At 41.4% G+C, this 127,142-nt stretch overlaps 3 protein-coding genes, 1 long non-coding RNA gene and 1 other non-coding gene across 7 annotated transcripts; 3 read left to right on the top strand and 2 right to left on the bottom strand.

Annotated features, from left to right (window-relative positions):
- Nucleotides 1-470: 470 nt before the first annotated feature.
- LOC118238250 lies at nt 471-4,305 on the top strand. The gene is made up of 2 exons (XR_004768042.1): nt 471-1,157; nt 3,760-4,305. It is a non-coding gene; the product is annotated as an uncharacterized LOC118238250 (long non-coding RNA).
- A 20,010-nt stretch (nt 4,306-24,315) lies between these two features.
- Nucleotides 24,316-26,655, bottom strand: Rpl37 (ribosomal protein L37). Its single transcript, XM_027401373.2, has 4 exons — nt 26,500-26,655; nt 25,777-25,912; nt 25,491-25,575; nt 24,316-24,432 (listed from the first exon to the last, which is right to left on the bottom strand). The coding sequence occupies exons 1-4, from the start codon at nt 26,500-26,502 to the stop codon at nt 24,363-24,365; spliced, it is 294 nt and encodes a 97-aa protein (XP_027257174.1). The 5' UTR covers nt 26,503-26,655; the 3' UTR covers nt 24,316-24,362.
- On the bottom strand, nt 24,513-24,592 carry LOC113834219. Its single transcript, XR_003482595.1, has one exon. It is a non-coding gene; the product is annotated as a small nucleolar RNA SNORD72 (small nucleolar RNA).
- A 55-nt stretch (nt 26,656-26,710) lies between the features above and the next one.
- Card6 (caspase recruitment domain family member 6) lies at nt 26,711-49,281 on the top strand. The gene is made up of 4 exons (XM_027401370.2): nt 26,711-26,944; nt 34,925-35,213; nt 40,828-41,346; nt 46,845-49,281. The coding sequence occupies exons 2-4, from the start codon at nt 34,931-34,933 to the stop codon at nt 49,196-49,198; spliced, it is 3,156 nt and encodes a 1,051-aa protein (XP_027257171.1). The 5' UTR covers nt 26,711-26,944; nt 34,925-34,930; the 3' UTR covers nt 49,199-49,281.
- A 9,845-nt stretch (nt 49,282-59,126) lies between these two features.
- Nucleotides 59,127-125,791, top strand: C7 (complement C7). Of its 3 annotated transcripts, XR_003482458.2 has the most exons (19): nt 64,810-65,341; nt 69,598-69,653; nt 72,148-72,223; nt 76,201-76,342; nt 79,625-79,772; nt 80,710-80,848; nt 85,609-85,779; nt 87,177-87,420; nt 91,652-91,765; nt 100,817-100,983; nt 104,267-104,495; nt 105,434-105,605; nt 108,666-108,753; nt 110,951-111,083; nt 113,485-113,676; nt 119,412-119,505; nt 122,603-122,787; nt 123,199-123,314; nt 125,114-125,250. XR_003482458.2 is itself a non-coding variant. In XM_027401372.2 (18 exons), the coding sequence occupies exons 2-18, from the start codon at nt 69,628-69,630 to the stop codon at nt 125,293-125,295; spliced, it is 2,502 nt and encodes an 833-aa protein (XP_027257173.1). In that variant the 5' UTR covers nt 59,127-59,255; nt 69,598-69,627; the 3' UTR covers nt 125,296-125,791. The 3 variants fall into 3 exon arrangements, 2 of the variants coding, with proteins under 2 accessions (XP_027257173.1, XP_027257172.1); XM_027401372.2 differs by lacking the exons at nt 64,810-65,341; nt 123,199-123,314 and adding an exon at nt 59,127-59,255 and having other exon boundaries at nt 125,114-125,791; XM_027401371.2 differs by lacking the exon at nt 123,199-123,314 and having other exon boundaries at nt 64,812-65,341; nt 125,114-125,791.
- The last annotated feature ends 1,351 nt before the right edge of the window (nt 125,792-127,142 follow it).

Raw genomic sequence — 127,142 nt, 5'->3', positions numbered from 1 at the left:
CTCACAGTTGCCCTCCAGGGTCTGCTGGTGAGGGTACAGCCCCCCTGTTATCCCCAGGAGGGCAATGCAGAAACGTTGCCCGGGGATAGTGCAGTGTGCTTGGAAACATGGCAGGGGACACCGCCCTACCACTGACTTCTAACCTTGATTTTCATCTCTGTGGCATCTGGAAGCCCGGGGTGTGTTCACTTGCACTTTTAATACTTCCCACAGCTTAAAATAACAAAAAACAAAAACTCTGAGCCAGTAGCTGCTATTGGGCACCATAGAATTCAAGCAACCTGGAGGGTCTTCCTTCCTAGTAAGTTTGCTACCCTCAAATTAACCCTGTGGCGAGCAGCAGGCTGGAAATGTGTGCGTGCGAGTGTATGTGCATTCTGGAAAGAGGGATGTTATCCCGAATTTATGGTGTATAGAAATTAATACTTTTACATTTTCAATGAAATACACACTTTCACTGAACTAAAAAAAAAAAAGGGTATTGTTGGTAAAACGGAGCCATAACGTATCACCAAGAAAGTATGCTTGTTTGTAATCGAATTTTCAAGTAAGCCGGTACTCAGTTCTACCCTAACAAAAAGGCAAACTCAACTTCATTATCATAAAAAAGTATGTACCTTTCTTCAATTTTGCATTTCAGTTTCTATCGATGTCAATTAACAAAATGGTCAATCTTCATGGAGTTTTTGTTGTTTTGGTTTTTTTAAGAGACTAGAAATGCCATTTTTCTTTGGAATGAAAATTGCCAACTTTCCTCATTTTCCCATCTTCTAGCTTCTGACATCAAGGTGATTTAATATTTGCTTTGCTACAAGAGAAGCACTTCAGGGGAAAGAAATCCACTTTGAGTTTAGAGCACTGGTTCTTACCTTCCTAATGCTGTGACCCTTTAAAAGAATTCCTCATGTTGTGGTGACCCCCAAACGTAAAATTATTTTTGTTGCTTCTTCATAACCGTAATTTTTCTAATGTTACCAATCCTAATGTAAATCTCTGTGTTTTCCCCACAGGCAGCCCCTGTAAAAGGGTCGTTTGACCCACAAAGGGGTCTCTACCTAGAGGTTGAGAAGCTCTGACTTAGAGCATTCATAAGCAAAGAACAGTAACTGAGACCAGTGGTGGATAACTAACTCCCTACTTTACATTTATGTTAAAAGGTAAAATAAAACTTGTTTATTTGTTTTGCTTTTTGGGGACAGGATATCTCTGTAGCTCTGGCTGTCCTGGTATTCACTCTGTAGACCAGACTGGCCTCCAACTCACAGGAAAATAAGACATTTTTGATGGCTGGTGTATCTGAGTGACTGGCTTCAACTTTTCATGATTCCCTTGGGGGCTTTTTGGATTAGTATAAGGCAGAAATAGCTCTAAGTTCTATTAAAGAGGGGGAAACCCTTTAACTCTCCCACCCAGGAAATAGCATCTTAATTTACTTCATGGTTAGTTTTTGCCCCAGGGAGGTTCTGCTCTTTATTTATAAAAGAAATAATTTGGCTAAGGTTGTATCTCAGTTGGTAGAGCATTTGCCTGGCATGGTGAAGCTGTGGGTTTGATCCACAGCAGCATATAAAAGTGAGCTTGACTGCTCATGCCTGAAATCTCAGCACAGGGGTCAGAGGTTCAAGGCCATCCTCTGCTACCTATGAACTTTGAGGACACCATGAACTACATGAGACTCTCCCAAAGCTAACACAAACTAAGGTAGAAGAGGTGGCTCAACAGTTAAAGACACATGCTGCCAAGCCTGAAGACCTGAATTCGAACCCCAGAACCTACATGGCAGAAGGAGAGAATGGACTCCCAAAAGTCATCCTCTGACCTACCTACCTCATGCCTACACATATACACATTAAGTAGATGCTTTAAAATGGAAAAGAAAATAATAACAAAATAGTCTAACTGTATGCCAGTTACATCACTAGGATGTTGCAAAAGAGCAAACGGAACTGAGTTTTGTAAAAACCATTTGCCAATTTCTCCTGAAACTACTAAAGACTTGAGAATCTAATACAGCACCAAGATGAAGGTGCACTTCCTTGATCCCAGCACTCATAGGCAGAAGCAGGTGTACCTGTGAGTTCCAGGGCTACATAGAGAGCTCCAGGCTAGCAGGACCGAGACTGTCTCAAAAGAAAAACAATCTTCAAAAGCTAAAGATCATGCAAAGGCAACTGGAGAGCTTTATTTTTATTTTTGTTTTGTTTTTTTGTAAAATGCTATTGGCAGATACAATTATAGTTAACACAGAGTCCAAGTCTCAAAAATCCTAGAATCAAAATAAAATACTCTGAGAAAGTGGAAAAACAAATGTTTACCACACATCTTTGAATTTTCCTTGAAAACGTATTTTAAGTCAATTTAATCTTTTGATTTACTTTTCCATAGTCTCAGTTAGAAAATGAATCCAATAAATCATACATTTTAAGATTTTAATTCAGTCAAGTTTCATTGTTAAGCCTGTTTAAATAAAAGACGATTTATTTAAAATTTTAAAAATGAAGAAATGCACTCTGGTATTATTTTCACTTTTATTGTCAAAATAGGGTTATGTTCCTCAACCTTGACTAATTTATTTTCATCCTAGTTTTGGTGGATTTTTGTTTGTTTGTTTTGGTGGTTTTTGGTTTTGGTTTTGTTTTTTTGGTTTTTGGTTTTTTTTGGTGTGTGTGTATGTGTGGTTTTTTGGTTTTGGTTTTTTTGTTTGTTTGGTTTGGTTTGGTTTTTGGATTTTTGAGACAGGGTTTCTCTGGGTAACAGCTCTGGCTGTCCTGGAACTCACTTTGTAGACCAGGCTGCTGGCCTTGAACTTACAAAGATCCACCTGCCTCTGCCTCCTGAGTGCTGGGATTACATGTGTGCCACTCCTGCCTGGCTTTGGGTTTGTTTTGTTTTGTTTTGTTTGTTTTGTTTGGTTTAAGGTTTATTTATCTTTATTTTATGTGCACTGGTATTTTGTCTGTCTGTATGACTATGAGGGTGTCAGGTCTTCTGGAACTGGAGTTACAGAGAGTTGTGAGCTGCCATGTGGATGCTGGGAAATGAACCAGGTCCTCTGGAAGAGCAGTCAGTGCTATTAACCCCTGAGCCATGTCTCCAGACCCTCTTTTTCTTTTTCTTTTTTTCTTTTAATGTCTTTAATAAAGCCTACATTTTCTGGTTGTGTAGAAAGCCTGAAATAGTAAGTCAAACTGTTGAACAGGAACTTAGAGATTGTCTTATCTCTTGACCACAGCTCAGGCTTAAGCAGCTTTTCATGCTCAGGGTTTTGAAGGTTTGTTTTGGAGGGATTGTGTTGTTAGTTTGGGGGGGGGCGGGCGTTGCTTTGTTTTGTTTTGTTTTGTTTTCTTATTTTGAGTTAAAAACCCAAATCAAATTGAGTGAGTGCTGAAATGGTAAAGAAGAAGCCTTCTATAGCTCCTTGCTTCTCCTCTTCCCTTCCTAGTTTAAAAAAATGTTAATAATGCTTTCTCATACCTTCTTTTCATTTATTCTCACACGGATTCATCTCCAAACCTTCACTTTCAGGGCTGGAGAGATGGCTCAGAGGTTAAGAGCACTGACTGCTCTTCCAGAAGTCCTGAGTTCAGTTCCCAGCAACCACATGATGGCTCACAACCATCCGTTATGAGATCTGGTGCCCTCTTCTGGTGTGCACATATACATGGAAGCAGAATGTTGTATACATAATAAATAAAATCTTAAAAAAAAAAAAAGGTAAAAACCAAACCTTCACTTTCTTCAAATGCTTTTTAATTCCAGGCACTATGAAAACTGATGTTTTTCAATGATATGAAGAGTCATGGTCCCTACTGTTGAGGAAGATGAACTGTGTGATATTCTTCCCAGAGAATTCTTTGTATTTCCCTGACCTTCATCGACCCATGATGGATTATGCTACAAAGCTGAACAGTCTTCTAGCGTGGAGGCAAAGATAAACTATCCTGTGGCTGATACCAGGTACTGACTTATCATTTTAAACCCAGCCCATCTCAGCAAACCATATGGAGTATAAGCAAGCAGGAAATGCATAGAAGTAGCTTGAATCCACTCTAGTTTAAGAGAAGATACTATAAACTGTAAGCCTGCTTTAGTACTGTGGCATTTATTAATTCAAATGAGTTTGGTTCTGATGAAAACACACCAGGATGACCCAGCACTGGTGGAACATAATGGAGGAGCTCAGAGACAGTCATCTACTTACACTCTAGCCCACTGTTGTCTCTAGGAAATTGTGTCTCTTCTTGTTCTTTTCTTAAGTACTACAATCTACAGTATGGTGCTTTTTTTTTTTTTTTTTTTTTTTTTTTTTTTACAATACCTCAGTGTCTATCTGTATTTGTGGTAGCTGAGGCAGAGGATAGTAAGATAGGAAGAGGACCACGGAAATGGCACAGTGGATAAAGATACTTGCTACCCAAGCCTGATGACCCAAGTTTGGCAAAAAGCAGGATGTGTCTGGAGAGATGGTTCAGTGTTAAAAAGCACGTATGATCTATCTAGATAGAAAAAGAGCATCAGCATCCACCCATCTCTACTTTCTTATTGTGGACACAATGTAACCAGCTACCTGGTGCTCCTATGACCATACCTTAAAGACATGATGGACTGTACATTCAACCTGGGATACAAAATAAACCCTTCCTGAAGCCACTGTTTTTTTGGGTTTTTTTTTGTTTTGTTTTGTTTTTTTGTTTTTGGTATTTTGTCTCAACAATGAGAAAAGTCACTAGCACTGCATTTACTTCTTTGTTGTCAGACAGATAAACCCCAGGACATTACACTATATTAGATATTACGGACTAAATTTGTGTATCTCCAAAATGTGTCTGTTAAAATTCTACCCTTAAAATTTGAGGATCGGCCGGGCATTGGTGGCGCACGCCTTTAATCCCACCACCTCTCTTCTCAGTTGTCAACTGCACACCTCAGGGTATGACTTTGTACTTCACTACATCACAGCCTATAACCCTTCCTCTAGTTCTGTTAGTTTTCTACAGCAGCTCATACAACCTAAGAAAACAGTGCACTTAGACAGTTTACTTAAATAGCTAATTACAGATGATGTCACAAAAAATCCACTCAGATGCCAGAGGCAGATCAGACAAAGAATTTAGCAAGAGGTACCTAAGCCCACTCCCAACATACACCACCAAGGAACTTGTAAATGTTCAGCAATCCCAACCATGTGCTTTTGTGTTGTGGAATATTAGTTTAAGATGTGTACATTTGTAAGCCAGGCAGTGGTGGCGCACACCTTTAATCCCAGCACTCGGGAGGCAAAGGCAAGAGGATCTCTGTGAGTTTGAGGACAGCCTGGTTTACAGAGTGAGTGCCAGGACAACCTCCAAAGCAATACAGAGAAACCCTGTCTCGGGGGGAAAAAAAAAATACCACAGATTTCTCTGTGGTGTGCCCCTGGCTGTCCTGGAATTCTCTGTAGATAAGGCTAGCCTCGAGCTCTGCACTCCATCCTCCTCTGAGTGCTGGGATTATAGGTATGCACTACCATGCCCAACTGAGATAAAGCCTGTTCTGAAAGAGAAAATATTTTAAAATCACCAGGGTTTAGACATTGCTTAAAAACCTCAGAGAAGTTTGTACTTTTATTTTTAATGTGTGTGTGTGTGTGTGTGTGTGTGTGTGTGTGTGTGTGTGTCTGTGTGTTCATGTGCTTCTGTCTGTGTATGTGTGTTAAGGCTCTTTTAATTAATTAATTTTTTTCACGGTCTCTTACCTTAAGTCGAAACTCACTCGTTTGATTAGTGTAACTAAGCAGGCTGCTCTGAGGAAATCAAAGGGGGGTGATAAAGTGTAGAAGGACCTGCTCCACACATGACTAACTGATGTGCAGTTAAGATCTAGCAAATGGGGGATGGAGAGATGGCTCAGAGGTTAAGAGCACTGGCTGCTCTTCCAGAGGTCCTGAGTTCAATTCCCAGCAACCACATGGTGGCTCACAACCATCCATTATGAGATCTGGTGCCCTCTTCTGGAAGTGGAATGTTGTATACGTAATAAATAAGTCAAATCTTAAAAAAAAAAAAAAAAAAAAAAAAAAAGATCTAGCAAATGGCAGCCAGGTGGTGGTGGTGGTGGTGGTGGTGGTGGTGGTGGTGTTGGTGGTGGTGGTGGTGGGTGGTGGTGGTGGTGGTGCACACCTTTAATCCCAAGCACTCAGGAGGCACAGGCAGGGGGATCTCTGTGAGTTCGAGACCAGCCTGGTCTACAAGAGCTAGTTCCAGGACAGCCTCCAAAGCTGTCTGGGGGGGGGGGGAAGAAACAAAGAAAAAAATGTATACATTTGTTTATGCTATGGAATATTTGTTTTGTGTTGCATTCTTTTATGTTGCATTTGTTTAACTGTAAAGCTGTGTTAATTTCCTGTCTAAAACACCTGATTGGTCTAATAAAGAGTTGAATGACCTCATACAACAAGGACATCTGTTCAACCACGTTCATAGCAGAATTATTTGTAATAGCCAGAAACTGGAAGCAGCCTAGATGCCCCTCAACCGAAGAATGGATAGAGAAAATGTGGTACATTTACACAATGGAGTACTACTCAGCAGAAAAAAACAATGGAATCTTGAAATTTGCAGGAAAATGGATGGAACTCGAAGAAACCATTCTGAGCAAGGTAACCCAGTCACAAAAAGACAACATGATATGTACTCACTCATATATGAATTTTAGACATAGAGTAAGGGATCACCATCCTACAATCCACACTGCCAGAGATACTAGTAAACAAGGAAGACCCTAAAAGAGACAAACTTTGTCCCCTGGAGAAGGGGAAAGGGTCACCATCCCCTGAGCAAATTGAGAACATGGGAAGAGGGGGGAGGGAGCTACAAGAATGAGAAGGGAAGAAGAGGAAGGATGCAGAGGTCATGAGGAAGCAGAAATTTTGAGTCAGGTGTAGATTAGAAGAAAGGACATATGACAGGTAGCAATTTAGTTGGGGGGGTGACAGAGGAGGAGGGGAGGGAGAAGGTAACTGGGATCGTCATGTAATTCAATCTTGTTTGTAATTCAAATATATAAAAAATAAAAAAATAAAAATAAAAAATAAAAAATAAGTTGAATGACCAATAGCTAAGCAGGAGAGAGAAATAGGCAGGGCTGCCAGGCAGAGAGAATAAATAGGAGAAGAGCGAAGAGCTAGGAATAAGAAAAGGAGGAGAGGAGGATGCCAGGGACCAGCAACCCTGCCACACAGCCAGACTAAGAAGGAAAAAAGGAGAAAGGCAAAATCCCAGAGGCAAAAGGTAGAGGAATAATTTAACAATTTAAATTAAGAAAATCTTGCTAGAGACACCAAGCCAAGGCCAAACATTCATAAGTAAGAGTAAGTTTCTTTCTTTTTTTTTTTTTTTTTTTTTGGTTTTTTTTCGAGACAGGGTTTCCCTGTGGCTTTGGAGGCTTTCCTGGATCTAGCTCTATAGATCAGGCTGGTCTCGAACTCACAGAGATCTGCCTGCCTCTGCCTCCCGAGTGCTGGGATTAAAGGCGTATGCCACCAACACCCGGCAAGAGTAAGTTTCTGTGTATTTATTTGGGGGCCCACCACAGCTGGGTGGTGGGCCCCCAACTGAGAAAAAAAACCAACTACACTTTTGTGTTTTTGTAGAGTCTATAATACATACATAGGAGTAATAAATTCAGCTTTCATTCCTTTGCCCTCCACAGAGGCTGGGAGACAGAGCTGACAGTGTCAATTTTCTAATCACAGGGTTGGATCCTTTGGTAAGCATGACATATCTTAAGGCATCCCAGAATCCTTTTGTTAAAACAAAAGATGTTTCTGTTACATACATGGAGGATTGCAAAGGTGACAGGTGCTCTGTCTGGAACAGATTCTTTGTAGAAAGATTTTTCTAGTGCCTCTTTCTTCAAAGGTGTTTAGAAGCTGTGAGCCAGGAACCAAATGCAAATATCAAGTATCTCTTTGTCCTTTTTATCACCATCACAGAAGGCCAAACTACTGTGCCTCCTAAGTCTTTTCTCAGTTGTGATGTTTTCTCAGACATTTCCAAGTTCTTCGTCCTTGGCAGTGTTGCAGCACACTAATGGTCTACTTTCATCACACAAATCAAAGCCAGATCCTGTCAACAGGACTCATCCTGTTGATCTTGACCTTGGTTACCTGGCTCTGTCACGTTTTTTCTCTTTCCAGAGTTTGAATAGACATCATTAATTAAAGTTCATTCTTAAGGACCAGAAATTGTTGGGCTGTGGTGGTTCATGCCTTTAATCCCAGCACTCGAGAGGCAGAGGCAGGCAGATATCTGTGAATTTGAGGCCAGCCTGGTCTACAAATTGAGTTCCAGGACAGCCAAGGCTACATAGAGCAACCCTAAAACAAAACAAAATAAAACAAAACCCTGCAAATTTAGGGCTGGATAAATGGTTGAGTGGATAAGTGGGTAAGAGAACATACTGGACTTCCAGAGGACCCAAGTTTAGTTCCCTGCACCCACAGCAGGTCACACACACACACACACACACACACACACACACACAGAGAGAGAGAGAGAGAGAGAGAGAGAGAGAGAGAAATAAATTAATAAATTATTGGACACATTGGAAATGTGTACTCCCCCTACTTTAATTTGTAGTATCCATTGAGAATTTGGGAGGCTGAACTGGAAAGATCACAAACAAGGTCCAGGCCAATTTGGCTTACACAGTGAGACTGTTTCTTTAAGGAAAAAAAAGTGGAGTATCATTACATAAATTATTTTGGAATTCTTCATGTCCTCTCTCCCATCTATTTATTTACTCAAGCAAGCACTCACCTACCCCACTATTGAAGCAGAGTCTCACTATGAAGCCTTGACTGGCCTAGAATCAGAACCCAATTCGTAGACCAATGTGTTTTCAAAGGGAATTCCCCACCCCCATACTCTCATATATTTGAATACTTGGTGCCCAGATTGTGAAACCGTTTGGGAAGATTAGGAGGTGTGGCCTCGTTGAAGGACGTTTGTCACTGGGAGTGGGCTTCAGGGTTTCAAAAGCCCATATAATTCCCAGTCAGTGCTCCTAAGTACACACCTGTGCTTGTGGATTCCATGTAAGCTCTCAGCTTTCCTTGTCTTTGGATCAGCCATTTCTTGAAGAGTCTTAGTTGCTTCTTTTGTGGATTGGTATTTGATGCTAAGCATGCTCATTGCCCCCAGACCCTCTAGAACCCTTCCTGCCTGCTGCTACGCTCCCAAACATGATGGTCATGAACTCTAACCTTCTGGAGCCATGAGACCCCAGATTAAATGGTTGGTTTTATAAGTTGCTGTTGCCATGGCAATAGAGAAGTAACTAAGATAACCAGGCTGGGCTTGATCTTGCAGTGGTCCTCCTGCCTCTGCTCCTAGTCCCAATATGACAGTTGTGCAGCACCCAATAGAGAAATAAGATAACCAGGCTGGCCTTGATCTTGCAGTGGTCCTCCTGCCTCTGCTCCTAGTCCCAATATGACAGTTGTGCATCACCATGCTCGTCTAGTTATTTATTGACAGCAGTGTGAATTCATGGATATTTTAAATCAAATACTATTTTTTATTGCTAAAATTGTTTCAGCTTTCATTAGAGACCCCTGTTTCATTGGCTTCTGTATCTCTTTGACATCTTTCTATTGTGAAATATTTAACTATGTAAAGATCTGCTACTTTGTTTATGCTGCAGATTGTTACTTTAACTGTGTAAAAGTGTGTTACATTTGTTTCTCCTGCCTTCTTTAATGATGTCAAGATGTGTTACATTTGTTTTTGCTGCATTTGTTTAAGTATGTGAAGATGTGTTGCTATTTCACCTTGCCTGCCTAAAGTACCAGATTGACTAATCTGGTAATAAAAAGCTGAACAGCCAGTAACTAAGCAGGAGACAATTAGGCAGGGCTGGCAGGCAGAGAGAATAAGTAGAAGAGAAAAGAAGAGAATGAGAGAAAATAAGAGGGACTTGCCTGGGGACAGAAGCCAGGCAACTGCCAGCCAGACTTGGAGACATCAGGAAAGCAAGATATACAGAAAGAAAGGTAAAAAGCCCTGAGGCAAAAGGTAGATAAAGAAAAACAGATTAAAATAAGAGCTAAGCATTCAAAACTAATAATAAGTCACTGTGTCATGATTTTAGAGCTGGTTGGTGGCCCAATAGAAAGCCTGGTACATCCTTCACCAATACAGTTTTATTAGTTTCATGCCTTTCCACTTTCTTCCATTCCAGGATATTTCTGACTCATCTTGTGTAGTCCTTTTCCTTGTCTTTGGATCAGCCATTTCTTGAAGAGTCTTAGTTACTTCTTTTGTGGATTGGTATTTGATGCTAAGCATGCTCATTGCCCCCATACCCTCTTTGCTGAAAGAACAGAGAATAAGCATGTATGGGTATACTAACTCATGCATCTATCCATATCTCAGAATATTCTTTTCAGGAAATCATGTTGTCTTTAGACATGAAGGCTGCTGCTGTTACCAAAATACTATAAACTAAGTGACTTATAAGCAACAAAAGTTCATTGCTCATGGTTCTGGTCCTTTTTTGGATGGAAGTGTGTGGATTGAGAAATGGCAGGTAGAAAATTAAAGATGATAAAGAAAAGTCAGAGATACAGGATAGATCTGGGAGGGCATTCCAGTGAATACTGAATCAGTCTTAAGTTTATTTATCTAAGCCCTTTTATACCCCAAGTCAAAGAGGGAGGGCAAAAGACTTCTTTTCATGATACAAAGAACACTCAAAACATCTCTTAGCCAGGCAATGGCAGTGCACACCTTTTTAAAAAATTTTTTAATTTTATTTTTGTTTTTCAAGACAGGGTTTCTCTGTGGCTTTGGAGGCTGTCCTGGAACTACTAGCTCTTGTAGACCAGGCTGGCCTCAAACTCACAAAGATCTGCCTGCCTGTGCCTCCTGAGTGCTGGAATTAAAGGTGTGTGCCACCACCTCCCGGCTGGCAGTGTACACTTTTAATCCCAGCAGAGGAAAGTGGATCTCTGAGTTCCAGTCCACCCTGGTCTACGGAGCTAGTTCCAGGACAGCCTCCAAAGCCACAGAGAAACCCTATCTCAAATAAATAAAAATAAAAAATCTCTCAAGGAGAAAAACATCCAGCAGTCACACTGTTGGGCTAAATAACCTGTTGTTAAAGAAAAGACATAATTAGTTACTTATTTAAAAAAAAAAAAGATTTGTTATTATGTATATAGAGTTCTGTCTGCATGTACCCCTGAAAGCCAGAAGAGGGCACCAGATCTCATTACAGATGGTTATGAGCCACCATGTGGGTGCTGGGAATCTGAACTCCGGACCTCTGGAAGAGCAGCCAGTGCTCTTAACCTCTGAGACATCTCTCCAGCCCCATTAGTTACTTCTGAAGCAAAGTAACTATTATTTGACCTTTAAGGAGTGAAAACAAGCTTGAACTCTGTAACCTTATGTCAAGATGAAGTGGAGCTGTTTTTGTGGGCCCCAACAAATATGCTATCTCATTCACTGTCTGATGAGAACCCATTTCCTGGTTCTTAGTTGATGACTTATTGCTGTCGTTTCACATGGTGGAAGTGGAAAGGCTATTCTCAGGAACTTGTTCCACAGGGACAGTGATATTATTCATGAGGGCCTCACTCTCAGGACCTGATCACTCTCCCTCCAAATCACCACATTCGATTTCAACATGGACATTTCAGAGAGACACAAATGTTCAGCTGATACTACATGCTAGCACTAGTTACTTTCTTTTGCTGTGATAAAACACCCTAAGTTACAAAAAGTAACTTAGAAAAGCAAAGCCTTATTTTGGATCACTGTTTCAGGGAGATAGACAGACAGTCTACTATGGCAGGGAAGATATGGCAATAGGCAATGAAGCCATGGCAGTGGGAGCAGGAAGTTCCCGTGTTTCATTATCTGCACAAAGGAAGCAAAACCAAACAAAAACAAACAAACTTAAAAGCCTTCCCCCAAGCCATACACTTCCTCTAGCTAGGCTCCAGCTTCTAAAGTTTTCACAGCCTTCACAAACAGTGGCAGTGATTAACTGGGAATCAAGTGTTCAAATTCATGAGCCTATGAGGGGCATTTCTCATTCAGACCCCACAATCCCTATCCATAGCAATCTAATGCTGTAACTTTGCAATGTTGTAACTTTGATAAAAGTTACACTAAATACCTCTTTCAGGAAAAAATATTCTGAAAAAATTACACAGTTTGCTCCCTGCTGCTCTGATAAAATACTCTGGCCAACAGGGGAAGGAAGGGGAATGTTTTGTTTATGCTTCCAGGTCACAACCCATCATTGAGAGAAGTTGGAACAAGAAGTCAGGCAGGAGCTTAAGCAGAAGCCATGAAGGAATTATACCCTTCGGCTTACTCTGCAGTTTATACTTAGTAACCGGGGCCTCTTGTTTCAATTACTAATCCAGAGAGTCCCCCACCCCCGTACATACCCACAGGCCAACTTGCTATGGGTGAATAATTCCTCAGTTAAGGTTCCTTCTTCCTATGTGACCAGGACAGCATGCCTTGTGAGGCTGTGGACCATGGGAGCAGATGGGAACAATCTGACTGCTATGGAGGCAGAAAACCGAGTAGAGTAACTTCTCACAGTGAGGAAAAAACAGTCCCTGGTGGTCTGACTTATCAGAGTCATTAGGAACACTTGGTTATCTCTGTCTGAAGTCCCCATGAATGAAAACAATAGAGAAGGGATAGACAGTGTTGAGGGAACTAAGAATAAGAGAAGCTGTGTTGCTGTGTTTGAAAACCAGTTCACTGGGCCACATAGAACTGTGTTCACATAGGAGTTACAGAAGAGGTTGAGTCAGCATGGACCTCAAGGCTGGTATGGAGCTTTAGTGGCTTTGCTGAGCCCTTTGGTGAGAGAAGACCTATGTAAAGTAGGAAAGGCTTTGGCAGATCTCAGTGACTTAGACCAACATGTAAAGTGTGTCCGAAAAGTGAGAGAGCAACCTAGAAGAGATTTTTTAAAATGGTGAAGCAGAGGAAGAGGTTTGTCTGGGTTGTTGGAAGACTGATGTGGCAAGATTTGTGTTGAGCCAGAGTTCCTAAGGGAAAAAAAAATGATAGAAAGACAAATTATGCGGCAATGAGCTTGTGGAAGGCTTTGAAGCCCAGGGAGCAGTTCACAGAAGACATCCATGCTAACGCAAACCAGTAAAGACCATCACAGCTGCCTCAGGGGTAGGCAATTATCCCCTGGAGTAAGGCAGGTACATTTCCCTTCAGCACAAGGTTATGCTAGTGGTGGAGATGGTTTGTCCAGCCAGAGACTTCCCCAACAGCCAGGAATGGTGGATGGAAAGGCAATAGTCACAGCTTCATTTACAGTGCCAATCCCGGGGCCACTCAGACCCATCAAGTCATGTTCCCCCTTGGCTCTATCTGAGCAGATTAAGTCAGCCCACTGAAATCATCAGTTATGGAGAAATGTAGGGAGGCTATGTGGAAGAGCTCTAGGTATGAAAAATGTAATAATGGCTTAGAGAGAATGACTGAGGATTACAGAGAACCAATGAAGTTAAAAGCCCCATCCATGCTTTGTACCACCCTTGACCTGTGGAGGAAGAATTGATACAATGGATGAAACCTTTCCATGCTGTGGATAGACCTTGCCTATGTTCAACTTTAGTGTCTTCTTAAGGAGTTGTGAACTGCGATCACCTGAAACCTGCTCAGATGACAACAGATTTTCAGAAGGTTTAACCAAGGTTATTTTTTTAATATTTTATTTATTATATATACAATGTTCTGCCTGCATGTATTCCTGCAGGCCGGAAGAGGGCACCAGATCTTATTATAGATGGTTGTGAGCCACCATGTGGTTGCTGGGAATTCAACTCAGGACTTCTGGAAGAGCAGTCAGTGCTCTTAAACTCTGAGCCATCTCTCCAGCGCTCCCCCCAAGGTTATTTTTTTGTAACCCCACTATTTGTTGGTGGAAAGGTGGTTCAATATGTTGCCTTGCCCTGCCTATCCTCAGAAAAAGGTTGTTATGTAAATGACAGAATGCTAAACTGAGTATTTTAGAGATTTGGAAAGCCATAGGAGAAACAAGTAGGCACAATGATACTTTCACCTACCTTATAAGCTTACTGGGGCTGTGTTAATTAAAAAAAAAAATCCAAAAAAAAAGATACCACCAGAGGCCATAAATCGATTGAATAAAAACCTAAGTGCCAGGGGTGAGCTGCATCTTTGTGAGTTGTTGGTCAAGGAAGCCCCCGAGCACCCCCCCCAAATCATAAAAGCTATTAGTACTGCTGTTGATTATATGCCACAACTAGATGGTAAGACCCTATTGCCGAAGACACCACATGTGCATGCTGTGACTACAGGACATGGAGATACTAAGCTGAGCGTGAACTGGGAACTCCGACCCTGCTGGCTGGCTTTTGTAGTGCTGAAGGAGACCACACCGGCTGGTGGAGACCTGTCTGTCACCAGCATTCTTTTTTTTTTTTTTTTTTTTTTTGCAAGACCAAATAACTTCTGGTCATTTATTTTTCTCACAGAAAAAATAACCTAGGCAAGTCACCAGCATTCTTACTTGGCTGTAGACCCTGCATGCTAAAGTACTGACATGTAAGGCAAGATGTGCTGATTGGGCAATAACGTCTCAGCTGTCTTGGATAAGATCAACAAATAGCCTTCTGATTGGATTTAAGGTCTACTCCACTAGAGGGGGTTTATGTCTGGTATTGGGTTTTTTTGTTTTTTGTTTTTTGGGTTTTTTTTTTTTTTTTTTTTTTTTTTTGGTTTTTCAGACAGGGTTTCTCTGTGTAGCTTTGGAGCCTATCCTGGCACTCGCTCTGGAGACCAGGCTGGCTTCGAACTCACAGAGATCCGCCTGCCTCTGCCTCCTGAGTGCTGGGATTAAAGGCGTGTGCCACCAACACCCGGCCGTATGTCTGTTATTGTAAACCAGGATAAAAACCTGTGGCTGGGGAGATTATAGGACCCAATGGGGAAGAAACTTCTATTGTTTTACTAGATGCATGTGATGTGTCTGTCAACTCCCTTTTAAACGTGTGCTTGCACCCACAAATCACTGTGGTTATCAACCTCAACTTAAAGCCACTGGTGCTGTTGAAACAAGTGACTATGGCACAGTGGCCTAATTCTTAGTCATAGGTGGATATCTATAGTCACCCTGTCCAAGACTCAGAGATCATTGCTGAAGAGGGATCGAAAGAATGTAAGGACTAGAGGAAGGGGTTGTTGACAGTTTCGTCCTAGATTAAAATATTCCATCCTGCAAGGAAAACTCTTTAAAGCACAGAGGTAAACAACTCAAAAGAGCTTCAGGAAGTCCCTGAAACTGACAAGCTTCACTAGGCCCTCTCCCTGCCAGAGTAAGCAATAAAAGCTGAGTCCATTTCAGAAGAGCCAAGCAAAGTCGGAAAGAAGTCTGAGACCAGACCAGCTGCTGCGTGGGAGAGGTTTAGACTAGTCACTTAGAAAGGACATTCTCCAACTTGTTTACTTTCCTGCGGTGGGTAGTGTGCTCCAGGTTCCCAGTTTTTGTGAACTGTCACCTGTGCTAGGGTTGGCCCTGGTGATGCAACTGTCTTTGAGTCAATTTCTGCTACTGTGAGTAACCCCTCACCCATATTCCTATGGGCTACTCACAGGGACAGAAATAAAATTCATTGGTTCACCAAGTTGGACTTTGCTGGCCTATACTTTGGTCTGTATGGGTTTCCTATCTAGGGTGAGTAGACATATATGTGTTGTACCTCCCCAGGAAAAGTTTTGTCACACAACAGAGCAGAAGCAAAAACAGCCTGCAGTAAACTTTTACATACACCTTATTATTACCATTTATTTTGATTTTAACTATAAGTAGGTTAGGAACTACTGGGTTCTGAACATTTAACAGTATTAGAAGCAGCCAGCCCTTTACATTGTGGCTACTGGTTTCTGCATTTCCACCAACAACCAACAATGATTTACTACTATCATCTTTTTCTCTTCTTCTTCTTCTTCTTCTTCTTCTTCTTCTTCTTCTTCTTCTTCTTCTTCTTCTTCTTCTTCTTCTTCCTCCTCCTCCTCCTCCTCCTCCTCCTCCTCCTCTTCTTCTTCTTCTTCTTCTTCTTCTTCTTTTGGTTTTCCAAGACAGGGTTTCCCTGTGGCTTTAGAGACCATTTTTTCCTTTAGCCATTCTTGTATCAGGTAGTACCATTTCATTGTGGTTTAATTTACATGTCCTGGTGCCATGTGGTAGAGAATGGCCCCCATAGGCTCATATATTTGAATACTTCGACTCTAATTGGTAGAACTGTTTGGGAAGGATTAAGAGGTGTGGTCTTCTTAGTGGAGGTTTCAAAGGCCCAGGGCATTTCCAGTTAGCTCTGCTTGCCTCCTTCTTGTGGCTCAGGATGTAAGCTCTCAGCGGCTGCTCCAGCTCCATTCCTGCCTGCCTGCCTGCTGCCATGCTCCTAGTCACAATGATCATGGCTTACCCTCTGAATGTCAAACCCAATAACCTCTTTCTTCTGTAAGTTGCCTTGGTCATAGTGTTATTTTACAGCAATAGGAGAACAGAAAAGTAACTAAGGCAGGCATGATAGCACACACCTTCAATATCAGCACTGAGGAGGCAGGGAGAATCTCTGTGAGTTGGGCCAGCCTAGTTACATAGTGAGTTTCAGGACAACCAGGGCTATATAGACCCTGTCTCAAAAAATTAATGTATAAATATCATAAAATATATATTTTATATATTATTTCATAATCCAATATATAATTGTAACATTTATCATATAAATAAACATTGAAGTATATAAAATATATTAATAAAAATATAGCATTGTTTTTTTGTGACTATATATGCTATTTTTTTTCCTGTTTAATCAGAATTTCATGTAGCATAGGCTGTCTTCAAACTTGCTAGGTAGCTAAGGTTGGCCTTAATCTTCCTGGTCTTCCTACTTCCTCTCCCAATTGTGGGGATTAATGAAATTTGCTACAATAAGCTGCTGTTTCTATTAATTAATTTTAGTTTTAAGTAGTTTTATGTTGACTTTAATTTTTACACATGACTTGGGCTTACCCATAACCACTTCTCTTACTTCCTTTATCTCTTGGTTCACTAAAAGATCCCCATTTCACATCAGTGTCCAGCTTGTAGATCACACTCAATACATATCTATGGTAGAATCTTATTCATTGAATATACATTTAAGGAATTTGGTTAACACAAATTTCTCTGGAGAGCTAAGCCACTCTTATTGTGAGCCCACAGTGCTATGGTCTGTTATGCAGATAAGTTGTGCCTCTGGCTGGTGAGCCATATGTATTACAGGAGAGTTATGAAAGCAGTGCCACACATTTATTTATGATGGCATGGGACAATGTCAAAAGCTTGGACATTCATAAATAGCCTAGACTGACTAGTGAATTCATCAAGTTAAATGGTATGTTTCAGCATTCTCTCTTCTTGCCAATATCAAAGTGATACTCATTTTCTAGATATGATACTGTATGATGATTGCTAGTATTTGCAAACTCTTATTGTACGATGGACAGCATACCAAACACCATATTACATCATATTATTTTATTCTCACAGCAGCACTTTATAACAGAGGTGCTTATGAGGTATGTGAAAATTCTCTGCCATTCTACAAAATAAAAGTAAAAACACCTCTGGGCTTCGATGGATTGGTCAGAAGTTAGTAACTTTCATCTCAACTTAACTTAACTTATGTGCTTTCTATTTGATTCTTTGTTGTGTTTCTTTTTCTTCTTCTTCTTTTTTTTTTTTTTTTTGTGGGGGTGGTGGTTTCGAGACAGGGTTCCTTTGTATAGCTTTTGAGCCTGTCCTGGCACTCGCTCTGTAGACCAGGCTGGCCTCGAACTCACAGAGATCCACATGCCTCTGCCTCCCCAGTGCTGGGATTAAAGGCGTGTGCCACCAACACCCGGCCTCTTTGTTGTTTTTCTAAACAGATCTTTCCAGCCTTAACTATGTACTGGGATACCTGTCTATGTGCTGCCATGTCTACGCCAATATTATTCTTGTTGAAGTGTTATCAAATGACCATGTAAACTCCAAACACCAAACTTAATGTTGAGGTTCACATTACCACCTAGGTAGCCACCAGTCACGCAATCACTGAAATCTAGCTAGCCAAAAGTGAGATATGCTGATGGTGTAAAGTATACTGTACTTTTCTCACTAAGTAGGATGAAAAAGATGTCTCAATTTCTAATGCCAATTATTGTTAGACCTCCGGAAAACTCAGGCCTCCGAGGTCCCAGCCCAGGACCTTGGTCACCCCAATCACCAGGCGGATTCGAAAACTTGCTGCAAACAGCATGAGGCTTTATTGTTGTTTAACGAACTAACCCCATGTTACCTCGGGTGTTTCACCCACCCGCCATGGTGGATGGCTAGCAAAGACAGATCGAACGGGCTGCAGAGAGATCTTGTAGGGCAGAGTAAGGGGAGTGTCTAGGGGTACACACAGGCTCAGGATTGGTGTGCCTCCAGGCTTGGAGAGCTTGCCCTCTTGATTGGCCAATTGGTTGTTATGGCCCATAGGCCCTCCCAGGGTGGTTGCTATGCTCTGCGTGTCATTGCTGTGCACTTGTCGGTAAAGCACACCAAGACCCATAAAGCATAGCGCCACCAGCTAACTTCTGATTGGTTCCTTGCCACCAGGCAGGCATCTGACCTCTTAGTGACCAAGGCAGGGTCATGGCGAGCACGTGTTACTGTCATGGCTGCCAAAAGGGGCAGCTGGTTCCTTCATTATGTGGTGACAAATGTTGGTTAGATCAGTAAACAGGATTAATTTTACATTTTAAATGTGTCTATGAGAAAATTTAAAACTACATACTTGATTTGCATTTGTAACTCATGCTCCATTTATTTTTAATATTTACTATTTCTGTATTGTGCAGATATCATGCCACATGTTTGTGATCAGTTTCTGGGGGGGTCTGTTGTCTTCTCCCTTGTTGAAGCACAGGTTCTCCATTTCTCCCACACTGCATACTTCAGCTTAGCTAGTAGCCCTAGAGCTTCCTGGAAATTCTGTCACAGCTTTCAGTCTCCCTGTAGGAGTGCCAAGGTTACAGATGTGTGCCACTGCATTTTTTTTTAAAGATTTATTTATTGTGTATAGTGTTCTGTCTGCATGTATGCTGACAGGCCAGAAGAAGGCACCAGATCTCTGCCAGTCCCCCCCCCCCTTCTTTTTTTTGAGACAGGATTTCTGAGTAGCCCTAGAACTTGCTCTGTAGACTGGGCTGGCCCTGAACCCAAAGATCCATCTGCCTCTGCCTCCTGGATGCTGGGATTAAAGGTGTGTGCCACCACCATCTGACTGCACCTGGCTTTTTATTGACTTGGGTTGCTAGGATTGAACTCCAGGTATCAGACTCTGTTGGTCAGGGTGACTTAGCTATCACTTTTACTTGTTTGGCCATTTTCCTGGCCCTCACTTTTAACTTGCAAATAGTGTTTATCTCCACTTTCAAGACACTTAGTCAAGCCAGATAAAGAGCCTCGTTGTAGTCTAATGGGAATCCTTCTCACATTTAAAGTCCAAGTTCAAAGTCCTGGCTGGTAGGCGAGGGCCCAGTCTTCTTCATGAAAATTTGAAGGCTGTTTTGTATTTTTACCCATGATCAAGAAAGGGCAAGTTTGCTGTGATCATAATTATTTTGAAATGGCTTGTAGTCTTTTTGAGATAGAGTAGCCCAGACTAGACTGGCTTTGAACTCATAATTTCCTGCCTCCCATTCCCAAGTACTAAGATTAACAGGAACGTAATATAGCACCATGCCCAGCTTCAATGTTACATTTGGAAGTGTTAGCTCAATGCATATGTTATGTGGATGTATGGGTGGTGCCTTTCACCTGTTTTGTGGTGTATCATTAGTTAGCATTTTGGTTGCACATCCTGCCTAGATGAGCATGATTTCATCCTGTAAGGCAAATTTGGTACCAATTTCAATTAATTAAAAGAATGTACTCCGATACTCACTGCTAACAGCATCTTTATTATCAAGGGGAAAAGCATATATATTAAACAAACACTTTTTGTTTAGGATACAAATATTTTTTTCATGTTGTGGTTTGTGTTTACAAAGTCAGTTACAGTATATCATCACAAGACTCTCGGGATTCAGTGGGACTGTGGTGGCGCACGCCTTTGATCCCAACACTCGGGAGGCAGAGACAGGTGGATCTCTGTGAGTTCAAGGCCAGCCTGGTCAACAAACAGAGTTCCAGGACAGGATCAAAGTTACACAGAGAAAAACTAAGACTCTTGGGATTCTAAATCATTATGCCATGCTGTTGTCTCACAGGGTTCTCTCTCAAGAGCCATCTTTAATAGGACAGCATTTTGAAGGCTTCCTGTTTCCTCCCCTCTCTTAGGGATCTGCTTCTCCCCGGAGGGCTGCTGCTCTGATTATGCCCTCCCATTCCCAGATGACTGATTATGTTTTCTACTTTTCACTCCATGGTTCTGCACCTGAAATAACATGTGCTACCAGGCTTATTCCTCAGCTTCCTCTGGTTACTGTTCTAACCTAGGAAAACCAGACCTATTCCTAGACCCTGTATCTCCTCTTGTTTTTAGCAATAATAAACTTTTAGAAAAGTAGTCTTAGTTTCTTATTCAAAGAACTGGGCTCACAGGTTGTAAAAATAGCAAGATAACTTTACTCAAGAAAAATAATACTGTATATCATAAATGGGCTACCAAGAGTGGAAACTGGGGCCTGTAGAGACAACTCATTAAGAGCATTTGCTGTGCAGATATGAGGGTGTGAATTCCAGTGACTAGTTCCTACATTAAAGAAAATTTATTTTAAAAAAATAGAGAAAAGGTAGGGAATGGCGATTCATACCTTTAATCCCAGCACTAGGAAGAGAGACAAGAGGATCTCTGAGTTTGCCAGCCTGGGATACAAAGCAAACTATATGGTAGCCAGGACTACACATGGAGACCCGTCTCATAAAACCAAGAGCCAGGCAGGCAAGGCTATGAGTGCTGCCTGTATCCTGGTGTTGCAGAGCAGATAAGATCAAAGCTCTCTAGTCAGCTAGCTTAGCCAAAATGGACAGTTTCTGGGTTAGGGTAAGATCCTGTTTTAGAGTAAAACAGTACAGGGAAGAGTATGGGTGGTTCTCTTCTTTGACAGATTTGTTATATGGACAGAATGTGTGCAGTGAAGGGTTAAGATGTGTCCATGCGCTGAGCATTGGTGGCGCAAGCCTTTAATCCCAGCACTCGGGAGGCAGAGGCAGGAGGATCTCTGTGAGTTCGAGGCCAGCCTGGTCTCCAGAGCAAGTGCCAGGATAGGAGGATAGGCTTCAAAGCTACACAGAGAAACCCTGTCTTGAAAAACCAAAAAAAAGGGGACGTGTCCATGCATAGCCCACACCAAGGAGTCCCAGGTTGCTAATTAGTTTATCTGCCTCACTGGGAATTTAGCCCTGGTTGTCTTGAACTCCCAGAAATCTGCCTATCTTCACCTCTCAAGTACTGGGATTTCTAAGAACTGTATCCAGCAAGTCTGTTAGAAAATTCTTATATATTTAATCCAATCTTAAAAGCTAACCTTCTAATTTAACATCTCACCAGTTACTTCAAAGTAACTTCTGAGAGCTCTGTAATGTCTTCCACAAAACTGCTTTGGGTGGCTCCGTGGTCGTGGATCACACTTTTAATCCCAGCACTTCAGAGGCAGATCTATGTGAGTTCAAGGCCAGCCTGGTCTATATAACAAGTGTCAAGACAGGTTCTAAATCGACACAGAAAAATGAACAGATTGCTTTAGTGGGGAGCCTTAGAATTCTCTTTAAACCTATTTACAAGGTCACACTAATATGCATTAAGGAAGCATTGGTGTACTCAGGCTCAGAGGGCTTCTTCCACACTATAGCTGGCCCAGACCAACTTGATCAAGACAGAGATGGCAGAAGGGAGAATTCGGGGCTGGCAAGTAGTAAAGGTACTTTCCACCAAACCTTTTTATTTCTTCCTGGGCCTGACCTTCACATGCCCACACATATGACAAATAAAAAACAGGGTCTGTGAGAATTGGGGGAGATATTTCAGAGGTCAATTCAGAAAAGCTGAAAACCCTGCCTTAGTCACTTAGCATGCACCAATCCAAATCTTATTTACCACTACAGATTTTTTTTTAAAGGATTTTATTTTGTATATTCTTCTGCCTGCATGCCAACAAAGGGCACCAGATCTCATTTAAGGTGGTTATGAGCTACCATGTGGTTGCTGGCAATTGAACTTAGAACCCCTGAAAGAACAGTCAGTGCTCTTAACCTCTGAGCCATCTCTCTAGCCCCCCCTCCAGATTTTTAAAAAATCCATTTTTGCAATTTTATGTGCATTGGTGTTTTGCCATGGCTGTTGGGTTCCCTGGTACTGGAATTACAAGACGGTTAGTTGTGAGCTGCCAAGTGGGTGCTGGGAATTGAGCCTGGCTCCTCTGGAAGAGCAGTTAGTACTCTTAAGCCACTAAGACATAACATTTCTCTAACCCCTCCCACTCCACATTTAAGCACCAGGAAAATATTTCTACAAACATGGTTTCATGCAGTTCAGAATGGCCTCATTCCCTAGTTCCTCCTGCTTCTATCATCCTCAATGCTAAGATCACAGGCCCCTCACCACCCTTGTTTACAAACTAAAAAATTTAACATTTTTGTAAATACTGAAAATAGTAATAAAGTGTGATTTCTGTTCAAGTAGTTGAACATAGCCAGGTGTGGTAGTTCATGCCTTTAATAACAGCACTAGATAGGTAATCAACTCTGCTGAGTTACAGGCTAGTGAGGCCACCTACAACCCTAACACTCAATAGTAGGGCCATACAAGTTCAACACAAATCTAGTTCTATGCCAGTTATTATGGACAACTGGAGGGAGACCTTGTATTTAAGAACTCCACAGGGTGCATGTAACCCATAAGCTATTAAAGAATCCCAACATTTGTTGCTGTGTCATAGTTTAAGACTTGTTCTAAGTTAGACAACCAGATACACAAAAACCCCGACTATTAAAAACTAGACCTGGTGGTAATACATAGGATGAGACTCTCCTGGTGAATTCCAGGATCGCCAGAGCCATTACAGAGAAACCCTGCCTTAAACAGAACACCCCACGGAACCTACACCCCAAGAACCTAGACCTTATAGGTGAAACTGCATCTAGGTGCACTCTAAATCTTGTCATTGCCTATCCTTGTGCCTACAGGTTCCCCAAATCTATTATATACAAGAACCACCATCAAGGCAACAAATGCCCCCACAGGCATTAGCCAACAGAGTTCACCATTCCTATGCTTGGTAACACAGGGATTTTCTTCATCAATACCTACTTTGTGACTGTGCTGACCTTATTTTCCCATCTCTAGATTTACTCAAGTCCAATTACCTACCTAGCTCAACTGCCATTTGTCTCAATGTCTGATTATCTTGTTAGAATTTACCCATTTTAACCATTAGCAATCACACAACAGACTATAGGCTATGAATTTCATCAAGATCAAATGCAAACTGCCAAAAGCATCTTCATGGCCTTGAACGTAGCACATTTGAATGAGAGTAGTCTCATATACTAGGAGGAAGTCCAACCAACACTTAGATTAGCAATCTACATATAAGTAAATAGCATCAGAAAAGCATTTGTAGCTCAGGCTGGTCTCCAACTCAGATCTGCCTGCCTGGCTTTATCCAGAATGAAGAGCTCAATAGCAGGGTAAGAGCAGGGATTACAAATGGCTCCCCACCCTTGAGGGTTTTGATCAGTTTTATGGATTTTCAAGTCCCTTATAGATTGAAAGCACCTCAAGATACCCTAGGCATGGCAGAGATTAATAGTTTACTTGTGTTTTTCCAGACAGGGTTTCTCTGTAGCTTTGGAACATGTCCCAGAACTTGCTCTGTAGACTAGGCTAGCCTCGAATTCAACAGAGTTCTGCTTCTGTCTCCTAAATGCTGGAATAAATAATTTAGGGTGCACACTTATTTCACATAACCATACTAGTAACTGTTCTCTATGTTTGTCTTCCCTAGCAAACCTCCTCACTCATCATCACTCCATGCCAAGGGTCAAGCAAACAGGCTGGGTACTAGGGAAGGTTCAGATTCTTTCCCAAGTGAGAATTCATCCAGGCCCTACACTTCAGCCTCACAGGAACTAATTTTATGTATGAAAACCCAGTTCTTAATATGCTATTAAAAGAATTTAGATTCCAAGGTAATCACATAACCAAACACTGAACTGACATTAAAATACCTTAGCACACACCACGCATCGTTTTTGAAACCAGAACATTTTATTTTTATGACTGACTGAAATCCTCAAGATGAACTGGATGCTGCAACAGCTGCCCTCTTGGGTTTAGGTGTTGTCCCTTCACGGAATCCATGTCTGTCCCATGTTGAAGATAAAAAAAATTAATGTAGTAACATCAGCACATTACTTTCAATTTAGTCAAAATAACCTTAATAAGCTTATCTCAGCTAAATGCTGAAATCAGTATAGCATTCATATGTTCAGACATTTATTTTTAGAACATCACTGATAAGCCATTATCTTTACCCCGTTCAAGACACCCACATTAGATTACAATTAACTAATTCAAATATAAAGACTCAACCCTTTTGGTCCAAGTTATTTTACGACAACTATTCTTTAGTGGTAGTGACCAATGACAGCACATTTGAAGCTGCTCAGCCAGGGGAAAACAGCCAGACCTACTTTAGGAACCTCATTTTATGAAGGCAAGTGATCTGAAGCACAAAGTTTGAACAGGCTTAAAATGGCCTGTTTATCAAACACACCAAACCTGCAATTCCATTAAGTGTAAACACAAATGTTTACAGACTCTCACACTGTCATGTGACCTTCAAAGTTGGGTCCTTGTTCAGCAGCCAGCAGTTCACACCACTCAAACCCCACTTTCCCCAAGGACAATCTCCAGGACGGACCACCTCAGACTCAGCTGTCTTAGATTGCTTGAATAGCAGTGGTGGAAGCAGGCAGCTTTATGTCTGCCATCATTCTCAACCTTAGTGGAAACCCAGTAGGGTTCATTTTAGAAGCAACCGCCAAAAATACAGACCCTGAAGCCAAGTCCAAGATGGGGCTGAAAATTCTGTACTTTTAAGAAATGCCAAGGCTGGGCCCAGGCTCCAGGGGGAAAAACCAAACCAAACCAGGCTGATGACTACCACCCAGAACAGCCTTGGATAGTGGACTTAATAAAACCAAAAGCCAAGACTACACCAAGTAAGCTGCCTCCCAGTCCTCATTCACAGAACAAGTCTTGACAAAGTTGAGTGTTTCATATACTTTTAAGGGAAAAAAATAAATCAACAAAAAAACAGGCCACGGTGTCATTGCCACTATTCACCAGTGTCAAAAGCTACAGACAGGGCCGACTTATCCCACCCCCAGAGTCAACGACATTCAAACAAAAACTGTACCTGAATCTTCGATAGACAATTTTTAGGTGCCGCATCCGCCCAGTCCCGGTAGTGTTTCGCCTCTTAGCCTTGGCACTCCAGTTATCTAATAAAAACATGATTCCAAAGGTTTTTCCAAGTACCCACTGTCAGCCAATTTCCTCAGAAACTATGGTGTTTTCATCATCTAGCCAACATAGCAACCGCCAAAGTTCTTTATGTACTAATTAACACGTGCAAGTAGAGTTTTCTAATAAAACCCTACCTCTGCTCTATGCAAAGCCAGCCCTAAGATTATGGTACTTACACTTTCTCTTGCGCTTAGCAGGGTAGCCACATTTGCCACAGGTGGACTTCTGAAGATGGTAGGCCTTAGAGCCACAGCGGCGGCACAACGTGTGCGTCTTATTGCGACGCTTTCCAAAGGATGACGTTCCTTTCGTCTGCACAGTAAAAGTATTAATAAGCAGTTTTGAAATCCGGGACCTTCTCAATGTACTCTGGCATTTTCACGGAAAACGACTACTGACGCGACATAACGACATTTACATTGAGACTAAACCGGGCAAAGCTTTACATCCTTCACACAAAAGCTAAAAGCAATCGCTGCCGATAATTCACACGCTCTAATGTCCCACTCTGCACGGACATCAGCACTTTGAAATCGCCTTAATTTTAAGCGTTAAGGGTGAAGACCAAAGAAGGTGTCCACCTCCTAATCCCAGCTCAGCCAAGAAACACCTCTCGCTTTCTCGGCGGCGGGAGCCTCATGTTCCCAGACCAGTCCTAAGCAGCTGCCCGGGGGCAACAACAATGCGTACGTTCTCCCCAACCCCGGAGATTCATAGAGGCGCTAGGACCGAGGGTTCGGCCCGGCATAAAGCGGCGTTCCTCCGGCTCCTGCGGGCCACCGCACCGGCCCAGCAGCTCCCTTTACTTGCAATCTTGTCACCCATGCACCGACAGCGGGCAGGGAAGCTCAGGGAAGAAGGATGGAAAGAGATTTACAGAGCCCAGGTACCACACTCACCATCTTGCTTCTGCCGCCGAGGCCAAAGAGACCGGAAGAGAAAGGACTTCCCTTACTTCCTGTGGATAAGCTTCCTCCCGGTGAACTACTTCCGGCGGGCGAGGTGCAGCACAGTCAAGTCTCCGGCGCCGTGGTGTGGTTGGGACCGGGAGAGTCTGGCAGCCAATAGGGCTCCAGCGCCTGGAGGGGGTGTGGCCAGTGCGCCCGACTCCACCCTCCTGAGCGTCAGGGGTTCATCTGGAGAGGCGAGGTCCTTAGCTGTTCCTGGCCCCTGCGGCGTTTGCAGTTTTTCAGCAGCTGTACCTTGACACTTGAGCGTTTGCAGTCGGGTCTGGTTCCACGGCGTGGATTCCCGTCGTGGGCATTCTGCGTGACAGCGCCCCTGGCCGTGTGTGCAGCGAGCGGCTGGGACTGGGATCCCGATGCGGGAAAGCCAGCTTCCCAGGTTCGTCTTCTTTGGGACGCTCGCTAGTCCCCATCCCCACCCCCAACCCCCGCAAGGGTAGGAGCTTCGCTCTAACTCAAGCTAATGTCCGGCAGTAGCAAATTGTTTGATCCGGTACAAGAAATCGCACGTAGAGCTTGTTAAACAGCAGTTCCCAGCGCGCTGCCACCAGGAAATCTGCCAGAGCCTTCAGACTTGAGTACAGCTTGGAAGTCTGTACTGTAAAAATGTTCTCTAGATCGTTTTGAAATTAGTGACTCCAGACTTGCTTGATAAACGCTAATCCATCTGTGGCCCGCAACCTCTTCCAGTACAAAACGTGAGGAATATATACAGAAATATATACAGACATTTATGAATAGGGGAAATAATCTCGGCCATATCACCTATGTACTTTTGCTTTCTAAAATATGAGGACTACTAGTCTATCACAGGCAAAATCATAGTAATTGACAGCAGAACAAAATGAACACTAAGGAATCGGAAGATTTTTTTTGTTTTTGTGTTTTTCTTGTTAGCAAATAGTACTTAAGTACTAGTTTCTTCTAGGGAGAGGGAGTAGAAATGAAAATGCATATTCCTTTCCACTCCGAAGTAGTAGACTGGAAGTGGAGCAGTGAGGATATAGGGAGAACTCGAGAGAAAGAAAACAAGCGTTTAAGTGGTTGAACGGAACTATAAATAAGTCTCAGGAGACTGTATGACAAGTTGCTATAAATTAAACATAGATTTAGTTTCAGTTATGGGAAATCAATTCTAGAGGTCCACTTGTAGCATTGAACATACAGATAACAAAGTTGTGATGCACACTTAGAAATCTTTTTTTTTCCCCTTGATCTTTCGGGACAGGGTTTCTCAGTGTAACAGCCCTAGTTGTCCTGGGACGCTCTCTGTAGACCAGGCCGGCCTTGAACTCACTGAAATTCACCCGCCCCTGCCTCCTGAGTGCTGGGATTAAAGGCGTGTGCCACCACCACCCAGCTTAAAAATCTTTTAAGGAGATGAATCTCATGAGTGTTCTTAGCATAATTTTAAAAACATTAACAATTCTGGTGAAAAGCACAAGAAAAGCTTGACTTGACTAAAATTAAAATGGAGTGCTGAGGTGTAGTACTTGACTCACACAGAAGTTCTGGCTTCCATCTCCAGCACGGTACAAAGAAAATTAAAATGTTGGCAAGACTGCCTTCCACCCTTCCAACAGAATATATATCTTTTTCATAGTCTAGGGCAGTGGTTCTCAGCCTTCCTAGTGCTGCAACCCTTTACTATAGTTCCTCATGTTGTAGTGACCCCAAAGCATAAAATTATTTTTGTTGCTACTTCATAATTGTAATTTTGCTACTGTTGTGAATCATAATGTAAATATCTGATATGCAAGGTATCTATCTGATATGTGACCCCTATGAAGGGGTTGCTATCCACTATAGGGAAAAGGGGCCAGCCAAAGGAACACACCTGAGCAGAGCCAAAGAAACACACTTTGGCCCTGCAAACAGAACCAAAGAAATGCACCCTGACCCTGAAACCAGTGCCAAAGAAACACACTTTGACCCTGGAATCAGAGCCAGTGAAAGAAATATACCCTGACCCTAAAACAGAGCCTAAAGGCTAAAAAGGACCAGTGAAAGAAACACACTCAGAAAACTAACCAACCCCCACCCCCCCACCCCCACCCCCCACCCTCCCTCCCCAGCAGGAGATCTAGCCATCCTAAACTCAGGGATTGAAATCTGACCACTCCCACCCTAAAAACTCCACCCCCCCCAAGAATCCCTATATGAACCCTGTGCCTGTTCAGCTTCTGGCTGTCCAGCTGTCTGCTTCCACCCTGGCAGAGGGCAGCCACTCTCCTGGATTCTTCCCTTCCAATAAATCTCTTGAATGAGGTTTGGGTGAGACCTTCCACCGGAGCAGAGATGACCCTGGGCGGAGTAGAGCAAAGCAGGGCTGTTAACACTTTTCACTGGGGAACTCTTTCCCTGAAGAAGGGCTGTAAGCTGCTATGCTTACTGTGACCTGTGGTATTGTCTGGCTCCAAGTGCCAGAATACTTTTCCATCCGAACTGTAACACTCAGTATTCTTTGGCTCCCAAGTGCCACAGTTCATCCCATCTGAGCTGTCAAAATGCTTACACCCACAGCTTAAGAATCACTGCTCTAGAGGCTGCCCCAGACTTTTAATTGCTGTCTTCCATCTTGCAGGCCGATAATAACCCATCTCACATTGTATTACTCCTTCCTTCCTTCCTTTTAAGGCCTCTTGTGATTCTGTCCACCCCCACCTAGACAATTTCTCCATCTCAAGATCAGCTAATCTGAATCCTTAATGCTATCTGCAAGCTCATCTTTTGTCATGTGACCTAAAACTGCTATTTTATGTGGGGTCATCTACTTCACAAGCTATGAAAAATAAGATTCGTGAAGAAAGAGTAGGATAGGCATTAACCACCAGGAGTGTACTCCTGAGAGAGATGTCACTGTCTTTACCCAAGACATACCTAGAACTGAAGACATCAGATAGTGAAATTTTTTTTCTTCTCCATAATGTGAGGGTATGTGTGTGTGTGTGTGTGTGTGTGTGTGTGTGTGTGTGTGTGTGTGTGCTCACACGTGCTGGAAACCTGAAATTTATGCTCTAGAGGCCTAGGAAGTCCCTTTCAGGTTCTACCCAAAAGCTAGGTTTGGGTAGGTCAGCAGTAGCTGAACATTATTTTTTCTTGTTTTCATTTTTTTTTTTTTCTCTGTGTAGCTCTGGCTGCCCTGATGCCCTGTAGACCAGGCTGGCGTTGAACTCACTGAGATCTGCCTGCCTCTGCCTCCTAAGTACTGGGATTAAGGACTTGCACCACCGCCGCCTAGATCCTTTTCATTTTTAAGATAGGGTCTATGAGCCGGGCGGTGGTGGCACTCACCTTTAATCCCAGCACTTTGGAGGCAGAGGCAGGCAGATCTCTGTGAGTTCCAGACCAGCCTGGTCTACAACAGCTAGTTCCAGGACAGCTTCTAAAGCCACAGAGAAATCCTGTCTCGGAAACGAAACGAAACAAGACAAAACAAGACAAAACAAGACAAAACAAGACAAAACAAGACAAAACAAGACAAAAAAAGATAGGGTCTATGTTGCCCAGGCTGGTCTCAAACTCCTGAGGTCCAGTGATCCTCCTGCCTCAGCCTTCCTGGTGCTGGCAAGTAGTGTAGACACATGCTGCCACATTCAGTTAGGCCAGTTCCTGAAACAATGAGCTGTTGTTTTGTTGAGACAAGGTCTCTGTAGCATTGGCTGGCCTGGAACTTGCTGTGTAGACCATGCTGGCTAAGAGCTCATAGAGATCTGTAAGCTTTGCTTTTGGAGCCGTGGGATTAAAGGAGTGTGCCACCATACCCAACTTCAGATTAAGATTTAGCCTAGGTCTAACCCTCTACCATTTTGCCTTCGGCAGCTATAGAGACCATGTTAGTCCTAAATACTGAATTTAAGATCCTATAAAAATCAAATTTTGACCACCAACAATTGGCAGTTTTTTCTTTTTCTTCCCCCTCCACTTCCTCCTCCTTTTTGATGAAATATGTTTTTACTGAAAAATATTGTATGTGAATTTGATCATGTTTTTTTTCCTCGCCCAATTCCCCTCATAATCTCCTCAATTCCCTACCTATCCAACTTTAAATTATTTTTTTCTCTATATTTAAAAAATCAAGGGTGGGGCCGGGTGGCGGTGGTGCACGCCTTTAATCCCAGCACTCGGGAGGCAGAAGCAGGCGGATCTCTGTGAGTTTGAGGACAGCCTGGTATACAAGAGCTAGTTCCAGGACAAAAAAAGAGTATATTTTAGGGGCTGGAGAGATGGCTCAGATGTTAAGAGCACCGACTGCTCTTCCCGGGGTTCTGAGTTCGATTCCCAGCAACCACATGGTGGCTCACAACCATCCTTTATGAGATCTAGTGCCCTCTTCTGGTGTGCAGATATACATGGAAGCAGAATGTTGTATACATAATAAATAAAATCTTAAAAAAAATAAATGAAAAATCAAGGGCTGGAGAGATGGCTCAGAGGTTAAGAGCACTGGCTGCTCTTCTAGAGGACCCAAGTTCAATTTTCAGCAACCACATGGTGGCTCACAAACATCTATAATGAGATCTTGTGCCCTCTTCTGGCATACAGGTGTACATGCAGGCAAAACACTGTATATATAATAAATGAATCTTTTTTTTTTTTTTTTTGGTTTTTCGAGACATGGTTTCTCTGTGTAGCTTTGGAGCCTATCCTGGAGACCAGGCTGGCCACGAACTCACAGAGATCCGCCTGCCTCTGCCTCCTGAGTGCTGGGATTAAAGGCGTGCGCCACCAATGCCTGGCGTAATAAATGAATCTTTAAGAAAACCAAAAACCAATGAACATAAAATAAAAATAAATTATTTTAAAAAGCAAACAGAAAACAAATGAGAAACATGACTCCACTTCAAACCCCACCTCAACCCCCACCCCCATCAAAAAAATACAAAAATGAAAATCATGCAGGCAAAAGAACAGTAAGTCAAAAAATGCCACCTCTTGGGCATGGGACCTACCCTGGAGTGTCATGTACCCAGTGTCACTCCATTGGTAAGAACTGATTTCCTTTCGCTAGCAGGTATCCAGTACAGGTTGCTTTTTGGTCAGGATTGGAGGAGTGGGATCCCATGTCCACTTGCCCTCTCAGTGCTAGGACCCCCATCTGGCGTGAATGTGTGCAAGTCTTTTGCATGCTGCCACAGTCTCTTTGAGCTCATATGTGCATCAGTCCTGTAGTATCTGGAAGACAGTTTCCTTCTTCTAGTACATGCAATCTTTCTACCTCCTCTTCCACATAGATCCCGGAGCCTTGATACAAGGGGTTTGATGAAGACATTCCATTTAGGATGTTGTACTCCAAAGTCTCTCATTTATTGCACATCACCTAGCTCTCATATACTGCAAGAGGAAGCTTCTCTGATGTGGCTTGAGCAAGGCACTGGTCTGTGGCTATAGCAAAATGTCATTAGGAGTCATTTTATTGCTATGCTCCTTTAGCAGAATGATATTAGTAGATTTTCCTCTCGGTCTATGACCTATCTAGTTTCAGATTCTTGGCCACCCAGATATTGTCAGATATTGGTCCCATCTAATGGAATGGGCCTTAAATTCAATCAGAAAGTTTGTTATTCCTATAACATTTAGGCCACTGTTGCTAGTCACTGTTGTAGGTCACAGGCTATGTACCTGGGTGATGACTACCTTTCTCCTCTGGTAGTGTACACAGTATTTCCAGTACCATAAATACTAATTAATAGGTGTGAAATCTCTGGTTGGGCACCAGGTTGACTTCTCTATATTTGATGACATAAGTAATTTGGGAGGCAGTGGCAGGTGGATCTCTGTGAGTTCAAAGCCATCCTAGACCACATAATGAGTTTCTGGACAGCCAGAGCTACATTAGAGAGACCCTGTCTCAAAAAATTAATTTAAATTAAAACTTCTTTTATGTGTCTCCATGTATGGATATGTACCACATTCATGCCTAGTACCAGCAGAGTTCAGAAGAAGGCATTGGATTTCTTGGAACTGGAGTTATGGTTGGTTGTGAGCCACTATATGGGTACTGGGAATCAGACCCAGGTCCTCTGTAGGAGCAATAAGTGCTCTTAACTTTTGAGCCACATCTCTAGCCCTAAAATATATTAGTGTTTAAAGTACAAAATATAAACCCATTTATAATCTCATCCTCAGAAGTAGCCAGTGTTAAAATTTGGATATCTCTTGATTATTTTATAAAAAATTGCTATATATGTGTTTATGTGCACACACACACACACACACACACACACACACTTTTTTTTTTCCTGAGACAAGATCTCACTATACCATCCAGGCCAGCCTAGAACTTGGTATGTAGACCAGACCAGTCTTTGACTCAGAGATCCCTCTGCCTCTGCCTCTCTAGGGTTGAGGTTAGAGGCATGTGTCACCATACCTAGCTTATATACTGTTTTTTTTTTTTTTTGGTCTGCTTATTTTTGAGGCAGGGTCACACTATATAGCCTCAAATAGCCTGGAGCTCTCTTTGTAGACCAAGTTGGCCTCAAATGCACAGAAATCTGCCTGTCTGTGCCTCCCAGTGCTGGGATTGAAGGCATACACTACCATGCCCAGCTTGTTTTTTATTTATTTACTTAATGGGTTCTATAACTTGCTGTTTTCCAAAATATTATAAAGTGGTTATCATCATTTATCAAGTCCTACTTTATCCTTTTTTTACAGTCTAGTAGGATGCTGGAGAGACTGCATAGCAGTTAAGAACACTGACTACCCTTTCAGGGAACCAGTATTGAACCAGGATTCAATTCCCAGCACACACATCATGATATCTCACAAATAAATCAAATCTTAACAGTTCAATAGTTCTTTGGTGGGCTGGGTGTGGTGGCATACTTTTTTGATCCCAGCACTCCAGAGGCAGAAACAGGCAGATCTCTGTGAGTTCAAGGCCAGCCTGGTCTACAGAGTGAGTTCTAGGACAGCCAAGGCTGTAAAATAGAGAAACCTTGTCTCAAAACAAAACAAAACAAACCCATATTATATATATGCATATATATACTATATATAATAATATATTTGATATTTACTACTATCATTTATTTCACAGAGCCCTGATTTATGGAAATTTAGGTTATTTTTGATTTTCTGCTGTTATTATACTTTTAGAATTTTTATATGTATATTTTTGGCATGTATCTAATATTTTCTTTAAACTTATTTTGTTATGTATATGAGTTTCTTGCATGTATGTATATATGTGTACCATGTGTATGCCTGGTGCCCAGAAGAGGGAGTCAGTTCTCTTAGCACTGGATTTATGGATGGCTCTGAACCACCACCTTGTGAATGTGGGAACCGAACCCCGGCCAGATCTTCTGTAAGAGTAGCTAGTGTTGGGGCTGGAGCGATGGCTCAGGGGTTAAGAGCACTGACTGCTCTTCCAGAGGTTCTGAGTTTAATTCCCAGCAACCACATGGTGGCTCACAACCATCTGTAATGTGATCTGGTGCCCTCTTCTGGCACACACTGTATAAATGATAAATAAATAAATAAATCTTAAAAAAAAAAAAAGAGAGTAGCTAGTGTTCTTCCTGCTAAGCTGTCTCTCCAGCCCCTGAATTTCCAAGGTAGGATTGCTGGATTGAAAGTTACACATTTTAAATCGTTACCTAACTCTCACTATTTACCTGCATATTGAAGATTACTCTCCACAAATCAATCAATGAATTTACATTTCTGTCATCATATTATGGTGCCCAGGGCAGGAACACCTAGCTCAACTTGAAGTTCAAGGGGAACTTCCTTGGGGAAGGCCTTAGCCTCACTTCATGTCTTGTCTTTTTTTTACTGAGAGAGGGTCTCTCCGTGTGGTCCTGGATGGCTTACAATACAGTGTAGAATAGGCTAACCCTGATTCTCCTGCCTCTGCTTTCTGAATGATAGGATTATAATGTGTGTGCTACCATTTGTGGCATGTTTCCCACTGCCCAGTATTAATGAAACTCAGTCTTGTGATCAAAGAGCAGAGAGGATTAGGGGTGTCCTCGAGTGGCAGAACATCATGAGACCTTGGGTTCTGTGCTCAGCAAACACAGACCCCCACACACACAGACCCCCCCCCCATAGACACACACAACACACACACATACACACACACACACACACACACACACACACACACACACACACACACACACACAGAGCAGATAAAGCGAAATCAAGTACAACAGGAAATCAGCTCCAGGGTGCTCAGGACTGATTCACTTCCTGTGTGTGTTCCTGTCTGGCCTCTCCAACAATAGGTATTCTTGACATATTTTTATCTTTGCTAAGTGGAATTCCCATCTTTCCTTCTTTCTTTCCTTTTTAAATTACATTTCTTTACTTGCCAGAATGACTTAATCCATTTCCTGGTTCTTAGAAAGCAATGGCTACCGAGAGTGCTTCCTCCGAAATCATAGAAAGACAAAGAACCAAGTTGCTTACTGTCCTCCAGCAAGACCCCGATTCGCTCTTGGACACATTAACCTCTCGGAGACTGATTTCTGAGGACGAATATGAGATGCTAGAGGAAATTACAGATCCCCTGAAGAAAAGCCGGAAGCTGTTAATTGTGGTACAGAAGAAGGGAGAGGAGAGCTGCCGTTGTTTCCTCAAATGTTTGTCTAATGCATTTCCAGAAGCAGCTACCACGTTGGACTTGAAGCACGGTAAGCTGATTTTTCTTCTCTCTCTCTCTCTCTCTCTCTCTCTCTCTCTCTCTCTCTCTCTCTCTCTCCCTCTCTCTCTTTACTTTTAAAGGAAGGGAGAAAGCAGATTTTCCAGAAAAGAAAGAAAGAATTGTTGCCTGTTGTTTGGATTGGACTTCCTAAGGTGGTTCTTACTGAAATGTGAAACAGAAGGTGTAGTTTTTAAAGCAGGGAACAATGGATTTCATTGATTTAGGAGACTGGTAATTGCTGATCAGACTGTTCCAGTTGTTCTTCTGCCACCATCAGGTGCTCACCGTTCCTGCTGGGACTTGGAAAGAGCACACCATTAGTAATGGCACTAGCTAGGACTTTTTGAGCAGTGCCTTTGGATAGCTACTTGGGGGGGCATTTTATTAAACCAGCAGGGGGGGTCAGTAACTTTCTGTTCTCTGTGATAAAATGCCAGCAGAATAGTAGTTTCTAAAAGTGTAATTTCTCCATTTGATTAATACAAGTTTTAAGTCTTGAAAGTAATACTCTATAAAATGTGATTGTTTTCTTTCTTAAAAAAAAAAATCACTTTTGCCAGGCATTGGTGGTGCACACCTTTAATCCCAGCACTCGGGAGGCAGAGGCAGGTGGATCTCTGTGAGTTCGAGGCCAGCCTGGTCTACAGAGCGAGTACCAGGATAGGCTCCAAAGCTACACAGAGAAACCCTGTCTCGAAAAACCAAAAGAAAAAAAAATCACTTTATTCTCATTAACTCACAAATAAAGCACAGCTAGTTTAAGGAAGCCATTCAAAAAAATGTCCAATCCCAAACTTCTGTGTCACAATGACACAGAATGGCTGCTCTGAAGCCATGGGACTTCACTTAGGGTTTTATTCTTCTTCCCTCCCTCCCCCCTCTCTCCCTCCCTTCTTTCCTCCCCCCCTCCCTTCTTTCCTTCTCTTCCTGTCCGGTGTCCATTCTGTCCCCTTCCCAGTGTCCATACCCTTGTCCACCTAGTCCCTGTGTCAGTCCCAGTCACCATGTCCATCCCTGTGTCCATCTCAGTCCCCATCCCAGTGTGTCCCCATCCCGTCATTGTCCCAGTATCCATCTCCAGCCCCATTCCCCTGTCCATCCCGTGCCCTTCCCAGTCCCAGTGTGGGAGTTGCAGTCCCCGTGTCTGCCCTGTCCCCATGTCCGCGCCCTGTGTCTGCCCCCCTTCCCGTTCCGGTGTCCTTCCCAGTCCGTGAGTCTGTCCCCGATCCTGAGACCCCCCCCCCAGTGTCAGTCTCTATGCTGTCCATCCCTGTGTTTGCCACATCCCTGTGTCCCCCTCTTCGTCCCCAAGTCTGTTCCCTGTGCCCGCCCCATCCCCTTGTCCGACCCCATCTCCATCTTGTGTCCTTCCTGTCAGAGAGTACGTCCCAGTCCCAGTCCCTGAGTCCCCCTCCCCCTGTCCATCCCCACCCAAGTCCCTGCTCCTTGTCTGCCCTGTCCCTGTATCCACCCCTTCCCAGTGTCTGTCCCAATGTCTGCCCCGTCCCTGTTTCTGTTCCGGCCCCACTTCCCCGTGTCCACCCCATCCGCCCCCACCCTGTGTCCTTACCCCATCCCGGTTTCTGACCCTATTCCCGTGTCCCCCTCTTCTAGTCACCGTGTCCACTGCCCGGTCCCCATGTCTGTGCCTCTCCTTGAGTCTGCGCCCCCCTCCCCGTGGCCGTCAACGTCCCAGTGTCCATCCCCGTGTCCCTCATTGTGTCCTTCCCGACCCCATTCCCATGGCAGTCCCTGTCAACCCCATCCCCGTGACCGCCCCCCTCCCGGTGACCCCCCCTCTGTCCAGTCCTTGTATCTGTCCCGGTGCCCTTCCCTGTCCATGAATCAGTCCCCGAGTCCCCTTCCCAGTGTCTGTCTCCATGTTGTCCCTGTCCCCAAGTCCTTCCTCGCATCTCAGTTCGGTCTCCAAGTCAGTCCCCTGTTTTAGCCCCCATCCCCGTGTCCGTCCCTGTCCGACTCTCTGCCCAGTGTCTGCCCCGTCCTTCCCTGCCCCTGTGTTGGTCCCCGTGTCTACCCTTCCTGTGTCCTTCCCTGAGTCCCTCTCCCTGTGTCCGTCCCCATAGAGTCCCATCCCCAAGTCCGGTCCCACGTCCGCCCTGTCCCTGTGTCTGTCCCTGTCCATCCCGTGTCTCCCCCTGCCCTGTCCCCATCCCCATGTCCCTTCCAGTCCCGTGTCTGCCCCCCCCCCGTCCATCCTTGACTCGGTCCCGTGTCCCCCTGTGTCCCCTTCCCTGTGTCCACTCCCCCCACCCTTGTCGGCCGCATCCCCGTGTCCGACCCAGTGTCTGTCCTTGTCCCCATGTCTGCCCCGTCCCCGTGTTCCCCCTCCCCGTGTTCCCCCTTCCCATCCCCGTGTCCTTCTCTGTCTGAGAGTCGTCCCTGAGTCCTCCCCATCCCAGTGTCTGCAACCAAGTCTGTCCCTGTGTCTGCTCTGTGTCCATCCCGTTTGCGTCCCTGTCCCCTCCCCGTGTTCATCCTTGTCCCCGTGTCTTTCCCTGCACCCCTTCCTAGTGTCCCCTTCCCCAGTCCATCCCTGTGTCCTTTCCCATCCCTGTCCCTGTCCCTGCCCCGGCTCCCCCTTCCCCGTCCCCCCACCCCCATCCTGTCCCGTGTCCTTCCCCGGTCCCAGTGCCTGCCCTTTCCAGTCTGCGAGTCAGTCCCTGTCCCCATCCTGAGTCCCCCCTCCCTGTGTCGGCCCTGTCTGTGTATCTGCGCCTTCCCAGTGTTGTCCCCTTCCCGAGTCATCCCTGTGTCCTTTCCCTTCCCCATGTCTGCCCTGTCTCCCCCTCCCCCCGTTCCCCCATCCCCCATCCTGTTCCAGTGTCCGGGTCTGACCCCAAGTCTGTGTCTGTCCTCGACTTTGTGTCCTCCCCAACCCGGCGTCCCCCATCTCGGTCCCTGCCCCTGCCCCCACGCCCCTGACACACACTCTCTCCTCTCTCCTCTCTCTCTCTCTCTCTCTCTCTCTCTCTCTCTCTCTCTCTCTCTCTCTCTCTCTCTCTCTCTCTCTCTCTCTCTCTCTCTCCTCTCTCAGAACAAGGTTTCTCTGTGTAGCCATGATTTTCCTGGAACTCACTTTCTGGATCAGGTTGGCTTTGAACTCAAAGAGATCCACCGCCCTCTGCCTCCTGAGTGCTTTGGAATACATTTTATTCATTCATCCAAATAAAAAGAGAAAAAAGGAGCCGGGCATTGGTGGCGCACGCGTTTAATCCCAGCAGAGGCAGGTGGATCTCTGTGAGTTCGAGGCCAGCCTGGTCCCCAGAGCTAGTGCCAGGAGGCTTCATAGCTACACAGAGAAACCCTGTCTCGAAAAACAAAAATAAAAAACAAAACAAAACAACAACAACAACAAAAAAAGAGAATCAAGGAATTATAGTGGAGTTCATATACTATATTTTAACTATTTTCCCCTACCCTAGTCCTTCCCAGAAAAAATATTGTATGAAAAAATATTTTTCAATAAAAAGTAACTCTAAACCTTCTTTCATGACTCATGCCCCTTTGCCAGCATTCTGTCCTTAGTCATGTAATGCTAACTTCTCCTGGTCTCCTTAAATTTTATACTAAACCCATACTCATACTTGCTCATATATATACATGGATACATTATAAACTATGATCTCTATATAAGGAAGAACATGAAAATTAACAGCAGAATTGCCATATGACCCTTCGTTCTCTTCCTGGGGTGTATACCAGAGAACTACATATTATATCACATAGATATTTGTACATACATGTTCACTGCTGCGCTATCTGTGAGAGCAAGGGCATGGAACCAGCCTAATGTCCACCCACAGGTGAATGGATAATAAAAAAAAAATGAGGTTCTCTGTGGAATATTTTTCAGCTGTAAAGAAAAATAAAATGACATTTTTAGGAATATGTATGGATCTGGAAAGTATCATATTAAATGAGTTAATCCAGAGTTAGAAAGAAAAACCTGCATGTTAATATGTATTTTTTAAAATAGCACAACTATTTTATGGGAGTAAGTGTGGTATTTTATTGTATATAAACAGTGTATCAGATAGCAAGGTTGTTCGTATATGTTTTCCTCAAACACTGTTGGGACTGAAACACCAGGCTGACCCCGCCCCCTGACAGTGGGGACGGGCATGAACAGTGATGTGCCTTGTCACTCCTTAAGCAGTATGGACCTTCGTGAGGACTGCACATGTGCGAGCTCCGAGCCTCCTCCTTTTAAGCCTACGCCCTCATCCCTCTAATCTCTCTCTCTCTGTTTCCGGTGGTCAACTACTAATTCTTCTCTCTTACCCATGTCTCTCTTCCCTTCCTCTCTTTGCTTCCTTACTCTTACTCTTCTCTTCATCCTCGCTCTTACCTTTCGCTCTCCTACCGTCTCTCTGTCTCTTTTACTCTCAAGCTCTCTTACCTTCCTGTCTCCTCTCTCCCAGTCTGTCTCTCCCCCTCACGCACTCCCTCTCCCGCTCTGTAATAAACTGGTTAATATAATCTCTGTAGTTCATGTTCCATCTCCATAGCGCACATCTTTCTAATTTAAGCAACATGACAACACTTACCATGTCAAAACCCTTTCTACCAGAGCTGGGGAGACTGGTAAAATGCTTGCTGTGCAAGCATGAGGATCTGAATTCAGATTCCCAGTATCCACCTGTGGTAGTGTGTGTGCATGTGCATGTGCAAGGTAGTGTGGGATGGTAGAGACAAATAGATATGGTTCTGGAGCTTGCTGGTCAGCTCTTCTCGACGGTGAAGAAGACAATCCAACTCCAACCTCTGGGCCGCACAGGCATGTGTACAGACAGGTGCACACAGAAACACATGGTCTTCTATACTAATTATTTGTAAGTATGCACAAGTACTAATTATTAGATGGTTCTTCCCACTTCACTTAATTTAAAATAGTCCTCCATAGCCATGCCCAAAGGCCAACCCAATGTAGAAAATTCTCCAGAGATTCTCTTCCCTGGTGATTCTAAGTTGTATTGACAATTAAAACTAACCTTCACAAGCCTCATATGCCTGGAAAAATAGCTTTTACTATTTGTAGAATACACTATTCCAGTACAGTAGTCAACTCATTCATTAGGAGTTACTGGGGTTTCCTTATCCCAAAGAGCTCTGAGTATGGGTCGCATTAAGTGTATAATTAACACAATTATTAATTTAATTATAGTAATTCATATTAACATAATTAAGTCATAACAAATACATTTTCTCCACTAATTTATGAGGCTGCTCTGAGAGACAGCAGTTGATTTGATTTTTCTCTCACAAAAAAGGAAGTTCTCATGATTGATTGGTTTCTATGCACATTAGATTAGGCATAATGGGCATTGGAGCTTCTAGTGAAATGAAGAAGAGAGACTGATTGCATTCCTGTAGCTTCAGCTAGTGGGGAAGGTCGAGGAACAAACATATTTGAGCTCAAGCGTTTGGGCCAGCCTTGGCAACACAGACAACTCTGTCTGAAAGAAAGGAAAGAAAAAGAAAAAGAAAGTGAGCGGGTAATGCTTTGAGGACTTGAGACTCAAGGTGATTTAAAATCCTTTCTTTGGAAAAACTGAGGCAATAATGAAATTTTTTCTTTTCAGAAGTCCCACAGCAGGCGACTGAAGCAGCCTGGTCTCTGGTGGGGAGAGAGGATGCAGCAGATCCCTATTCCTTCAGGAGAAAAACCTCAGAGAATGAAGAGATTGCAGAGCTCTCTGAAGAGAAAGAATGTGTGGATTGGGAAACATCTGAGTCTTTCATGTATGAGGAAAGTAGCCATGATAGGGAAACTGCAGGCTCCTCCAGGGAGAGCAAGCATTCACTTGGAAGAGTTGAGTATGAAGTTCCAACGAGTATCACATACTTAAATGATGGACAAAGATACGAGGAGCCGGACGATTCTCTGTACTTAGGAGAAGGGGAATATGAAGAGTCTGTTGGGTACCCTGAAGATGTTGAGACCATTGTAGAGGAAGGGGATTTCGATGACCTAGAGTGCTTTGTATATGATGGTGAAGAGGAACGGGAGTATGAAGAAACCATGGGGCTTTCTCATGAAGAAAGTTGTGAGGCTTCAGAAAGCGGCATTTCATTGGAAGAGGAAGAGAGACGCACTGAAGGTATGGAGACTATGTAGTTAGACATCTTATGGAGAGACATACTGGAGAGGGGGCATGATAGGGCTAATCAACTAATCAGAAATCTGGTGTTTCTCTAAGAGGGATTTTCTGGAGGCGGGTATTGAACAAAGGAGTTCCCAAGTCTGGAGAAGTGGGAGACTGTAAAGTAGAAAGAGTCAGTGTCCAATGGAACTAGATTTGAGGGCTTCATCTGGCTAGCCAAATCTGTGACTGCTCGAGCCCCTTGTTTCAAATGGCATCGTGAACCAGGGTTGGTGGCTCATGCCTGAAGTCCTAGCACTCAGGAACCTGGGGCAGAAGGATTACTGAAAATTTGAGCCCAGCCTAAGGCACATAGTGAGTGTCAGGCTAGCCAGGACTACACACTGAAAAGCCTGTTTCAAAAAACCATAAAACAAACAAACAAACAAACGAAAAAAGAGGCTCGATACCTGTATACAACCTCTACACATTCTCTTACATGTTTTATTATTTTTAAAATTACACTTTTAGTTTAACTAATACATAGTAACATGCATATTTATGAAGTACATTATATTGTTTCAATAAATATAAGCAATGTGTAATAATCAGCTGAGGGTAATTGGCATAGTTATTTTCTAAACATGTATGATTTCTTTGGGGGCACATTCAGAATCGTCTCTCTGGGTGTGGGGGTCCATGCAGGTAATGGCAGCACTCTGGAAACTGGGAAAGGAAGACTAAGAGTCTGATATCAGCCTGGGCTAATGAAGTCCTGTCTCAAAGTAGACACAAAGCAAAGTAGCTCTCACACTAGCTGGTCTAGAGAAATTAATTTTTCTCAACCAAAGATGTACTGTGATACAAAATATTTGAAGTTACTCTTCCATTTCATGGGATTACCCAGCTTTTTAATCATGTTTATGTATGTATGTATTTGTGTGTGTGTGTGTGTGTGTGTGTTGGGAGGGGTGTGGAGGTTAGAGGTCAACTTTCAGGATTTGTTTTCCTCCTTCCACCATGTGAGTCATAAGGGTCCAACTCAGGTCATCAGGCTGGCAGAAAGTACCTTTGCTTGCAGAGCCATCTTGCTGGCCCTACAAGTTATTCTTTTTTTAAAAAATTTAATTAGTTCATGTATGTATGTATGTATGTATGTATGTATGTATGTATGTATGTATGTATAAGTGCTCTGTCTGCATGCATGTCTGCATTCCAGAAAAGGGCATCGGGTCCTATTATAGATGGTTGTGAGCCACCAAGTGGTTGCTGGGAAGTGAACTAAGGACCTCTGGAAGCATAGCTAGTGATTCTGGTTGAGTCATTTCTCCAGCCCTAGAAGTTATTCTTAACTATTTGCACTCTACTGCACATTAACCATCCCTCTATCTTTCTCTTCCCACTGCAAGCTCCTGTGTGCTTTAAATCACTCCCAGAGTACTCATACCAACAAAATGTAAGTTCTATGTAAATAGTTATTTTTCAGGGACTAATAATAAGAAAAAAGTTAGTCATCGTCTTCAGAATAAACATAATATTGCCCCAAATATTCATGATCTGAAGGTTATTGAATTGCAGATTCAGAGTCTTGAATATGGTATGCTGTCCATATGAGCAGAAGTTAACACTGATTATCAGTACATAGATTTCTCAAGTCACTTCCCATCATGCAGCAGGGGATGCCTTTTTTATTTTTTATGTGTTTTTTTTTAAAAGCAATGAGTCTTTATTGTTTAACAAGTTAATTTTTTTAAGATTTTATTTATTTATTATGTATACATCATTCTGCTTCCATGTATATCTGCACACCAGAAGAGGGCATCAGATCTCATAATGGATGGTTGTGAGCCATCATGTGGTTGCTGGGAATTGAACTCAGGACCTTTGGAAGCGCAGTCGGTGCTCTTAACATCTGAGCCATCTCTCCAGCCCCTTTATGTATGTTTTAATTAACTTATTTGCCAACATAGCCAGGTGGTGGTGGCGTGCACCTTTAATCTCAGCACTTGGTAGGCGGAGGCAAGCTGATCGTTTTGAGTTGAGGCCAGCCTGGTCTACAGAATGAGTGCCAGGACAGGCTCCAGAGCTACACAGAGAAACTTTGTCTAACAAACAAACAAACAAAAAACTTATTCACTGACAATCTCATATATGAATCAAAGTTCATATATTCAGGTTACATATACCACCCTCTTTGATCGCACACCCCAGCTCCTCCTGTACCCAACAAGTCTCCTGCCCACTGTCAGGTCCTTTTGTTTTGTGACTCATTGAGTTGTCCAGGGCCACCCTGAGGGGCATCAGTGTTCAGTTAAACACTGGAACATGAGTGGCTCATCAACTGCTGATAGCTCCTCTCAGCCATCCATGACAATGTCCATAAAAGCAGAGTTTTGTGCAGGCCCTGTGCAGGCAGCTGCATCCCCCATGAATTCATGAAAACAATGACCATTTCATGCCTGGAAGACAGCATTTTTAGGCCCATGTCCCTATCTATCCCTTCATCCACGATGTTCTCTGTGCATTGGGAAGGATCAGGTGAATGTTCCTGTAAGTGCTAAGCACTGGCTAGTCACTTATGCTCAACACCTTGACCAGCTGTGAGACTCTATAGCCTTGAAGTCACCATGTATCTGAGGATGACTTTGAGTTTCTGATCCTCCAGCTTCCACCTCTAAAGTTGATCCATCACACATGGTTTTATTTGGTGCTAGAGATGGAACCTGTATGTATGCCAGTCAAGCATACTACTGCCTGATCTGTATCTCCAGCCACTAGCTATTCACTTTAGAAATTACCTTCTGTTTTCAGATTAAAGCAACTTTTAATTTTAGTGGCTTCATAACCAGAAAGAGATTGGATTTTGCAGCTTTAAGTTTTAACCATTGAAGTGGAAACCATCAGTAGAGGAACTTACAGTGCATAGTGGAGGTCTCAGGATGTCTGAGTCTGGTCCATAGATTACCATCCTGACACAGAGACATTTTTTTTAAGTATACAATTAGTGATTTTTATTTTTTTAAATCATTTTTTTATTTGAATTAGAAACAAGATTGTTTTACATGATAATTCCAGTTCCCTTCTCCCTCCGGTCCTCCCCCCAACTCCCCCCCCAACTAAAACCCTACCCATCACATATCCTTTCTTCTATTCTTCCCCTGACTCAACCTTTCTGCTCCCTCATGACCTCTGCATCCTTCCTCTTCTTCCCTTCTCATTCTCGTAGCTCTCTCCCCCCTCTTCCCATGCTCTCAATTTGCTCAGGGGATCTTGACCTTTTCCCCTTCTCCAGGGAGCCATGTATGTCTCTCTTAGGGTCCTTCTTGTTTACTAGCTTCTCTGGCAGTGTGGATTGTAGGCTGGTAAAACTTTACACTATGTCTAAAATCCACATATGAGTGAGTTCATACCATGTTTGTCTTTTGACACAGAGACATTTATGTGTGCAACCCTTTCCTTTTTTGAGTACTATAGAGATTTGTTAAAAATGAAAGTAGAGTCAGTAAGATGACTTGGAGTGAACCAACTCTTGAGTGTTATCCTTTGACTGTCACATGCATGCCATGGTATGTGCATTCACACACACACACACACACACACACACACACACACACACACACACACACACACACACCCCACTGAAAGTACAAAAGAATTTGATGTGTGAGTAAAAGCATAGAATAGACTCTAAAGAGCAGGCCTGTGCTCTACCAAACATTTAGCTCAAGAACCTTTTCTTTGAGACAGGGTCTTGTGTATCTCAGGCAGTCCTCAGACTTACTATGTAGCCAAGAATGACTTTGAACTTCATATACTTCTGCTTCTCTCTCCCAAGTGCTGGGAGTATAGGCTTGTGCTATCTCCTATTTTTTGTTTGTTTTCTTGTTTGTTTATTTTCCAGTGCCAGGGATTAAACACATGACTTCATAAACTCTAGATGAGCATTGTACCAACTGAGCTATACCCCAAGACCAAGTTTTATTTATACCTTACGTTATATAGGGCACAATGATATGTGTTTGTAAATCCTAGCATTTGGGAGGTAGAGGGAGGAGGACCAAAGCCATCCTGAGCTACCTGAAACCCTGACCCACACCTGCCCCAAGCTCCTGGGAACAACAAAACAAAATAGATGAAACATCTTGTGCTATCTTGCCATCTGTTCTGAATAAAACCTGCTCTGGTTTTTCTCTACCAGTACTATTTCTAGTAACTAGAAAAATATATGTAAAAATGGGAGATAAGGATAAAACAGAAACAGTGTGTAATTTTTTAAAAGCAGAGCAAAGATAGATTTATTGAGGGAAAGTGAAGAGAATGTCCAAGAATGTAAGGGGTTCCAAATGAGGAATACCCAGTATGTAAATTCTGATACTGTTTAATTACATTTTATTTTGTGTGCATGTGTATGAGCATATGTATGAGCATGTGTACGATGGCATGCATGTAGAGGTCAGAGGACAGCTTGTGGGAGCTGGTTCTTACCTTCTACTATGTGAGTCCAGGGGATGACACTCAGTTTGTCAAGCTTACTAACCATCTTTTATAGGGTAAAAAGTTTGAGCTCACTTCTGGGTTTTGAAAACCTACTAATCCCTTAGTCTGAAATCCCACCAATCCCTGATCTTGAAATCACACCAATGCCTGAACTCACCCAAGCTCAAGACTTGACATTCTACCAGTCTCCACCATGGAAATCTCTACCTTGGAGCACTCCACCCCCAAGGAGCCCTATATAAGCCTGCCTCCCACTTAGTTCTCCGCTGCTTTGCTTTTCGCAGAGCAGAGGCAGACTCCCTCTGTGACTTTCTCAATGAATGTTTTGTGTGAGGTTTGTTGTGTGTAGTGTAACTTTGTGGTATTCCTTGGCTCCAACTATAAGGATACTTTCCCCTTCAGAGCTGCAACACTTGCATTGGGGAAGCCTTTCTCTTTTCGGGCTGTAACCCTTGTAATTAGAAAAACTTTTCCCTTCAGAGCTGCAATATTTGATTGGGGAAGCCTTTCTCCTCAGACATATTTGTGGGGGACATTTTCTTGATTGATAATTGATGTGGGAGAGCTCAGCCCACTGTGGGCAGTGCCACCCTTCCTAGGCAGGTTCTCTAGTTGTATTAGAAAGCAGGCTGAACAAGCCGGGAAGAACAAGCTTGTAAGGAATTTTCCTCTATGGCCTTTGCTTCAGTTCCTGCCTTCAGGTATTCCTGCCTTGAGTTCATGTCTTGGAATTCTTTTTATGATAGACTGTGACTGGGATATGTAAGCTGAAATAATCCCTTTCCCCTCCCAGGTGCTTTTGGTCAGTGTCTTTATTACAGCAACAGAAAACAGACTAAGACACATACTATGCAAAATTAGTATGCCTCTTAGAAGGAAAACAGGGCAGGAAGGGTGGTGAAAGGAGACTTTGATTTTGTATTGTTTCAACCTTTGGCAGTGAAATTGTCAGTGACATGTTTTTAAGCAAAGGACACAGATTCTGAACAAGGCAATAATGAGAACTCTCTGCATTACAGAAAGGAAGAGAGTATTTCACCATGTCCTGTCCTGTTTGAACATGGATAGAAGCAGAAAGCTTCTCCCAGAGTTTGTGAAGCAGTTCTCCATAGACCGAGGAAGTGAGTGGACACCTTCAACTCTGGGAGATTTAGCCTGGAATTTCCTGATGAAAGTTCAGGCACTAGACCTGACAGCCAGAGATTTTATCCTTAGGCCCAAGATGGTGGATGAGGTGAGCAAAGGGGAATTGCTGGCTGGAATAGAGAATTTAGAAATTGAAGACATACAAACCATGGATCCCCTCGACGTCCTTTGTGCCTCCATGCTTTGTTCAGATACCTCTTTGCAACGTGAAGTCATGTCAAACATGTACCATTGCCAGTTCGCTCTTCCCCTACTGTTGCCAGATGCAGAAAATAACAAAAGCATCTTAATGCTGGGGGCCATGAAAGACTTAAAGCCATATCCAGTGCAGTCCTCAGGAGGGTCCCCCAGAGAAACAGAAAAATTTCTGATTTCCATGAAGATGCCAGTCGTCTCTTTTGTTCGACTAGGACCCTGTAGCCTCTCCAAGTCCAAAATCCTTAACACACTGCTCAGTTCCTCCCAACAGAAGCCACACAAAATCTTTCTCCATCAGGATTTTTCTGTTCCCATGCTTCCTCGGCAAATTTCTGGTGGCCTGGTGGAGGTAGCTTGGTGTTTTCCTGACAACAAGGAGCTAAAGGAAACTCCTCCTGTTTTCCAAAAGCCTGTTGCCGTGGCCAACTTGCATGGAGATCTTGAAAGCTTTTGGATACAATTTGGTTTTCTGGTGGAAGTTTCCTCAGCTGTGTTCTTTTTCACTGACTGCCTTGGTGAGAAGGAATGGGACTTGCTGAGGTTTTTAGGAGAAGATGCTTTTGAAAGATGCTACTTTGTCCTCAGTCCCCAGGCCAAGGAGAGTAAAGAGGCCCAGATTTTCCAAAGGATCCTGGGACTGAAGCCGTCACAGCTACTGTTTTGGGAAGTGGAGGAAGCTGGGGATAGAAGGAAGATGATGGAGGCCCTTCAAGCTGCCCTCCAGGAAGTAACGTCCTCTTCACTCAGATGTGTGTCCCTAGAAGATATGGCCTCTCTGGCCAGGGAGTTGGGGATTCAGGTAGACCAGGACTTTGGAATCACTCAAGATATTCAAGATTCCCCCAGAATGACTGACGATGAGAACCAACAAATACGTAGTCAGACAAAAAGCCCATCTGAAAGCCGAGCTCAGGTGCCAATCAGAGAGCCTGGAGCCCAACATGAGGACAGCCAGAGTTCTCAGAACCTGCACCAGACTCCAGTATTGGTGCTGCATCCAGTCCGCCCATGGCCTCTGCCTACTACATTTGGAAGTAACTTTTACCATGTTTCCTTGAAAGCCCCCTGGGTTCTGAGCTCCCACTTTGGGTCACAGCAGAGAGCTAAATGGTTCTATCCTTTGCCCCATCAGAATACAAGGGTTCACAGTGGAGGCAAAAGCTTTGGTAATCAGCACTTCCAACCCTGGAGATTTTATTCGGGGCAAAGATTCATGAAATTTTCAGGAGCTTCTCGGGGGTATCACTCCAGTGGAACATTTGGGAGATCACAAAGACAGACTTCTCGTGTACAGACCCTTCCTGAGAGCCTACAGGCAGAGAGAACCCTTCAAAGGCCTGGAACAGTGGTCTCTCCTGTAGGTCACTCTCATTCTCCCGGCTTACAAGCAACAAAAGCAGCCAGGAACCCACAGCCTGTGAAAGCCTATGCCCAGAGGATGCACCCGAGTGGCGTAACTAGAAAACCTATGAGGGCAGTTTCTCAGACTAAGTACCCTCATTCTCCATCCTGTCAGCCAACAGGGGCTGTTCAAGAAGGAAAAGTATCAGTTCCTCATCAAGGATCTCAACAGATGACAAAAGGAAGGTCTTCAGATCCAGCTTTCCAAGCAGGGTCTCAATCCATGTCTGGGAGTAAACTTTCATCTACCTTCCAGTTCAGCTCCCATCAACCGAAGTTCCAGGTCAAACATGTCGAGCCAGAGCCCATTCAATCTTCTCAGAAAAAAAACTCTCATTCCCAGCCCTCCCAAGTTAAACCCCCTCATCCTCAGTCCTCCCAAGCTAAATCCCCTCATCCTCATCCCTCCCAGGCTAAACCCCCTCATTCCCAGCCCTCCCAAGATAAACCCCCTCATTCCCAGCCCTCCCAAGCTAAATCTTCTCCATCCAGATCTACTCAGTTCAAGCCACATAGACCCCATCAGTCCCAATCTAAGCCTTTCCAACCTAGATCTACCCAACATACATCATCGAAGACCAAGCCTTCACAGGCCAAGACCTGCTACCCAAGAGCAGGGAAACGTTAAGGAGCATACCCCAGAGAGCCAGGAAGTATGTCTTTTTTTTTTTGTATTATATTTTTATTTAAATTAGAAACAAGCTTGTTTTACATGTCAATCTCAGTTCCTCCCCTCCTCCCCTGCCCCCACCCCCAACACTCATCCCATGGCATCCCCTTTCTGCTCCCCAGGGAGGGTGAGGCCTTCAATGGGGAATCTTCAAAGTCTGTCAAATCATTTGGAGCAGGGCCTAGGCCCTCCCCCTTTTGTCTAGGCTGGGAGAGTTTCCCTCTATGTGGAATGGCCTCCCAAAGTCCATTCGTATACTAGGGATAAATACTGATCCACTACTAGAGGCTCCATAGATTGCCCAGGCCTCCTAATGGACTCTCACGTTCAGGGGGTCTGGGTTGTCCTATGCTAGTTTCCCAGCTATCAGTCTGGGGTCCATGAGCTTCCCCTTGTTCAGGTCAGCTGTTTCTGTGGGTTTCTCCAGCCTGGCTTGACCCCTTTGCTCATCATTCCTCCCTCTCTGCAACTGGATTCCAGGAGTTTGCCTCAGTGTTTAGCTGTGGGTGTCTGCTTTGGCTTCTATCAGTTACTGGATGAAGGCTCTAGGAAGGGCATTTAAGGTAGCCTCTCCACTATTGCTTAGATTGTTAGTTGGTGTCATCCTTATAGGTCTCTGTGCATATCCCTACTGCCAGATTTCTCTTTAAACCTATAATGGATCCCTCCATTATGTTATCTCTTTTCTTGCTCTCCTTAATTCTTTCCCCGACTCAATCTTCCTGCTCCCTCCTCTTCTCCTTTCTCTCCACTGCTGGTGGAAATCAGTATGGCACATCCTCAGGAAAATGGGAATCAGTCTACCACAAGATCCAGCAATTCCACTCTTAGACATATACCCAAAAGATGCACATTCATACAACAAGGACATCTGTTCAACTATGTTCATAGCAGCATTATTTGTAATAGCCAGAACCTGGAAGCCCCTCAACTGAAGAATGGATAGAGAAAATGTGGTACATTTACACAATGGAGTACTACTCAGTGGAAAAAGACAAATGAAATCTTGAAATTCTAAGGCAAATGCATGGCACTAGAAGAAACCATTCTGAGTGAGGTAACCCAATCACAAAAAGACTAACATGGTATGTACTTGCTCATATATGTATTTTTAGACATATAACACAGGAGTACCAGCCTACAATCCACAGTGCCAGAAAAGCCAAGAAACATGGAGGACCCTAGAGAAATGTTAGGAAGTGTGTCTTTTCCTTAGGCTATTCCTCTCATATAACAGTCTGAAGAAGAGTTTCAGGTAAAGACTGATAAAATGAGCAAAACAAAACAAATTATGCAAAGTCTCAGCGCACAGTTAGGAATATAAATGTGGAAAATATGAAAGCAGTTAAGAGTAGAATCTGGTTGGACAAGGTGGTACAAACCTATAGTCCCAGCACTCTTGAGGCAGAATCATCCTGATCTCTGTGCTTTTGAGGCCAATCGAATTACATAATAGCATAGTTCTAGATTAGTCAGAGTAAATAATGAGATCCTGTGTTAGAGAGAGAGAATAGGATCTGACATCAAGGCAACAAGATCAGTCAGGATTCTAGAAGGCATCATTAGTTAGACTTGGTGGGTTACCAAAAACAAAACACCCACAACTAAATAGGAAGGAGGGGGTGGGTGTCAGGCTGAGTGGCAAGAGCTGGGGATGGGTATGATCATTGTCTGCATGTAGGAAATTGTCAAATAAATGCAAGATGGAAAAATAATGGGACCGAGGATACATAAATGAATTGAATCCAACCTTCCTTATTAGGTAATGTGTAATGTGACCCCAGGGGGTGGAGTCTGTGGGATAGCCATATGTGTGAAGAATGCTGTTACAGTGTGATTGCAAAGTGATGAAAATACAGAGCTCAAAGTATCTTAGTATTGAAGAAAACTGCTTCTGGGGTGTCTTGGTTGTGGGCTTATTACCAGCCACTGAGCAGAGACCCTGTACTATTGGACCAGTTAAAGCAACTTGCTTGTGGTAGTGGCCCCAATTTCCATACCTGATAAGACTGTCTCACTAGGCCCATACACATGGAAATAATGAATGCTCAACAAAACATCATTTTACATAAACTTAGGGACTGATTTCTTTTGTTTGTTTTTTGGTTTTTTGAGACAGGGTTTCTCTGTGACTTTGGAGGCTGTCCTGGAACTCACTCTGGAGACCAGGCTGGTCTCGAACTCACAGAGATCCGCCTGCCTCTGCCTCCTGAGTGCTGGGATTAAAGGCATGTGCCACCAACTCCCGGCTTAGGGACTGATTTATGTGTGTTTCAGACTTTTTATACAATGGCTAAGAAAATTTACCTCATTAGAGGTTCTAATATTATATTAATAGTTTAGTTATTTGAAATCAGAAATGTGTTAGTGAGTTTTTAATTTTAGAGTTAAGTTGAGATTAAGATGAATTTACAAAGGGTATAAGTAATGTTTGAGAAAACATCGTTTAGAGGAATTATAATTTTCGTAAATTCATATTGTTCTGAACATTTGGATAAGTTCTGCTAGCTAGCAGTGTTAAATAAAAAGAATAAAGTCTATCTAGATATTTAACTGGAGTGTCTCTAACTTTGTAAGTGACACCAAATATGACTAAAAGCCACATTAACTGAACCTGCTGGCACACACCTGTGACCTTAACAATTAGGAGACTGAGTAAGGGGATCCAGGTTCAAGCCAGCAGCACACAGTGAGACCAAGTCTCAAAAAACAAAAACAACCTACTTTAAGGTAGATGTTAAAAGTTGCCTCACTTAGAAATAAAGTAAGATTTGTAAATTGGATTAAATGCTCAAGTTGTTGAATTTATGACTGTTTATTCTTTAAATATTAAACAATAATTTTATTTATTATTGTATGTGTGTATAGTGTGTGTGCTCGTGCACACACATGTATGTAGAGATCAGTGGACAACTTCATGGAGTACATTCTTTCCTTCCACCTTTATGTGTAGGAAGAGCTTTTACCTGCTGAGCTATCTCACTTGTCCCTATAAACTTAATTTTAAATAGTAAAATAGTTTCAAGGAGTCAGCTAAGTCAAAAAATTGCTTTCAAGGCTTCAAATAAGAAAAATCATATTGGCCAATGGATGGCAACTAAACTTTTGAAAGGAATCAGTAGTGTTTGAAAAATAGCCCAATATTACAAAAGTGTGTTTGTACCTGTTACACAATACTGCATTTCTAATGGTTATTGTAAAGATGAAAAAGAAATAGACAGTATATATGAATGTTTAATTTTACTTGTGAATTCTGTCTTTTAGAATGATAAATGTAAAAAATAAAATAAAACACATTTTTCAAAACAAAAGTGCCTTAAGCCAGCACACACCAACCTACAGATAAACAGGAAGTCTGTGCCCTGCTGGCGCTTGCTAGTCTAGCTAGCCTCACCCAAACTCAGAAGTTTAGAGAAGAAAATGACTAAGAGTCAAGCTTGCCTGATGACTTTCAGACATAAAGTCCATGGTCCTGAAAGGCCTTAAGATAAGCAGGATATAAAATATGTAAATTAACCAATACATCATGTGGGCTGAGAAATAGACAAATGTCAGCAGTGGATGACCGTGAGATCGTGCAGACGCCCTGGATTCGCAGCCAAAGCAGTAAAGGAGGAAGGGACCGTCATCCAGGGCTATAAAAAAACTCTTCTCTGTGCTCAGTTTGTCTGGGTTGCCACCAGACCATGCAAGACTGTATAATAAACTCTGCCTTTTCTTCTTTTCTTTTCTTTTCTTTTTTTTTTTTTTGGTTTTTCAAGACAGGGTTTCTCTGTGTAGCTTTGGAGCCTCTCCTGGCAGTCGCTCTGGAGACCAGGCTGGCCTTGAACTCACAGAGATCGGCCTGCCTCTGCCTCCTGAGTGCTGGGATTAAAGGCGTGCGCCACCAACGCCAGTCTAAACTGTGACTTTTACTACTCTGAGTCTCCAGTGCTTCTTCTTTACAAAGTGATGAAGATCCTCATTCTCACGATAAAAAGCATGAAGATTACTGCTGGACATAGTGGTACACACCTGTGCTCTCAGCACTGGGGAAGCCAAGGCAGGAAAACTGGAGTTCTAGTGTCTCAGTTTGGGTGTCTAGGGCTGATTTAAAAAATACCAAAATAAAACACCTAGACCATAAGGAACATGGGGAGGAAAGGGTTATTTCACTCCCACATCACAGTTTATCATTGAAGGAAGTCAGGGCAGGACCTGATGCAGAGGCTTTGGAGAGACACTGCTCACCCGCTTGTCCTTATGGCTCACTCAACCTGCTTTCTTACAGCTTGCAGGACCACTAGCCCCAGGGTGGCACTGTACACAGTGTGCTGGGTCCTCCCACATCCATCATTAATCATTAGTCAAGAAAATGCACCAAAGGCTGGTGCACAGGCCCATCTGGTGAACATTGTTTCAATTCCAAAGACCATTCAACACAACAAAGGACTGACTGAAAGTCTGCTACCACCTTCCAGAGGAAAAGGATAAAACACTTTGCACAGGGGAGGCTCAGATGCATATTACAGGAAGTTTTAAGACAAAGAACACAGAAAAGCCACATCCTACTTGGCAGTTGCAGGGGGAAGCAGGGAAGCAGTTTAAGAGCCAAGAACACAGGGCTGGAGAGGTGGCTCAGAAGTTAAGAGCACTGGTGGCTCACAACCATCCTTAATGAGATCTGGTGCCCTCTTCTGGCCTTCAGGGATACATGAGGAGGAATGATATATACATAATAATAAATCTTAAAAAAAAGCTGAGGGAAAAAAAAAAAAAAGAGCCAGGATCACGTAGTTAGCTGGGGCATTTTGGCCCCAAGTTTCTAGAACAGGATTGGGTGCTTTCCCACAGGACTTTTCAGTCCTTTGGTAGAAACCAAAGACTGCTTCAGCTGAGACAAAATGGAGAAAACTTTGCCTTGTTACACTCTTCCCAAATGACCCTGACTTGTGTCAGACTTTAAATAAGACAGGCTACTTAGGGAGACATTGTCTACATAAATAAATGAATAGTTAATGACTAGAAAACTTGGGTGTTGGACTGAGGATATGGCCTGGTCAGTAAAGTGCTTGCCATGAAAACATGAGGACCCATGTAAACCGCTGGATACAGTGGGGTACATTCATAACCACAGCACTGGGTCAGCAGGTAGAGGGCAGACAGGAGGATCCCTGGAGCTTGCTACTCTACATGAATTAGTGAGCTTTAGGGTCAGTGAGAGACCCCCTCTCAAAAAATAATGTGGAGAGCAATCAGGGAAAGACTCTCGACCTCAACCTCCTACATACACCACACATACCTAAATAAATAAATATTTGCTGTAAAAGTAGAATTTCTCATCTGAATATGCTTGTTTTTGTTTAACCCTTTGAAATGAATGATAGTGATTATTGTTAGAACCTTCTCTGAATCCTTCCTCAGGATTAGAAATTACTGGACAAAAAACAGGGCTTGGGGGTGCATACCTTTAGTCACAAAGATGGACATTAGGTGGAACACAGAGGTGGGCAATTGGGTATAAAGGGGACAAAGGCAGCTCCAGATAGTTTGGATCTAGACCATAACATTCTAACCTTCCACACAGCCACAGAAGTTCTAGTTAAGTCAGCCACTCTTTAGAATCCTTATCATATGTCTGCTTCCCACCGTCCGCCTCAGTTCACGCTCCTGTGTCCTCTCCTGGCATCTCAGGTTTGCAAACAGGCTCAAAGTGGTTTAAGTCATACCAGGCACAGAAGGGTATGGTGCTGAAATCTGAGAAAAGGAAAGTCAGAGGCAAGAAGATTAGAAGATGGACATAGTGAGTTTGAGGCTAGCCTGGGCTGCATAGAGAGGGACTGTATCTCAAATAAATAAGCAAAGAAAACAAAACAACATCGAGAGAGAGAGAGAGAGAGAGAGAGAGAGAGAGAGAGAGAGAGAGAGAATATATATTTGATATTTTCCTAAGATTTTTTTTTCCCTCCAAAGAGCTAAAATTTTGAAAAGCATCATTATACTGCCATCTTCTGGATGCTTCCAATGTTTACACATAAAAGTCAACCTAGAGTTTCAAAATTCTGCCCATGTAGCTCTTCCTTTGGGCTGAAATATACCCCCTCCAACTCCTCCTGAATATCTCCCACTTCTTCCTTCCAACTGCATGTCCTTTAAAACTAGTCTAATATTTTATAACTCAGAGTCTGATTAGTGCTGCCTATCTGTATAGACGTGGGATTATCCAATAGAGCATGATCTACCTACTGAGACCATGCCCCTAAAGAAAGCTGATTTTCCATCCAACAGTGGCCATTAGCTGTCTAGATAGACCTGGGGCTCTATGAAATTAAGACTCTTGATGATTTGCCTAATACCTATTTTTAATGATTTTTGGTCATAACTTTTCTATATACTGTGCAATGACAAAATTCACTGAAGGTGAATTTTGGGTGGTAATTGTGTCATATAATAATTGTACAAGTCTTGTCTTTTTCCAGTTATTGCTATCAATAACTATCAGGGGAACTATCATCGACCATACCAGGTGTGTTAACAGTGGGCTCCAAAACTGCTTTAACATGTTTTATTGCATTGTATAAATCTCTTGATTTAGTCGTGTCTTAAAAAAAGACATTTATTTTATATGCATTGGTGTTTTTGCCTTGGTGTATGTCTGTGTGAAGGTGTCAGATCCTCTGGAACTTGAGTCACAGACAGTTGTGAGCTGCCACATGGGTGCTGGGAATTGAACATGGCTCCTCTGGAAGAGCAACCGGTGCTGTTAACCACTGAGCCATCTCGACAGCCCTCCTTTGAGTGACATTACATTTGTTATCAATGCCATCAGTAGAAATGGAAGGTTGCATCATATTCAATGCATCAGTACACCATTTATCATCAGAGTATAAAATTTAAAATCAGCAACTTCTCTTCATACTTCCTTTGATTAATTGTCCCATTTCCTCAATTCACCTGGCTACAGGCCAGCAAGACAAACTGAGTTTGGATGCATTGCCCTCTCCTTCCTTCCTTCCTCCCTTCCTTCCATCCTTCCTTCCTTCCTTCCTTCCTTCCTTTCTTTCTGTCTTTCTTTCTTTCTGTCTTTCTTGGTTTTTTTGACAGGGTTTCTCTGTGGCTTTGGAGGCTGTCCTGGAACTAGCTCTTGTAGACCAGGCTGGTCTTGAACTCACAGAGATCCGCCAGCCTGTGCCTCCCAAGGACTGGGATTAAAGGCATGCTCCACAATCACCTGACACCCTCCACTTTCTTTAAGAGCATATTATATCTACCATACTCTCTCTCTATTGTTTATAAATTCATCATTGGTAAATGGCTTTGATTTTTTGGCATATATTAATTCATAAATAGCTTTTATAATAGAAACCATCAGTTGTTACAAACTTTTTCTGAGAAGACAGGTTCTCTTTCAGTTTTTCTAATTTTGACATGATCCTTATGATACTATCCTTGGTTTGAATGGAATTTGATAGTCCAAATTCCCTACCAATTAAGCAGCATGTCTTACCGCTTATCTTGACAAAAAGTCGTTTACCAACTTTTTGTTGAATAATATTTCTTTTTGTTGTAGGTGGGGAGAGCTCTGCTACCATTTGAGGGGTTATAAAATTCATGTTGAGATTAAAAAGTAGTCACAAAGAATGGACTGTTTAGTTATTTTAAATTTTTTTTTAACTTTTACTCTTTTGTGGGTTTGCCACCCAGCCCCCAAATAAATACACAGAGACTTATTGTTACTTATGAATGCCCAGCCTTTGCTCAACTTGTTTTTTTAGCTAGCTTTTCTTAAATTATCCCATTTCTCTTTAACTATATTTTACCTCTGTGCTTTTTACCTTTTTAAATTCTATATATATTTCCTTCCTTTTTACTTCAAGGTTGGCTGTTTATCTACTCAAAGAGATCTGTTAGTCTCTGCCTACCAAGTGCTGGGATTAAAGTTGTGTTCCAGCCTCATTGGGTAAACTGAATTTCATCAAAATGAAAAGTTCTTTCTTATGTATGTATGTTACCTCTGAGATCCCAGTACTTGGGTGGTGGAGGTTGAAGGATAAGGAGTTCATGGTCAGCCTGAGCTACATAGAAAGTATGAAGCCAACTTAGGTAACATACTCCCTTTGATGAACAACTAACCAAACAAACAACATGGTGTGTGCCATCATGGCCAACTTCAGTTCTACTTCTAAAAGGTAGTTAAATTTGTCCTTTGACAATTTCACACATTTATATAATGTATTCTAGTTACTCTGAACTCTATCTCCTCCCATTCCTAGCAACCTTACCTCTTCCCTACCACTCCCCTATCCAGATTCATCATTTTTAGCTTTTAAAAAAACTTTTCGTGGTGCACACCTTTAATCCCAGCACTCGGGATGCAGAGGCAGGAGGATCTCCGTGAGTTTGAGGCCAGCCTGGTCTCCAGAGCAAGTGCCAGGATAGGCTCTAAAGCTACACAGAGAAACCCTGTTTTGAAAAACCAAAAAAAAAAAAACCCAAACAAACAAACTTTTCTTTTGTTTGTTTGTAGAATACATATGAGAGAAAATATGAGTTATTCAACCATTTATCTGTGCTTGAGCATCTAGGCTTATTACATACCTTAGTTTTCTTGAATAGTGCTGCTGAACATGGGAATGCAAATATATCTCTTTGGGATACTGATTTAATTTTCTTTGGATATGAACTCAGAATATATAGTTGTATTTATAGTAGATCTACTTTTAGGTTCTTGAAGAGCCTTCAAGGAAGAATTTTAAATCAAGTTACCATTGAATATATAAATCAAAATGTTAACATTAAAATATCTACATTACCATCTGTAGATGCAAGTCTATATCTACACTGGCATTTGTGTCTATTTCTGGCTACAAACACAGGTTCAACCCTGAGAGAGAGGTGGTTTTAGACACACTTCGTGTAAAACATTGTACATCCGTTTGCATGGGTCTGTTTTACACAACTCTTGTGTTTTACTCAATTCTCTATGGACAGATAGAAGACACTCCTGTTGGGGCAGTGTTGAAAATTGACTTCCCTTTCTGGGTTTCCCCACTTCAGACTTGATGAAAGGAGGGGAAGCTACAGCTGCTCTGCCCAGGCTGCTGACCTAACCTGTCAGCTGTCCATCAGGTGCTGTGTTGGAGATGGCCACACCTTCTTCCCTACCTACTCCTCCCCTGCTGTCCCCTCCTCCTCTTCCTCCTCTTCTTTCTTTGACTCTGCCTTCTTTTCTTACTCTTCTTCTCCCTCCCCCTTTTCTTTGAGATATGAGGTGCCATTTTATTTAGCTTGAATTGAGATGTATGTATGTATGTACATATGTATGTTTCATTCATCAATCTATGTATTTATCTATCATATCATCTCTGTATTCCAATATATAGTCCTAGGGATAAACCTAGGGCCCCTTTCATGTTAGTTAGCCCGCTACCACTGAACTATATCCTCAGCCCTGCTTTTACTCTTTATTTGGACATAAGGTCTCTCTAAAGTGTCCAGGCTGGCTTTGAAAGATTTTAGTTTGCTGAGAGAAAAAGTTTTAAAAGATTTTAGTTCACAGAAAGAAAAAGTTTCCCACAGGCCTTGGCCCAGGACAGGGAAGTTGGCCCCAACCCGAGGGCAGACAGACAATCCTTTTTGGGTCACACCTGGCTGGCCAACAGACAATCAAGGACTTTTCAGGGTACGTTCTACGGTTTTTCCTTTATAAAAAAGCAGGTCACACCTGGGTGACCACTCTAACATGAGATCATACTTTGTAATCAATCACTTTGTGCCCCTTGCCTGTATGCTGATCTGCGTTTTTCTTTTCTGTATAAGGAGCTTGCACCCCATGCTGGGGTGTGCAGCTTCCCCGATATTGCTGACACCCGAATGCACACCCTCTTGCTTTTGTAGCTCTTGGTCTGGTTTCTGAGTCTTGGGGGCTCCTTGGGATCCTGAGGCCCTTAGGAGTCTGGGGCCTTTCATTTGGCGAGCCAGCCAGGAGACAGGAATTTGAGGAGACCCCCAGACTCATTACCACAACTGAGAGGAGGTAAGTCCGGCCGGCACATTTATGTTCATGTTCTATGTTTGTCTGTCCATCCGGAAGCCCTGTATAGGCTGTGCAGGCTCTGTAGAGACTCATGAGGTAGACTGACGAGTCGTTCCCCTCTGAGTCCGACCCTGGAGGATGCTCCATGGGTGATCTGAATGGGAGAGGGTAAGCAGGCAACCCTGGGAGCAGTCGACAAAAGTCTCTGCCCCCGTCTGAATCTTTGGTTTCGGCTTAGCGCCGATCTGTGGCCGAGCGGTCTCTGTTGTTTGGCCTGACTGTCTGTCTCAATGTTTGTCTTTTTGTCTTTTTTGTTTTTCACCATCTGACCACCATGGGACAACAACTAACAACCCCCTTAAGTTTGACTCTAGACCATTGGGGAGATGTTTGGGACCGAGCCAACAACCAGTCCCTGGACGTCGAGAAGAGCACTGGCTGCTCTTTCAGAGGACCTGGGTTAGATTCCCAGCACCCAAATGGCAGCGCACAACTGTTTGTAATTCATGTTTCAGGGCATCCAATGCTCTCTCTGGCCTCCTTGGACACCAGGCACATTCATGGTGCACAAGATGTACATGTAGGTAAAATATTCATACACACAAAATAAATAAATGAACTTAAAAGAGGTGTCATAATTGAGGATTTCACATCTATATTACCTTCATTTTTTTCTTCTTTTCTGGCCCAATGAATAGATGATGATGATGATGGAGAATACATATATTAAGGATTAAATAGTTTGTAGAGATAGAATTTAAATTATGAGACAGCTTGTCTGTAGTAGGCTTTCTTCTATCACCAGCCCCCAAATCATGACATGGAGACTTATTAATAATTATGAATGATTGGCCTTAGCTTAGACTTTTTTCTAGCTAGCTCTTTAAAATGTAAATTTACTAATTTCTGACAGGTGACGGTGGTGCATGCCTTTAATTCCAGCACTTGGGAGGGAGAGGCTAGCCTGTTCTACAGAGATAGTGCAAGGAAAGACTCCAAAGCTACACAGAGAAACCCTTCATGAACACCCCCCCATTAACCCATTTCTATTAATCTATGTGCTGCCCTGAGACTCTTTACCTCATCTGTTCATCTCGCTTTTCTGCTTCCTCCATAGCTGGCTGGCCCCCATTTTTTTCTCTACCTGCCAGCCCCACCCACCTATCCTTCCTCTGCCTAGCTATTGGACGTTAAGCTTTTATTAGACCAGTCAGGTGTCTTAGGCATGCAAGGTAAAACGGAAGCCCATCTTTACATAGTTAAACAGTTATTCTATTCCACAGCACTTGTACTTTTCTGGAAGTAATTGATTTTTTTAAAAAAGAATTTTGCAGGCTGAACTTTTTTCCCACCCCTTTTCTTAGGTACCATATTTTTTCTTTTCTTTTTCTTTTTAAATTGAGCTATACATTTTACCCCACTTCCCTTCTCTCCTCCCCTCTCCCCTTCCACCCTCAGCCAGTACCCCCATGCTCCCAATTTATTCAGGTGATCTTGTCTTTTTCTGTGTCTCTTTTAGGGTCCTCTTTGTTACATAGTTTCTCTGGGGTTGAGGCACCATAAATTTTAAGTATACATAAAAGAAAGGAACTTGTCCTCTGGCATGTGGCCTCTGCATGACTTTATATAGTGTCCTCCCAGAACTTCAGACATCTTCACAGTTTGCATCATCCTTCTCAGAACTGTTTAACTTGATTCAAATTTAAACCCAAAGAAATGTATCTTGGACTTGGGAGCAACTGGCGCAATGTGCACTGCAGATAACAACACCAACAAACAAATTGCAAACAGCAGTCAGAAACCCAAACAAATCCAGGCCCTCCTAAATTTAATAAGCGCCAGGCACTATTTGAGACAATAGTGAGGAAACATCTTATTACATCCCGATTATAATCTGCCCTTTGCCATCTGCAGTCATTGGGGCAGCCGGGGCAAAGGTTTGTCCAGTGTGGACTTCTGCCTAGAGGGAAGTGAAAAGCCCTGTAAATATTTTTCAAACATCTAAACTCTAAACAGCGTCCTCATGAAAAACAGGATGCTAAGAGCTCATTTAGCGCAGGGGTCTGTGTTTAGTGCAGTGCTACCAGCAAAGATGCTCAGCACCTTAATAGGTGCGACGAGAAAGCGCTTTAACAACCATCTTTTTGCCGAAAACTTCCTTTATATAAAGCCTCGCCTGGCAGCCATTTTTCATTTTTCATTCTCAAACTATTCACGCAGTGGCACTTTACTAGGGAAAGATACCACCCGGAGTACTTATTAGCTTAACAAGCTCCTGCCCGGGAGTTTAGGAAGATTAGCTGGCTCCTGAGTGGTTCAACTCCAGAGCCAGATGCGGTTGTTTACTGCAGGGCCTGGAGTCTTACGCCACTAGAGGGTGCTACTGCTTCTTTGTTCCAATTCCTGGCGAGCTCAATTCTGACTGATCAGTTTCATTGCAAAGGAGAAAAAGCAGGTGTTTACTCTTCCCAAGTTAACTTTACTCTTCTCAACTACACAAGAAGCAGTTGAATCTATTGGAATTGAATTGTCCCAGATTTCTTCCAAATTCAGTAATATGTCCAGCAACTTAAATAGGCATGCCAAACTATTTTTTTCAAACACCCCCCCCCCCCACCCCGTGGTCCATGTAGGTACATGTGGTGGAACAAACTATGTCCTGATATCATGAGTAGCATGAAAGTTTCCCCAGAAGTAGTGGGTCTTGTCAGATCCCAGGGTCACAGAGTTGAGGAGGGCATGCACTCTTGCTGGTAAAAGCAGGAAAAAGGGGAAACCTGCTTTCCCCTTTTATGGATTCTTTTTGGTTCAGATGCTAATTACCAAAAATGCTCACACACTAATCTTGTTAGAAACAGGAATATGGGGGATGTCTAATGAACTTGGGAAGTTCTGGGTTAAAGACGTTCCAAGTATTACTTTCTGCAAGACTTTCAGAACGCATACTGCACTGTGCACCGTGGATGCGAACCTGGGTGTTTCCTGGGAATACAGTGTAGTCGTAATTCTCACTCAAAGGAAGTGATGGGCGTTTTGCCCCAGGAGACATTTTCGACCGTCACCACCAGGGCAGGACCTGCTGGCGACCCCTACAGGCCAAGGCTGCCGCAGGACATCTCCATTCTAACTGAGGGTGTTTCTTCCGCAGAGATGGAAGCAGCATATCACCAGGCCCCTGAAGTCAGGATCTTGGAAGCTTCCTAACCCAACTCTATTTTATACACTTACAGTCTTATTTAGTCACATATTAAGGTTCTTTTTTTTTTTTTCTGGAAGTGTCATGCAGTATTAGAATTCTGTGGCAAACAAACAAACAAACAAACAAACAAAAACAAAAAACAAAAAACAAAAAAAACCCCTGGAAAATGCTACCCTAAGTTTACCGACGAGTGTGTTGTGTGGTCGGCTTGGTGCGTTCCCTTAGCAACCCTTCTCTCTGGCTGGCAGTTCTCATTACCCATTGGCTTCTTCTCCTCGAAGTTACTGGAACTGGCTTGATCACATTGCATCCCTCGGTTACTTATTTTCCACAATCTCTCTTTCTTGCTCCGTTTTTTTTTTTTTTTTTTTTTATTTCTTGCTCCCCATATGGGATGGAATGTTTCTTGTGGTTTATGCCTCATTACGATCAGCTACCAGAAGATGCTATGACTCCAGCTGTGTTTTTTCACACTAGTAGCTCCACTTACATAATGGGTGACCTTGGTTTCCTGAAGACACCCTACTCCCACTTGCAGGAATATGCTGGATGCTCTTCCAAACCACAAATGTCCCCTTTCAAAAATCATCTCTTCCACTTTGAATCTCCCTTCCACATTTATCTTGTTAAATTTTTGCACTTCTCAGAGTAAGACTTGAAATCCTGTTTAATAACTAAGTCCTGAGAATCTTTCTAGACTTTTTGTCTATCTCTTTAAATGAGGCTTTTAGTGTCTTTTTTTTTTTTTTACTGAAAACTTTGAAGTTATGCTTCTAATTCCTTCCTCTGCATGTACACATCACTACCACTTGACTCATCTTGACCCACATTTTCTGTTCTTCCTAAAACCTTTCCGTGCATGAGTTTCCACTGACCACACAGCTTATGCTTGCAGCCAAACTGCCAACAGTGCAGACCCCATCTATATTTAAAGCCCTTGTCCTAATGGTTTCCCTGTTGGAATTCCAAACAGATAAACACTCATGAGATACTCTTATAGTTGCATTAAAGGTCCATTAAGGGGAAACTGTTTCCTTATGGTCAAGAGAATGGACTCTGTGGCCTGGGTGGACACCTAACATTCCAGTTGGATTGATCAATCTTGCCTTTGGAAGGCAGATTCACCTAACACCAGGTGAAAGCGATGGGAAGAATATTTATCCCTTCAATGAGATAATATACTTTTCCTTCCCAGAATTCTATCCTCTGTGCAGCTGCTAAAGTGCTGTTGTGTGGTTCTATTAAGTCTATCTGCGTTTATGGATCCTAATTCAGAAAGGTGTAACATTTCCCTTTTCTTCTCTTCTGTCTCAGATGCTTTCAGAGCCTAAGTAGATTTATGTGTCCCTCCAGGACAATTACAAAGGGACCAGTGAGTTCTACATCACTGTGGAGATTGTGGAGACATATTTTATAAGTCTGCTTCTTTTCAAAAGGTGGATCAGGGCTGGAGAAATGGCTCAGCAGTTAAGAGCACTTGTTGCTCTTGAAAGGATCTGGGTTCAGTTCACAGCATAACACATGATGACTTACAACCATCTATAACTCCAGTTCAAGGAAACCCAACGCCTTCTTCTGACCTTTGAGGGCACCAGGCATGCACGTGATAACTATTCATACATGCAAACACTCGTGCATATGAAATAAAACAACTCCTTAAAAGAAAAAAAGAAAACTGAAAACTGGCCATCAATGGGTGAAGGTGCTTGTTAACAGGCCTGAAACCCTGAGTTCAAGTCTTAGATCGCACAGGTTGAAGAAGAGAACGGACTTCTTATCATCGATTTCTACATGCAAGCTATGGCACCCAAATACTTTCTGAGATTAATTTGTGGAAGCTAAAGACAAAAAGATGAATGTAGCACTGTTATGCTCTATTTTGTTTCCAGAAAATGTTACATTCTAGAACATTCCATTTACTTTTTACAGACAGAACTACATCAAGATCATCCCAAACTCCTGTGTTGAAAAATTTAGTACCCAGCATCCATTAACAGTGTCTGGAGGCAGGGCCTCTAGAGATTAGATGAGGTCATGAGAATGGGGCTCCTATTTTTAGCATTAGTGGTTTTATATGACATGGAAGAGAGACTGGTGCTACCACCTGATGAGGTTTCACCATGCAGTTATCATGTGCATGCCTGGTGCTCTCAAAGGTCAGAAGAAGGCATTGGGTTTCCTTGAACTGGAGTTATAGATGGTTGTGAGTCATCATGTGTTATGCTGTGACATGACGAGGTTTCGTGTCATGATGCACAAAGACAGGCTCTTACCAGATGTTACATGGGCACCAGCACCATGTTTTTGGACTTCCTAGAACTACAAGCCAAAAACACTTGTATTTTAAAGGTTCGAGTCTCAAGTATTTTGTTACAAAAACAGAAAATGGGCAAACTCTTCTTTAACAAAACAATCTCAGAATCTGCTTTATAACACCCTTTAAGAGATTCAGGAAAACATGTGCTCAGTTTAGTAGATTAAAACAGTGAAGAGGTCTAGCCCTTGCTTTGCAGAATTTCCTTTGGTTGGAAATCAATTCAATGCTGAACTTGAGGACATTGACTGTCTTTCCCGATTAGCAGATACATTTCCCAGAAACATATCAGTAACTTCCAAACAGTCCCAGCTGGCTGCAGCAAGAGTCTGTGCAACTGACAAAATGCATCTGGCTTCAAGGCACAGATCAAGTATAGAGGCAGGCGTTCTATGTCCCTGGAGAATCCAGCTGGGGTAGTGGATCCAGCCGAGTCTCAGGACTGCTGGCTATATAAATGAGTAGAAAAAGAGTCCAGAGCAGGAGAGGCTGTGGGGGAGACAAAAGCCTATCTGTCTTTACAGATGAAATTTTCTTGTTCTTGTCTGCCCTGAGTGCTTCCCAAGCATGAAGGTAAGATAATAGTTTATGGCTTACATATTTAAGGCATCTCAGAGGGGAGGGTCCCACTTAACGGAAAGAAATCAGATGAAGAGAAGGATGTGGTAAAGGTCTGGGGGATGACTCTAAAAATGTCCTTATCTAAATAGATTTTAACAACTAGCCCATGTTGCAGTTAAATTATAGTCTGAAAAAGGTGGGAAAGGAATTGAAGGCAATGTTTATGGAAGTCCAGAGAAAGCAATAAAGGAATACACTAGGGCCATTGTTTCTTGTAAGGTTGTTTTCTCCAGCTTGTTTATTTTAATTGTGGACCATGTAGTGAGGTTTTGACTTGATGATATAGAAAACTGAATTTGTAGCTTTGGAAAGCTAGAATTCAGAATGTTGAATGAAAGAGTTAGGACTGTGAGGACAGACAATATAAGGACATGGACTGAAGCAATGAGTTTATCATACACACAGGTTGGACCAACATAAAACGACCAAATATCTTCAAAAAGGTTAATATGCACAGAAGACAAAAGATAGCAATTGTTATTATTGAATGAAATTTTAGGATAGAAAAACAAGTTTGAATTGCTATTATAATTTGTATGTTCATGTATGTGTGCAGGCCACAGGGTATCTTCTTCAGCTGCTCTCCTTTTTTCTTTTCTTTCTTCCCTTCCTTCCTTCTTTTCATTTCTGAGAAAAGGTTTCTCACTGAAACTGGAACTCACCAGTATGGCTACACTGTCTGGTTTGCAATCCAGAGATCCTCCTGTCTCTTCCTTCCCAGTGCTGGGATCATAGGCATCTGCTGCTGTGTGTGTGAGGTGGAGTGGAGCAGAGTGTCTGCAGACACTGTGGTCATCAGAGTGTCTACCCTGGCAAGGCAAGAAGGAAATTCAGTTCAACACAGCTCAGTAACCGATCTTGTTCAAACTTTGAGTATGAAACTGGATATTTTATTTTAGTCACATTTAAGCACAGCACAACTTGGGAAAAGTTTCCTGGTACAGCACAACCCTGTGTGCTTAAGACATGATTACATGGAACTTCTTGTAAAGTACAAGTGACATCTTCCATAAAGATAGGTTCTATAGATCAATTAAGGAAGTAGGCTCAAGAAAAATAATGCTCATGGTTAGGGTCTAGGGGAGAATAATTCTGTAGGTTGGTTGAGATAAACAGACTCAAAGTAAAGGTCAGAAGGACCCAGTGCAGCCTGGCCATCCATCACATCCTTTCCCAGCCTTCTGGGTAGAACACAGGCTATACATCTCTCAGTTTGAAGAGACAACCCTGTGTGCTTAACATTCTTGGTTTCCCTAGCACTTATCTGTGAGCACACGGATCTACATGCCTCCTGTGGATGCTGGGGTCCAAGGATCTACATGTCTTCCACGGATGCTGGAGCTAAAACCCAGACCCTTTTGTTTGCTCAGCAGGTGCATTACCAATTGAGCCATTTTTTTTCAGACTGAATTTTATTACTTCAGATTTGCTATTTAAAATAAAAATTCTGTATTATCACACTGGAGGAACAAATTCTGCCACTCTGTCATTTGTGGGGGTTGCTCTACAGTCACTGTGCTATCTACTTGTTTTACAGAATCCACGCTCACTAGTGAGGCTGGAGAAGGACCAAGGTGTAGATCTTCAATAACCTTTAAATTATATAGTTACAAGTTGAACACAAGTTACAAAGTTGATACACTTAAGGCTACAATGCTACAACACCAAGGAAATCTACAAAGTTAGGTTCACAGTATAACCTGGCATTTATTTTTACTGTGCTTGTGGGTTTATTTAACAATTCAGAACACTTGTTAGTTCACAAGGAATATGATAAGCTTGCTAAAGTCACCTAGCCAACCTGTTTTCCCTAATATTTGAATTCACTGTCAATCAAATTCCTTCCTTATTTTATGATGAGACATCTTAATAATTGCTTTGTTTAAAATGTGTTTCACCATCATTAATTTATGACACTTTAATGTCGTGATAATAAATATACCTTTTATTTTAATTGGCTTACAGGATGTCAACAAATGAAGCACCAGTTTCACTCCAAGATGCATGCTTAAATTTAAAAGTAGATGTTTACATTCTTAGTGTAACCCTCAAAGGTATGCTTTTGTGATGTTTCCAGCAAGGAAAACACGAGAAAGCCTCGAGCTATCAAGTAGCAGAGGTGATCTCTATGTCTGATATTTTGAGGAGGAATGACCTTTGACCTCCTTCTCCATTCAAGTCAGCTAAACCTGGGGAGAATGGCTCCAGAATTCCCCTGGGTTCTCTGGGTGCCACTTTAATAGGTGGTAACTTGGGCTGAGCTGTTGAAAAAGAGTTCAGAGCTAGGAAGCTTCCCTCTGAGCTAGCTACAGGCCCATGACATAGTCTGCCCCCTTGGTATGAGCTCAGCCCAGAATCAGTGACACCAGGGGATAGGGTAATCCATAGCCAGGCACAGCGATGCCTCAGATCAGCACATCAGCTGCAATATGTTAGTGGAACCAGGAAGTGCTAGTGTTCATTTGGGGATGAAAAACAAGAGAAAAGAACTGAAGGTGCTGTAGGTCTAACTGAGTGTCACAGGCACAGTTCTTTCCCTATTTTTCAACGTGGCAAATTCTAAACTGATTATTTATAGTCAGCTTGGGCACAGGACTATTCTATTTTCATGTGTATTCTTCTCTTTCTAAAGGGCAGGAAGACAATTTGCTCCTGTTTTAGGGACTGTCTTGGTTTTCGGCTTAAAAGTACTGACGAAAGCAACTCAAGGAAGGGTGTATTTTAGCTCTCAGTGCAAGTCACAGTCCTTTGTGTGGGGAAGTCAAGGCTGCTGCAGCTGGTCACATGACATCTGTGGTCAGAAGAAATCAGTGAATAAACACTGATGCTTAGTTCCATTTCTCTGTTTATACAATCCAGGATCTCCTGAGAATGGTCCTCTAGATATTCTTTTTTATTTTTTCAGACTTTTCCACTGTCCTTTCTAGATATTCATGTCTAGTCATCTTCCTTTCAGTTACAAAGTCTTGCTTGTTTACCTCTGTCCCTTATACATCTACAAATCTGCCCTTTGTATCATGACACAGACACACAGACAGACACACAGACATACTCATACAGACACAGAGACACACACAAACACACAGAAACACTCATACAGACACAGAGACACACACAGACACACTCATACACACACACACACACACACACACACACACACACACACATACACACACACACACTGAAACCTGCTGGGTCCGTTTTGTGTTCCTCTTGTGTACATGTGTTTAGTGCAGACCACTCGGAATTAGGTAACTCAGGTTCTTTCTTGTAGAAAACCAATTCTCTATCTCTCAGCAGCCATCCATTGTCTATTGCTCTTCACCTAGAGTTAGGGCCTGTGAGACTCCCTCAGCCATGTTAGCATGTTTATCTTGCTTAGGCAACAGTAGTCTTGAGATTTCACAGGTGCAGCTCTCCTGTTATGTCTAGAATACACTATCTTATAGCAGGTGCTGTATTCCTCTTTAATCTCTCCAATCTCTCTGTCACCTTTTCTACCATGTTCCCTGAGCCTTAGGTGTAGAGGCTGGATTGTAGATATACCAGCTGGGATTAGGTAACCCACAGTCACTTGTTCACTCTCCTTTTTACTTCGTTGAGTTCAACATTTTTAGATAACATCTATAGATGAGTTTTATCCAATGGTATTTCTCTTTTTGTGCTTGGCTTATTTAACACAATACCTTCTAAGTTCATATGTGTTATTGCAAACAGGTTTTTCTTTTTTAAGGTTCAGTGGTATCCCATTGTGTGTATTTTCTCCTCCTCACCCCCTAAACCATACTGGAGGTCAAGTACAATCTCATGTAAATTGATTAAGCACCAGTGAGCTGTATCCCTTATTTTCTCTTCCTACCTTTTTCTTAATTCTTTCACCCAATGAGAGACACTGTTAGATTTCTTGTTTTAGCTATGGTGACTAATACTACAATAAATATCGGGATGTACATATCTTTTTTTGGCATACTGATTTCATTTCATTGGGATTGCAAAATCTTATGATAGCTCTATTTTTAAGTTTTTTTTGAAGAACCTTCAAGCTTCTATTTAAAATACAATCTCAAAAAGAAAAGTCATTTATCTTTTATATGATTCTTTGACTCATATTCTCCCAATCCACAAATCTATACTTAAATGGATGTATTCATTTTTAACTCATTAAGGAAATGAAAGCTAAAGTAATATTTCATTGTTTTCTATCCTAGGCAATAAGCTTATTCTTTTTGGTGGGATTTATGGCAGAGTTTCAAATCTTCCTAAGGTAAGAATGCTTTGGATTTTGTATTGCAAATTTAAAAATATAAGAAATAGGGAATTCCTTAGTATGGTTTAACTTCTTCTTCTTCTTCTTCTTCTTCTTCTTCTTCTTCTTCTTCTTCTTCTTCTTCTTCTTCTTCATCTTCATTGGTTTTTTCGAGATGGGTTTTCTCTGTATTGCTTTGGAGATTGTCCTGGAACTCACTCTTTAGTCCAGGCTAGCCTTGAACTCACAGAGATCCATCTGCCTCTGCCTCCCAAGTGCTGTGGTTTAAATTCTATAGAGCACATTGGATGTGTTTATGCATCTCATTTTTCCATTATTTTAGAAAATATAATAATTACATTTTATTTTTTTTCCTTTTGAGGAAGAAACAAGAACAAAAATGCCCCCCCCCTTTTTTTTGGTCCTGTTCCAGGCTTTTACCTTAATCAGAGAGCTGCAGCTGACCCAGAGCAATATTTAATCTTTAAATTTAGTCCTTGATAAACACTCTTTAGATTTTAAAGGTCAAGAGTTTTTTGTTTTTTTTTTTTTGAAAATAGTTTTCTTGGTTCCTGAAGGTTGGATAAAAGCCAGCACCATGGGGTCTGGAGAGATGGCTCAGAGGTTAAGAGCACTGACTGCTCTTCCAGAGGTCCTTAGTTCAATTCCCAGCAACCACATGGTGGCTCACAACTGTCCTTTATGAGATCTGGTGCCCTCTTCTGGTGTGCAGATATACATAGAAGCAGAATGTTGTATACATAATAAATAAATAAAATATTAAAAAAAAAACATGTTGATAAAGTGAAGATCAGTATTTAAAAAAAAAAGCCAGCACCATTTACCCATTCCCTTGCTGTTGGATTTGTACTGTTGGATTGATAGAACCAGGCCCGGTCACTTGATGGAACTATTAGAATAAGTGTCAGGAGATGTGCAAGACCTGGGGACACAAAGAATGAGATGGCATGTAGAGCCCACTGGTGACCAAGGTCCTGAGGCCAGCAGTGTGAGACAGGAGGGAAGGCTACACAGTGTCCATCCTGTGCCCCCATACTTGGGGAAGGCCTCTGTTTCCTTGTGGGGCACAGACAGGCAAACAACAGTAAATTCAGAGGAGTGAATATGGAGGATCGTTAAACATAAATTGCTGTCATATAGCCTTTGCTAGTATTTTTCTACTATTCTTAGAACTTGTCTTTCAAGTTTCTGGATAGCTCTTCATGTCATTATTGAGTTTCTTCAAAGGGCCAATACGCTCCTCCCAAATATTCTCACCTACTCGCTTAACTTTGACTACTCCTTTATTTATACTCCTATAATAAATTTCATGTAAACATTGTCATGGTTAGGGTTACTATTGCTGTGATGACCACCATGACCAAAGCAGCTTGGAGAGGAAAGGGTTTATTTTTTATTTATTTTTTATTATTTTTAACCTGATCATTATAGTTTTTTGTTGTTGTTTTTTGTTTTGTTTTAGTTTTTTATTTTTTATATATTTGAATTACAAACAAGATTGAATTACATGACAATCCCAGTTCCCTTCTCCCTCCCTTCCTTCCCTACCACCCCTCCCCAACTAATCTACACCTGACTCAACCTTTCTGCTGAGGAAAGGGTTTATTAGCTTCCTCATCACAGTTCATCACTGAAGGACATCAGAACAGGAACTCAAGCAGGGCAGGAACCTGGAGGCAGGAGCTGATGCAGAGGCCATGGAGGAGTGCTGCTTACTTATGGGTTTCTTATAGAACCCAGGGTGATCAGATCAGGAAAGGCACCACCCACACTAGGCTGGAACCTCCCTCTCCCATGGATCACTAATTAAGAAAATTCTCTTCAGGCTTGCCTACAGCTTGATCCACTTATGGAGGCATCTCTCAATTGAGGCTCCCTTCTCTCTGATGACTCTAACTTGTGTTAAGTTTACATAAAAATAGCCAGTACAAACACTGTTATGAAATTTATCACATTAGATATAGTATATGATGATTAGAAATTGATGTATCCCTATCCTTACAGTACTTTGTACAAAATAGGTATTTAATAAAAGTTAAGCTCTAGTAAAAATAAGTGCCCTTCTATTCATTTTCATATATCTTATCATACTTTTAATACCTCTTTAAAAATTTGAAGGCATTTCTTTTTACCCAACCTATGATAAATATATAAAATGGGCTTCATGGTGATATTTTCATATGATTACATGCTGCATCTTAAAGCACATTTTTGTTGTCTGTATTTTTTTTTTTTTTTTTTTTGAGACAGGCTCTCACATAGCTCAGGCTGTCCTCAAACTCATTGTGTAGATGAGCAAGACCTTGAACTTCTGATCCTCCTGCTTTTACCTGCCCATTCCCAAAATTCGGGAGCGGGAGACTGGATCACAGGTGATCACTGTTTAAAGCTGAGCTAATTTTGATGACTTTTGACCATTCTTATCTATTCTTTGTGTTCTCTTGCTTATCATCCCACCTGTTTTATGATGGAAAATCTGTTGCCGTGACAGAGCCTCTTCTCCAGTGAACTGTCAGTGGGACTCCTATGGTCCTTGGTCTGAATGCAATGGCTGTACCAGGACACAGGTAGGCTCCTACAGAACATTTGACTTGGTTATTGTTATGTGAAGGTATGACCACAACAAAATCAACTTTTGAATGGTCATCAATTAGTGTTCATGTATTTTGAAACCAATTTTAGTAGTTTTCCAGTAAGAAATGAGAACTTGTTTACAATACTGTTATACTGTGATGTCTATATTTTTTTTTAATTTTTTTTTTTTTGAAACACAGACAGAAAGTTCAGGGTAATTCAGGGTAATTAAACAAACAGGAATAGCATAGAATAAAGTTTAAAATCTATGTTTTGTTCACCAGTTTCAACTTTTCCTCTCAAACACCAGTAAACAGTGAAATGGATGCTTCATTTTATTTAACAAATAGGGCCAAATAAGCCTGGCGTTGGTGGCACAAGCCTTTAATCCCAGCACTTGGGAGGCAGAGGCAGGCAGATCTCTGTGAGTTCGAGGCCAGCCTGGTCTCTAGAAAAACCAAAAAAAAAAAAATAGGGACCAAATATGAATAAGTCAAGTATCTTCAATCTTTTAAATTTATTTCCTAAGTAATAATATAAAATGAAACACTAGGCATGACTCAAATATTGCACAATACTTCTTTTTTTAATTTTTTAAAAAAATTTAAATTAAAAACAAGATTGTTTTACATGTCAACCCCAGTTCCCTCTCCCTCCCCTCCTCCCCTGCCCCCCACCTATCCAATACCATTTCTGCTCCCCAGGGAGAGTGAGGCCTTCCATGGGGGGGGTCTTCAGAGTTTGTCATATCCTTTGGGATAGGGCCTAGGCCCTCCCCCATGTGTCTAGGCTGAGGGAGTATCCCTCTATGTGAAATAGGATCCCAAAGTCCATTCCTCCACTAGGGATAAGTACTGACCTACTACAAGAGGCCTCATATATTTCCGAGGCCTCCTCACTGACACCCACATTTATGGGGTCTGGATCAGTTGCACAATACTTCTAAAAATGTGTTTTTCTTTATAAACCATTCATTGATAAGAATACAGAAATTTTGTTTTGTTTTGTTTTTTGAGGCAGGGTTTCTCTGTGGCTTTGAAGGCTGTCCTGAAACTAGCTCTTGTAGACCAGGCTGGCCTCGAACTCACAGAGATCAGCCTGCTTGGGCCTCTGGAGTGCTGGGATTAAAGGTGTGTGCCACCACTGCCCAGAAAGTGTTATTTTCAAAATAAGTTACACAAATGAAAAATTTGGCATCTAGCAAACATAATAGATGATGACTATGATTACAGAGGAAACAAAAACACAAGGCCAAATTAAAAGAAACAGCAAACACACAGATCATTTTTATAATTTAAAAACCAAAAACTGAATTCTAAATAGAAAGACAGAGGATGTTTGCCATATAAGTATTTTCTTTCCTTTGATGACGCTCATTGTGAAGTGGATATATTCCAGTTGACAAAACACAGTTTTTGTTCAGAAAGAGACAGGTGAAAATGAGAAAGGTCAGAGGATCAGAACTGGAGAGGTGAGAATGAGCCTGTGGAGATCGAACAGCCTTTAGGGCCCGGCTGGCAACACAGAGATGGTCAATCATCCCTGTGCAAGTGCACTGTGTGTTCAGAACCCAGAAAAGCTACAGATGTGGCAAGTCTTTGTCCCTTAAAAAGAGCGACTAAAAGCATATTTGGAAGCTTTACTGGTGCCATTTATTACAGCTCTGCTGTTAACTGCAATGCAAGGTGCTAATGCCAGGCTGAGGCTCATGAAGACTCAGCATCCAAATTACACAGTGTGACCACTTGTCTCAGGTGGTACCCACTTTCAACCCAATGTAAGATGGATGAGTACATTTAAAATTGGTTTGTATGCTTGTTCTTCCCTGTTGATTGTCACTCAAGGTTTGATTCCTCTCGAAATGAGATGGGCTTCTTTTTGTTAATAGAATAAGAGTTATTTTAGTTAGTGTTACTTGTTGTGCCCGAATCACAAGGATCCCCAGAGACCAGGGAGATAGACCACTAATGCAAATGCACGAGGTTTATTAAATTGTTTGCCGGGCGTTGGTGGCACATGCCTTTAATCCCAGCACTCAGGAGGCAGAGGCAGGCAGATCACTGTGAGTTTGAGGCCAGCCTGGTCTCCAGAGCAAGTGCCAGGATAGGCTCCAAAGCTACACAGAGAATCCCTGTCTCAAAAAACAAAAAATAAAAAAAAATTTTATCCTATACCTCTGGAGGGACCCCATCCAACAAGCTCACATAGCAGCCTCCAGAGGGGTGAAGTTCCCTGTCTACTGCTAGGTTTTAAAGACAAAAGTTACAGGATTACATCAGTAGGTACCAGTTGGTTTCTGATTGGTTGACATTTGAGGAACAAACAAGAAATTTTTCAAAGTCATGTATTTGGCATGTAATACCTGTGTATCCATTTTTCTCATAGGTTGGTGCTGGGATGGAACATTCTGTGGTTTCTATGGCTTGCAGGTGGCCTATTGTACCAATATTTTTCAGAATTGAATTTCCTAGAGACTACAGGGGAGTTTCTTTTGTGGTCAAACAGTCCCCAGGATCCAAGTATCTAAGAGGCTAGGGGGGTTTGGAGTTCCTTTGTGTTTGGTTTTGGCCCTAGGCCTGTTGCATACAACATAGTCTCTAGGAGCTAAGGCTGGTGAAAGGGTTGAACTGGAGTTTTGGCTTTTCATTACTATTGCTGTCAAACATCATGACTAAAACCAACTCTGGGAGGAAAGGGTTTATTTCACTCACAGTTCCATATAACAGTTTATCATCAAAAGTAGTGAGAACAGGAACTCAAGCAGGGCAGAAACCTGGAGGCAGGAGCTGATGCAGAGCCCATTGAAAAGTGCTTCCTATTGGCCTGCTCAGCCTGCTTTCTTACAGAATCCAGGCCACAAGCCAGGGATGGCACTGCCCACAATGGGCTGGGATCTCCCCCATCAACAAAGGAACCAAACACAAAGGAACTTATTAAGAAAATGCCCCACAGCTGGAAATTATGGCGGTGTTGTCTCAATTGAGGTTCCCATCCTTCAGATAACTCTCGCCTGTGCAAGTTGACATAAAACTAGACAGCAAAGGGACAAGTACAAGAGGAGACCACTAGTCAATAGGAATGATGGTGCTCTGTTTAAGCATTTGATATATAGTTCCATACTTAATGTGAACCAAGTGGATTTTAGGACAGCTTATGAATTTTTCACTTAGTGCAGAAACTTCTTCCATTTTCTTCTTTTCCAAAAGATGTCTGATTTTAACTCATTTCCCTCTCAGAGCTCAACTCTCCATCAGCTAGTAAAATCTCATTGTTAACATCCCTTGACATTTGGATTGCTCATAGTCATTTTGCACACTTGGCCTCTCTATTAGTACATTTCTCTCTGGGTTCTTTTTCCATGTCTCTCTTTTTTTTTTTTTTTTTTTTTTTTTCCTGGAAGACCCAGCTCAAGTCAGTCACCTATCATGTTTATTAAGGTTTTCTTCACTTCATCCCCACATCCTTCAGATATGGTTTCACAGAAATCTGCCTGCCTCTGCCTCCCAGGTGCTGGAATTGAGGTGTGTACCACCACTGTTCTGCTAACTTCACTTCATCTTAACTCTTTCCCCCATAACCTTCCCTGCCCTTTCCTCCAACAAAATGCATTTCATTTTTTTCTGTTCTGCTTAACTCCCAGGATATTCTGGGGGAAATGTTGAACATTCTGTATTGTAATGTATTTATTCTTTCAAGTTACATTTCCAAAGAGTCATTAGGAAGAGCGCCCCCCCCCCCCGCCACTCAACAGTGAAAGTAAATATATGGTTTGAAGATCTGTGTAAATAGCAATCTAACTGTCATTGAACCTTCGGGCTCATTGATTTTGTGGGTTTTACTTCTGCACCACATCAGAACACGTTCCTGGACAGTGTTTCTCAAATTGAATTAGTTCTTGGATTTTATTACTCAAGAAAACTTGGGATAACCAACATATAAAATATAAAGAGATTTTCTGCTTTGTTTCCAGACTCGAAGGCGTTTGATTGCTGTTTATGGGCAGTATGGAGGCCACCCATGTGTGGGAAGTGCTTTCCAAACACAATCCTGCAATCCTGAACTAGGTTGTCCAACTGAGGAGGGCTGTGGAGAACGTTTTAGGTGTTTCTCAGGTAAGTTGTTTCCCATGGGCTCAGCATTCAAACTATAACTCCAATGATATTTGTTAACTTGTTCCTTGCATATTTGTTTGAATTTATATTGGCCTCTTAATGAATTTTCTCCAAGTATAAGCAAGATTTTTTAAAATTAATTTTTATTTAAATTAGAAACAAGTCTGCTTCACATGTCAATCCCAGCTCCCCCTCCCTCCCCTCTTCCCCCGCCCCCAACCAATCCCCCACCCCATCCCACCTCCGATCCCAGGGAGGGTGAGGCCCTCCTTGGGGATCCCCAAAGTCTGTCATATCATCCTGGCCAGGGCCTAGCGCCCCCCCCCCCCCCCCCCGTGTCCAGGCTGAGAGAGCATCCCTCCATGTGGAATGAGCTCCCAAAGTCCATTCATATACCAGGGATAAATACTGATCTACTGCCAGAGGCCCCCTCACTGACACCCACGTTCAGGGGGTCTGGATCAGTCCCATGCTGGCCTTCCAGCCGTCAGTCTGGGGTCCATGAGCTTCCCCTTGTTCAGGTCAGCTGTCTCTGTAGGTTTCACGAGCTGGGTCTTGCCCCCTTTGTATAAGCAAGATTTTTGTTAGTATACTAATTGCATAGTCACATAAATCACACACTTAGATATCACCCATTCAAAAGCAAGAAAGACATAAAGGCGTGGGCATTCTTTGGTATATTGATAGAATTATAGCTATTCACAGTTTCAACTAATTTCTTTTTTCTTTTCAAGACATAGTGTCTTGTAGATGAGACTGACATTCAATTTTCTATGTGGCAGAGAATGACTTTGAACTTTTGATCTTCCACCTCCCCAGTGCTGAGGTTACAGGTGTGAACCACCACACTCAACATAAAACAACATATTAACCATTCGGTGGTGGCACACACCTTTAATCCCAGCACTTGGGAGGCAGATGCAGGTGGATCTCTGTGAGTTCAAGGCCAGCATTGCCTGCAAAGCAGGTTTCTGTCCAGCCAGCACTATTATACAGAGAAACCTCCGTCGCAAAACAAACAAACAAACAAAAAGCACATTGAAGGGTTTGTTGTTGTTGTTGTAGTTTGTTAAGTTTTTTTTTTTTTTTTTTCCTGAGAGAGGGTTTCTCTGTGTAGCCCTGGTTGTTCTGGACCTTACTCTGTAGACTAGGTTGGCCTTGAACTCAGGGATCCGCTTGTCTCTGCCTCCCAAGTGCTGGCTTTAAAAATCTGTGCCACCACTCCTCAACATATTGGACTTTCATGGATAGATTAGTAGATAAAGAATCAGTGTGTTAGAATTTTTCTTTTACTTAGTACTTTTTAAAATTTTTCATACAATATACTAGATCATATTCTCTCTCCTCCCCCAAGTCCTCTCAGATCTTCCCCACTTCCCCACCCACCCAATTTCATGTTCTCTCTCTCCAAAAAAAAAAAGACAATCAAGAAAAAATATCTAAAGAAGATAAACCCACAAAACCCTAGCAACAAAAGCACTCAGGAAATCATGGAGTCCTTTTTGTATTGGCTAGCTACTCCTGAGAATGAGGCCTGCCCTGGAGTGTGGTTAATATACCCAGTATCACTCCACTGGAGCAAAATGATTTCCCCTTTGCTCCTGGGTATAAGTTGCAAATAGCTTCTTGGTAGGAGTGGGACCCTGTGTCCACTTTTCCTTCCCAGTGTTGGGACCCTGTTTGACCTGAACCTATGCAGGTCGTATATATACCTATGCATGTTGTCCTATATATACATATGCACATTTTTTTCTGCCTAGAAAATGTTATTTGCTTGGGGTCATTCATCCTATCTTATCTTATAGTCATTTCACCTCCTCTTCTGCATAGATCCCTGAGCCCTGAGTGCTTCGATAAAGACCTTCCATTTAGGACTGAATCCATCAAGGTCTATGGTTGTTCTTAAATAGTACTTATAAAACTTCTGTTTATTTTGAAAACTCAGATCAAGTGGTAGCTGCTTTGGGAAGCCTTTGCTAAACCCTCAGGAGGTAGAATTAACCAACAAATCACTTCTCTGTGCTCACTGTGTACCTTACACTCTCCGTAATCCAAATTGGTGACCTGTATATCTCTCTGAAATTTTGTAGACATAACTGTTTATTTTCTCATGAGGAATGCCTGGCACATAGGCAGACTCTCAGCAGATATTTCCACATTGCCTTGAGTGATACATAGAGTGAGCTGCATGCTGCACTGTGAACATTTCCGTGCACGAAGCATCCTTTGAAGAAATAGAGGAAGAATGACCTTCATAGTCGGAGGGATAAGGATGTTTTTCAAAATGGGATAATATTTAATTTGCTATTTGAAAAACATCAGAGAGGAGTAGAGAAAATCTTTCTGTACAGAGAGAATGATGTATTAAGTAGTTGAGATGACAGAAACCTTGGACATGCAGAGGGCATAGGAAGGCTGGTAAGGAAAAGGCTGGGATGGTGCTGGGGAGAAAGACAGGGCCAAGGTTATCTGGTACTCACTGATGCTTTCTCAATATTCTGAGTTATCATAGCAGTGATGCTGATGACTGATAATGGTTCCTGTCTTCATAGTCTTTACTATCAGATTATACTGCATATGAAAAGTCTGGCAATGACCATACCATACATATTTGTTTCTCAATAGCAGGAAGTCTTCCACAGAGGAGATGCCAAGAAACATAGAATTTCAATCTTTTGGTCTATTTTCTTTTTAAAAAATTATTCATTTTTATTTTATGTGCATTTGTGTTTTGCCATGAGTGTCAGATCTCCTGGGCCTGGAGTTACAGACTGATGTAAGCTGTCATGTGGGTGCTGGGAATTGAACCAGGGTCCTCTGGAATAACAGTCAGTGCTCTTAACCACTGAGTCATCTCTCCAGCTCCTTTGTCTGGTTTCTTTGCTTTAAAAAATTATAATCTTAATCACCAAGAAAAGCACAAGTTTAACATCTAGATGAACAACTACAGAAACAAAATAAAAAAGCCAAGGAGTAGGACATCTATCTGTTTTACCAGTATTGTGTGGGACTTGGGGGATGCAGACAAAAATGCTTGATGATTACCGCGTTGACTCTGGACTTTTGAGTTCAGGTCTATTTTCAGTTTCCACCCGGAGAAGGTGAAAACCAGCTCTGTGTGTTTCAAAATGGAGATTAAAAACTATCACTACTTCTTTTCTAGACAAGGTGAAGGCTTGTCTGAGACCCTCACGAGTCTATCAGTTCAGTTCAGGGGTGGGGGTGATCCCAGCCCTTATTCTTCCCTCTTTTATATTTTCCTGGAGCTTCTCTCCCATCCAGGCCAGTGCATCAGCAGATCCTTGGTTTGCAATGGGGATTCTGACTGTGAAGAAGATAGTGCTGATGAAGACAGATGTGAGGATGCAGAAAGCAGACCTTCCTGTGACATTGATAAACCTCCTCCCAACATAGAACTTACTGGCAATGGGTAAGGTGCTGAGAGGCCTTCCAAGAACACCAGTGGGTTGTAGTTTTTACTTTTTTTCTGTTTTGTGGCTTGGTGACTCTAATAATAAGCTCAGACATCTTTGCCACATCCTGCTCCAATTAAAAATTCATAGCTGAGTACCTATAGATACATGTGGGAAAATGTCCAGTCAGCTGTTGTTCTAGCTACACTGGGATTTATCACTGAACATTTCACATCAAGGGAAACCTCTGCACCATGGAAATCTGGATAGTTGGTTGTTCTAAGAGGAGGAAAAGGAGGATAGAGAGACAAAGAAAAAGAAAGAGAGAGAGAGAGAGAGAGAGAGAGAGAGAGAGAGAGAGAGAGAGAGAGAGAGAGAGAAAGAGGAGAAGGAAGGGAGAAGACAGTTGAAAGTGAAAGGGAGATTACCTTATAAGAAATTAGGATTAAGTCAATTCTAGGCTTTTATTTTCTAAAATAACCTATTAATGGAAAAATCAACGTGAATTTCCCTTCAATAGCTTCAGGTTTATTAACAAAAAAGAGGCAGAGTTTCTTTAAGGAACACTCTTCAGCATGCTAAGAGAACGAGCTGGGAACTCCGATAGCAAGCAATCTTGGCTTCCCAGTAACCTTAATTGTATTGGTTTTATCTATAGAATCAATTCTAAAGCAGCTGTTGCCATAGATACCACAGACCCTGGATACCCAAATATGTTCTTAGGCGGACAAGATGTTGGATTTCCTCTGCTGTTTAGTTAACATCAGGAGGAGCTGGCTGATGCATGGCAGGCGGGCATTAGAGTGTTGCTCCTTCTCAGGTGTGGAACTGTAGAGGAATTTAATGATTGATTTCTACAGGCTTTACTCATATTTTTTCTCTAGCTGGTATTTGTTCTGGTTTTTAATTACCCCCCACCTCCCCACCTTCTCCCCCTCTCTCTCCTCCTTACAGTTACAATGCACTCACAGGGCAGTTCAGGAACAGAGTCCTCAACACCAAAAGTTTTGGTGGTCAGTGCCGGAAAGTGTTCAGTGGGGATGGAAAAGACTTCTACAGACTGAGTGGAAATATCCTGTCTTATACATTTCAGGTACTTAATTACACCAATTTAGTTCATTGTAATCTGTGACTTGTCAGCAATCATTGTTTATATGCATCAAGATTTTAGTACTTGTTGGGAATTTGCTTATGGTCTAATATTTGGTCAGTTTTTTTATCATTTTAAAATTTTATATCTATATATACACACATATAATAGAATACATATTATAATATAATGCATATTATATATATCACACACACACAAACACACACACACATACACACACATATATATATACACATACTGTTTTGATATCATCTTTCCCCTCTCTCTAATTCCTCCCCTATGATACTTTTGCCTTTCAACTTTATTTAGTGCTTGTTAGAAAAAATAAAGCCCAAACCACAGAGTCCATTTAATGCTATCTGTATGTGCATGGGCGTGGAGCCATCTAATGGAGCATGAATAGCCTCTCCGGCTCCACATCGTTACCTCTCCCAGCAGCCATCAATTGCCAATGGCTCCCCAGCTAGTGGTGAGACTTTGGTAGCCCCTCCACTATTCATACTTCGATTTTGGCTGCTGGATCTTGTTCAGGCCTTGTGCATTCAGTCCCACTGCTGTGAGTTCATGTGGCCAATTTGCATAAATTTTTTTTTTTTTTTGAGACAGGGTTTCCCTGTGGCTTTGGAGGCTGTCCTGGAACTAGCTCTTGTAGACCAGGCAGGTCTCGAGCTCACAGAGATCTGCCTGCCTCTGCCTCCCGAGTGCTGGGATTAAAGGCGTGCGTCACCAACGCCCGGCTCTATTAACATGTTTTTAACATGCTTTTTAAACTTCTGTTTCATGTGAACTCAGGACCTTTTAGCATCTGCCCTGTATGAGTGTTAACATTCAAGGTTTTGGCTGCAGCTGGTTACGGTGATTTCCTTGCTGTCATAGTGGTAGTTCATTTACAATGCTTTATTTTAAAGCTGTGACACAACTTATATTTGCAAAGGAGTCCGGTAACATGTATTTGCAATTGGAAATCTACATGTATCTATGTATCTCTAAATAGCTGCTTGTGACTTAGTTTTGCCTGCTTTTTGTCATTTACAGAAATAGAGTTATTATGACTTATTTTTTTGCTAAAATATGTTTTTGAGAGTTATTCATGTTCATGAAGATGGAATTTTTTATTCCTGTTCCCATTTCTTTTCTTATGAAAACGCTCTCAACATTACGGTGCACGAATCTTGCACAAATTCCTAGGGTTGTACGCCTACCACTTGAATCACCATTTTGTAGGATCTGCACAATGAAACTTTTCTATGATCCCACAATGGCTGCATCAGTTGATATTCTAACAGCAGTGTGGACAAGTGGTCATGGTTCCATGCTGTCCATACTGACTACGCATCTTTGCTTTTGATCAGAGTCCCTCTTGCTCCAAGCCCCTGCTTTTCAGATGCCCCTGTTGTTCTCGTCTTGGTTCTGGGTACCAACACCAAATCTGTTCATACAAAACTCTTAAGGATCTTGGAGACTTTCTTGAGGAATTGGGTGCAGCAGGAGGGTTTCCCAGTCCAGTACCCAGAACATATTCCACCCATTCTAGTTCATATCCCAACCCTCAAAATCTCTCTTCACAGCCTCATCAAAGTGGAGTTTCTGGTCTCATTCTGTCGTAACCTCTTTGTTGGTTTCATCTTCCAACAGCTACTTTCTCACTCTTTTTCTTTACTTCATCTCAGAATTCCCTGCATTTCCAGTTGAGTTATCCCTACATTTAACTTTCATTTTTTTTCAAATAAAAAATGACTGCTGTTGAGACTGGATGACTTTCTGCCTACTCAGATGAGGCCTCTAGAGAAGCAGCTTTGATGATGAGTACTAAGCGTTAACCTTCAATTTACAGTAGAATGAGTTAGGTACAGTGAATACTTATTAAATCCTGGAACTGATGGAATCCCGTGGATAGTGAAGGCAGCAAAGAGAAGAGGAATAATAGTGAATAATAGAGGGGATGAATATGACATAAGTATATAATATTTGTGTATGGAAATGCCATCACAAACCCCCCTAACGTTTGTGTAATTATAATATGCTGGAAACGTTATTAAGCCAAGTAAGTATGACATAAAACAAAGGACTTAAGAAACAGCTACAGCTGCCAACTTTTGAATATCTACTCTGCATTTTCTCTTTTTAAAGCAACAGGTATAGATTTAATCCCTGTACTATTCTTGGACGTAATATTTTCCTAGTGTGTCATGTGTAAATTGAGGCTTGGAAGACTTTGGCTTATTCCACATTACCACATTAAAACAGTGTAACCTAGAGCGAGAGAGTCAGATTCTGCAGCCCTTTATTTTTCTGTTGCATTTTGTTTTTCTCATTTCTTGCATCTACTTTCCTTTTCAATTCTGAATTCTACATAATAAATAGCATGTATTGTAATTTAACCTCTGGCTAGGAGGGAGAACATGAGATATGGGCATGTAGGTACTAATAATTATTGTTCAACTTCTATTCCTGGAAGCATATGTTACTAATTCTTGCATAATTATAAGGGAGAGAGATTGCATTTAAATTTTCAAAAGGGTCAAATTTAGAACGTTACAGAGAGTAGGAAATAATGAGGAAGGATATTTCCGAGTTAGTTGGAAGGAGACACGCTAGAAGCCTGTGGCCTCTGGAGAGAACGATTTAACTACAGCGTGATCCTGACATTCATTTTCCTCAGCAGGGCTTGGTTTGGGGGATTGACGTCTGAAATGCCTTTCCTGTCACTGAGACTGAAGGTGTTTGTCAGAGTAGAGGGAAATTATAGCCTGTTACTGAGTGCGGAATAGCAATGATTTGCAAATCCAGCCTGAGCGAAGTGAGGTGGAAGCAACAGGCAGTGAGCCAGTCATCTGAGTGCTAAATGCAGATGTGGAGATGGGGGCTGCAAGAGCTCCCCAGAGTTCAAATAAACCGACCTAGGGCTCACTGTGTGATCAGCTCTCCACAGGATAGAGGGTGGCTTCTGACTTATTTGGGACATCAATTAGTAAGCATAAACATGCATGTTCGCTTATAATCTGCATGCTGGTTATTAGCAATGCAGGCTCTTAGGTAAAGCCTGGTTTCCTCTTGCCTAAGCCACTAACCTTGTCATACACATTCTCTACTTATTCATACTTTTCACACAAAAAAGGCTACTGGAAACACATACATTCACAAAAAAGTAATAAAATAACTGTGAAGGTGTCTGCAACCACAGCAATGTCCCTGTGCCATTTGGTTTCAGATAAACAATATTTAGGTTGTTTTTATTTGTATTTCTTTTGAGAAATATGAATCTAGGGCCAAATTTTTTGTTTCTTTTCCCCCACCTTCAAATCTACAATTCAAATCTGTAATTCCTGATTATCCAATAATATTCCTGTCTGGTTTACTGCAATCTCTTTTCACTCCTGTGTGCCCTACACATGGCTACAGGCATGATCTTTTTCAAGATAGTGTAATTTTATTAATTTTCATTCTTCTACCTCAGATAACAGATTTTCCCAATCACCAATTTAAACATCCAACACACTAACATCCCAAGGTATTTTGACTCAATTTATTATTAACACTACCCATCATTCAGCATCAAGGAGACCTGTTCAACTTGTTCTCTCTTGCCATCAGTACTTTTCATTTGCATTTTACTGCCTTCTTCCTTCAGTTTAGCCTTCATAGTTCTTCCCCTGCCAGTGTCTTCTCTCTTCAAACCTCTTCTTGATTTCTGTGTTTAGTATGTGTGCCTATGAAGCAATGTTCCATTATGATACTTTCCTTCTTTACTTATTTTCTTTCTTTGAGATAGTCTCACTCTGTAACTCAAGCTGGCCTGGAACTCACAAGGTAGCCCAGTCTCAGATGTGTCATAATCCCTGGCTGCCCGCCCCCCTCAGCCTTTGAAGTGATGGGATTACCCCTGTGAGCTGCAATGCTTGTATCATGGTATTTTCAGATGTGTCTGGCATCCTGTTTTGTTCATATTCGCTTACATTACCGTCTATGTTCCCTCCTCTTCTCCTACTGATGTCCTTTGTTTCAAGAGCCAAATGTTTTAAGTTCTCTGTTGATATAGCTGTATGAATTTGCTCCCATCTGGCTAAATGCTGAGTAAAGAAAACAGAATATATTTGTGGATGTGTTTTGTGAGCCATGGGGAGTTGCTGTTATTGACACTACAGCTCCTGCGCAGCAGAATTATCTTAGAACAAACGCTTTCTGTAGACAGGCACGACTTTAACACCAGTCACAGTGGTTTTGTATAACTGTAAAGACTTGTATTCATGGGAGACTGTGAAGAAAGCAGGCATCTTTTAAAAAATATTTTAATTTAATTTATTTACATATTTATTTATTTTTATTTTATGCGCATTGGTGTTTTGCCTGCATGTATGTCTGTGCGAGGGTGTCAGATCTTGGAGTTACAGACAGTTGTTAGCTGCCATGTGGGTGCTGGGAATTGAACCCAGAAGAATGGTCAGTGCTCTTAACTGCTGAGCCATCTCTCCATACCTGAAAACATGCATCTATTTTTTAAATTTATTTATTTTTGTTTTGCATTCATTGGTGCTCTGCCATGGGTGTTGGGTTCCCTGGAACTGGAGTTACAGACAGTTGTGAACTGCCATGTGAGTGCTGGGAATTGAACTTGTGTCATCTGGAAGAGTAGGCAGTGCTCTTAACCACTGAGCCATCTCTCCAGCCCCAAAAACATGCATCTTAAATGATACAACAAAAGCACCCTTATTTAGTTATAGTAGAAATTCTTTTCCTTACAGGTCAAAATAAATAATGATTTTGACTATGAGTTTTACAACAGCAGTTGGTCTTATATAAAGCACACATCCAGAGAACACAAATCATCTTCGTCAAGCAGAATCTTATTTTTCTCTTCCTCATCTGATCACAACAGTCATAATTCAAAGACCAAGGAAATCTACATGAAAAAGGTTAGTATGAAACCTTAACTAAATTTTTCTGTTCTTAACTGGTATTGAGTGTTATTAACATTAACAAAAGTGTATTTGTCAAAAGTACTAGTTTTATGATTTACATTAAGGCAAAAATAACTCCTTAAAGAGGCAATGCATTCCTTTTTTATATAAATTAGAAACAATCTTTTTTTCATTTCATTATATTTTTTATTTAAATTAGAAACAAGCTTGTTTTGCATGTCAATCTCAGCTCCCTCTCCCTCCCATCCTCCCATGCTCCCCACCAACCCCCATCCACTTCTCTAGGGAGGGCGAGGCCTTCCATGGGGATCACCAAAGTCTGTCACATCATTTGGGGCAAGACCTAGGCCCTCCCCCAACAATACATTCTTTAAATGTATGATACTTTTTGTTGTTTTTGACAATATATTTATCCTTTTTCTCATTAAATATTTGTTTGTTATTATTACTAATATTATTATTTGAGACAAGTTTTGTATAGTCGTAGTTTGCCCTTGAATTTTCTATGCAGCTGAGGCTAGCTTTGAACTACTACTGATCATCTTCCTTCTACCTTTAAAGTGCTGGGATTATAGGTGTGTACCATTATGCCTGGTTTGTGTTATTTCTCTTTGCTTCCCTCCCTCCCTCTTCTCTCCCTCCCTCCCTCCCTCCCTCCCTTCCTCTCTCCCTCTCTGCTACCTTTCCCCCTCCCTGTCTTCTTCCTTCCTTTTTTTGTTTTTCTTTTTTTGAGGTAGGATCTAGAATTCTGGGTTAATAGGCATTAACCATGATGCCTGATTGATTTGTAAAGCTAGAGGTTTGTTTAATCAAGCAAAGGCAGCATAAGGAAAACAAATTTATTTGTTTTATAACTAAAAAACTGGCTGTGGGATATGAATGAGTTAAGATGTTTATCATCTCTGTATTACACTGCTTACACTGTAGGGATTTAGTGCAAGTTCTGCTTTGAAACTTATTAAAAGATTATTAGGAAATGTTCAAAAGACCCCGTTAAACAAATAGTTTAACCTATAACTATCCCAGTATGAGAGATAAGCAATATATTCTCTTTACCTATAAGTTATGGCCAAAATGTGACTCTAAAATATATTACTTTGAACACTTTTTTTCAAAACTAGTCAGGCAGGCATAATACAGCCAGTTGCCTTTTCCTAGTCCAGATGACCATTGCTCAGATATCCTTGTCTCAGATGCCAACCTTATTTGGGCTCCAGAATTCTTCAGGTTACTCCGTGAAGGTGAGCTCAGCAGAAACCTCATTACAACTTGAGTAAAATCACCCTGGGTAATGGGAATTGGCAGCTGATCAAGATAATGGATAGGGAACTATTTTTCCTATCTTTTCATCTTCTACCTAAAATTCCTTTTGCTCTTTCTTTTCCCCACAGAGTTATAAGTTGCTGGTTGTTCGGAACAGCGTAGAAGTGGCCCAGTTCATTAACAATAATCCTGAATTTTTACAACTTGCCGAACCATTCTGGAAGGAACTCTCCCATCTTCCCACTCTATATGACTACAGTGCCTACCGACGGTTAATTGACCAGTATGGGACACACTATCTGCAGTCCGGAGCCTTAGGAGGAGAATACAAAGTTCTATTTTATGTGGACTCAGGATATAGCAAACACAGTGGTATGGTATTAAGCATGTGGCCTGAAAACATCTGAAGAGTTTAAAAGGGAGCAAATACATGGTCAGCTTAAACTTTTAAGCTGTAAAATTCGATAAAGACTTAAATTGCAGAGGAGCCCAACATTGCAGGAATCTATTATACTCTACTTAAAGTCCCCCATGGTTTAAGAAATGTCTGCCTACCCTTTTGAATAATACCAAGTTCAGCCATTACCATCATTGGCTGTCTCTAGAGAATGTTAGATTTTATAATACTTTACAATCTTTCCCATTTCTCCGATTTAAAAGTACTTCTTTTTTATGAACAGATGTCTAAGTTAGCTTGCAAAGCAATGGTTTTGTTACACATCTTCATACATATATTCTTCCTATTTATCTCCCTTGTTCATGGCCTTTTCTCTGCACCCCACGTTTTTCTTTGTATCTCTTCCCACCTCCTATAATAGTTCCTTTACTTTTGTGTCACATCACCCTCCTTCCCCAAGATTACTACTTCTCTCATGGGCCGTTTCTAATCCTCCCCTCTTTCTGCCTACTCTCCCCATATTTAAATCTAGCTTCCACAGAAGGAAAGCTATTAGCATTTGTCTTTCCAATTTTGGTTCATTTTACTTGACACAATGATTTCTAGTTTCCTCAATTTTCTGCAAATATCATAATTTTATTCAGTTTTCTTTCTAGCAGAATAAAATTCCATTGTGCTTATGTACATTTTTCTTTATCCATTCATCTACTGATGAGCATCTAGTCTGAGCATATCCTTCTAATAGAGCATATCCTTCTATTACAACATGAATAATGTCACAATGAAAATGGATATGCATGTATCTCTCAGTATATTGACACAGTCAGTCCTTAGGATATAGGAGTACTGGGAGTGGTGGAGGCATGTATGGTAGCTTCATCCTGTTTTGCATTGGAGCTATACATTGCCAACAGTAATAAACAGGGTTCTTTTTATCTCCTCCAGAATTTGTTGTCAAGATTAAACAATATTTCTGTTTTTGAAATAAATTTATTTTACACCCTGCTGCAGTTTCTCCTCCCTTCTCTCCTCAAAGTCCCTCCCCCCACCCTCCTCCATTCTTATCCCCCAGTCCACTCCCCCTCCATTTCTGTTTAGGAAAGGACACGTTTCCTGTGAGTATCAACAAAACATAGCATATCAAGTTGCAGCAAGACTAAGCACCTCCCCATGTATTAAGGCTGGGCAAGGCGACCCAGTATGAGGAGTAGGGTCCCAAAAGCCAGTAAAACAGTCAGAGACCGCCCCTGTTCCCATTGTTAGGAGTTCCACAAGAGGACACAACTGTAGCATATATGCAGAGTGCCTATGTCAGTCCCATGCAGGCTCCCTGATTGTTGGTTTAGTCTCTGTGAACCCCTATGAGACCAGGTTAGCTGATTCTGTGAGTTTTCTTCTGATGTCCTTAACTCCTCTGACTCCTATAGTCCTTTCTCCCCTACAGGATTCTTTGAACTCTGGCTAATGTTTGGCTGTGGGTCTGCATCTATTTCCACCAGTTGCTGGAGGAAGCCTCTCTGATGACAGATGGGCTAGGTGCCAATCTGGTCCAAGGAAATGACCAGTTCACACTACATATCTGCTATTGCTAGGAGTCCTAGCTGGGGTCCTCCTTGTAGATGATTAGGACATTACTTTGCACCAGGTTTTTACCTGATCCCCAAATGTCTCCCTCTCCAGTAGTCTCTTTCAGTACTATCCCTCTGCCCCCCCCAACCTGTTAACTAATGTTTCCATCCCTACCTCAGTTCACTCACAAAATCTCTTTTGTTTTCCCTTCTCAGGAAGATTTCGGCATCCCGCCCCCCAACCCTCTTTGTTAACTAGTCTCTCTTGGTCTGTGGATTGTGGCATAGTTATCCTTTATTTTACAGCTAAAATCCACTTATGAGGTACTACATGCCATATTTGTCTTTCTCAGTCTGGGCTACCTCACTCAGGATGATTTTTTCTAGTTCCACCCATTTGCCTTCAAATTTCCTGATGACCTTTAAACAATATTTTTTTGGGGGGCATTATTTGACTTACAAGTTATACAGTTCATCATTAAGGGGAACCAAACAAGAAGTGAAGACAGGAAACTAGAGGCAGGAACTGAGGTAGAGACTATGGAGGAATGTTGCTTACTGGATTGTTCCACATAGCTTGTTCAGAGTGGCACCTCTCATAGTGAGCTGGGCCCTCCTGTATCAATTATTCATAAAAACATGCCCCAAAGACAGGCCAATCTGATGGATGTAATTCCTCAATCAAGGCTTTCTCTCCCCAGGTGACTCTAGTTTGTGATTAGTTGATGAGAACTAAGTCATATTGATACCCAGAATTCTCACTTCCATCTCATGAGGAGGGCACTATGATCCACCCCCCACCCCACCCACACTGAGAAACAGAGACTTGGTGTTATGATGCTACTCTTTGAGGTCACATAGATTGCAAGGACAGGATTTGAAGCCAGAATGAACTGGCACCATAATCAGCTAGCTTTCTCCCTATGCTGCCAAAGGTGGCTGATTTTGTTAGAAAATGAACATGCCACTGGAATTCCTGCTTTGCGGATTCCAGCTGGAAATGATGACCCTCACCATTGCTCAGATGAGGGACACTTTCATTGTTCCTTCTTTCCAGAGAATTTTCTGTCTGCCTAACTAATATTTCAAACCTTCTCTTTCACCATGTGCAATTGCCCACACTTCCTTCATTGCAACCATCTCTTTGGGTCTTTGACTTCAGCAAAGATTCTGTTATGATCTTGAAGATGAATAAGAATTCTTACGTGGGATTAAAGGGGAGCTTGTAGTTTTTCCTTATGGGGTAATTATAATATTTTCCTTGCGTACACTGGACCTTTTCAGTTTCCTATAGTTATATTTAAATAGAATTTGAAGTTCTCTTGTTTCATAGGTTGAAAATAAATGCACAAATATTATTTTATTTTTGTAGCAGACAAAGACATTGTTTCTTTGAAAGACTATTCTTGCATATGGCTTGATATAAATTTAGTTTCACAGCTGGGTGGTAGTGGCACATGCCTTTAATCCTAGCACTTGGGAGGCAGAAGCAGGCGGATCTCTGTGATTTCGAAAACAGTCTGGTTTACAAGAGCTAGTTCCAGGACAGCCTCCAAAGCCACAGAGAAACCCCCAAACAAACAAACAAACAAGCAAAAACAAAACAAAACAAAAAATTTAGTTTCCCTCCTAAATCTGAGACTTTGTGGCATTTACATGTAGATCACAACTACATTGAGATTCCATTTTACTCCAGTGAGAACAGCAATCATTAAGAAAACAATAAGGGTTATTGAGGATATAGAGAAAGGAGCTCTGTACAGTGATGATAGGGCCATCAATTCACCCAACTACTGCAGAAATCAGTATTGAAAAACTGAAAATATGCCTACCATATGATCCAGCTATGCCAGTGCTGGATATATAAACAAAATACTTGTAGTCAGCATACTACAGAGACTTGCACTATTGACGACATCAATTATTTTCATAATGACTAAAATCTGAGATCAGCCTAGATGTACATCAAGAGATGGACAGACTCTTGATGAGTCAGAGCTTTCTGAGTTTAGTTACTCAGCTCAACGATTAGGTGGAGCCTCTTGTTCAACCTTGATACTCATGGCATTGACTACCTGCTCCACCAGGTTGTGTACATATTGTTTTCTTTATGCTTGTACCCACGACCAAACTGCCTTCAAAGGAGGACTATCTTGCTCCTAATTCCTTTCATTAGGTACCACAGATACTAACCAAGAGGCCAAGTAAGTAGGGCCGGGAGTTTAGGAATTAATTTGTATAGGCTTATAATTCAGCTTTTAGAATCTACAGTGAGTGGGAAGCCCTCATACTTCTGTGTTTATCTATTTGTTGAGTAAGTAAGAGATACAACTCTTTGAAGTTGTAGTTTCTGCTTTCTCTACTCATTTATGTAAAAATTACTTGGGATTTCTCCCCACTCTAACCCTTTAGCCAAAGCTAATAGGAAGGAAAAAACGAAATCCAAGTATCCTCTTTTCTGAACTTTGCCCTTAGAGAGCACTTGAAACTGCCCATATTTTGTTACTCTTTAGTAAATTGCCACAGACAGCTGGAGACCACTTCTAGCCCTGTCCCTCCCTACTTCTAGCCCTGCCCCCCCAAAGGACTTCTTTAATGAGCACAGAAACTAAAGCTTGTCTTTTGCATTTTTTTCCAGGTTTTGGATCAAACAAGGGGAAGGGATGTTCTTCTTCAGATTTACAGTCATTTTTTGTGGCCACATCAGATAAGAGATGCAAGGAACTGGATGAAGCTTTCAAATCAGCTTCAGGTAAATAAGAAAGAGTCCAATTTGCAATACTAGATTAGCCTTGATCTTCTTATAATTCATTAATTTTTGGTATCCAGGGCTTTTTAAATCTTTAGAAGGTGTTCTGCTTAAAAAAATCTATTTGGTTATTTTTATGTCTTGTTTTATTTTTATTATTGTACTATTTTACTTTTTTGAGATAGATTCTCACCATGTTACTAATCTATACTTGAATCTCTGGACTCATGTTATCCTTCTGTCACTGGAAAATTTGGGGACCTCCATGTTGGGCACTATATAGGACCAGGGAAATTAGGGCCTCTTTAGATTCCTAGTATTGTTGATTAAAGAATTTAAAACTGGACTGATTAGGAAGCTTGTGGACAGTATTTTTAGAGTCTGAAAGAAAACAACAGGGAAGGTGGGCTGTAAGCTGCCAGCTGTTAGTGGAGGGTTATCGAGAAAAGGAAGAGAGAAAGTCATGCTGTCTGAGCCTGCTCAGCAGAGGAGCTATCTGGTAGAAAGTGTGTGGTTGGATGGTTGCAGAGAAAGAGTAGGAAAGTAATCACAGAAAGACAAGCAGGGTATGTACTCACTCATATATGGATATTAGACATAGAGCAAAGGACTACCGGCCTACAATTCACACCACCAAAGAAACTAGGAAACAAGGAAGACCCTAAGAGAGAAACACATGGTCCCTCGAAGAAGGGGAGGGGGACAGGAACCTCTGAGCAAATTGGGAGCATGGTGGGGGGGAGGGAAGGAGGTAGGAAAAAGAGAAGGGAGGAAGGGGGGGAAGGAGAACAAGAGGCATCAGGAAGACTGTGATAGGGGAGGAATAGAGGAGAACAAGAGAAGAGATATCTTAATAGAGGGAGTCAGTATAGTTTTAAAGAGAAATCTGGCATTAGGGAAATATCAGAGATTCACAAGGAATCTAACCCAACTAACAATCTAGGCAATAGTGGAGAGGCTGCTTTTGATGCCCTTCCCCTATAATAAGATTGATGACTACCTTAATTGCCATCCTAGAGCCTTCATCCAGTAGCTGATGGAAGTAGAAGCAGACACTCACAGCTAAGCACTGAGCCATAGTCCTGGAATCCAGTTGTAGAGAGGGATGAGTAAAAGCCAAGACCGTGCTGGAGAAATCCACAGAAACAGTTGAACTGACCTAGTTGTAAAGCTGGGGAACCAGCATTGGACCGAACCAAGCCCTCTGAATGTGGGTGCCAGCTAGGAGGCCTGGGAAGTCTATGGGAGCTCTAACAGTGGAGCCAGTGTTTATCCCTAGAGCACAAATGGACTTTGGGAGCCCATTCCCTATGAAGGGATACTATTGCAGCCCAGATACACAAAAGAGGGCCTAGGCCCTCCCCCAAATGATGTGACAGACTTTAATGATCCCCATGGCAGGCTTCACTATCCTTGGGGAGTGGGTGGGGGGAGGGTTGGAGGGGGTGATGGGGGACATGGGAGGATGGGAGGGCAAGGGAATAGGGTGATCGATACATAAAATAAGATTGTTTCTAAAAAAAAAAAAAAAGAGTGGGAAAGTACCAAAATGCCAGAGCTAACATGTTTAGGCTTTGACCAGGATCAGAAAGAAAAAGAAGAAAAAAAAAAAAAAACAGTTACACATTTTGGAGTTGGGACTAAGGAAAACAGGCTGTATAGGAGTCCATGTAAGAGACTGCACCAAGGATAAAGTCTGTGAAGCAAAAGTGCATTATCTCACCCAGGGGAAACTTAATTCCATCTCTTTAGCATGCCTCAATGTGAATGAGGTGATTGGCAGGGCCAGCTGAATTAATTCTTTTTTTTTTTAAATATTTATTTATTTATTTATTTATTATGTATACACCATTCCACTTCCATGTATATCTGCACACTAGAAGACAGCACCAGTTCTCATAATGGATGGTTGTGAGCCACCCTGTGGTTGCTGGGAATTGAACCTAGGACCTCTGGAAGAGCAGTCGGTGCTCTTAACCTCTGAGCCATCTCTCCAGCCCCTGAATTAATTCTTAATGGAAAACATAATAGTATGTAATATTCTAATCTTTGTAGAACATAGAATGCCACATGCCCACTCTCATTTCATTGATGGGACCCTGTCTGGCCAGATTCTGTACAGATTTTATGTATATTGCCACATTTCTATGAGGTCATATGTGCACCTGTCCTGTTGTGTATGGAAGACACTGTTTTCCTTTAAGAGCATTCTGGCTCTTAAATCTTTCCACTTCCTCTTCCTCATAGATCCCCAAGCCTTGAGAGGAGGCGCTTGATAAGACATTTCATTTAGGACTGAATTCTCCAAAGTTTGTGTTAATTCCCATCCACAGCAAGAAGAAGCTTCTCTGACGAGGGAGGGTTGAACTGTGTCTATTCCATGTGTTTAACAGTATGTCAGTGGAAGTCATTTTATTGCTATGTTTCTTTAATAGAATAATAGGTTTCCCCCTAGGCCAATGACCTGTCTTTTTTCAGGCTCTTGACCATTGTAGCAGTTTCAGGTGTGGGTTCCATCTCACAGGGTAGGCCTTAAATCCAACCAAAAAGTAGTTGATTACTTTCATAACCTTTGTACCACTATCACGCCAATAATCTTACTTGTAGTTCACTATTGTAAGTTGAAAGGTTTGTAGCTGGGTGATATTGATGATTACCTTTCTCCTTCAGTAGTCTACAGGGTACCTTCTACCACAATGAACGATAGTCAGTAGAGGGGAAGCTTCTAGTTAGGCATCAGTTCAACTTCTCCAAGCTCGATTATACAAGTAAATGTTGTACTCAGCTATAGGGCCTCACCATCATGTTATAGAGACCAAATAATAGCCTTGGCAATAGCCTGTGACATTTGGAGGTTTCCATGGGGCCCCTTTGGCCAACAATTCAACAAGATGTAACTCATTCTTGGAGCTGGAATGAGTTCCAGGAATGTTACTTAGTGGTATAAGATGTCTAGTGCAGGCATTCTCTGCCCTAATTGGTGATTTTATTTATATTCCATATATATACATATACAGATATATACATTTTTTAGGAAACTTCAATAGTAGTAGATTTTCATGTTTTTTCAAATGACCTTTAGTGTTTATTGTCCTTCCCTATATTCCCCTGTCTCTCATCCCCTTCCCTGTTTAATAATTTTATTCTAGTTTTCCCTTTATCTCTCCATAGTACTATTTCCCTTTTCTTGGGGGATCCTCTCCTCTCTTCTGGTCCCTAACTAAGCACCTACCCCCTGTGATTATCCCAGTGTTGCAGCATACCTAGTGAACATCCACATGTGAGAGAAAACATGTGCTAGTTATCTTTTGGTGTCTGGGTTATCTCATTTAGGATGATTTTTCTAGCTCTATCCATTTACATGTAAATTTAATTTTTCTTAACAGCTGAATAATATTCCATTATGTAAATGTATCATGTTTTCATTATCTGTTCATCTGTCCATGAACATCCAGTTTGTTTTCAATTTCTGGCTATTATGAATAGAGTAGCAATGAACATGGATGAACAAGTATCTCTATAGTAAGCTGTAGAGTTCTTTGTGTATATGCCCAAGAGTGGTATACTTGATCTTGAGATAGATCTTTTCCCAGATTCTTGAGGAAACCCACACTGATTTTCATAATGGCTATACTTCCACTAGCAATGGATGAGTTTTTACCATTACCAACATGAGTTTTTTTTTTAATTTCTTTTTTTATTTATCTTGGTCATTTTGACGAGGTTAAGATAAAATCTTAAAGTAGTTTTAATTTTTATTTCCCTATTGGTTGAGGATGTTGAACATTTCTTTAACTGTTTTTCAGCCATTTATGTTTCAGTTTTTTTTTTTGACAATTCTTTGGTTAGTTCTGTATACCCATTTAAAATTGAGTTGTTTTCTTGATGTTTGTTTTTTAAGTTCTTTATGTACTTTGGATATTAACCATCTATCAGATGAGTTACTGATAAAGATCTCCCATTCTGTAGACTGTCACTTTGTCTGAATGATGGTGTCCTTTGCTGAACAGAAGGTTTTCAGTTTCATGAAGTCTCATTTATTAATTGCTGATCTTGGTACCTATGCTATTGGTGTTCTGTTCAGAAAGTCATCTCCTGTGCCAATGAGTTCAAGGTTATTCCCCACTTACTCTCATTTTTTTTTTTTAGATTCAGGTATTTGGTCTTATGTTGAGGTTCCTGATCCATTTGTAGTTGAGTTTTGTGCAGGTGATGAGTATGGATTTATTTGCCTTATTCTACATGGAGCCATCTATTTTAATTATCACCATTCATTGAAAATGTTGTCTTTTCTCTACTGTGTATTTTTGAAAAAAAAAACAGGTATACATAGGTGTGTGGGATTATGTCTAGATCTTCAATTCTATTATGTTGATCAAAGTGTTATTTTTCATGCAAAAAATGCTATTTTTATTATTAGAGCTCTGTAATATGACTTGAAATCTTAGATGCCGACACCTCCTGTAGTTCTTTTGTTATTTAGGATTTATTTGTGTGTGTTTTCACAACAAATGGAAGATTGTTGGAATTTGATAGGGATTGTATTGAGTCTGTAGATTGCCTTTGGTAGAATGGCCACTCTCACAATGTTATTCCTAATAATCCATGAACATAGGAGTTCTTTTTATCTTCTAGTGTCTTTTTCAACTTCTTTCACCAATATTTTAAGGTTTTATTTTATTTTATTTTTTTTTTTTGAGACAGGGTTTCTCTCTGTAGCTTTGGGAGTCTGTCTTGTAACTCACTCTGTAGATCAGGCTGGCCTCAAACTCACAGAGATCTGCCTACCTCTGCCACTGAGTGCTGGGATTAAAGGTGTGCGCCACCACTGCCCGGCTTATGGTTTTGTAAGTCTTTCACTTGCTTGCTTAGAGATAGAGTTATTGCAAGATAATTTATTGTTTTGAAGTTATTGTGAAAAGTGATATTTTTTCTGGGTCTATTTTGTCTTTTGTATATGGGAGAGCTACTGATTTTTCTGTGTTAATTTTGCACCCTACAACTTTGCTGATAGTATTATGCAGATCAGCTGATGTAGATTATACAGGCACAGTGATAAAGAATTGGAATTTTATTCTAGGTGCCATCAAAACAAATTAAAGCAGGTGTAATTAAGTGAAAGCTTACATAGGTAGAGAGGGAGGAGGAATAGAGCACAAATGGAAGAGAAGGAAAGCAAGGGAGTGAGAAATCAGCAGTGAATTGCTAGAAATAAGTTATACAAGAGCAGAAAAAAAGCATCTATTAGTGTGGAGATAAAGCATATTTTACATAAAAGAAAGGGGTTCTGTCACATGAGAGGGAGGGAGACATGATACCAGTGCCTTCTATAAGACGGTGGACTTGTCAGTGTTAGAACTTAAATCTTCTTGGGGATGAGGGTAGAAATAGGAATGAAGGCTGACCTAGGCTGCTGTAGTGTTCATTGAGGTAACAGGGATCTTTGGGAGAGGTCTTAGGCACCAAGGATATGGCGATGACGAGGCCAGGGAAATTATTCATTTCAAGGGAATCGATGTGGTTAATGAAGAACAGGTTTTTTTTTTTTAAATTTTTTAAATTTCATTTTACATTACAACCACAGTTCTCCCTCCCACACCTCTTCCTGCCCCACCTCCCCTCCCTTCCAGCCTACTCCTAGTCTACTCCTCCTCACTGGTAAGGTCTCCTATGACAAGTCAGCATGGTCTGACACAATTGGTTGGGACAGGACCAGGCCCCTCTTCCATGCATTAAGGCTGAGCATAGCATCCCACCATAGGGAATGGGCTCCAACAAACTAGCTCATATACCAGGTTTGTAGCATGGTCCTACTGCCAGGGGCCCCTCAGCTAGTCCAAGCTTCACAACTGTCCCCCACATATGGAGAGCCTAGTTCAGTCACTTGGAGTCTCCACAGTTGTAGGTCTAGAGCTCATAAGGTATTACAAGCTTGGTTCAACAGTCTGTGTAGATATTTCCATCATGGTCTTGACCTGCCTTGCTCATATATTCCCTCTTCTCTGTCTTTGACTGGATTCTCGGAGCTTGGCCTGGTCCTTGGTTGTGGATCTCTGAGTCTGGTTCTATTAATTGCTGGATGAAGGTTCTATGATGATAGTTGGGGTATTCACCAATCTGATTACAGGGATAGGCCAAAGAGCAGTTTTTTAAATTAAAAATATAAAGTATAATTACATCATTTTTCTTTTCCTTTCCTCCTTCCAATTCTTCCCATGTTACCTCCCTTCATTCTGTCCCACTATCCCCCTCAGCTCCCTCTGAATGACTTGGAAAAATAGCCCCCTGGATGCAGAGGTGGAGAGGGAAGCTCTGGGAAGATGTTGACATCAGATGTCCACTGTGCTAGCAGCAGAAAGCTGCTCACTGACTCATCCATTGCTAGGTCTTACAGGTTTGCATTTGATAAACACATAGAACTTATTTTCTTCAAGAACAATTTTAAGTGATTTACAAAAGCTAACCAATAGTACTCCTCCTATCTATGAGATATTTAGAATTTACATTCCCATTCTCTCTATAAACACTGAAATACAAGATCACCCAAGATCACACCTAGCAAGAACATGAGATGTATCTTGTGGAATATTTGGTTACACTGTAAAGATGTGTCTCTGCCTAAGGTACGTTCTTATTGGTTTAATAAAGAGCTGTTGGCCAATAGCTGGGCAAGAAGAGGTTAGGTGGGATTTCCAGGGACAGAGAGCACTCTGGGAAGAAGAAAGGTCATATGGGGAGGAAGCAGGATGAGCAGTAGGGGGCGAGGTAACAAACCACATGCCATAATGTATATTAAAAAATATGGGTAAATTTAAGTTATAAGAACTGGTTAGGAAAAAGCCTAAGCAAAGGCCAAGCTTTCATAATTAATAATAAGTCTCTGGGTCATTATTTTCAGGTTGGCAGTCCAAACATAATTCAACAAGAAAGCTTGCTAGAAATGTAAATGCATGGAATTGGGTTCTTTGTTGCTGCACTTGCCATGCTTTCTCGGGTTGGGGGTGGGATGAGTTAGTCAGAGTAGAGGGTTCATGGGGTCTGGAGGCAGAGCACACAAGCTTAAAAATTGAGGTTTTGTAGAACCTGCTCATCTTATCCTGGTGTGTCAGTAAGGCAGTGAATCCCAATCTTTCATGCTCAAAAGTATCACTTTGGGAAGGAGAGGAAATGTAGATTCTGAGGCATTTTCCCTCAGACATTCTCTTTCTCTCGTTTTAAAAATAATAATTATTTACTTTAATTTAATTGGTGCTTTTTCTGCATGTGTATCTGTGTGAGGGTGGCAGATCTTGGAGTTACAGACAATGTGACCTGCCATGTGGGTGCTGGGAATTGAATCCGTGTCCCCTGGAAGAGCAGTCAGTGCTCTTAACCACTAAGTCATCTTCCCAACCCATGAAAATATTCTCTTATAGGTCTTGCTTGAGCTCAGAAATCTGCAGGCACCCCAGCTGGTGATGATTCATTATCTCAGGGCTTGGACTTGTGAGGTATTGCATCAAAAAGACTGCTATTTGCATATCAAACTAGAATTAACAATGAAAATGAGGAGGCACTCAGATAATTTATTAAAAATACCAGGCTTTCATAATTTCTCATTATAAAAGTACAGTGTGTTCATTTGACAAACTTGCAAAATTTGGGCAGTTACAAGAATGGAAGTGGAAATCACTCAAAATGTGATCTGTAAGATTTGAAATGTCTAGTTGTGACCTTTGTAAGAACCAATTATAAGTGGAGATAAAAATATGCCTGAAATTATGAGGTACATAAGTAGAAAATAGGAATTCAATTAGCATTCAAACTTTTCAGAACACTTCTCATGTTTTAGGTAATGTATTCCTGTTAATTAACAGCTTTTAAAAATTGTTAATATGCTAGACCTACGGCTGGTTTTTTTTCTTCAATATTTTATCACCGAGAATTTCAAATAAAGAAAATGTAAGGAACATAGTAGTTGTTTACATACCTATTACCTATACATAGCAATTATTAATTTTACATTTTGCCACAAATATACATAAATATTTATAATATTGACAGGTTATTTAGCAGCATCAATGATCATGTATTTAAAATGCTTATGTGAGTTATGGAACTATTTGAAAGTAAGTTTCACCTTCATGATACTTCATCCTATAATATATGTATGCTTCTAATGATACTCTTCTGCAAAGCATGCAGATATTCTTATTGAACTAAGGCATTCAAAACTAGCAGTAATTTTATAATATTCTCTGTCAGTCTATAGATAATACCTGCTCCTCCTCCTCCTCTTCCTCTACCTTCTTCTTCATCGTCATCATCACTTAGATAGGGTCTCATGTATCCCAGGCAAATGTTCAACTTTTTATGTAGTAGAGGATGACCTTGAACTTCTGATCCTCTCTACCTCCTGCATGAATGTTAAGATTATAGGCTTGCTTGCTCCCACAACTAGTTTTATGTAGTGCAGGTGTGAGCTCAGGGTTTCCCAAGGGTTAGCAAATGCTCTACTAGCTAAACTGTATCCCTAGCTGTATACTTTTCAATCTTAGTTTTTATGTCCATTGAGAGTCACAGTACAATCAAGAGGAAAACATAAAGATTTTCCGTATACTTCTTGCCCACAAACCTCTCACACTAGCTGCAGTGCTACAGTGAAGCAATTGTTGAATCTACATAGACGTATCATCTTCTCCCATAGTACTCATTGACGTTACAGTTTACTCTGGGTGTGTATATTTTATGGGTTTTCTCAAGTATGTCTTGATGGATAATAATCACTGTAGTGTTGTATAGAATGGATTAACTTCTCAAACAATCTGTATGTTCTGTCTGTCCACCATTCTATTAGGTTTTGTTTTTCTCAAGATGCCACACAGTTGGATGGGGTGTTTCTTTCTTTCTTTCTTTCTTTCTTTCTTTCTTTCTTTCTTTCTTTCTTTCTTTCTTTCTTACTTTCTTTCTTTCAAAAACACACTCGACACACTTTGCACTTTTACCTGGTTAATTTTGTTTTATCTGTGCATGCTGACTTATACTGACATATTTCACTTGTTTCCTCCTGCATAGGAAGCCAGAGCAGGAAGCTTCAAGGAGAACCGTTTGTCAGAGGTGGAGGTCCTGGCTTTGTATCTGACCTTAGCTTCCTGGAGCTGGATAATCCTGCTGGAAACAAACAGCGGTATTCTTCCTGGGCTGAATCTGTAACCCATCTTCCCCAAGTCATAAAACAAAAGGTATGTGATGCTCTGTTTGAAGTGGTGGGAAGCAGTCGTGTTTATTTGTGTTGGGAAAATGAGATTACATCAAGGTGATTAAACAGAATTGGCTGCAATTAGCATTTCCTGCATCCCAATTATGCTTTATATAGTAAAATGAATGCATACATGATAATAAGAAACAGAGGACGTGGTTTGTTCATAGATCAGCAGTAAAGCTCAAATGTCCTGTAAACCCCAAGGCAAATTAATGAGGGAATTCGTATTTTAACTTTTGTCTTAAATATGGTTGTTTTCTTTAGAAAAATTACTTCCTTTGCTTTATTATTAGTGTATGTGCATGATGTGCGTGTCTTAGTTAGGGTTTCTGTTGCTGTGAAGAGACACCATTACCACAGTAACTCTTATAAAAGGAAAACATTTAATGGGGTGGCTTATATTTCAGAGGCTTAGTCCATTATCATGATGGTGGGACATAGAGAAGTAGCTGAGAGTCTTACATCTTGTAGGCAACAGGAAGTGAACTGAGACACTGGGTGGTTTCTTGAGCATATATGAGACCACAAAGCCCTGCCTCCACAGTGTCACACTTCCTCCAACAAGGCCATACCTAGTCCAACAAAGCTATACCTTCTAATAGTGTCATTGTCTTTGGAGGACATTTTCTTTTAAACCACCACAGTGGTTTTTTTGTGGAATCAGTTCTCTCCTTCCACCTTTGCATGTGTTCTTAGGACTGAACTCAGGTTGTCAGGCTTGTTGGGCAGTTTATCCACCAAGTCATCTTACCAGCCCCTTGGTCATATTTTCTTTGGTTTCAAATTCAGAGGGGTTACAAATTTTCCCAGAGGGAGGCAGATAGACTCACTTGCTGTTACATCTGTCAGTCAGATTACTTCTCTTCCTGTTCATAGTTCATGGGCTCTGAAGTCACATAGATAACAGTAACACCAAATACCAGGCAGAGCTAAGAGTGTTTTACCATAAAAGTCAGTCTTATTTTATGACAAAATATATTTATTCCAAACAACAACAAAAAACAAAAGCAAAGAATCCTACCCCCCCCAAACCCCAACCCTACTGAGTTATGCAAACATGTACAGTGAAGACCAAAGATCATACTGGAAAATGGGGTTAGGGCCACAACACTCAAAATTAGCTATCATGCTGATTAGAAAAAGGTGACATTGATAACAATGGATGCAAGGTTTTATACATGTTAAATTACTAATCCATGCATTGATGCTGCCACAAATGAGGCACATTGTCTAGAAAACCCTGAAGCTTCATGGGTGCTAGAAGTGTTACAATGTTTTAGATCACATGAAGTATAACAGTTAGAAATCTGGCAGACAGTTCACTCAATGGAAGGGTGTACATTCTTATAATACAGTAGGTGAACAAACATGGATGTCTGAACACACATGGATGTGTGTGTACATCACATGTATTACTGAGCATCGAGGTTCTGTGCTTGCTCACTTTGTGAATCTTCTGGATACACTGCACATAAGAACACACAAAATCTGTGAAATGTTCTTGTTGTTTCCTGATGTAACAACCTTAATAGACCAAACTCACATTTTCTAAAGGAACATTTTGGTAGAATTGATTGTATGATCTATTTTCTTTATGGCAGTCCATATTCCAGATGATGTCTAATTTAAACAATTAAGATACATATACTTTATATAATAATAATAATAATAATAATAATAATAATAATAATAATAATAAAAGACCTACACTAGCCCTTTAAGCACCTCTAAGACACTGCACCTGTTTACCTCTTATGAGGAAGACAGCATCTCCAGAAAAGGTGTCAGAGCATGCCAACTTTTAGTATTCATAATGGGCCATTTTCACTGACCCATATATTCTTTAGCAATGAAAGTGTTGATGAAAGGAGAACAGACATCCTTTCACACCCTCAACTATGTCCTTTTCCACAAGGACTATAAACTGTTGCAGATGGGGCAACTTCCTGGTTGGGCAGGAAAGGAATAATGAAAGAGCAGACACCATCCAGCTTTATGGCCACTGAAGGCCATTGCTCAGAAGAGCTTGGCTGTCCCTTCTTCCAGTCCAGTTCTTGGTGATATTGTAATGTAGCCATTACAATAGTGTGTAGGAAATTTTAGCACCTGTTACAAAGGAGTGCCTTCTTGCTCCTGGGAAGCATGTTTCCACATGAGCCTTGCTGCTAAATTCACCCACCACTTCAAAGTCGCTTTTCTTCTGAAAAACAAACAAACAAACAAACAAACACAAAGTAATAATGTCTCCCTGCTTTACTTTTCTTCAGGAGAGGGCTCTTGGTCTCCGGGAAAGAGACAGTAAATCTCTGAGACAGGAAATTTAAGTCTAAGTGTAATTGCACTTGCTTCCTTGCTGTAATTTAAGCACAGTTCCTTTTCTTCTGTGCTCTGTGGAGGTGATAACACATTGCCTTTAAAACAATCTTCCATTAACTAGACAATGAATGCTCTTCAGCTTTTTATTTTTTAATTTAATGCATGCTCAAGATGTAAACAAGATTCTTCCCTTATCTGTTCTAAAGTTTCCTAGGTCTGTGGAGATTTTATTGCAAGAAGAGTGAGTCCCCCCTCTTTTTTTCTTTAAACAAGAAACAATTGTGCAGTAGTGCATACTTATCAGCAGTTTCATTTTCCTTAGTTCCACAGTCTGAAGACATTTAATAGAAAGTCCAGAAATAGGCAATTCACCAGTTTCATTTTATTATTAATTATTACTGTTATTTCCATGTTCTGCCTTGTCTGTAAACCAAACTTCGTCACAAGGAGGTGGAGAGATGACTCATTCGCTCTTCTGGGGGACCCCACTTTGGTTCCTGCCACTCATGTTGGAAGGCTTGGAAGGCTCACAACTGCCTGTAATTAATGTCAGCTCCAAGGGATCTGACATTCTCTTCCTGCTTCTGTGGGCACCTGAATACATGTAACATTCATTCATAGACACACAGACACATGGACACACGCACACGCACGCGCACACACACACACACACACACACACACACACACACAGAAAGAGACAGAGAGAGCACTTTACTGCTTTACCATAGGTGCATATGAACAGGAAAAAGCAGCCTACATAGGATTTGGTTTTATTTTTGCTTTGGGGACTATATTTGGGATCTTGAGACATATGTACTGTCAGGGCAACTATAATAAAAGCAAGAGTGGCTTTTCGTTTTGTTTCAGTGGGGTTGTGTATACATATAATAAGAAGCACGGTCCTTCCGAAAGCTCCGAGCACTGAATGATGTCTTTCCTTTGTAGCTGATGCCATTGTATGAGCTGGTCAAGGAAGTGCCCTGTGCCTCTGTGAAAAGACTGTACCTGAAGCGAGCTCTCGAGGAATACCTGGATGAATTCGACCCTTGCCATTGCCAGCCTTGCCAGAACGGTGGCCTCGCTATTGTTGTGGGGACAGAGTGTCAGTGTCACTGCAAACCATACACATTTGGTATGGCTTGTGAGCAAGGAGTCCTTGTCGGCAATCAAGCAGGTCAGTGTAATGGGTTTTCGCTCAGTGAGGGATACATTGAAAAGGTAATTCTCCTAGGCCTTTGACATGCACTGCTTTGTGTTTGCAGATGTGAAGTTATGCTTGCAATTAGACAGCCTCGGTTTTCCATCTCCACATTAAAGCTTTTAAGGTTGAGATCCTTTTCTCTCTTCTTACTTGTCTGAAGTAAAAACACCATTCTTGTTTTGATTCCTTATTCTCTAATTCTCTATCGAATAGAATCATGTTTAAAATGCCTTCCAACTTCTTGCAATTATCTCACAAGGCTTTGCTTTAAAACAGCTCTTTGGGAGCATATCTCCTGCCTAGCCTTCTGACAGCAAGCTCTTTGGAATACCCCTACTACAGTTTTGTATTGTGAACCATTAGTCAGTATTTTTCAACAGACAGGTGGATTTTCAATTATCTTTTAAAATGGAAGCTTTCTTTGCTAGTAGGGATTGGAATGCGAAGTGCGAAGTGCGAATGGTAATGTTTTCCTCCCTTCGCTTTGGTCATTGTCTGGAAAAGCAAATAAATGATACAATGTACATGAAAGTACTTTGACACTCACAGAATAATCAGTGAACTTAAGATCTTGCAAGAATTTCTGTTCAGCAGGCTGGATATGAATACTTCAAGTCAGTGAGGAGAGCCTTTCTGCCTGCTGGAAAACCTGCTAAAGAACACTAGGAAGTACTTGGAGAATAAATAACAAAGGAACAAGAAATTTGAATGACTTGTCCAAGTCCTTGGAACTAATAAAATACCATCGCTGGATTCCCACCCAGCCACTGCTGATCTTATAATACGCCCTTTGTAAATCTCTCACAAGGCCATTATCCTTATCCCCCAGTAAAACACATTAGCAGCAAACCCAGAACTAAGCTCTGAATTGTTGCTCTCCAGAAGTCAAGAGCCTCTTTCTTATATTACAGGAGGGGTTGATGGAGGTTGGAGTTGTTGGTCTTCTTGGGGCCCCTGTGTTCAAGGAAAGAAATCAAGGAGCCGAGAATGCAATAATCCCCAGCCAAGTGCAGGTGGAAAGGCCTGTATTGGAGAAACAACTGAAAGCCGGCAGTGTGAAGACCAGGACTTGGAGAACTTGAGGTAATTAATGGAGACCAGACCTTTTGGCAGTTACGTAGAGAAAGTATACTGTGCAGTGAGCATGAGGTTGTAGACAGCTGCTCTTAGACGATTAGAAGTAAAGAAGTGATTTTTTTTAGCACTTTTTGCTTTGCCCCTTCGCACAGGAGTCAACAAAGAAGGGAGCCCCGTCATGGCCAATAACACTGGCTGTGAGCTTCAGGTTTTCCAGACTCCAGGGATATATAGGGCTAGTAATTGGGAGTAGGCCTGTGGATTTACTCCCTACTTGCTGTGTAGCCTTGAGCAAGTTACTTGATAGACTTTAAAATCAGAATAATAGTTGTAGGAAAGCCAGTAATAAAATATAAGCGCTAAATGAGCTCAAGCTTGTAAAAGCAATTGGCACAGGCACATGGAAAGCTTCAATAAATATGTTGACTTTCAGATATGCCACTGCCTCCTACTTTCTTGTTCTCTGTGTTAAGCATAAAGCCAGACACTTTAGATGGATGATATTTTGCATGGCTGGTCTGGTGGTAATCTGACACTAACTGTACTTTGGCAGGGATCGTGCAAAAGCTCTCTCAGCTTTCTTGACTCAATTGCACCCAGAATTATTTTTAAAAACAATTATTTGTTTATTCCCTTAATTGAGACAGAGCTGTCCTCAAACTCACTATGTGACTGAGGATGTCTTTGGACTCCTAGTCATCCTGCTTCTGTGTCCCAAGTTCTGGAATTACAGCTGGTGTCACCATGCCCAGGTTTTGTTTTTCTGTTGCAGAATTATTTTATTTCTCTAAGCATGAAGGCAATTTTATCAGAGTTTAAAAGAAACACTCCTAGGGTGAGTGGGCCATAAATCTCATCAACTTCCCAGAGGAGTAAAGTGGAAGAATAAAGAGGGAAGGAGAAAAAAATAAAAGAAAGAAAAGCCATTGTGTTTAAAAGAGGTCGGACATGTGACACATCAACAGTCACATGGTGGAGAGAGGAGCTTTAGGGGACAAATAAGAAAGGGACAAATGCAGGGAAATGCAGAGTGTTAGGGGAAGCAGGCTTAGTTAGAGTAGAGACAGAAAGAAAAGGGAAGCTACATCTTCCTGAGTAACGTGGATACACACGTGAAGCAGTATGGCTGTGCTCTGTAAGAGACTGTACTGGGGTGGTCAGTGAAGGCAAAGTACAGTGTCTTATTAAAGGAATAATTATTCTGCCTAAAGAAAATATTATTCTGCCTAAAGATAGTATAGCTTAAGGTGAGTCAGCCCTCTTTGGGGCCAAGTGATTCATCTGGCCAAACTAAAATTTTCGGTCTCCACAGAGTCTATTCTTTTGACCAGAAGGAGGTTTTTTTTTTTCCCCTCTCTTTTAAAATTATTTTCTTCTTTTTAATTATGTGTGTGTACATGTGAGCAATCATACACAAGAAGGGTTCTTCTGGATCTAGAACTATAGGTCAGCACAAGTCCTCTGACTTGGGTGCTGGGAACAGAACTCTGGTCCTCTGCAAGTTACCCTCAACCACCAAACAATCTCTCCAGTCCTAGAGGGTTTCTTCCTAGTGGGACTTTATTGTTGTAAAGGGGTAACTCCAAAATCATTTAGGAGCCAGACCATGGATCACAGCCCCTAGTGCTTCTGGAATCCATGGTACGTTGTAAAGATGAGACTGGCAAAGAGGTACAAGGTCAATTTTGGCTCTTAGTTACAAAAGAAACAGCTACTTTTCTTTTGGGTCTTTTGAGCCATTTTTTACCTCCTCATCACTTCCCCATCTGAACAGGTAACCATAGTTGCCATTTTGGAATTGGGGTAATGACTGATCTTTCTTTAGACGGCTGAATGGGGGCATTGTGTGTGGTATTTGCGGGTACTTTTCCAGGGGACCTATCTAAAAGACTCCAAAATGCTTTTGTTGGTCCATTTTGTGAAATATTGCAAAGCTCAAAAACTAGACAGGAAACCCCAGAGAGACAATTTGAAGGTCATTCGAAACAAGGTGCTTGGGGATGTGATAGGTGAGGACACAGGGTGCCTTGATCCTAGCTCTTTCATGCCTTGTACAATAATAATAACCAGTATCATCAAGGAAGCCAAAGGACATGTGGGTTATAGTAAGAAAAGAAGGCACATGTACCCCCAGAGGATGAGTATGTGAAAGAGGTCTTTGCCTGATGGGATTCATTTCCCTGCATTCCGAAATCCTGTTTATATAAAATTAAGTCTATTTAATGGAGGAATAACAAACCTTTATATATAAAGCCAGAAAAAGGGAACATTCCAAAGGAAACACGGAAGTGATATCCTCCTTTTCCTGTTCTTCACTTTTTGTTGTTGTTGCTCTAATGAGGGAATGTGTCTTTCTGATGAGTAGAAATAGGAAAATTTTTATTATTACTTCACATTTCTGATTTCCCTGGGGTGTTGCAAAAGATGAGGAATTTGGCCCAGAAGGAAGTGTCATAGTCTACTTGTGTTCCTATCACTCAGATTTTACTCACTGGAGAGGACTGGTAGTATAATGGTCACAAAGGCACTATGGACAATCACTGTTGAATCATGGATGTCTCCATTATCATTATCATAATTATAAGCTTCTGTAGGCATGATCTTGTGATGGTAAATTTTCAGGAATATCATTGATGATGAGATATGAAGGATTTCTGCTCCTTTTTAGACTTGATTTTTTTTTTCATCAAGTACAATTATTTTTGTGACCAAAGGATTTCAGAACTCAACAGCAGGAGATACAGTGATATCTGAGACAGATGGACTCTAGAAATTATATAATACAGATACATTACCCAAAGACTTTCATCTTTCTTCCTTCTTGCTTCTCATACTACTGATCCTGTAGATATTTAAATCACTATCTTTTGCTAGATTGAGTTTATGTTCAAGGTATTTAAAAATATAATGTGGTTGCATATTTGGTTCTGAGAATGATAACAATATATATCTATATTGTTGTACTTTCTACTTGCATGCCTTCAGATATAAGTGAAAATTTTAATGTAATATATCAACTTAATTGTGGAAACCAATCAAATTTATTTCCATTTGTTTTTTTTCCAGATTACTTGAGCCACATTGCTTTCATTTGTCTTTGGTTCCAAAAGGATTCTGCCCACCACCCCCTGCCTTAAAAGATGGATTTGTTCAAGTTGGTTATGAAAAGATACCTTTTTCCTTTATAAATAGTCCAACTTCTATGTCTTTATTTGGCCATAACCCATCTCCTTTCTCCATGGTGAAATTGTGGTAAAAATTTTATGTGTGCGTTTTAACTTTAGTAGTGGAGAATCGAATTTGTGACATTTCTTCTTTGGCCCAAGGTGATTCAAATTTCATAGAAGATAGCACTCCTTCTGTGGTCTGGGATGTTAATACTGCCACCTGATGAATAGAGATACCATCATGTCAAAGGGCTAGTCAACATTGCCAGTGTTACTAAGTGTGAATGTACATGGAAATTCTTAAAACTAAAGAATTTTCTTTACTATTTTCATTGAAAAAGACTTATCTTAAAAAGATTTCATCATGAAGTATTTTATTTACCTCAAGAGATATTTTAACCACTGTCTGATGAGATGTAGGTTGTCATACTTTTACCAATTTTTGTATTCATAAAAGGACCATGGTCATCTTCCATTGGTTGTTCTTGTGATGTGGCTTGGCATTTCAGGGGTCTTAATTAGTTCTGGTCCCAGTTTTTCTTACAATTGTGCTCTTAACCCCAAGTTCAATGACATCTCTTCATGGTTCACACAGGAGATATGTTTTTACAAGGATGCCCTCCCTGCTGCCAGCTTTACCTTCTTCATGGGGCATTTTGACCCTTAAATTCTGGGCCATTAAGCTTACAATAATGAGAGTTTGCTTAAGTTTTCACAAATGTATATATGCTGTTAGGAAAATGAGGAGGCAAAGGGGAGAAGGTAGAAAGTGGTAGACTGTTTTACACATTCACCGTGGTTTATGGGGCTTTTGAATGCAACATCTTTAGAAAGCAATGCAAGGCAAACTCAACTTAGCAATTCATGAAGCTCTTCTGCTTTTTTTTAGGAGCCAATATTTCTAAACACTGTTTCAGAATGTCCATATAGGTCACTTAGGGAATTTCAAAATAGAGACTGATGCTTGATTTACTTCCTACAACCCTTTCTGATTCAGTAGGTTGGGAGTGGAGCTTTTTATACTTTCTATAAGTTGTTTTTGTGTAGAAATGTTTGGATGTGTTGGGTCAATCTTCCTCATCAGGAAGTCCTTCTGGCAAAGTAGAAGAAGGCCTAGGGGCTACAATAAAAAACTGACATGTCTCTTCCCCATTGTTTCATATTAGCTTCTGTGAAGGAGGTAGACTAAGCCTTGAGTAGTCTGTGTCTGGCAATGATAAAGAGGCACCAGGAAATTGGGTTTATTTCCCAGAGGAGAGCTGGCTAAGATGCAAACTCCAAACTATCCCCCAGGCCTGTATTTCTTCAACATTTCCCCAGGGGCAGAGAACTAGAGGGTAAGGAAAAGAAGCAAGAATCCCAAATGAGGGTAATTATCTCCTCCCAGGCTGGGATTTGAAATTCCTTGCTTTATTATGACAACTTACCTCCCAATATTATAGGCAAATAAAATATGAGTCCATTCATAGCAGCATTTCTATAACTATAGTGCAGAGTTGGAGGAGATCAACATCATGTGTTTTTAGAAGTTATCATTGAGCTAGGTGTGGTGGCACATGCCTGTAATCCCAGCACCTTGGAGTCAGAGGGGTGAGGGTCTGAGTTTGAGGCCAGCTAAGGGCTCTTTAGTGAATCCAGGTTAACTGGAGAGGCACAATGAGAACCTATCTCAGAAAGCAAACAATGAGCTGATAAAATGTCATCAATGAGAAAGTCTTCCATGAAGATATTGAGAAGATGTAAATATTTCTGTTATGCTGACATTTATTAGGTAGTGTTGTCAACCAACAGAATGCACATTCTTCAGATGAAGAACTGACGGAGGAAAAAAAACCAAAAACTTCCAAAAATCTGATGACAAACCACCTTTTACTGCAAGTATAAGGGAAAGAAATTACTCTAATGGTGTCCATTAAAGTGATTTTAGTAAAATGCTTAGTGCAGCACTTGGTATTTGGGGAGCAATCTATACGTTTATGATATGTTGGCATTTATGGCTTTATTTCAATCAATGGTGGTACTAGTGTTGAATAGATCCTTATAGGGGAAAATGCTTTATATTGATTTTCTAAATCAATTGTTTGGATGTAGATCAATGATTAAAGTTAATTATGATTTTCAGGTCAAATAAACCTAATGAGAAACAGGCAAACTCAACCTTTCTCCATCTCTTAACTTGTTTAGGATGAAGGTACCATGTTTCCTGTTGGGAAAAACATCGTATATGCTTGCAATGAAGGGTATTTCCTTATTGGAGATCCTGTTGCCAGATGTGGAGAAGAGTTACAGTGGCTTGTTGGAGAAATGCATTGTCAGAGTGAGTGGTCTTGGTTGTACTATATATCCTAAGATGACAGAATGATAGAGAAGAAAGTGAATCAAGATAAATAACAACTCATGCAAACCCCAGTAGTATAGAGCAATTCACCATCAGCTTTACATCATCAGCAACTCATCTCCTTTTCCTGAAAAGCTCCTTTTCCTGCATCAGTTAGTTTTCTCACCACTATGACAAAAATACCAGATCAAAACAACTTAAGGGAACAAAGATATGTTGGCTCACAGTTGACAGGGAAGGCTCACAGGTTCAGAAGAAGTTTGGGTGGTTGCTCCCATAGCATCCATAGCCAGAAAGCAGAGAGGATGGACACTGGTGCTCAGGTCACTGTCACTATATATATAATGCTTTACATTCTTTGCTTTGCTTTTCATGTTAAATATTTCTATTGATTTCTTTCACTCATGCATTTTCTGTGTAACTGTGGCATAGTCTTGTAAGAATTCTATTGACCTGTTAATATATTTTTCTGTTATTCCTATTTTCCATTTTTTTTGTTTTGTTTTTCAAGACAGGGTTTCTCTGTATAGCTCTGGCTGTCCTGAAACTCACTCTGTGAACCAAGTTGACTTCTAACTCAGGGATCCTCCTGTCTCTGTCTCCTGAGCGCTGGGATTAAGGCATGTGCCACCATTACCCTGATATTTTTCCAATGTATTGTAGAAAGGTTCCATCTTGTTATTTAGGTTTTCTTTTTTTTGAGTAAAAATTTCACTCAATAGCTCAAGCTGGAATGGAATTCACCTTACTACAACTATTGGCAACTCTCTTGCCTCAGCCTCACAAGTGTTGTGTTTACAGGCATGAAACACTATACCTGACATCATTTAGATTTCTCAACAAAGTAATTGCAGTCTTTTCAAGGCACATAACTGTTAATTCCATTATTTGCATGTCCTGTGTCTGTTGTATTTTTAGTGGTCAAACTTTGGTCATTCTTATGTTTTTGAACACTAGTTTAGTTCTGACCAAATGCCACTCTCCACATGAAAAACTTAACAAATTAAGGCATTGATGACATCCTTGGAGAAGATGAATTTTCTAACTGGTCAAAAATGAAGCTGCTTCATGACTGGTTAATGTTTATTCCAATGGGGTCTAGCTACTAAGTGATCTTGATAAAAAGTATGGACTTTCTACCTGGGTATCTTCCCTTTTTTTTTCACAATACTGGAGCCCTGGATCCTCTACCCTGTGACTCTCCTGCAGGCTCCATAAACAGTTTAACCTTGGAGCTGGAATTCTCTCCTCAGTTTGTCTATTCTTCACTATGCTCTTATTATAATTTTGTTTTAGCTTTTCAAATTTACAAGTACTACATGGAGAAAAGCATTACCAAATCTCTAACCACTACCTTAGATTTTTCTTCTGTCTGGAATCTGGAGTCTTCAAATCTCTTCTGACAACTATCTGATTCTCATAAACATTTTTCTTCTAATCTTGTGCAACTTTCCTATCTGTCTTGGTGGGAGACAGGTTGAAAGACGTTCTCCTAATAGACCTGGCAGATGTATCATGCCACTAACAAACTCAGTGCCAGATTTGGAAGGCACAACATATGACCAGTACTTAACTTTGTTCTACCAGTACACAACATATTTGGCAAAATACGGGCAATAATACCAATAAATGGTAAATGCTGTGTTTGAATAAATGAATGATTGGGTCTTCTGATAAAGACAGGGCTGAAACTCAGTGATGTTGTATAGTATTATCCAAAATCCATGAGGGACTTGGTGAAGATTTTCAGTCATGATTTCTGACCTGCTCTTCACATCTATATATTATATATAATATGATATATATATATATATATATATATATTTTTGTTTTTTCTGTGGTTTTATTTTTAAATAGGTTTGGACTAATGAATAATATTAAGGGAAAATTTGAGGTGGAAAAAAATACAGAACACTGCACACTTTTATGGCTGCAAGGTGCAAGGCGGAGCTTTAAATTTGTAGATAGTGACATATCTAATTAGAGCTAATGATATGCAAATGAGTAAAGCTCCTGGGGAAATTCTGGTGGGACATCACCTGACTGCAGAGATAAGTGGCAGCTGTAAAGTCTGCTTTTAGCAGCAGCCTGGGCTTTGGGACTCTATTTGTAGGCTTGTTCACTTTAGCTTGTCACATTGCTTTGAGGGCAGGGAAAGGAGATGACAGCTGTTTTGTCTTCAGTCATTCACTGGTCAATTACGTGTCAGACACCATGGAGCGTTCCTTTTGGAGCCCCCTATGAGTGGATGCACTGTTTTCCCTGCTTGTCCTCTGATATGAAAAGGCAGAGCATGTATATTAGCACAGCCCCAGGCTGCCTTTAAACAGCATGTTTAGGAAAGCAGTGACCCTTACATTTTGTCCTTCTTCATCCTCAGAAATTGCCTGTGCTCTACCTGTACTGATGAATGGCATGCAGAGTCACCCCCAGAAACTCCTCTACAAGGTCGGTGAGAAGGTGACCCTCTCCTGTGCAGCTGGCATGTCCTTAGAAGGTCCTTCAACATTCCTTTGTGGCTCCAGCCTTAAATGGAGCCCTGAGGTGAAAAACGCCCAGTGTGTGCAAAAAGGTGAGTGGCCCCTGTGTCTCTTCAATGCCACAGGTGAGAGTCCTTACGGTGATCTTCATGGCCTTGGGTCACAGTATATCATTCTCTCCATCTGGCTCCTGAGGAGAATGAGGTCAATGTGTAGATGGTGCAACAGCTATTCACATGACACAATAGACTCGTGGAGTGCAGGGACAGGAAAGGATGATGAACTGAACTTCACTGATGCTTAGGAAAGAACAGCTTTATGCCTGCTACATAGAGTACCAAGGAAATGAAGGCTTTCTGAAAGCTGATGTTTGGTTTTCTTCTGGTCCCCTAAACTAAGAGTTAAGATGATGATTTATTTTCAATTTTTGAATGCTTTGTTTCTGGATTCTTGGAATTTATTGATATGAAAGTTGAAAATTTGAAAAAGCCTTTATATTTAACACTGCAAAGTAGACATTATTCAAAGAAAAGTCTTGTGGTTCATGAAACTTCTCTTTGTAAAGGTAAGTAAGAATTAAGTTTTCAGGAAGAAATAAAAGATGAGAATTTAGATGAGCCCAAAAGTTTTAATCCCAGAGAGGTGATATCTCTTAATTCTGGCCACCCCATGATCAAGGCACAGGACCCAGTCACTCAATGACCAGAGTCTAAGAGATACAGAATCCAGGCTTAAGACTGATGTTTTTGTAGCTAAGGCTAGGGAATCAGCTTGAAGGGCTTGTTAGGGTCAGAATGGGAGAAATTAGCTGTTTGTCTTAGATAAGCTGTGTGATTGCAGGGTCTGTTGTCTCTGCAACCACTGGTCTGGGGTGGAGTCAGCTACCTTTCTTTAGCAGTTCCCAAATAACTGCTTCCTGGGACTTTGAACTCAGTTTCAGGCCCTTGGCTTTTAGTTGGGGCGGGGGGGGGGGGCGGAGGGGATCATGGGGTGGTCTTCTTTCACTCTTCGTAGTGGAAATTCAGCAATCCAGTATTCTAAACATTAGTCACATGCAAATATTCCTTTGAGAATTTAAGATAAATTGGGTGTTATGGTGAACATCTTTAATCCCAACATTCTGAGGCAGAGGCAGAGGCAGGCAGATCTTTGTGAGCTCACTACATAGTGAGTTCTATGACAGCCAGGGCTATGTAGAGAGATCTTGTTTCAACAAACAAACAAGCATCTGAGACAGAAAAAACAATTTAGAAATACAAAATTATGTATCTTTCAGAGGTTGTGAAATGGGCCAAATATATTTAAAAAACATTTATTGTTTGATTATACATTAATAAATGTTAAGTATGTTGTTTACTTAGTAATTTTAAAGGGTGAATTTATGTTTTGTGTGAATGCATATTTTGCCTGTGCAGAGGCCATGAGAGAGCATTGGATGCCCTGGAACTGGAGTTAAGGAGAGTTATAAGAGGTGTGTGGGTGCCAGACTGAGACCAGGTCTACTGCAGAACAGCAAGTTCTTTGTTTTGTTTTGTTTTTCGAGACAGGGTTTCTCTGTGGCTTCGGAGGCTGTCCTGGAACTAGCTCCTGTAGACCAGGCTGGTCTCGAACTCACAGAGATTCACCTGCCTCTGCCTCCCGAGGGCTGGTTTGCGCACCACCACCGAACTTGGGTTGGTTTTTTGGACAGCAAGTTTTTATAACTGTTGCTGCATCTCTCCAGCCTGGAAAGATGCTTTTAATAATTATAAGGGAAGAAGGAATGCTCATGTAGATGCTGTTCTACATACTACTTCTTTAGTGTAAACATTTTAATTCAGTGCTAAAATCTGTGTATTCTTATGAGGATGAAAAACTGGATTCTATAATGAATACAGTTAAGTGAATTAGATGTTTACAATGGCAAAGAACAGGTTTCTGGGAGCCCTGTCCCACTGAATTAGATGTGGGCTGTGGTGATGCATAGATAGTAGAGAGGAGTAGAGGGGACTAGTGGAGCGTTTTCTACATTAGCACTGATGTGAACACTTTTCTCAACACATTAGAAAGCAGTTGCTGTCTTCTACATTCCCTCTAGCGTAGAGTTGTGTAAAGTAAGGCACCTGTATTTGTGATGCCAAAATGAAAGAGAACAATATATACTTAATGAGGATATACTTTGGTTTCAAAGGGAACTAGGTAGTTGTTTTTCTGAAATGCTTGCTTTTGTCATTTTATAGTACAATTTAGTATGGTTTTCCCCTACTCAGTAGACAATGGTATTATGGTTGGTTCTAATTAAGGATGTTTTATGGACCTGTGCATTTCTCTGAATATGTAGATAACAATAATAACTACACTCAAGATAACCCTGTAACAAACAAAATTCCCATGTTTATCAGCTTTTAAGGTTGGTGCTTTAAAATATGAGTTGAGTATGGGGATGGGAGATGGCCCAGTGGGTTCAGTATTTGTTGCATATGCATGAGGACCATAGTTCAGATCTTCATCTTTCAGAGAAAAGCTGGGTGTTGTGTTGTATGGCTTTAATCCCAGCACTGGGGGAATGGGGACAGGTGGATGCTGGCAGTTGGCTGATTGTCCAGTCTAGCCAAAATGGTGAGCTCCAAGTTCAAAGAGATGTCTTGTCTCAAAAACAAGGTGGAGAGTGATAGAGGAAGAAAGGCACTCTGACATTGATCTCTAGCTTCCATATATGCATACACTTGTACATACACACACACTGGCTCACACACAAACACATATAATAACACATACACATACTCACACACACACACACCAAAGCAGACACACCTCTCACACACACACCACCTCCACACACAATATTAACTAATAAGTGAATAATGTACTAGCCCTTTGAATATTTCACCCCTTAGAAGTTGTGCTAAGCACACTAACACATGCATATTCCACACACATACATACACAAACACAAATACCAGTTAAGTAATAGGTAAGTGAATGAGGTACTAGATCTTTAAATGACCAAATATTTAGTCATTTAAAAATTTTGCTAAACTATAAACATAAGATTTACTATTTTAATCATTTTAATATACAGATAACTAATATTAAGCACACTCTTACTGGCAAACAGCTGTCATCTCTACCCATCTCCAGAATTTTTGCACATAAATGGGTTTTGCTCTAGCAAATAAAATAAATATTTTACCAAACAAATTCTGGCAGTGCAAAGAACCCTTATATACTACTGATGGGAATGTAAATTAGTTCATTCACTATGGAAGCCAATTCAGAGATTCCTCAAACAATCAAAACTAGAACTACTACATACTCTAATAACATTACCTAGCTGATGGAATCTAAGTAATCATAGGACATAAATACCTGCACATCCATATTTATTACATGACTCACAACAGGAAAGATGGAATCATCTTGGATTTGTAACAACAGATGAATCAATGAACAAAATTTAATTTATTGTATACAAGACCTGCATAAGATCAGACCAGATAAAACACCCTCGAATACATGAGGAAGAAAGTCATGAAGTTTCACTGCTAGCTGAGGAGCTAGGTAACTGATGGCCGCTGTGTGTGTGTGTGTGTGTGTGTGTGTGTGTGTGTGTGTGTGTGTGTGTGTGTGGTCAGTATTCTTCAGGAATGCAGCCTGTGAGAGGCTCCCCATGCCCCAGTGGATGGTCAAACACCCATTCACATATAGGCAGCACTAAGTCAACTCACTGATTTAAAAAAAAAAAAGAGCATAAGAAGTTGGGAGGAAATAGAAGTGTGTGTAGGAGGATAGTAGAAGATTTCCAGGGGAGAGAATGAGGTGTAAGTTTCATACTTTAAAAATATTAATATTAAATACAAATTTAAAAATTAGCGCAAGAAGAAAATGTGGTATATAAACACAGTGGCGTTTTACCAGCCTCTAAGGTAAACAAAATTGTATTATTTGAAAGAAAGTGATGGAGCTGGAGATGATCATGGTAAGCAGAATGAGACAATTATGTTTTTCTCTCATATATACAATGCATGCTTAAAATATGTATATGAGGCTTGGTAATGGGGCTCAGCAGGTAGAAGCACACACTATACAAACTCAAGTCTGCTGACTTGAGTTTGACCCTTGGAACCCAAGTCAAAAACCAGATACAGAAGTGAGCGTCTGTAATCCCAGCTTTCCTATGGTGAGATGGAGGGTCATAGGTCAGCTATCCAGAGTATGTGGTGAAACAAGAAACTTTGTCTCCAAAACAGGTGGAAGAAGGGAACTTGTCTTCTGACCTACTACCTACACACACACACACACACACACACACACACACACACACACACACACACACACACAGAGAGAGAGAGAGAGAGAGAGAGAGAGAGAGAGAGAGAGCATGACACAAATGTGCCTGTGTGTACATACAAACAACAAAAATAAAACCAACAGTACTAAATGTATTTGATATTAAAGTAGATGGGAGCGTAATAAGCCAAGTACAATGGCATGCATCAATGAAGATATCACAATGAACTCTCTTAGTTTATGAGCTACTTTTTCATTAGTTACTTTTCTGTGGTTTTGATAAAATACTGTGACACAAAGCAATTTACAGAAGAGTTTATTTGGTTCCAGAGGGAGAGTCCATAATGGTGGGGGATCAGGTGCCGATTCCATCACAACTACACCCAGGAAACAGAGCTGAATTCTCAAAGTCCACCTCTAATGATGTACTTCCTCCAGCAAGACTATAGCTCTTAAAGGTTCTGTAACCTCTCCAGACAGTGCCACCAAATGCTCAAACACAGGAGCTTACGGGAGATATTTTAAATCCAAACCAAAATATATGCTCATAAAAAATAGAAAACCCGTTTCACTTTGAAATCGATTTAGATCTCAGAAAAGTTGCAAAATACAGATTTTTATAGGGCCTCACCCATCTTCACTTTGTTCATAAATTGCCATAACTTAGTTCATGAAAATCAAGAAACTGCTGGTTGTGGTGTCCCATATCTGTTGTCTTAGTTACTGGTTTATTGTTCTGAAGAGACACTTGTGACCAAAGTGACTCTCAGAAAAGAAAGAATTTATTGGGGGTGTGCTTACTAATTTTAGATGGTTAGTCCATGATTATCATGGTGGGGAATGTAGCAGCAGGCAGGCAGGCAGGCAGGCAGGCAGGCAGGCAGGCAGGCATAGTGCTGGAGAAGCAGCTGCGAGCTTTATATCCTGATCTGCAGATAGGCAGAGAGGGGGGGCAGAGACAGAGAGAGACAGAGAGAGACAGAGAGAGAGGTAGAGGACACACACACACAACACACACACACACACACACACACACACACACACACACACCATAAAAACTCAAAACTGGAGGCCATAATATACAAGTAAAAGACCAATAATGCAAACAGTGCTCTAACAAACAACATGAGTCAAAAAGTCTTACAAAAATACTATTGAGTTCATTGTGTGTTGGCCTTCCACTGCTAGGCATGGAGCCATCTCTTAAGTGTGGCTAATATACCAGTGAGATGCCATTGGAGAAAAATCATTTTTCCTTTGCAAGCAGACGTCAATTAGAGATAGCTTCTTGGTTAGGGATCAAAGCATACTGGTTTTTTTTTTTTGAATTTTTAAAATTGAAAATACATTGTTTTCATACAATATTTTGTATGGTTCCCTTTCCCCCAGCCCCATTCTCCCCTCTCCCACCCACCCATCCACCCAAATCCACATCATTTCTTTCAACTACAGAATATCTTCACAGCTGAGAATCCTACAGATCCTGATTCAGCAAGTTCAATTGTAAAGCAGGGCTTATTCTGCCAAAGATTACATCTCTCTTAAATGTTTCTTTTAGACACCAGCACTCTCCCACCAGTAGCTCCTGCATGCCAGCCCTGGGAGAAACTGCAGAACTCAAAATGCGTCTGTAAAATGCCCTATGAGTGTGGGTAAGCACTGTCTTTGTCACTCTCTTTTCTGTTTGATTTAATCCAGGGTAAATGGGGTGGCTTTGTACAGCTTATTGAATGAAGGTACAGCTTACCAACAGCTAAGGGTCTTTGCATTTTAATCTGTCCCATTGCTGCCTGTTACAGGTCGTAGGCTGACAGCCCTGGTGTTAAGAAGGGTTCTCATCTGGAGGGGCAAGGCACCGAAGGATTGCTTGGGCACTGCTCGTTCTATGTATAAAGTGAAGCGAAATGACAGAACTGTCACCTGAGGATTTAGAGCTTTTGAGGATTAGGCTCAAATTCCTGTGGGACATAAACATTAAAAAAGCAATACCGGCAGATAATGGAGCAGCTGCTTTTCTGACGCTGGATGCCTCTTTATTAGATTTGCATTCCAAGAACGATACCAATTTCTGGTCACTACTTTTAGGAGGATCTGGGAAGTAGCTCCTGGTTGCCTGTATTAGGATCCTAGCAAGATGCAGGTTGTACAATTAGGTGAGGAGTAGGAAAAGTTTAACAGCCTGCCTACAAAAATTGTGGGCAGAATAAAGCAAACTATAATATTGTGTGTGTGTGTGTGTGTGTGTGTGTGTGTGTGTGTGTGTGTGTGTGTGTGTGTGTTTGTTTGTGTGTGTGTGTGTATGTATGTATCCACATCCAGGCCTGAAAGAGGGAGGAAGACATTTATGACGCACGAAGAAAGCGAGGGCTCTGAAGGGACAGTTGGTAAGGAGGAGCAGACTCCCTTTAGGGAATTGAGAGGCACCACAGGTCTAATCCTGAGTTATAAACATTTACCTGCACTTCCTCCCATGCTGAAAACCACTCCACTGGTGCTCTACAATGACAGAATGCACTCACAGCTGGAGGAGAGCATGGTCTGATATGGTCTTTCCATGCCAGACTTCCAAGAAGATGAGCAGGAATGGAGAGGGGTCTGGAGGACATAAGAGAAAACAGTCTCTGGACCGTTTTCATTTTTAAGATTAAGGACTTAAGTTGGTTCATCTTTAGAAATCAACATAGCAATTTACTGAATACTTTGTAGTTGCCGTGTTCATCAAATACCATGTTCTCTTCTTGAATTAATAGTAGATGATAATGATACATATCATGACTTTTAGTATGCAGAAAATCGGTGAAAAGTATAAATTGAAATTGTGATCAACCCATTCTTATTCTAGTGTCCCAACTCTGTTATTGCTGTCTTATAGTCAATTTATTTGAATCATTTTTTCTCTAATTCCTGAAACTCCCTCAGTTTATCCTCATTCTGTCATTTGAAGTCATGGTATGACTTTTAGTATAATTTCACAGTATTGGATGCCAATGTCAACATTGCATTGTAAAGTTTCTGCTTTTTAAACTACTCTAGGTAGCTACATTCAAATTTTAAATAAACAGAGAAAAAGATTTATGCAAAATAAAAAGTTTTTTTCCCTATATAAGTCACTCCAGATAAATTTAGCTCTAGGTCAAGAGGAAAAAAATAAAGCTAAATAAAGTATGTGAATGTAAAAGTCTTTCTAACCAGTGTATAGAAACATGCTTTGTTGTGCAAGACCTTTACTTATAACAATGTTTTTCATATCCATTAGTATTCAGAAATGGAATTTTTGTGTGGGTGGTAGTATGGGGGGCTGGAGAGGAGTTGGAGACAGGTCTTCTGTATCCAGACTAGCCTTGAACTCATTGTGTAGCTGTGAGTGTCCTTGAATATTTTATCCTCTTTCTTCCATCTCAAAAATTTTGAGTTTATGTGTACCACTATGCCCAGTTTAAGGAATATTCCTTTTTAAAATGATGTTTCTAAATAGCTGTATTATATACCATGTCTTAGTTAGGGTTTCTATTACTGTGAAGAGACATCATGACCACAGCAACTCTTATAAAGGAAAAACATTTAATTGGGATGGCTTTCATTTTCAGAGGTTTAGTGGTTTAGTCCATTATCATGGTGAGAGATGGTGGCATCCAGGGAGACATGATGCTGGAGAAGGAGCTGAGAATCCTACATCTTGATTTGCAAGAAGTGGTCTGTCTCACTGGGCATGACTTGATCATATATGAGACCTCAAATCCCATGTCTCCACAGTGACATACTTCCTCCAACAAAGCCGTATCTCCCAAAAGTGCCATTCCCTTTGAGGACCACTTTCTTTTAAACTGCCTCATACCATTTTAGCAGCAGAGGTTAAGAAAAAACCTAGTAAGATGGTTAATGGATATATTTCTAAATCCTTTGTAAACACAGTCACTTTTATTGGCAGGGTGTTAGGTATCATGCCACAGCACAAATAAGGAAGTCAGAGGACAACTTGCTGGATTTGTCTCTGTTTTGTTCCACCAACAGCGGTGCTGGGGATCAAACTCACATCATTAGTGGCAAGTGCCTTTATTCAATGAGCTATCTCACTGGCTACACAGATACTTCAAAGAACCACATTGAGGGGTTTTGAGGGATGATCCCGTGGTTAAGGGCACTTGCTGCTCTTCCAGAGGACCTGAATTTTGTTCCCAGAACCCACACCAGGCAGCTCAGAACTGTCTGTTGTTAACTCTAGCTCCCAGAGACCTCACCCCTTTGGCTTGAGCAGGCATCTGCACTCATGTGTGCATAGCCACACACATAAATGTATATTTAATTAAAGTAATAAAAATAAACCTTAAAGGCAGCACTGAGAAATAGTTTCATCTCCACTTGTTTGTGTAAGGATTTTAGTCAACAATGCCAATTATAGACTCAGAGGGTTGCTGAGCTGGGAGGCCAGTGGTTTCATGTCATCTCTTGGGGGTGTTTGGTCTTTGCTGATTTTCTGTTTCCTTTGGTATCAATCCAGCTGCAGTTGCTGGCAGACCTCACCTTCTCACCCAATTTGCTGCATCTGGTCTGTCCTAGATGATGATAAACCAGCGCTAGGTATTTGTGCATATAAAAACTATGAGCTCATTAAGAACAAACACAGTTTTTGTGGCTGTTGTTGGGCTGGTTGCATTGTAGAGTTGTGAGCATAGTCTTACTTTCACTTATCTTCCTCAGCTCTGAAGAAAACAAATCTTGTAAATAATGTAATTAAAATGCTCTTTCCAGATCCTCCTTGGATGTATGTGCTCGAGATGAGAGAAGCAAAAAGATACTGTCTCTGACCATCTGCAAGATGCACGTTCTCCACTGTCAGGGAAGAAATTATACTCTTGTTGGCAAGGACAGCTGTACCCCACCTGCCTCAGCCGAGAAAGCTTGTGGTGTGTGTCCACCATGGAGCAAATGTGATGGTAAGAAACCGTCCATATTTGTAACTGTGAGAATGTCAAGGCAACAGTGCCAAGAGTTTTAAACAATGTAGTTTCTAGTTTATCAGCAGATACCTCAAAATGTCAAATATATTAGATTAGTTTGACAGTAAACTGCCCCTTAAGTTCCCTCCTGGGAGAGGGGATTAGATGAGGTATGTAAGAGGACAAAAACCCATTCCTGATCATTTAAGTGTTCTTTCAAGCCCCACTAATTCTCACTCTACCTTCATGGTATGCAAGCATGTGTACAGGTAGAACACCCATGTACACAAAATAAAAATTAAAAAATTAAAGGAAAAAAGGACTTACCAACAATGCTTTCTAAAAATCAAATCGTTATATTACAACCTTAAAAAGAAGTGTCACTGAACTGATTAGATGTCTCGGTAGGTAAAGGTGCTTGTGGCCAAACCTGACATCCTGAGTTCTGCCCCTGGAATCCACATGATGGAAGGAGAGAAGGGACCTCCCACGAGTTTTTCTCTGACTTCCACATATACATCATGGTGGGTGAACACACGACAACAACAACAACAACAATATGCATGTAGTGATATATTATTTATGACTTCATAAAGTTTGCCTGAGGGTTCAGACTGCAAAGCTAGCCACAGCCACAGAGCCAGGCAGCGGTGGTACACACTCTGAATTGCAGGACTTGGGAGACAGAGACATGTAGAGGAAGCTGTAGCCACACCTTCTTAGGGGCTGGCTACAGGTATGTCTGACCACGCTTGTGAGGGCGTGGTCAGAGTGACTGCGTTTGCGCTTTCGGTTTCTCTTTGCTTCTTGCTGTACAGGCTACTGCCACGCCATCTGGCTAGGTCGCTCTGTAAGTAAGGCTTTTCCCTATTAAATACCCTTATATTTCTACCTGACTCCGTATTGGTAATTTCCCACTATAGAGACAGATCTCTGTGAGATCAAGGCCACATGGAGCTACATGAAATTGATCCAGTCTAAAACAGAAACAGCTCACACAAAGGTGATCTCAGTACTGGGGATCCCACACTTTTAATCCCAGCATTAGAGAGGTATATGAGATAGGAGTGGGGCATTCAGTAGTCAGTCTGAGATATTTATTTTTCAGCCACTCTGAGGACAGGACACTTTTCAGCCTGAGGTAGAAGCAAGAGCTAGTGGCTGGCTGTTTTGCTTCTCTGATCTTTAGCTCGAACCCCAATATCTGTCTCTTGGATTTTATTTATTATTGTGTTACACACACACACACACACACACACACACACACACACACACACACACACACACACACACACGCAAATAATGGAACAAAATAAAGTTGAAGATTTTAGCCAGCTATCATTCTGAGACTAAAGACTCCTTCTCCTTGTTATAAGGAAGTTTAAAACATGTTAGAGAGGCATTAAAAAATATGAGTGCCAAACTGATCCTTTTTGAGATAATCAGAAGACCCTGAAGAGACTAAACACAGGAGCTACTTTCTCAGATTGTGTTTCATTGCCAGCTAGGACTTCACTGAACCGAACTTAGCAATGATCTTCAGCACCACCCATGCTTTGGAGAATATGGTGAAGAGGGAAGGGCAGGGTTGCAAGAACCAAGCTTTTGCTCAGGGCTTCTGTACCTGTGGACATGGAAGCTAAACTATGTGATGTATACATCTGCAAGCTCCTGATTCTCTGTCCTGTGTACTGCATGGGGACCTTTCCCTCAGTCCTTCATAAGTTGCGGTAGGATGACAATATCTGTAACTCTAACCCCATCGGGCTCCTTTCTCCTTTACTCTTCTCTGGCTGGCCAACAAACTCTCCCTAGAGACCTAGGTAATGGATTCGCACCAAGTCCTTTCCCATGTTTTCTCCTTGTTTCTGACTAGTTTTTATAGGACAAGTGGCCTTCTGAATGCCATACTTTCTCTAAGAACTTTTTATTCTTTTCTTTCTGTGTCCCTGAGCTTTGATTCTCCACTCTCTACCAAAACCTTCTTACTTGGTCTGGGGAACAAAGAATTACCCTTGATTTTTGGCTCACAAGGATGGCAGCCTATATGAGGAAAGAGAGGGAGCGCTCTTGACTTGGATAGACCTGCCACATGTGTGTCCAGCCAGTGGAAAGCCTGGCACCAATTTCAAAGCCTATTTATTCTGAGTGAAACAAAATAGCCCCATTTCCTGGTCTTGCTGCTCTTCCAGCAGATAGTTTATTGTGTCACTCAAGGCAGGAGCTCTCTAATCACCATGCCATTATTTTGCGGGTGATAATGTGCTTTGAGTCTCCCACCTCCACAATGTGCCATTAAGTCTCTCCCACTTACTCTTTCCAGCTCAGAACAGCAAATGTGTCTGCAGAGAAGCATCGGAATGCCAGGAAGCAGGGTACAGCATCTGTGTGGACGTGAATGGCAAGGAGGAGACCATGTCTGAGTGTGAGGCAGGCGTCTTAAGATGCAGAGGGCAGAGCATCTCCATCACAGCCATCAAACCCTGTGCTGAAGAAGCCCAGTAGGACCCAGGGAGCCCTGGTCCTCTTCATCAGAATCTAGTGGGCAATGGATGCTGAGTTAATACATCTGTAACTGGCTGGTACTTAGACTGCTTTCCCAGCATGAAGGCACCATCTTTTCTCCTTCCTCTCCAGTACACACTTCTCCCTTCTGTGTCCAGCCACCTGTGCACACAAACCCTTTGTTTTTCCCAAACCACAGTCCAGGTGTTTTTTCCTTTACAAGTGGAAGTGTGAAGAACACTCATGAACCATAGCACGAGCTATTTGTGAAGTTTTGGAAAAACGTGTTGGGCTTTGACTTTTTTGTTTGTCAAATTACAGGATGGGACTAGAGACACCTGTGTGCCCCATTCATCCCTGTGATTCTGTTAAGTATGATTGACCTTCTCCAGGGGCCAGTGGACCTCCTACAGATTGATTAGGAAGACAGAAAGAACATAGCATGATTAGTGAAGTTGACTTTCCTCAGTGAAATCTCTCTCTCTCTCTCTCTCTCTCTCTCTCTCTCTCTCTCTCTCTCACACACACACACACACACACACACTCACACTCACACACATAGGAAGAAACAGACAGATGAAATTATCTCCATCCTGAGTGGGAATGTCATGCTTTGCCCTACAAAGTCAACCCCACATGTGGGATCCTTATTCTTGTCAGAAGATTGAGCCACTTAAATGTCAGAGCAGAACTCATCATGCTGTGGTCACGGGGCACCGTCTGCCTTCTTGTCTGAGAACAAATTATGATTCAGTCTCTTGGGAGATTTTCTTCAGTATGTGTCAAGTACAAGCACCGAAATCACTCTGTTTTTGAAGGAAGCATCAGTTTATGCTAGAGCTATTGAGTGATACATTGTCGAGAATAATCTTCCCTAATGTGGTTACTCCCCTAGAATTTTCCGGAAGTACACAACTTGAAACATTGGCATTTGGTTTATTTCTTATTCATGTTCCATCAAGAATAAACAAAAATGCAGCTGTGGAAGGTGAAGTGTGTGGGCTTAAGTAGAATTTAAAATATACACAAACACTATCTGTATTTTTTTGAGGCTGTAGATACATTTCAAACAAACTTTAAGTTGCTAAGAGTTAGAAAACTTATCCAAAATACTTTCTTTAGATTTTTTTGAAGTGTATAGTTCTTGATATGACCGATCCATATTTAGCTTTTTATACTAGAATTTCACTTGAGGGTTGATGCAGATGTAATATATGGAAGATACATGGGGATAGGTTTCATTTATTGAAAACATCACATTTAAGCTTATTAACTGCTCTGGTGCCGTGGATTTCGTTTTTCTGCTCTGGGTATTGGGATAGATCTAACAATGCTAGGGTTGACTGTTGAACCTTCTCAGAGAAGAGCTAGATAAGAGACCATTTAGAAGGATTGATCTCAGCAGCCTGCAGTCTTTCCCTTATTTACTTGTCTAGTCTGGAGTTAAATTTCAGCTACTTATGAGCACTTCCCATGTGAAATTCCAAATTCTCAAATGCTTTAAAATTTGAAACCTAATGATGACATGACAGAAAATTTCCACAGGTGGAAAATTCCACCTCTGATCTCATAGTGACAGGTCACAAAGTGCTAAACATGTTATGTAAAATGACTTTCAGGTTATGTGAAATATGAATGAATTCTGTCTTCAGATTTGGATCCTAGTCTCCTGAGTATCTCACCATGTACATTCAAATATTCTAAAATCCCAAAATACCCAGAATTGAAAACTTTCCTGATCAAAATGTTTTGGGTGAGCACATTTAGTGGCTAAGGTATTTGAGAAAGACGTGCCACCTACATCCTGGAGAACACACAAAGGACTGATGAATCACTGTGAAGGATGG

This window comes from Cricetulus griseus, chromosome 2 (assembly GCF_003668045.3).
Source record: "Cricetulus griseus strain 17A/GY chromosome 2, alternate assembly CriGri-PICRH-1.0, whole genome shotgun sequence".
NCBI classification, from domain to species: domain Eukaryota; kingdom Metazoa; phylum Chordata; class Mammalia; order Rodentia; family Cricetidae; genus Cricetulus; species Cricetulus griseus.
The sequence above is the reverse complement of the archived record's forward strand: the minus strand, read 5'-3'. Positions and strand labels throughout refer to the sequence as shown.

Bases quoted from the DNA above. Each gene is read 5' to 3' on its own strand.
- Rpl37 (XM_027401373.2), bottom strand. The intron at 25,576-25,776 runs GTAAGTACCATA...TGTTTTTATTAG, and splicing joins TGCTAAGCGCAAGAGAAAGT to ATAACTGGAGTGCCAAGGCT. The intron at 24,433-25,490 runs GTACAGTTTTTG...AACATGGGACAG, and splicing joins ATTGTCTATCGAAGATTCAG to ACATGGATTCCGTGAAGGGA.
- Card6 (XM_027401370.2), top strand. From the start codon at position 34,931: ATGGCTACCGAGAGTGCTTCCTCCGAAATCATAGAAAGACAAAGAACC. The intron at 35,214-40,827 runs GTAAGCTGATTT...TTTTCTTTTCAG, and splicing joins CACGTTGGACTTGAAGCACG to AAGTCCCACAGCAGGCGACT. The intron at 41,347-46,844 runs GTATGGAGACTA...TCTGCATTACAG, and splicing joins GGAAGAGAGACGCACTGAAG to AAAGGAAGAGAGTATTTCAC.
- C7 (XM_027401371.2), top strand. The intron at 91,766-100,816 runs GTAAATAAGAAA...CCTCCTGCATAG, and splicing joins AGCTTTCAAATCAGCTTCAG to GAAGCCAGAGCAGGAAGCTT. The intron at 108,754-110,950 runs GTTGGTTATGAA...TAACTTGTTTAG, and splicing joins TAAAAGATGGATTTGTTCAA to GATGAAGGTACCATGTTTCC.